The 142,143-nt window shown below is 51.4% G+C and overlaps 4 protein-coding genes across 5 annotated transcripts; 2 read left to right on the forward strand and 2 right to left on the reverse strand.

Moving 5' to 3' along the window:
• Positions 1–22,833: 22,833 nt before the first annotated feature.
• On the forward strand, positions 22,834–27,626 carry PNMA8C (PNMA family member 8C). Its single transcript, XM_080645340.1, has one exon. It carries the CDS (start codon positions 23,953–23,955, stop codon positions 24,562–24,564), a length of 612 nt encoding a protein of 203 aa, XP_080501466.1. The 5' UTR covers positions 22,834–23,952; the 3' UTR covers positions 24,565–27,626.
• Positions 27,627–34,493: 6,867 nt separating this feature from the next.
• On the forward strand, positions 34,494–37,012 carry CCDC8 (coiled-coil domain containing 8). The gene is made up of 2 exons (XM_080643997.1): positions 34,494–35,733; positions 36,166–37,012. Exons 1-2 carry the CDS (start codon positions 34,572–34,574, stop codon positions 36,591–36,593), a joined length of 1,590 nt encoding a protein of 529 aa, XP_080500123.1. The 5' UTR covers positions 34,494–34,571; the 3' UTR covers positions 36,594–37,012.
• Positions 37,013–56,846: 19,834 nt separating this feature from the next.
• Positions 56,847–79,492, reverse strand: PPP5C (protein phosphatase 5 catalytic subunit). The gene is made up of 13 exons (XM_080644449.1): positions 79,285–79,492; positions 72,259–72,500; positions 64,595–64,742; positions 63,786–63,907; positions 61,757–61,822; positions 61,341–61,439; positions 60,298–60,403; positions 59,491–59,633; positions 59,246–59,333; positions 58,752–58,792; positions 58,488–58,666; positions 57,491–57,572; positions 56,847–57,317 (listed from the first exon to the last, which is right to left on the reverse strand). The coding sequence occupies exons 1-13, from the start codon at positions 79,403–79,405 to the stop codon at positions 57,255–57,257; spliced, it is 1,500 nt and encodes a 499-aa protein (XP_080500575.1). The 5' UTR covers positions 79,406–79,492; the 3' UTR covers positions 56,847–57,254.
• Positions 79,493–85,548: 6,056 nt separating this feature from the next.
• HIF3A (hypoxia inducible factor 3 subunit alpha) lies at positions 85,549–119,303 on the reverse strand (the record flags this gene model as incomplete). 2 transcript variants are annotated; one of them, XM_080645645.1, is made up of 15 exons in its annotated part: positions 85,549–86,017; positions 90,380–90,458; positions 92,394–92,511; positions 94,393–94,661; positions 98,567–98,671; positions 99,812–100,002; positions 100,960–101,078; positions 106,644–106,791; positions 106,980–107,086; positions 108,435–108,643; positions 109,623–109,735; positions 110,016–110,100; positions 112,540–112,685; positions 113,684–113,874; positions 119,238–119,303. In XM_080645645.1, 15 exons carry the CDS (start codon positions 119,261–119,263, stop codon positions 85,920–85,922), a joined length of 2,004 nt encoding a protein of 667 aa, XP_080501771.1. In that variant the 3' UTR covers positions 85,549–85,919. The 2 variants fall into 2 exon arrangements, with proteins under 2 accessions (XP_080501771.1, XP_080501770.1); XM_080645644.1 differs by lacking the exon at positions 119,238–119,303 and having other exon boundaries at positions 113,684–113,957.
• Between the last annotated feature and the right edge of the window lie 22,840 nt (positions 119,304–142,143).

Genomic DNA, 142,143 nt, shown 5'->3' on the forward strand with positions numbered 1-142,143 from the left:
TTACAGGTCCAGAAAAATTCAGAGTGGGGCAGTGGGGATGTTAAAAAATATCTGCATGGAAATGTGATGCTCTTGTCATGTCTCACCACAAGGGAAATACCCAGAATTGGCTAGCATGGAACCATCTAGAATAGCAAGCCCTGGTGCTCAAACCTGTTACACAACCGTTGGTTGTTATAAAGCTGCGTGTCACCAAGGCCGAGTTAAGCCTTGACAGATGCGCTGTCATTTCTTGGAGCCCCAAGAATGTGAGCAGTGGCAGCTGCCGGGTTGGCCAATCTCACATGCAAGGATGCGCCTGGGCCGGCTATTCAGATGGGCTGCAAGTTGTCACACGCCTTAGGCAGTGGCAGATGGACAAGAGCAATCAGACCTGCAGGACAAGGGGAGAGGAAAGAGGGATCATTGTGGCTGCAGCCAGCGCTGTGGTCTTGGCTTCTAACGCGTTTTATTTTTAGGTTGTGGTGGTTGGTTTTATTTAATAAGGCTCCGTATAAAGAAGAAAACGAGCAACGACCCGTAATCCCATGGCCAAAATAGCCCCTGAGGACATTTTAAAAGAAGGTCCACACAGTGTTAGACGTTCAAACAGGGCAGAATTGAAAATAGAAAATGCCACCCCACCCCCTTCTCCTCTACCTGCCTCCACAGCCAGCGACCAGGACAGCTTCTCATTTTTGCTTCCAAAAGAGAAAAAAATGCTGCTGTATATATCAGCACATAGCTCTCTATATGTACACTAGAGGCCCGGTGCACAAAGATTCGTGCAAGAATGGGCCATCCTTCCCCTGGCTGCCGGCACCGCCCTCGCTCCGGCCGGAGCTGCCTTTCCCCCTTCCCATGCTGCCCAGAGGCCCATGGCAACAATGCAAGCGTCCTGCCCAGCCCCCTGCCGCTCAGCGCCTGCATATGCAAATTAACCCATCTTTATTGGGTTAATTTGCATAATCACTCCTGATTGGCTGGTGGGTGTTGCAAAGGTACGGTCAATTTGCATCTTACTCTTTAATTAGTGTAGATATGTGTATGTCTATGTGTGCATTTATGTGTGTGTATATATATGCATATGTGTTCATTTATGTGTATACGTGGGCAGTCATGTACACATGTATATAGATACGTGCATAAATGTACATGTATGTGTGTGTTTTGTACATGTGTGCATATGATTGTGTATATGTGTGTGTGTATGAATAGATGTGTGTGTGACAGGAGCAGAAGCAGCAGGTCCCTTAAGACCTAACCTGGGAAGCTATACCAGGGCACCGTCAGTGCCTTACAAGTTGGTAATAGATAGAGGGTTGGCTATAAATGAAACACATAGATCAAGTGCCCACATAAAACAGGAGCAAAAGGGATCAGTGATGAGACTAGGTCACCAAAGGGGGCTCATGACTGAATTCTCTTCGTTGAGGTCCAAAATTCAAAACAAAATTCTCTCTATTTCTCTTTTATTCTTCGTAATCCGGATCAAAGATGACTTATCATGGATGTTATGGTTGATCTTAGAGTATTTTCCCCAAATTTTGAAGTAGCTAACTTGACATTCTGCTTTTAATTTCTAATCATCTCCCTTCCTCCCTCCCTCCCTTCCTTTTTTGTTAATCCTCACCCTGGGTTATTTTTCCATTGAGTTTTTTAGAGAGAGTGGAAGGGAGAGAGAGACACACACAGAGAGAAACATCAATGTGAGAGAGAAACATTGATTGGTTGCCTCCCACACGTGCCACGACCCGGGCCAGGAATTGAGTCTGCAGCCGAGGTACGTGCCCTTGACCGGAATCGAACCTGAGACCCTTCAGTCCGAGGTCCAATGATCTGTCCACTGAGCCACACCAGCCAAGGCTCTAATTATTTGTCTTGAATAGCTCGTGGCTTATATGCAGTGAAATGACTAAATATTAAATACTGTTTTTTTTAATACAGTTCTTAATTGTTATTCTATGTGATCTTATAAATGTCAGCACACTCAAGTCTAAGAGATTAGAATAATAATAAATCACAATAAAATCTAATCTCTATTATTTGTTCTTTTATTAAAAATTATTAATTTCAGCTTTTTTGGGTCAAAAGTGTATAATGTCCTTCTTAATATTAATTATCTAATATTTGCATCTACATCAATCAGCCATTCTCACAATCTTTTATTATTTCAGCATTTTACTCTTGAAATATAAATTCTTCTCTATGTCAACTGGAAAACATTTCAACATATAAAGAACTAAGGAGATTTTTGCTCCTAGTTACAGCAAGAATACAATTATAAATTGGAGGTGTGTTTGGGAGATGGAAATGACCTGCCTGGTCCCCACCACTGAGGGGATTAGGCAGATGGTTACCTAGGCAACCACAGCATCTCTAACGCCACTGGTTCAGGGAGGCAGAGATGCTACCTGGCTCTCTAGTCACTGAACCCAAAAGCTGAGGCCAAACTTTCACAGAGTTCTGAAACAGACCTTGCTTTCTGCCGCAAATCTCCTTGTTTCCCACCCCTTTCCCTTGGCGTCTTGTCTCTGAGCTGTCCCTGGCGCTGTGTGGACATCTCATTTACTAATGTCCAGTTCTGGAAAGGGTTGTGAAAGGGAGGGAAGTGACGTTCTTTGTCCCTTCCTCTTTCATCATGACTGGAATTCAGAGGTGATGGCTGCAGCTCCGCCGACAGAAAGCCACAGAGCCGCAGGTTTCAGGGAGCCCGAGTCCCTCATGACTGTTACGATGGTTGACCACAAGCAGCCCTGAGCTGCTGGCCTTGAGATCTCTCTCTCTCTCTCTCTCTCTCTCTCTCTCTCTCTCTCCTATTATATATTAAGTATTCATACTTTTCACGTGAGCAGTGTACTAAATGCACTTTCTTACCATGCTCAAGGACTATTACAATTTCCAAAAGGAACGCCAAAAGGCATGATTGGGCTGTGGGAGAATTTACCAAATATTTCCCTTCTGTGTCCTTTTTTCTATATTAAACGGAAACTAGTATTTAGAAAACCTTTTGATTACTTATCTTGGAAGCCAGTTCTCCCTCAGATCAGACAAATGACATGAGACACTGAAATGAATTGAACGCCGAAGATCTCAACTGTCACCCGCACCCTGGCTTCCACCTGATACTCATCAGAACCCTGATGTGTCCCTCGACTGTTATGATTGTTGACTCGAAGTTGTGACTGTCTTCGGAAAACAGGACTGCGCTTCGGAAAACTGGTTGTCGGAGGCCGAGGCCGCCTGCCATCCTGGCTCGAGGCCCCCTCTTGCACCAGGCCAACCTCTGCTGCTACTGTCACATGTCCTCCCACTCGGGCCTCCTGCCTTCCTCTTTTCTTCACGAGGTTCTGGTGAGGGCATCGGGCGCACCTGGATAATCTACACTGAGTGGCCAGATTATTATGATCTCTGAATGCATAATAATCTGGCCTCTCTCTCTCTCTCTCTCTCTCTCTCTCTCTCTCTATATATATATATATATATATATATATATATATATTTATATTAGAACCCGGTGCATGAATTCGTGCATGGGTGGGGTCCTGCCAGCCTGACCAGGGGAAGGGGACATGGGCGGTTGGCCGGCCTGCCTGCTGGTCAAACTCCTGGTTGAGGGGACAATTTGCATATTAGCCTTTTATTATATAGGATATACACTGAGTGGCCAGATTATTATGCGTTCAGAGATCATAATAATCTGACCACTCAGTGTATTCTCGGCCAGACTCCCCCCAGCGCAGGGCCCTGAACTTGAGCACATCTTTGAAGGCCCCTTCGCCACGTGAGGCCAGATCACAGGGATCACAGGTTCGGAGGATTAGTACCTGGTGGTCGTCCGGGTCGGGTCGTTACTGAGCCTTTCACCCTTGCTAAGGTCACATCCCGCAGATGAGCCGCAGCGCTGAGACTCAAACTCAGCCCGGCTGCCTCAGGAGCCTGCAGCCCATCCTGACCTCCCCGGACGGGGGAGGGGCCGCCACGGCCTTGCTTTCTGTGTTGTTCACAGGAATTTCCTGCGCTGCCTCCGAGGCCATCCAGGTCCTGGCGCTGCTTCCCTCCAGCCCCAGGGCGCACACACGGTCCCCTCCCCGCACCCTCCCCCAACCCCCGCCCCCCACCCCTGGGCTCCCGTTCCTGGGATGGAACTCTGTCCTTCGGACCTGGGCCAGTGAACACCCCTCCTTTCAGGCCCTCCCCTCCCCCTCGGCCTGGGACCGGCTGGGTTCCCAGAGCTTGGCCCCCAGGGCTCCAGGTCGGGTGGGAGGCCAGCCCGCGCCAGATGCGCCAGATGCGGCTCGGAGCGCGCAGGATTGCAGATGCGCTGAGGTCTCCCTCCTCCTCCTGAAAACGCCATTCCCGCCGCAATGCAGGGCCCAGCTCAGCCTCCTGGAGTTCACAGAAACCCAGCACCGTGAGCCGCAGGTGCACGACCCTCCTGTTTTCTAGTAAGTTCTCCTCTCCCGAGGCGGCTCCTGATGGCTCTCCTCAATCCGCTAGCGCCCGCACCCAGCTGAGCTGGATGGAGTCCTCTCCCCTTATCAGGAATAGAGGACGCTGAGCACAGGGAGTCCTGAGGGGAGAGTTCAGAGTGTGGGTTCTGCAGCCACTGCCGAGCTAAGAGGCCTTGCTCTTTTTTAAAGATTTAAAATTTGATTTTTAGAGAGGAAGGGAGAGGGAGAGGGAGATAGAAACATGGATGAGAGAGAAACATGCATCAGCTGCCTCTTGCATGCTCCCCACTCGGATTGAGCCAGAAACCCTGACAGGTGCCCTGACAGGTGCCCTGATGGGGAATACAAGGGCAGCCTTTGGGTGTGAGGGAGGAGGGAGGACGCTCAACCAACTGAGCCACACTGGCCAGGGCAGGAGGCCTTGCTCTTCCCAGCTGTGTGACCTGAGGAAGGTGCTTCGCTCTCTGTGCCTCCGTTTCCAAATCTGTCAGGTGGCGATGATAACAGCAATGGTGCCTGTTAGATGTGAGCAGAGCCAGGACGATGGGCCAGCCACAGAGACTCCCCAGGGCAGAAAACCCCGGTTGCCTAGCAGCGGCAAAAGTGGGTAAACAAGAATCTTGCCCCCGGGGTAACCCATCCTTCCCTAGCATATCGCTGGTCATGGGGATAGGAACCTTGACCTTTCCTCTCCTCCCTAAAGATAACATCTAGGCCTGAGCTGTATTTCAGCTCCAGGCCCAGAAAAGCAGCAAAACCAGACAAGTGACACAGGGCGGCCTCAGGACCAGCTGCATTGACCCCCTGCCCTGGCGCTGACCAATCAGCAGAGACCAGAACCTGGAAGGCGCTCCCCCTGGAAAGCGGATGAATGCTCTATTCAGATCTCCCCGAAGACCTCCCCTAAGATTTCCACCTGAAGAGAGAGAGAACTATGCTCGGGACAAAAGACCCAGGGCTCAAACTCCTGCCATTCCCCCATTGGCACCTATCCCCCTGTGGAGAGCCGCTACAGTGTTTGGACAGGTTCAAGCCTCGGACTAATGAGAGGACACGGTCCTCTCATGGCAAAGCCTCGTGCAAGTCCCAGCTTGGAGGGCAGAGGCTATGGTTGTAAGCTTGACCTTATGGTCCGAAACCTGTGGTCCCACGTGGCTGAGTGATATGGGCTGCAGGCGGTGCAGCAAGTAAACAAAGCTGGATCAGGTGCATGTAACTGAGTAGACTCGAAACCCACGAGAACGTTGTAAACATCCTGACCACGCCCTTACTTTGCCTCGTGGAATCTGGCTATAACATAAAGACTCAGCTTGCAGGCTGTGGTGCTGTCGCTCCATCATAGAGGGCAGTGTCCCACCTAGCCCCAGCTTTATTCTCTTGTCTGTCTTCTCCATCCTTCACTGCCCCCTCTCAGGTTCACCCATGGCTGTGCAGGCGCGGCACATCCCCCAACCTCTAAGGAACCCCATGAGACTTGCAACCAGGGGAGCAATGGGCAGCGGCAGCTTGTCCCAGGCTAATCCCCTGACCTGTCTCCAAGGCCCCCTTTTCTCCGAGTTCTCAGTGAGCCAGGGCACCCCTCTAGACTTTCCTGCTGCTCCTTCTATGCCCGTCCTGGTTGCACTGTCCTAAGTACATTTTTGCTGCCATCATGGACCCAATGCCCGTTGGCTCGGTGCTGTGTAGTCCTTCCCTTTGGATATCCCCATCCCCCATCCCCTTTTTCTTAAATAAATTCAATTTTTTTAAAATACAGTTTATTGGTTTTTTACAGAGAGGAAGGGAGAGAAATAGAGAGTTAGAAACATCGATGAGAGAGAAACATTGATCAGCCGCCTCCTGCACACCTCCTACTGGGGATGTGCCTGCAACCCAGGTACATGCCCTTGACCGGAATCGAACTTGGGACCTCTCAGTCCACAGGCCGATGCTCTATCCACTGAGCCAAACCAGTTAGGGCTAAATTCAATTTTTTTAAATGACTCTCTGAGATGGCTATTTGGCCTGCCCACATACCACTGACTCTAATCTTTCAGTACTGATCTCAGAGGATCGTCACACAAATAAAATGAATTATATTTGCAAAGTGCTAAGAATGGGGTCTGGCATGTAAGCATTATATATGTGGTTTTTTTTTTGTTAAATATGAAACAATAAAAACTAAGAACACCTTTGCTTATTTGGCTTCCTACCATGAAATCCCGTTTGCCAGGGTACGCCTGCCCTTACCTCTGGCCCTGGAGGAGGTGCCCAGCCTCCCACCAAACCCCAGTCCCTTCTCTGCACTGAGGTTCCAGCTTCCTCCCCGGGGTGGCTTCATCTCTCCCTGCCTGGTCTGTTTCACTGTCTCTGTGCCTCGCTTCTTGGTTTTTAGAAGCTTTCCCTGGCCCTGCCTCCAGCTCCGTCCCGCCCCACCCCCTCCTTACAGCACAACACCTTTTGAGAGCTGCCATCTTCAGGTTCCCCCCCCACTGGCCTCCCGCTCGCTCTCCTGAGCCCCTGTGGCCTGATTTCTGTCCCCACCTCTCAAACTCTCAAACGGGTGGCCCTTGTCAAGGTACCAGGGCCTCCGCCTTGTAAACCAGCAGAACAGCTGCTTCTCTGCGCTCAGCTGCCTGCTCCCTCCCCGAAACCCTCTGCTCTCTGTGCTGTTTAAGTTCTTCTTTTGAAACAATTTCAAACCTGTAGCCAAGTGGCAAGACCAAGACCAGAACTCCTAGTATATACCTGCACCCTCCTGCCACATTTATCGTTTCTTCCCCCCTCTCTGTCTCTTCCCCTCCCCCCTCCTTCCCTCCCTCTCTCCCTCCCTCCCTCCCTTCCTTCCTCTCTCCCTCCCTTCCTCTCTCCCTCCCTTCCTTCCTCTCCGTTATGGGCTGAATTATGTCCCTCCCCCTAAAAGATCTATTGCTGCCCTAGCCCCCAGGAGCTCAGCATGTGACGTTCTTTGGAAATAGGGTCAAGGCAGATGTAACCAGTTATGATGAGGCCGTACTGGAGTAGGGTGGGCCCTAGATCCGTGACTGGTGACCTTATAAGAGGACCATGTGGTGACAGAGAAGGGAAAAGCCCCGTGAAGACAGAGGCAGGCGTTGGACTTATGCGGCCACAGGCCCCGGAGCACCAGGGAAGTACCAGAAGCTGGAAGAGGCAAGGGAGGACCCCCTGCAGGTCTCCGGGGCCAATGGCCCCATTGACACTTTGACTTCAGACTTCTGGCCTCTAGATGTGTGAGAGAAGAAATGTGTGGTTTTTATAAAAAATTTTTATTTATTTATTTACTTTTAGAGAGGGAGGAAGGGAGAGAGGAAGAGAGATACATCAATCAGTTGCCTCCTAAACATGCCACAACTGTGGATCGAACCCACAACCTAGGTATGTTCCCTGACCGGGAATCGAACCTGCAACCCTCTGGTGCACCAGACGATGCTCCAACTAAGCCACCCTGTGCCGGGCATACATTTCTGTTGGTTTAAGCCACCCAGTTATGGCACTTTGATATGGGAGCCCCAGGAAACCAATACACCCTTTCCCCGTCTCCCCATCTTCTCTCTCTCTCTCTCTCTCTCTCTCTATATATATATATATATATATATATATATATATATATATATATATATATTCTTCTCTCTCTCTCTCTCTCTCTCTCTCTATATATATATATACACACACACACACACACACACACATATATATATATATTTGCCTAATATGCAAAGTGTCCCCTCAGGAGTTTGACTGATCAGGAGTTCAATCGCTTGCTATGATGTGCGCTGACCACCGGGGGATGGCGTGGAACAAAGGAAGGCCCTGGCCAGCAGCCACTAGGGACCCTACCTGTGCACAAACTTAGTGCACTGGGCCTCTAGTACAGTAGGCCCTTGGGTTATGATGGAGATCTGTTCCATGCCGTGACGTAACGTGATTTTCACCGTAAGTCGGAACCCACCTACATAAGCACCTATGTCACTCACATGGAGCACATGCACAGCAGTAATGAAGTGAAACAGTAAAAAAAAAAAAAAAAAAAATGTAAAAGAAAGATAACAATTCCTGACCTTTACTTGTGGTAAATAAATAAAAAAAAAACATAACACACATATGTACATACGTCGAAATGACGGAACTTCTTTTTTTTGTTCAAACATTTTATTTTATCTTATTGTTTGTTTAAAGTATTACATATGGTAGTACATATATCTCCTTTTTTTCCCCATTGACCTTCCCCCAGCCTCCCCTACCCCCTGTCACATGCCCTCATCCCACCCCCCCAGTGTCTTGTGTCCATTGGTTGTGCTTATATGCATGCATACAAGTCCTTCGGTTGATCTCTTTCCCCCTCGGAACTTTTTTTTTTTTTTTTTATAAATAAATGAGAGATGGCGACGTAACCACAAAACAACGTACATCAAGTCCGACGTAACCCAAGGACTGTCTGTATATATGTAAACCCTGTGGCCTGATTTCTGTCTCTGCCTCTCAAACATGTGGCCTTGTCAAGGTACCAGGGCCTCCGCCTTGTAAACCAGCAGAACAGCTGCTTCTCTGTGCTCAGCTGCCTGTTCCCTCCCCGAAATACATATATATATATATATATACACACACACACACACACACACACACACACACACACACACACACACTAGAGGCCTGGTGCATGAAATTTGTGCACTGGGGGGGAGTTGTCCCTCAGCCCAGCCTGCACCCTCTCCAATCTGAGACCCCTCCGGGGACATCCCTCTCACAGTCTGGGACTGCTGGCTCCCAACCGCTCACCTGCCTGCCTGACTGATTGCCCCTAACTGCTTCTGCCTGCCAGCCTGATCACCCCCTAACCACTCCCTTGCTGGCCTGATAGCCCCCAACTGCCCTCCCCTGACGGCTATCTTGTGGTGGCCATCTTTGACCACAAGGGGGCGGCCATCTTGTGCAAGGGCGTGAGCGTCAATTTGCATATTACCTCTTTAATATATAGGATATATATATATTTTCCCCCTGAACCATATGAGAATAAGTTGTGTACATTTTGCTCCTCGACCCATAGACATGTTGGCATTCACTTCCTAAATAGAAGAGGGGTTTCTCTCACCACACCAAGGCAGTTATGGAAATCAGGAAATCCAGCCTTAGCACCACACGGTGTCTGATCCGCAGTCCATGCTCAATATGGTCAGTCGTCCTAGTCGTGTCCTTCGGAGCTGCTGTGTTTTTCCGGGATTTAATGCAAAATCGTGAGTGTCACTCGGTCGGCACATCTTTCTCCCCTCCTTCACTCTGCAGCTCTCCCCGTCTGTCCTTGACGTTCATGACCCTGACACGGAAGCCCACAGTGTAAAAGGACCCTCAATGTGGGTTTGTCTGATGGTCCTCGAGGTTAGATTCAGGGGCTGTGCTTCGGGCAGAAATTCCCCAAAAGTGATGCTGTGTCCTCCTCGTCCTCCTCCAGCATCACAGCAGGGACCCCCCATCCCAACATGTCCCATCGCCCGGATGTTCACGCTGACCCCTTGATTAAAGTGGCTTCTGCCGGCTTCTCACGGTGACTCATCGCTTTTCCCCGTGCAACTCCTCTCTTTCCTTACTTATTTGTTTGTTTGTTTATGTTCATTCTCACCCCAGGATATTTTTCCATTGATTTTTTTAGAGAGTGGAAGGGAGAGAGGGGGAGAGAGAGAAAGGAAGGAAGGAAGGAAGGAAGGAAGGAAGGAAGGAAGGAAGGAAGGAGGAAGGAAAGAAGGAAGAAGGAAAGAAAGAAAGAAAGAAAGAAAGAAAGAAAGAATGAGGGGGTGAGAGAAACATCAATGTGATGACACATTGGGGCCAGAATCAAACCCACAACCCTTCGATGCTCAGGCCGACGCTCTAACCACTGAGCACACCAGCTAGGGCTCTCTGCTTTTTTAAAACTGATTTGAGAGAGAGAGAGAAAGGGGGGAAAGAGAGAGAGAGAGAGAGAGACATCATTTGTTGTTCCACTATGCATTCATTGGTTGATTCTTGTATGTGCCTTGACTGGAAATTGAACCCCAAACCTTGGCCTATTGGGACGATGCTCTAACCAACTGAGTACCTGGCCAGGGCTGCTTTTCGTATTTATTTATTTATTTATTTATTTAGTCTTTCTTTATTTATTTTTATTGGTTTCAGAGAGGAAGGGAAAGGGAGCGAGAGATAGAAACATCAATGATGAGAGAGAATCATTGATGGGCTGCCTCCTGCACATCCCCTACTGGGGGGTCGAGGCCGCAATCCAGGCATGTGCCCTTGACCGGAATCGAACCTGGGACCCTTCAGTCTGCAAGCCCAGGTTCTATCCACTGTGCCAAACCGGCCAGGGCTGCTTTTAGTTTTTTAATCAGTGCCACACACCTTGCTGCATCCCGTAAGCTGCATGTCTTGAGGATTTCAGTGTATATTTCATACAAAGAGAACCTTTCCACGTCGCGTAGACAGCTCCCCCCGATTTCCCTTTGCATGTGCCTGGGTGCTGTGGCCTGGATGCACCATGGTGGCAAAAGAGTCCTCTCTAGAGGGATACTTAGTCTAATTCCAGTCTTTGCTATTGCTCTCTTTGCTTTTCCAACACCTGCTCTTAGAGTTCTCCTGCCCCCCCCCACCCCTGCAATCCCTTCCCCTGAGCCCTCCCTCCTGCCTGAGGCTGACCCTCTGAGAGGCCAGGGCCTGGCCTGGGTTCAGGGCCACGCCTCTCCTCTCCGCACAACCTCTCTCTAAATGACCTCATTTCGAGCTCAGATTAAATCCCTCCGATGTGCCAGTGCCTTCTCACTTGGCATCTCCCCCATCGCCCCCTGACCGCCAGGCTCCTGTGTCTAACTCTGTTGGATGTCTGCTGGGCATACCAAACGCTAGACCTCGAAAACCAACTCCTGTTCTCCCAGCTGGTTTTCCCCTAACACTTCCCATCCTTTGAGCCCAAAATGGAGTCACTGAATTTCTGTATTGAGGTGAAATCGACGTACTATAAAACGAACCATTTCTAAGTGCACCTAGGTGAGACTTAGTCCATTTGCAATGTGTGCAATCACCACCTCTATCTGGCTGTAAGAATTTTCATCACCCCAGCAGGAAACCCTGCCCTCGCTAAGCCCCACCCCCTCTCGGTCAGGCCCTGGCAACCACTAAGCCACTTTCTGTCTCTATGGATTTACCATCTTGGACATATTACGGAATCCTATAATATGTGGCCCTTTATCACCTGGCTTCTTCCACTGAGCGCAGTGTGTTCAAGGGTTACCTTTTCAGACAGCAGCCCAGGTGAGCCACCAGGTAACTACAGAGCAGCAGGTATGACAAATGCATGGGAGACCCCGTGCAAGGATTGCCAAACCAAGCCCTTCCCGAACTCTCCACTCACAGAATCATGACCCAAGTCAAACAGCTGTTTCAGCTGCTCAGTTTTCAGGGAATTTGTCACAGAGCGAAGTCACCGGAACCGAAGTGTTATGCGGAAACGAAGCAGTTGGCCAGCAGCGGCTGTTCTTCGGGACTCCGACAGTTGGCCTCATTTTGTCTAACCGCCTGAGGGTGACCGGAGGTTTGGGGAGCACAGGAGAGAAATGCCGCCATGCCCGCGGCCTCCAGAAAGGCCCCCGTCACAGGGGGGTGGACTCCTCCCACACGGCCTGCCTGGAAGCAGATCGGGAGTGTCCAAGATGGTGTTTAAATGTTAAAAAATGACACTTTAACCAGACTGGTGTGGCTCAATGGTTGAGTGTCGACCTATGAACCAGGAGGTCATGGCTCAATTCCCGGTCAGGGCACATAACCCGGGTTGCAGGCTCAATCCCCAGTGTGTGGTGTGCAAGAGCAAGCCCATCAGTGATTCTCTCTCATCATTGTTGTTTCTATCTCTCTCTCCCTTCCTCTCTGAAATCCTAATAAAAGAGTAATATGTAAATTGACTGTCACTCCAACACACAAGATGGCCACCCCCATGTGGTCAAAGATGGCTGTCCCCATGTGGACACAAGATGGCCACCACAAGATGGCCGGCAGGGGAGGGTAGTTGTGGGCGATCAGGCCAGCAGGGGAGGGCAGTTGGGAGGGACCAGGCCTGCAAGTGAGGGCAGTTGAGGTGACCAGGCCTGCAGGGGAGGGCATTTAGGGGTGACCAGGCCTGCAGGGGAGGGAAGTTGGGGGGGGACCAGGCCAGCAGGGGAGGGCAGTTGGGGGGGACCAGGTCGGCAGGGGAGGGCAGTTAGGAGTGACAGGGCCAGCAGGGGAGGGCAGTTGGGGTGGCCAGGCTGGCAGGGGAGGGCAGTTAGGGGCAATCGGGCCAGCAGGGGAGCAGTTAGGCGTCAATCAGGCTGGTAGGGGAGAGGTTAGGGGGCGATCAGGCAGGCAGGCAGGTGAGCAGTTTGGAGCCAGTAGTCCTGGATTGTGAGAGGGATGACTGCCCATTTAGGCCCACCGGGATTGGGCCTAAATGGGCAGTCGGACATCCCTTGAGGGGTCCCAGTTTGGAGAGAGTGCAGGCTGGGCTGAGGGACACACACACACACACACCCCATGCACAAATTTCATGCACTAGGCCTCTAGTATATATATCTTATCTAATAAAAGAGAAACATGCAAATTTTTTAAAAATAAATCTTCATTGTTCATATTATTACAGGTGTTCCTCTTTTTTTCCCCCATAGCTCCCCTCCACCTGATTCCCCACCCCACCCCATGCCCTTACCCCCCATCACTGTTCTCATCCACAGGTGTAAGATTTTTGTCCAATCTCTTCCCCCACCCCTCACACGCCCTTCCCCCTGAGAATTGTCAGTCCACTCCCTTTCTATGTCCCTGATTCTATTATATTCACCAGTCCATTCTGTTCTTCAGATTTTTTATTCACTTGATTTTTAGATTCACTTGTTGGTAGGTATGTATTTGATGTCATTTTGTTGTTCATAATTTTTATCTTTACCTTTTTCTTCTTCTTCCTCTTCTTAAAGAACACCCTTCAGCATTTCATGTAATCCTGGTTTGGTGGTGATGAACTCCTTTAGCTTTTTCTTGTCTGTGAAGCTCTTTATCTGACCTTCAACTCTGAATGATAGCTTTGCTGGGTAGAGTAATCTTGGTTGTAGGTTCTTGCTGTTCATCACTTTGAATATTTCTTGTCACTCCCTTCTGGCCTGCATAGTTTCTGCCGAGAAATCAGCTGACAGTCGTATGGGTGCTCCCTTGTAGGTAACTAACTGTTTTTCTCTTGCTGCTTTCAAGATTCTCTCTTTGTCTTTTGCCCTTGGCATTTTAATTATGATGTGTCTTGGTGTGGTCCTCTTTAGATTCCTCTTGTTTGGGGTTCTCTGCACTTCCTGGACTTGTAAGTCTATTTCTTTCACCAGGTAGGGAAAGTTTTCTGTCATTATTTCTTCTAATAGGTTTTCAATATTTTGCTCTCTCTCTTCTTCTGGCACCCCAAAAATTCGGATGTTGGTATGCTTAAAGTTGTCCCAGAGGCTCCTTACACTATCTTCATATTTTTGGATTCTTTTTTCTTTTTGTTTTTCTGGTTGGGTGTTTTTTGTTTCCTCATATTTCAGATCTTTGGTTTGATTCTTGGGGTACGTTGATCTACAGTTGAGTTTCTGTATATTCTTTATTTCATACAGTGTATGCTTAATTTCTGACTGGTCCTTTTCCATTTTTTTGGCATTCTCATTAAGATCCTTAAAGGTCGCACTAAGTTCCTCAGCGGTTTTAAGAAGATTCTTGAGTAACCTTATAAATGTGGCTCTGAACTCTATGTCGTCTAGTAGTTTGCTTTCCTCAATTTCTTTCATTCGTGACATGTTTCTTTGTCTCCGCATTTTGCTGCTTCCTTATGTTGATGGAGTGGCTTTGTGTGGTAGGTGACCTATAGGGGCCAGTAGCTCAGCCTCCCCAATCACCTGAGGTGGACGCTCTTTGTACACCCCTTTGTGGGCTGAGTGCAAAGTCTTGGTGTAGTTAAGCCTTGATTGCTGTCAGTACACTGGGAGGAATTGACCTCCAGGCCAATTGGCTGTGAGGACCCGCTGTGTCTGTAATGGAAGAACTGCTGTGCTAGAGACATGCTTATGGTGCAGGACTTGTTTCAGTGGGGCTTTGGTGCTCACTGAGTCTGCCTCTTGAATGTGTCACTTATGGATGTGAGGAGTTGAAATCTGGTGTCTCACACTGACCACTAGGTACACTGGTTTCTGGATCTCCAATGGGGTGCAGGTCAGCTACTGTCTGAGGCCACCCAGCAGGAGCTACAGCGAGAACTACAGTTTTCTCCTCTTTACTTGGGGTTTTGAGGTTTTGGAGCTGTCTGACCTGGGCTGCAAGTTTGCTAGGTTAAGCTGCGATAGGGCAGGCCATTCATATGCTAAAGCCCCTGCTTGGAGCTTGGGTGGGTTTGTAGATTGTGCGGGGCGGGGTCTCAGGGAGTCACTAGGCTAGGGCATGGCAAACAGCGATGGCTGCCAGTTAGCTGGCTCTGTGTCTCCAACCACGTCCCCATGTCCCCGCATCCCGGGACCCAGCACGGTAAACAATTATTCCTGCGCTCAGCCCTGCAAGCAAGCCTCCCTCACTTTCCGACCCGATGGCAGACAGTCCAGCTTCTCCCTGTAGGAGTTTGGGTCCCCCGCGTCTCCCCAGAAACTGGAGTTCAGAGTAATCGGGAGCTTGTCTCCCTTCGGGTTGAAAAAAGCAGTGCTCCCAGTCGCCCACCGCCAGCCTCATATGCGCGCCTCTGTACCTCAGCTTTTCAGTGCTTGTGCACGTCTCAATGCTGTTTTCTCTTTCCTTCTAGTTGTAGAACTTCCACTCAGCCAGCTTTCCCGTGGTTCTGGGTGATAGACGTTTTGTCTTTTAGTTGTAGTTTTGAAATTGTTGTGCGAGGCAGCAGTTTAGGTGTTTACCTACGCCGCCATCTTGGATCCTCCTCTGAAACATGCAAATTGACCGTACCTCCGCTACACCCACAAGCCACGCCCATCAGCCAATCAGGAGTGAGCATGCAAATTAACCCAACCAAGATTGCAGTTAATTTGCATATCTAGGCGCAGAGCGAAGACTGAAGACAGCGTAGAAGGAAGCCAAGTGCTGCAGAAGGGAGTGAAGCTGCAGAGAAGCAAGCAGGGCAGCAGAGAAGGGAGGGAAGCAGGTGGGTGGCAGAGAAGGGAGGGAAGCAGGCGGGGCAGCGGAGATGGCTGCAGGAAGCCCTATTCTTGCAGGAATCTTCCTGCAACAGGCCTCTAATATATATATATATATATATATATATATATATATATATATATATACACACTTTAATAGAAGAAAAAAAAATGATAAATTTGTTTGTGTCCTTAGAGCAGCCGAAGCCTTGCTAAGCATGACACAAGTCCCAGAGGTCATGAAAGAAAAGATTGCTAAATTCGATCACATAAAGCAATTACTGCATTGTGTAAAGCCTCCTAAACAAAGCCCAAGACAAACAACAGACTTGGAAAAATACTCAGGCGAGAGGTACAGATGGCATGTTAATTTCCTTTATTTGTAAAAAGCTCTCTTACTCCTCCTCTAGAAAAATAAAACCCTAATTTTATTTTTTTAAATATATTTTATTGATTTTAGAGAGGAAGGGAGAGAGAGAGAAAGATAGAAACATCAATGATGAGAGAGAATCATTGCTCAGCTGCCTCCTGCATGCTCCCTAATGGGGATCGAGCCCACAACCCAGGCATATGCCCTTGGCCGGAATCGAACCTGGGACCCTTCAGTCCGCAGGCCGACGCTCTACCCACTGAGCCAAACCGGCTAGGGCTAAACCCCTAGTTTAAAAAAAAAAACATGGGTAAAATATACAAATAGGAAATTCACCCCCCCAAAACACACACACACACACACACCAAAATGTTTATAAACATTGGAAGTGTGCTTCTTCTTGTGCTTAAAAAAATGCAAATTCCAAGACACAATTTTAGCCTGAAGGATTGCAGAGAGCAGAACAATTAAGATTGCCGTGCTGTTGAGTGGGGGGAGCGGGGGACAGCAAAGGTATATATGATACAATCTTTCAGGAGGACCATTAGCCAGAGCAGCTCTGTGTGGAGGCTCTGGATCTGGCTGCCTGGGCTTGAGTTTTGGGTTGGCTCTTATTAGCTACTAGAGGCCCAGTGCACGAAATTTGTGCACAGGGGGTGTGTGTCCCTCAGCGCAGCCTGCACCCTCTCCAATCTGGGACCCCTCAAGGGATGTCTGACTGCCCGTTTAGGCCCGATCCTACTGGGATCGGGCCTAAACGGGCAGTCGGACACCCCTCTCACAATCCAGGACTGCTGGCTCCCAACTGCTGGCCTGCCTGCCTTCCTGATTGCCCCTAACCACTTCTGCCTGCCAGCCTGATCACCCCCTAACCACTCCCCTGCCAGCCTGATTGGTGCCTAACTGCTCCCCTGCCAGCCTGATTGCCCCTAACTGCCCTCCCCTGCAGGCCTGATTCCCCCCAACTGCCCTCCCCTGCAGGCCTGGTCCCCCCTAACTGCTCTCCCCTGCAGGCCTGGGTCCCCCTCAACTGCCCTTCCCTGCAGGCTCTGTTGCCCCAACTTCCCTTCTCTGCCAGCCTGGTCAGCCCTAACTGCCCTCCCCTGCAGGCTTGATTGCCCCCAACTGCCCTCCCTTGCAGGCCTGGTCCCTCCCAACTGCCCTCCCCTGCTGGCCTGATTGCCCACAACTGCCCTCCCTTGCAGGCCATCTTATGGTGGCCATCTTGTGTCCACATGAGGGCAGCCATCTTGTATGTGGGAGTGATGGTCAATTTGCATATTACTCTTTTATTAGATAGGATGGGCCTTGAGTAAGTTAATTGTTCCTGTGTACCTCAGTTTCCTCATCTGCAAAATGGGGATAATACTAGAACCTTCCTGAAGGCTTGTTGTGAGGATTAAATGAGATAGTAGTTAAAGAGCCTGGGACCCTGAATGAAGTAGGGGCTATGAAAATGGGGAGGGAGTGAATTCAGTTGCCTATCCAGCCAAATGGTGTTTCTGGGCATGCGCTATAAGCAGGATCTTGTTCTAGATCCCCGAGACGCAGGCTCCAACAGGACAGACTGCCCAGCGTGGTGTAGGCCCCCTATCCGCTCTCAGAGCCCCTGGCACTGCTTTTATCTGTATTGCTGTCTGCTTGACTCTTGGATGTGCTCCCAGTGTTAGCGTAGGACTTGGGGCGGAGCTTGGAACATAAATATAAACATATACTAAGACAGGGTTGGTGGCTCAGGGTCCACAAATATATATACTCAGAAATCCGTGTTCTCCATCTCCAGCACTGCTATCTGACAGGCAAATTCCTATAAAGGCTGGCCTTCAGGTACCTCATTAAACCTCCCCCCTTGCGGTCCCGGCTCACCCAAAGAAGTCCCCCGTCCCCGCCAGGGGCTACAAGGTGCTTCAAGACCTGGCCGTAACCTCCCCTGTCCTACCGGCTCTTTCTCCATCTTCCTTCCTTACCCTCCCGTGTCCCCTCTGCCCAGTCACACTAGCGCCTTTGCTGTTCCTCAAACACACCAGGCGGGCTGCAGCCTCAGGGCCTTTGCACTGGCTGTTCTTTCTTCTTGGGAAGCTGTTCTGAATATTCCCGTGGTCACTCCCTCCTCTCCTTCAAGTCTTCACTCACATGTCACCTACACAGAGTTCTCTCTCGGCATCAACATGGATGCCTGCCTCCTGCACACCCCCTGCTGAGGATCGAGCCTGAAACCCAGGCTCCAAAAAAATTACAACACCTCTGCCCCCAGGCACACTTTTTCTCTTTATCTTCCTTTCCTGCTTTATTATCCCTATAACCACTTAATATCGCCATGTAATAATATATATCTTTCTTTTTTAAAAAATATTTTTTTATTGATTTCAGAGAGGAAGGGAGAGGGAGAGAGAGAGAAACATCAATGATGAGTGAGAATCATCGATTGGCTGCCTCCTGCATGCCCCCCACTGGGGATCCAGCCCACAACCTAGGCATGCTCCCTGACTGGGCATCAAACCCTGACCTCCTGGTTCATAGGTCAGTGTTCAACCACTGAGCGACCTCGGACGGGCTATATATCTTTCTTATTCGTTTGTATCTTCTCAGTCTGCCCAATAGTGTCAGCTCCCAGAGGGGCGGCACGTTCTGTCTGTCATGTTCATTATGCAGCGCCCGTATCTACAATCCAACTAACAAGTGATGTATTCATGGCACGTGATGCAGGTACAACTGATTTCTTTTAGTTGTAAAGCTTTCCTACTTCTCGGCAAAAAACAAACAATACCCCACATTTTTAAAAATCCTCACTCGAGGATATGTTTTTATTTTATTATTATTATTTAAATCTATTTTTATTGGTTTCAGAGAGGAAGGGAGAGGGAGAGAGAGATAGAAACATCAATGATGAGAGAGAATCATTGATTGGCCGCCTCCTGCACACTCCCTACTGGGGATCAAGCTCACAACCTGGGCATGTGCCCTTGACCAGAATCGAATCCGGGACCCTTCAGTCCTCAGGCTGACGCTCTATCCACTGAGCCAGACCCACCAGGGCTTATTATTTTTTTTTAATATTTTTAATTGATTTTTAGAGAGAGAGGAAGGAAGAAAGAGAAAGAGATAGAAACATTAATGAGAGACAAGCATCAACATGGATGCCCTGCCTCCTGCACACCCCCTACTGAGGATCGAGCCTGAAACTCAGGCCTGTGCCTCGATCTGGGATCAAACCTGAGACCTTTCAGGGTACGGGACGGACGCTGCTCCAACCAACCGAGCCAGACTGGCCAGGGCCAATACTCCCAATTAAAAAAAAAAAAAGATATGAACAGAAAATCACAGAAAAATGAAATAAAAAATTAAAAAACTCACTGGCTGTGTGGCCCTAGGTAAGTGATTTAACCTCTCTGGTCCTCAGTTTTCCTGACTGTAAAACCCAAGAGATGCTCAATAAATGTTTGTTGAATGAAGGAGCAACTGAATCAATAAAATGATATCTAACGCCTGGACTGTGAATAAGAATTCAATGACAGTGCAGAGATAGGGCTTCAAATATTGTCTGGCATATAGCATGTCCTATGTGAGTGATAGCAATGCCTGCTTTAAAAAAGAATACTGCTGCCCTAACCAGTTTGGCTCAGTGGATAGAGCGTCGGCCTGCGGACCGAAAGGTCCCCGGTTCGATTCTGGTCAAGGGCATGTACCTTGGTTGCGGGCACATCCCCAGTAGGAGGTGTGCAGGAGGCAGCTGATCGATGTTTCTAACTCTCTATCCTTCTCCCTACCTCTCTGTAAAAAATCAATAAAATATATTAAAAAAAAAAAAAAAGAATACTGCCCTGGCTGGTGTGCCCAGTAGTCATAGAGTCAGCCTGCTCATGGAAAGGCTTCCGGTCCGATTCCCTGTAAAGGGAATGTACCTGGGTTGCAGTTCGCTCCCCGCCCCCAGTCAGGCCACATGCCGGAGGCCACCAGTTCATTTGTCTCTCACATCACTGTTTCTCTCTCTCTCCCCGCTCCCTCCCTTCCACTCTCTCTGAAAAGCAATGGAAAACACATCCTTAGGTGAGGATTAACAACAACAAATGTTACTACGGTTCTTATTGTAGGCAGCCTTCAAGATCCCTCCCAGTGACGCCTCCTGCAGAAAGCCCTCCCGGGCGAGGCCAGGTGGGATGAGTGGCTCAGGGCCCCCAAAGCACCTTTTGCAGTTCCTCTTTAAACGTTAGCAAAACATGTCCCAGTTCGCATATTCTGCAGTCCGCACCCCATACCAAGGATCAGAACACATCTTCGAGATAATTACGGGGCTTCTCTCCCTGACTGTAAACGGGACCGAGCTCCTAAAAGCAGAGCCTGTTTCACTCACTCAGGTATGCCCAGCACGTCCCGGGGCCTGGGACAAGGAACGTCTCAGCCCATCTTGGTGGGTCACATAAATGAGCCCTTCTGTCCTCTGCTTCTCCGTTTGGAATGCGCACAAGCCCAGGGATGTGCAATGGAGCCCCAGGGATGCATAAACCATTTTTAAAACATTCATCACCACACTGCGCTACGGAATGTTGTCCTTGTGATGAAAACTTTTTGAGATTTACTCTCTTAGCAGCCTTCGAATACGCAGTGCGGCAGTGTTAACTGCAGTCACTGTGCTGTGCATCCCCAGGACTTATTCACCGTGTACCTGCGAGTTTGTGCCTTTAACCACTTTCCCCCATTTGCCCACCCCCACCCCTGCCCCTGGCAACCACCACTCTGTCCTCTGTATCTATGAGTTTTTTGTTATTGTTGTTGTTTTTTTAAGATTACAAATACAAGTGAGATCATTTGGTATTGCCTTCCTCTATCTGTCTTATTTCACTTAGTATAATACCCTCAATATCCATTCATGCTGTTTCAAATGTCTCCTTTTTTATGGCTGAATAATATTCCATTGTATAGACACACCACATCTTCTTTATCATTCATCCATGTCTTGGCTGTTGTAAATAATGCTGCAATGAACATTGGGGTACATATATCTTTTCGAATTAAGTGTTTTATTTCCTTCAGAGAAATACCCCAAAGTGGAATTGTTGGATCATATGGGAGTTCTATTTTTAATTTTCTGAGCAACATCCATACAGCTTTCCACAGTGGCTGCACCCGTCTGCATTCCCGCCAACAGTGCACGAGGGTTCCCTTTTCTCCATATTCTCACCAGCACTTGTTTGTTGATTTATTGATGGTAGTCATTCTGACACCTGTGATGTGGTTTTAATTTGCATCTCATTGTGGTTTGAATTTGCATTTCTCTGATGATTAGTAACATGGAGTATCTTTTCATAGGTCTATTGGCCATCTATATGTCCTCTGTGGAGAAGTCTCTATTCAGGTCCTCTGCCCATTTTTTTTAATTGGATTGTTTGTTTGTTTGGGTGTTGTTTTGTAAGTTCTTTATAAACGTTGGATATCCAGCCCTTATCAGATGTATCATTGGCGAATATGTTCTTCCATTCAGTGGGTTGTCTTTTCATTTTGTGGATGGTTTCCTTTGTTGTGCAAAAACTTTTTAGTTTGATATAGTCACATTTGTTTATTTTTTTTGTTTCCCTTGCCCGAGGCGATATATATAAAAAAAAATTGCTGCTAGAAATGTCCAAGATTTTACTGCCTATGTTTTTTTTTCTAGGATTTTTATGTTAACCACCTTCTTTTTTTTTTTTAATATATTTTATTGATTTTTTACAGAGCGGAAGGGAGAGGGATAGAGAGCTAGAAACATTGATGAGAGAGAAACATCGATCAGCTGCCTCCTGCACAGCCCCTACTAGGGATGTGCCCGCAACCAAGGTACATGCCCTTGACCAGAATCGAACCTGGGACCCTTGAGTCCGAAAGCCGACGCTCTATCCACTGAGCCAAACCGGTCAGGGCTTAACCACCTTCTTGACTAGGGAGATAGAAGGCACTGATTGGCTTAGGCCTGTGGTCGGCAAACTGCGGCTCTCGAGCCACATTCGGCTCTTTGGCCCCTTGAGTGTGGCTCTTCCACAAAATACCACGGCCTGGGCGAGTCTATTTTGAAGAAGTGGTGTTAGAAGAAGTTAACGTTTAAAAAATTTGGCTCTCCAAAGAAATTTCAATCGTTGTACTGTTGATATTTGGCTCTGTTGATTAATGAGTTTGTCGACCACTGGCTTAGGCCCCGGTTACCTGGGTGACTATTCTGAGCCAATCACTGTGGCAAAGGGGTGGGTTAATTACTTTAAACCATTCACCACTCGAGCTAGGAGTTTGGAATCTGTCAATCCAATCCCAAAGTGTATGGCTGTGCTTACTGGCTTACTGGCGTAGAGAGCGGAGGAATGGACGCTGTGAAGGTGATCACATATGCAGGACGTTTCTTGTTTATTTAAATTTTTTTGAAACAAGAAAGTTGCAAGTACGGTGCCAAGAACCTTTCCTCTGAATCCATTTTGAGAGTAAATTGCCAACCTGGGGCATCCTTCGGAATACTGCCCCTGCGTGTTATTGTAGTGGGCGTGCCCTACAAAAAAGGACGTTCCAAGGGAAAGATCCTTTTTGTTCCTTTGGAGTCATAAATTTTATTTTATTTTTTTTTTAAATATATATTTTATTGATATTTTACAGAGAGGAAGGGAGAGGGATAGAGAGTTAGAAACATCGATGAGAAAGAAACATCGATCAGCTGCCTCCTGCACACCTCCTACTGGGGATGTGCCCACAACCAAGGTACGTGCCCTTGACCGGAATCGAACCTGGAACCCTTCAGTCTGCAGGCTGACGCTCTATCCACTGAGCCAAACCGGTTTCGGCTGGAGTCATAAATTTTACGACAACGTAAAAACCCACATTCCTCCACCAGACTTTCCACTGGTCCACTTGCTTATATCTACATGGACACATGGATGCTTGTTTCATTGAAAGCGGTACGATCTGTTACCCCCAATGAAAAAAAATAGTTTATTGATTTTTAGGGAGAAAGGAAGGGAGAGAAACATTCGCATGAGAGTGAAACATCCATCAGTTGCCTCCTGCAGGACCCCAGGCTCACAATCCAGGCATGTGCCCTGACTGGGATCAAGCAGGCAACCCTTTGGTACAAGGAAAGATGCCCAACCAACTGAGCCACACCGGCCAGGGCTGTTACCCCCGGTTTTAACGTTGATGCCCCGAGTGTCCCAGATTTGTTCAGCAGGAGCCCTTCAAGCCAACCCTGTGTTTTTCCGTTTGTTCTCATCATTCTTTGAGCATTTCCTTACTTTCTGACCCAAGAAGATGTTCCAGGGTTATTTGTATCTTCCCTGTCCCCCTCCCCCGGAATCAGCCATTTCCCCAAAGGGTAAAGGGGGAGGGTACTTCTGAAAGCTGGTGGCTGACCCCTCACCTCTGAATGACCCCCTCAGACTCTGATTTCAATGCGGCTGGGCCTGGCCAATGGCAGAGGCGATGCTCTAGTGGTTGCCATGGAAATTCAGCCTGGGCCGCTGAGAGGAAGGAGGCGGTGACGTCATTGCAGGAGCAGGTGCAGTGGCCACAGCCTCATCTTAGCCTGGTCACGGGACACCAAAAGCAGCCTCTGGGCCCGCGGCACGGAACCGGAACCGGTCGCTCTGCCTGCCAGGCCTCCACCCCCAGCACCCCGGTGGCAGCAGCCCCAGCGAGATCCGCAGCCCCAAGTCTGCTGAGACCTTTGGAGGCACCGCCAAGCAAGGGGAAGCAGCTCCTTCAGACCCTCCCAGGTGCGGCCTCGCCCAGGAGCCACGAGCCAGCTGGCAGGCACCCTCCCGGGCTTCACTCCGCGCGAGTCCCTGGGATTCCCAAGGGCTGGACGCTGCAGCCCTGCGGGCAGGACGCTGCAGCCCTGCGGGCAGGACCAGGGGCATCCTTGGCAGATCAGGCCGTGCGCCTCTCTCGCGCGTAGCCTCCGGGAAGGGACTGTGGCATCCTGGATACCTCCTCGGAGTCCCGAGGCAGCACGGGGGCGCGCCAGCGGGCTTACTGCTGCCTCCGAGAGCTGGGCAAGATGCTGTTCGGAGTGAAGGACATCGCGCTGCTGGAGCATGGCTGCCAGGCGCTGGAGGTGGACAGCTCCCGGTCCCTGATGATCCTGGGCATCCCCGAGGACTGCGGCCACGAGGAATTCGAAGAGATCATCCGGGCTCCCTTGAAACCGCTGGGCAAGTTCGAGGTGGCCGGGAAGGCCTTTCTGGAAGAGGAGCGATCCAAGGCGGCCATCATCAGGCTGATGGGCGACATCAACCACGCCGCGATCCCCAGGGAGATCAAGGGCAAGGGCGGCGCCTGGCGGGTGGTCTACATGCCCCGCAAGCAGGACATCGAGTTCCTGACCAAGCTGAACCTCTTCCTGCAGAGCGAGGGCCGGACGGTGGAGGATGTGGCCCGGGTCCTGAGGCAGGAGCTGTGCCCGACGCTGACGCGCCCCGCAGAGCCGCCGGCCAGGAAGCACTGCGCGCCCGGGCCCGCGGAGAAGCCGGGGGCGGGGGCCTCCGCGGGGCTGGCCCGGGCGCCGCCTCTGGACTCGGCGGAGGACAGCAAGGCCGGAGAAGGCAAGAGGGGCAAGCGGAAGCCAAAGAAAACCCGCCGACGGCACCATGCATCGGACAAGAAGCTGTGAGGTGATGGGGTGGGGGGGGGGCGAGGGGCCGTGAGGGAGTGTGGGTGTCAGCTGAGAGGGTGTGGGTGGCGACTGTGGGAAGGCGGGCACCACCTGAGTACGTTGGGGGTGCGAGTGAGTGTGGATCATGTGGGCGAGGGGTTCACTGATAAGAATGATATCATCCGAGTGGGCCTGGTGACATCTGCCTGTGTGAGTGAGGGCGGGCGCGTGCCTCTGAGTTAACTTGTGGGTTACATCTGAGTGGGTGTGGCTAACACCTGGGGGAGTGGGTGTGGCTAACACCTGGGGGAGTGGGTGTGGCTAACACCTGGGGGAGTGGGTGTGGCTAACACCTGGGGGAGTGTGGGACGTGCAGACATTTGCTATGCCCCAGGCACTGTCCTAGGAGCTGGGGATCCGGAAGGAACCAACCCTGCCTTCCCTGGGCAGTCATAGTAAGTGGGTAACATTTGCGTTCCTTGGATGCATCTGAACGGGCGTGGGCACCATGTGGGCACCATCTGAGAGTAGATTCGGGCAATATCAGGTTGCACGTGGCTCATTCATTCAGCCAATACTTCCCGAGCATCCGTGGTGCACCAGGCACTGTGCCAGGCACCGGGGATACATCAGGGAACAAACAGACCCCCACCTTGCCCCACGGCACTCGTGCTGAGTGGGTGTGAGTAGCATCTAAATTACTTGACCACATGAGTGAGCGTGGGTACCATGTGAGTGTGTGGGCCGCATCCGAGCACGCGTGGTATGTGAGTCCGAGTGGGTAATATGTGAGTGGTTGGGGAGTAACACCTGATTATGTAGGGGGTGTTATCTGAGTGGGTGAGGTAACTTCTGAGTGAGGAAGCGTCTCAAAATCCTGCACACATGTCTAACCACCGGGAGACTCCGCGGGACCAGCTGCGCAGTCGCAGTCGCAGTCGCAGTCGGAGCTGAGCAGCGCGTCGGACCGTTGCCACGGAGACCGCGTGCCCTCCCCCACCCACCCCGCGCCTGCAGGTGTTTGCAGGGAAACGCAAGGAGAGAAACCCGGTGCGGACTCCAAGGTTTTACAGAAGGTCTTTCAATGGAGTTGAGGAAAAGCCCAGCGGGAGGAACATGGCAGGGTGATGGGGACGCGGGCTGGGGAGGAAGGCCGCTGCTGTCCCCTCGCCACCCCGCGGCCGGCCGGCCGGCTGCTGTGAGCACCGCCCCTCTTGCTGGGTGTGTGTTGCGGGAAGGAAGCACGGACCCCTCCATCTCCGGGCCGGCTGGAAATCCTGCCACCGCAAAGTCTAGAGTCGTTTTTTGTCTTTTAGAAGGATGGACTTGGGATGGACCTCTGGCACAGACTGTCCGGAGTGGGCGCCCTGTTTGCACACGACAAGCAGGGACCGAGCCTGACGAAGTGAGCTGCCTGCTCGCCAGGTCTGAGGAACTCACTGCTCTGAAAAGCGTTCGCTGATCTCTACACGCTGCGTGTCCCTGGCCGGGATGGTCAGCCAGGGGCCCTTCTGCTCTGATTGGCGCCGGAGGTCAGGGTAGGGGTCTCCCCAAATTAAATCCTAGAAGCTCTGACCTGGGGGGAGGGGCACGCTCCACTCTCTAAAGAACAAAGGGCAAGGCTTGCAGGGAATGGTCCAAAAGGCGGTAAATAATTAAGAGGTCACCTTCGAGAGTTATCCATTAACTACAGTAAGGTTGAGTTGCCAAGTCTCCTGTGATGAGGAAGGAAGGAAGGAAGGAAGGAAGGAAGGAAGGAAGGAAGGAAGGAAGGAAGGAAGGAAGGAAGGAAAGAAGAAAGGAAGGGAAAGAAAAGAAAGAAAGCCCATCAGGTTAAATCTAAATGTCTGGGGGTAGACAGAACTCTTGTTCAGGGGCGTCTGACCTGTGACTTTGCAAACTTTCATTAGTTCAGGGATCAGCAAAAGTCTGAATCGATTCTCTTGCCAAAAATGTAATTTCTGTGCGCATGCTCAGATTCTTACCTATGAAATTGTTCAACAATAAGGATTTTTAAAAATAAGTAAAATTGAAGACACATTGCAACACTGGAGACCCCAGTGTATCCCTGCGATGGGCAATCATGCCTGTGGGTTCCAGCGTCCAACCCCTTTCTTATTTCTGAGGCCACCCCACTCTGCCCCCCTAGCAGAGCCAATAGGTGGAGGTCTCATTCTCCACCCCCACCTTGGCAGCCGGGGTGTAGGTCAGGGACCCACCTTCAGACAGTTAGAAACTCCTGTTAGGTCCTTGCGTTCCCCGCAGGTGTCAAGACACAGAAGGAATTTTTAGGGTTCACTTGCGTTGACATAACCTAAAACCCAGAAGGCTGATTCCTGTCCATTCCCCAAACCGACTCTCTACGGAAAGCCTCAGTATCTTTTTCTTTAGTGCAATGGTTGGGATAGAGCTTTCTCGGCCATCCCCTTACCTGTATTTGAACTTCTCCAGAGTGCATCCCTGGTGTAGAAGACCGTAGCTCTCCGTGGGTCCTGTTATTCTTTGTAAATTTCCAGCCCGGTCACACCCACTCAGAATATTGTATTCATTGTCTCCTCAGAATCTGAGCTTGAATAACATCCACACAAACCTCAGGCATATTTGTTCATTGCATGCTGTTCTGCCATCAAAGCACAATTGTTGCACAGCAGCAAGGGACAGTGTGACATTTCTTAGCATCGTATTGTAGTACGAAGACTGTCTTTGTGCTTATCATGGGTCCCATGCACTTCCCGTACACAAAGTGAATGCGTTTCATGTTGCCTGCAACACCCAAGTCTCCGGCCGCTTCTCTCTGGAGTTTTTCTGGACTAGCTGAAGCGTTCCCTGAGGTTGCCATGCAAGCTGTTGTGCAAAACGGGTGTGGATAGTTTGCATCCTGCTGAGCTGTGTGAATCGAGACACCACTGGCATAGCGGATCCAAAACAAAAATCCCCAGGCTGGCCGGCGGAGGGAGGCTGCAGCTGGCCTTTGTAAGCCCCGGATTTCAAGAGTGGGTTCGGTTAAAACTTTTTATTGTTCCTTGTGGTTGATGCTGTGTTGTACAAACATCAAATAAATATAAAATCAATGTGTGCTAAAGCAATTAGTCTGCTCTTTGATATTAGATTTTTAAAAAATATATATTTTATTGATTTTTTACAGAGAGGAAGGGAGAGGGAGAGAGAGTTAGAAACATCGATGAGAGAGAAACATCGATCAGCTGCCTCCTGCACACCCCCTACTGGGGATGTGCCCGCAACCAAGGTACATGCCCTTGACCGGAATCGAACCTGAGACCTTTCAGTCCGCAGGCCGACGCTCTATCCACTGAGCCAAACCGGTTAGGGCTGATATTAGATTTAATTTGGAAAAACAACCTGGCTGCTAAGAAGCATCCTGAAAACCATGGTGGCATTATTTGGAAAAGGGGTGTGATCAGATCTTCTGGCCCAGAGAACACAGAACACCATGCCCGGCGTCCAGCAGCAGCTAGGAAAGGTGAAACATTTTATCTGAAATAAAAACAGGAGCAGCTGCCCTGTGCCCCAGACATGGAGGAGCCAAGTCCTCCACACTCATTCATGCATTACATCTCCCCACCCGCCAGGAATGGCACTGTAGGCCCACAGCTCCTTATCCCAAACCCGGGGGCCAGACGTGGTTCAGAATTCTGGATTTCAGCAAAATGATACAGTGACTGTATCTCATACTGTGTGATTCACTCCCCAGGGAGGTTTGGGCAGCTCCCACAGTCCATGAGTATTCTGAGGGAAATGTAGGATACTGACCTTGAGTGAAATAAATGAAGACTATACACAGCTTCACATCAGTCTACAGCTTGCCTCCAATTGTTTGTCTGTTTATTTTGTTTTGGGGGTTTTGATGCAAAGCTTTCAGCTTCTGGGGCTTCAGAAGAGGAGGTAAGTGATGATGAGCCTGTTCTATGATCATGATCCTCATTCTATGGATGAGGAAAGCGACACTCAGAGAGGTTAAGTGACTTGCCTAAGGCCGCACAGGAAAGCTCAGGAGGGATTGAAACCCGGGTCTTTCTTTTTTTTTTTTTTTTTCCTTTTATTTATTTATTTATTTGTTTATTTATTTATTTATTTTATTAAGGTATTATATGTGTACATATCTTACCATTGCCCCCCCAACTCCCATACATGCCCTCACCCCCCCAATGTCCTGCATCCATTGGTTATTCTTATATGCATGCCTGCAAGTCCTTCGGTTGATCTCTTATTTCCCCCACCTCTCCCTAACCTTCCCGCTGTAATTTGACAGTCTGTTTGATGCTTTACTGCCTCTGTATCTATCTTTTTGTTCACCAGTTTATAATGTTTTTTATTATCCACAAATGAGTGAGGTCATGTGGTATTTTTCTTTCATTGACTGGCTTATTTCACTCAGCATAATGTTCTCTAATTCCATCCAGGTGCCTACAAATGGTAATAATTCATTCTTTTTTATGGCAGCGTAGTATTCCATTGTGTAGATGTACCATAGTTTTCTGATCCAGTCATCTGCTGACGGGCACCTAGGCTGTTTCCAAATCTTAGCTATTGCAAATTGTGCTGCTATGAACATAGGGGTGCATATATCCTTTCTGATTGGTGTTTCTAGTTTCTTAGGATATATTCCTAGGAGTGTGAAACCCGGGTCTTTCTGATCACAGTCTGTGCTCCTGAAACAGGGCTGGGTCTCTCCAGGGCTGGGGAGGAGTCACAGCGTGGTTGTCTGGGAAGTGGCTGGGAAGAAATTCTTCAGGGTTCCCTGAGAAGCGAACAAGAGGCAGGCAGCATGCACACAGAGGTCTGCTCAAAACCTAAATGCAGGCGCTGGCTCTCACGGAGACTTAGAGCAGAAGATGGGAAGTGATACGAATGCTTATTGAGTATTTAATATGTGCCAGGCACTCTTCTAAGCATTTCCCATAAAATTAACTTAATCCTCACAGCACCACTCAACACTACCAGGCAGATACAACCTAATCCTGGTCTTGCCCTGGCGAGCGTGGCTCAGTTGGTTCGTTGTCGTCCAGGCACTGAAAGGTCGCCGGTTCGATTCCCCGTCAGGGCACATGCCCGGTTGCAGGCTGGATCCCTGGTAGGGGGTATGCAGAAGGCAGCTGATTGCTTTTTCTCTCTCACATCCATGTTTCTCTCTCTCTCTCAAATAAATAAAAACATATCTTTAAAAAATAATACCAGTTTCCAGATTTGGAGGCTGAGACAGAGTCACACAATGTGCAAACAGAGCCAGGATTTGAACCTGACTCAAGTCTGCATGCATAACCATTGGGAAACACTGCCCTTCTAACAACCATGGCTTGCATTAATTAATTTAATTTATTGGGGTGACATTGGTTAATAAGATCATATAGGTTTCAAGTGTATGTTTCGAAAGAGGAAGAGAAAGAGAGAGAAAGAAACATCGATTGGTTGCCTTCCCTACATGCCCTGACTGGGGATCAAACCCACAACCTAGGTATTGAACACGAAAACTTTGGTGTACACGACAACGCTCCAACCGACTGAGCCACCCAGCCAGGGCCAGGCTTACATTTTTTGAGCGTTTACCTTTCCAGGTGCTGTGTCAACACTTCAGTTGGGAGTTCTCATTGGCTGCTAAGTGTGGGATGCTGGGCCTCGTGACAGCTGGGTTTGGCATTGACAAAGAACACCTCAGCCTGCTTTTATGGCTCGGATTCCTGAACTTGGTGAACGTGCGCCCAGCTCCCTCAGGAGACAACGTGTTCTCCGTGTGCCGACTAAAGGCTGTTTCAGAACCTGGGGTGCCAGGGAGACAGTGCCCATCCTGAGCCCTGGCATCAACAGGGTGGAGGCTGTGGGTAATCAGAGAGTGGAGGCTGCAGCTGATCAGGGGGCAGAGGAGGGAGAGAGGAGGGGCAAGGGGAGAGGGAGGGGGAGGATAAAATCCAGGGAAGCTTAACCACCGGGCTGTGCAATATGAAAAACAATCAGAATGAGCCAACAACTGTGCTGTGGCCTCGTGGAGACTCTAACCTCCCCCAACCTCCAAGCATCTTTCTGCCTTCTTCCCCTCTCTCCCTTCCCTTCCTTTAATCTCTCCCTTTCATCTTTCTCTAAACATCTGCCTGGTTCCTTCAGGAGTTAAATAAAATCGCACGTCGTCAGTTAAATACAATTACACGTGTTCATTTTTATATTGTGTATAAAAGTTTTATTTTTAACATGTTTTTATTGATTTTAGAGAGAGAGGAAGGGAGGGAGGAGAGAGGGAAACATCAGTGTGAGAGAGTAACATTGTCTCTCATATGCACCCTGATCAGAGATCGAACCACAACCTGGACATGTGCCCTGACCAGCCGATGTTCAACCAAGTGAGCCACACCGGCCAGGGCTAAAGTAATTATTTTATGGGGTTGTGTTTTTTTTTTTTCTGTTGTTGGAATTTCATTATCATTGGTTTCTAGCCATTGAAACACTTTATCCAGAAAAGGGTTCATGGCCTGGAAAGGGGTTAAGGATTCCTGGGCTACAGGGCTCTGGAGAGGGCTGGGGACGGTGGTGGGGGGGCGGCGGGGGTGTGTTGCAGAGGAGATTGCCAAAGAAGGTGGAGGAGAGCATTCTGGGTGGAGGCAACAGCAAGTGCAAAGGCCCTGGGGTTGGGGGGGAGAACAGTGTGTTGGAGGAACAGTAAAGAAGAGGCAGGGGTGACTGGAGTGAAGAGAGGGACGTGGGGGGGCGATGGTGAGGAGTTTGATTTTACTCCGTCTGAGATGAAGACTTTGGAAAGAGTAGAGACATCTGACAAGTTTTTAAAAGACCCCTCCAGCTGCTGGGTCAGGGATGGACTGCAGGCAGCGAAGGTGCAAGAGGCATTTTCTTGGATCCAGGCAACCGATCCAGATCAGCCATGCTTGTGAGCCTGCCTGGATGGTGACGGCAGTGCCTACGTTCACTTAGAGCTGCGAGACTTCAGACCAGCCTCCGTGTCCCCATTTGTAAGAAGATGAGAGCTCTGACGAAACCGGTTTGGCTCAGTGGATAGAGCGTCGGCCTGCAGACTGAAGGGTCCCGGGTTTGATTCCGGTCATGGGCATGTACCTTGGTTGTGGGCACATCCACAGTGGGAGGTGTGCAGGAGGCAGCTGATCGATGTTTCTCTCTCATTGATGTTTCTAGCTCTCTATCCCTCTCCCTTCCTCTCTGTAAAATATCAATAAAATATATTTTTTTTTAAAAAAGAAGATGATAGCTCTGAGGATTCCTAACAATAGGCCTATTCAGCACATCGCAGGGTGGCTGGTTTTAAGGAAACCCTCCGTGCAAGTTAACTATTATTATTACTAATGCCGTTGCTACAGTGCATACCACTGCGGAGCTGGCTGCCTCAGGGTTACCTGGGAAACTGAAAATCCTACCCCACGGCCCAGCTGTCCTAACCCACTATGTCTATGGCCGAATATGAGGACCTTTGGTTTAATTTTTTTTAAATCCTCACCGGAGGATTTAAAAAATTAATTCCATTAATTTTTAGAGAGAGGGAAAGACAGAGACAAACACCGATGTGAGAGAAACACATCGATTGGTTGCCTCCTGCACGAGCCCTAACCAGGGCCCCAGGCCAGGGAGGAGTCTGCAACCAAGGTACATTTTCTTGACCTGAATCGAACCTGGGGACCCTGCAGTCTGCAGGCTGATTTTCTATCCACTGAGCCAAACCAGTGAGGGCTAATTTAATTTTTTCATTAACATTTTTGATCGCTAAAAATCCAAGCAATCCGCCCTAGCTGGTTTGACTCAGTGGATAGAGCATCGGCCTATGGCCTGAAGGGTCCGGGTTCAATTCCAGTCAAGGGCACCTGCCTGGGTTGTGGGCTCGATCCCCAGTAGGGGGTGTGCAGAAGGCAGCCAATCAATGATTCTCTCTCATCATTGATGTGTCTATCTCTCTCTCCATCGCCCTTCCTCTCTGAAATCAATAAAAATATATTTTAAAAAATCCAAGCCAAAACCGGTTTGGCTCAGTGGATAGAGCGTAGGCCTGCGGACTGAAAGGTCCCAGGTTCGATTCTGGTCAAGGGCATGTAACTTGGTTGCGGGCACATCCCCAGTAGGAGGTGTGCAGGAGGCAGCTGATCAATGTTTCTGACTATCTATCCCTCTTCCTTCCTCTCTGTAAAAAAATCAATAAAATATGTTTTTTAAAAAAATCTTAATATTTAAAAAAAAAAAAATCCAAGCAATCCAAAAGGATATAGAAAAGTGCACGTCCCCAGGCCCCTTCCCCAGAAACAGCCATTGCCGGCCATGCCTGTCTGTGTGCAGAATGTGTGTATAGACCTTGGCCCTTACACACACACACACACACCAGACTATTTCAGATTCAAACCCACGTTCTATCACTTTCTGATCTTGAGCACGTGATTTTATTTATTTATTTTTATTGATTTCAGAGAGGAAGGGAAAGAGAGAAACATCAATGATGAGAATCATTGATCGGCTGCCTCCTGTATGCCCCCTACTGGGGATCGAGCCCGCAACTTGGGCATGTGCCCTGACCAGGAATCGAACCCGGGACCCTTCAGTCCACAGGCCGATGTTCTATCCACTGAGCCAAACCGGCTGGGGCCGTGATTTTATTTCTTTGGCTATAAAGTGGGACTCATCATCACATTCTCTGTCTCATCAAGTTCTGGTGAGGATTTCATGAGCTGGTTTCATAGAAAGCGCCTACAGTGGCGCCTCCTATTCAGGAAGTGCTGCATAAAACGTGACTATCCTTTTTCCTAGCTGCTCAGCATTTTACTGTAGGACTAGATCATGCAATTGAGTCAGTCCCTACTGATGAACAATTGGGTTCATTCATTCATTTCGCTCAAAAATATTTATTGAGCACCTACTGTGCGCCAAGCCCGCGCTAGGAGCTGGTGCAATAAAACCCTGGTACCACTTTCTCCACCCCCATGGCTGGGTAGGTCGGAGGGAATTGCTGGTCCCAGAAGGCCTGTCCATTTAAAATGGAGCTCCCGCCTCCCGCTCGGCTGGAACCGCACGTGCAGGACGGCTGGCTTGGAAACTGCTGCCTTTCCCCGGGAAGGTGCTGACGTGGGCCTCCGCGCGCTCCGCTTGGAAGCGGTGCCCCAGCGAGGCCCGGGGCGCGGCCACACCCCCAGGCGGGAGGGGAGTGAGGGCGCCCCGAAGAGAGTGGACAGCCCCCCTGTCAGTCTTCCCCAGTCAGGGAGTGTAAGATGAGAAGGGGGAAGGTGGGCCTCACCCTGGGGAGGGCGAGGAGGAACTTCCTGCCCCCGTGCTCCCAGGCACAGCGCGCGCCCACCCGGAGGCGGGAGGCGAGTCAAGGTCAGCCCGGACCAGGTGGCAGCCTGCCGAGGGGCGGGAGACCCTCCCGGGGGGCTGGGCTGCCTCCTCCGAGCGCTCGGCCATATTGAATAGCCGCGGCAGAGCCGTCTTTGTCTGCGAAGTCCTCTCCCAAGTTCCAGGCGCGTCCCCGGGCCCGGGCCAGGAGGAGCCACGGCAGCCCGCGCGCTCCAACTTGCAGCCGGGACACCACGTTTTCCGCTCGCAGTGGGCCGTGGGTCTCAGGACCGGCCTCAACCCGGCTCACGTGCGCGCCCTGAAAACTGATTCCCGCCGCTGGTTGCGGGGAGCCGGCCTGGGTCCAGCAGGACTTGTTGCAGGCGGAGAAATTGGGAGGCGCCGGCTCATCCCCCTTGGAGAGGGGAGACTCTCCGGGCAGCATTGCCGGGACCCCATCCCCGCTCCCACCCCAAGTCTAAGGGCTCCTTGCAGGGTAGGCTCGTTGCCCCTCACCGGATTTCACGCTGGAGATCCTCAAGACCCTCGAGAAGAGCCACGTGGGGGGCTGGTTCCCCTGGGGCTTCCTCCCGTCCCCCGACGGCCTGATCCTCTGGAGCGTGCCCGACGTCTGCAAAGATGTGGACTTGGACGTCCTGGTGGACGCCCTGAAGCCCGTGGGGACCTTTAAGAAGATCGGCAAGGTGTTCCGCAGGGAGGAGGACTCCACGGTGGGGATGCTGCAGATCGGGGAGGACGTGGACTACCTGCTCATCCCGCGCGAGGTGCGGCTGGCGGGGGGCGTCTGGAGGGTCATCTCCAAGCCCGCCACCAAGGAAGCGGAATTCCGGGAGCGGCTGGCCCAGTTTCTGGAGGAAGAAGGCCGCACCCTGGAGGACGTGGCCCGCGTCATTGAGAAGAGCACCCCGCACCCGCCCCAGCCCCCCCAAAAGCCCAAGGAGCCCCGAGCGAGGAGGAGAGTCCCGCAGATGGTGACGCCTCCTCCCCGGCTGGTCGTGGGCACCTATGACAGCAGCAACGCCAGCGACAGCGAGTTCAGCGACTTCGAGGCCTCGCGAAAGCAGGGCGACAAGGGCCGCAGAGGCCCCGCGCGCGGCAGGAAGGTGCGCAAGATGCCGGTCAGTTACCTGGGCAGCAAGTTCCTGGGGAGCGACCTGGAGAGCGAGGATGACGAGGAGCTGGTGGAGGCCTTCCTCCGGCGCGGGGAGAAGCAGCCGGGCGCCCCCGCCCGCCGCCGCGTCAACCTGCCGGTGCCCTTGTTTGAGGACAGCCCGGGGCTGCGGCCGTCCAAAGGGGACAGGTGGCGGGAGTGCGTCAGCCAGGTGTCCTGGGGGAAGCTGAAGCGCAGGGTGAAGGGCTGGGCGCCGAGGTCCGGCCCCGGAGCCGGTGAGGCCCAGCAGGCCTCTGTCAGGGTAGAGAGGGATGAGGCGCCCTGCAGCGCCAGTCAGGGGGATCACGTGGGGAGCGCAGGAGGTGGGCTGGTGCCTGAGGCCCCCCCACGGCGATGGAGGCCCAAGATTAAGTGGGCCTCCTTTAGGCTGCTCAGGAGGGAGGAAGCAGCATCCACGGCTCAGGGGGCGGAGGCTGCAGCTGATCAGGGGGCGGAGGCTGTGGGTGATCAGAGGGCGGAGGCTGTGGGTGATCAGAGAGTGGAGGCTGTGGGTGATCAGAGAGTGGAGGCTGTGGGTGATCAGAGAGTGGAGGCTGTGGGTGATCAGAGGGCGGAGGCTGTGGGTGATCAGAGAGCGGAGGCTGTGGGTGATCAGAGAGCGGAGGCTGTGGGTGATCAGAGAGCGGAGGCTGTGGGTGATCAGAGAGTGGAGGCTGTGGGTGATCAGAGAGTGGAGGCTGTGGGTAATCAGAGAGTGGAGGCTGTGGGTGATCAGAGAGTGGAGGCTGTGGGTGATCAGAGAGTGGAGGCTGTGGGTAATCAGAGAGTGGAGGCTGTGGGTGATCAGAGAGTGGAGGCTGCGGGTGATCAGAGAGTGGAGGCTGCGGCTGATCAGAGGGCGGAGGCTGCGGGTGATCAGAGGGCAGAGGCTGTGGGTGATCAGAGAGTGGAGGCTGCGGCTGATCAGGGGGCGGAGGCTGTGGGTGATCAGAGGGCGGAGGCTGTGGGTGATCAGAGAGTGGAGGCTGTGGGTGATCAGAGAGTGGAGGCTGCAGCTGATCAGGGGGCAGAGGCTGTGGGTGATCAGAGGGTGGAGGCTGTGGGTGATCAGAGAGTGGAGGCTGTGGGTGATCAGAGAGTGGAGGCTGTGGGTGATCAGAGAGTGGAGGCTGTGGGTGATCAGAGAGTGGAGGCTGCAGCTGATCAGAGGGCGGAGGCTGTGGGTGATCAGAGAGTGGAGGCTGCAGCTGATCAGAGGGCGGAGGCTGTGGGTGATCAGGGGGCAGAGGCCCCAGCTGTCCAGGGAGCAGAGGCCGCATCTGATGGGGCCGAGGCCAGAGCTGGCCAGAGGGCAGAGGCTTCTGCTGAAGCTGCCGCCTTAGCTGCCCCGGGAGCCTCTGGAGCGACCCCAGGAGCTCAGGCCCGGAAACAGGTCAAGACAGTGAGGTTCCAGACGCCTGGGCGCTTTTCGTGGTTTCGCAAGCGCCGGAGAGCCTTCTGGCACACTCCCCGGTTGCCAACCCTGCCCAAGAGCGTCCCCAGAGCAGGCGAGGCCAGGGGCCTCAGGGTGCTGAGGGCCGAGGCCAGAGCAGAAGCGGAGCAGGAAGAGCAAGAGGACCTGCTGTGAGGTGGGCGGAAGCCAGAGAGCCCCTGCCACCTGCCACCTGCCACCTGCCACCTCATCGGCCACTCAGGGCGCCCCCCTCCCCCACCCTTGGACAGAGATGCTGTTTCTGCCTCCCACTCGTGAAAATGGAGGTGGAGTGAGGGCCAGCAGCACCCCTCACATCTCCACCTAACACCTCTTTTCTTGTTAAAATTTTATCTTTCATGCATTGATTTTTTTTTTTTTTTAAATACAGACTCTATAGTAACCCAAGGAATGTAAAGAAAGAAACCGGTAACTTCCTCAAATGCAACCCTGGGTGCTCAGCTTGAAGCGGGGAGCGGGGAGCGAGGCCGGAGAACAATCCCTTCCTCTCCCCCTTGGTGTGCTCCCTCCCCCTGCACCAGCACCTCACGCTGCCGGCCTCCTGGGACCTACAACATGGAAATAAAAATGTTTACAAACTGTTGCTTGGCTTTGGACTTGGCCGCTGAAGACTGCCCCAGGGTGATTTAGTCACGCCCTTGTCCGCCCTCCGGGATGGCGCCCTGCGTTTCTGTCCCGTTGCTTGCCATCCCCGCACTCCTGGGTTCTGCCGGCTCCAAGGGTCCAGGGCCTGCAGTGTATACGCTTCATGCACGTTACAAGGGACAGAACACTCCCTGGGAGATGTGTCCAAATGCTGTGTTTGCTAGGGCTGGCTATGAGGCCAAGGAATCTGTATGTGTGTTTTTTCTTTTTTTTAATATATTTTATTGATTTTTTTACAGAGAGGACAGGAGAGGGATAGAGAGTTAGAAACATCGATGAGAGAGAAACATCCATCAGCTGCCTCCTGCACACCCCCGACTGGGGATGTGCCCACAACCAAGGTACATGTCCTTGACCGGAATCGAACTGGGACCCTTCAGTCCGCAGGCGCAGACCAACGCTCTATCCACTGAGCCAAACCGGTTAGGGCTGTATGTGTTTTTTTAAATCCTCACCCTAGGATGTGTTTTTATAGATTTTAGAGAGAGAGGAAATGGGGGGGAGAGAGAGACGTTGATGTGAGAGAGAAACGTCAATCAGTTGCTCCTGTATGTACCCCAACCAGGGATTGAACATGTAACCTTTTGTTTCATGGGGCGACACGCCAACCAGCTGAGCCACCGGGCCAGGGCCCAGGAATCTGCTTGTTGTTAACCCTCAGATGAGGGTATTTTTCCCATTGCTTTTTTTTTTTTACAGAGAGGAAGGGAGAAGGATAGAGGATTAGGAACATAGATGAGAGAGAAACATCGATCAGCTGCTGCCTGCACACGTGCCACAGGGGATATGCCTACAACCAAGGTACATGCCCTTGACCGGAATCGAACCTGGAACCCTTTAGTCTGCAGGCCAATGCTCTATCCACGGAGCCAAACCGGTTAGGGCCCCATTGCTTTTCAAAGGGAGTGGAAGGGAGGGTCAGAGTGAGAGAGAGAAACATCGATGTGAGAGACATACATTGACTGGTTGCCTCCTGTGCATGCCCCAACCAGGGGTGGGGGTCGAACCCACAACCTGTTGGGAGCGAACACTAGTGAACGACCACTGGAGTCCAGACCAAATTAAAATTTAGGGACCCTTTAATAGCCGGCCGGCGACTGCTCTCTCTCCACGCAGGGAGTCCAGAGAGCAGCCCCGACCCTTTGTGCTGGACCACTTTTAAGCACATTAACCACATCCTGTTTTTGCTGAACAAGTAACCCAAGACAAAACAGTTTTTCCTAAGCAACGTCAGGATCATGCCATTGACGACCATGTTATTCACAGGGTCATCCTGTTCTTCAGAAAGCTGACAGTGTTCTATGAAAGAAGGCCTACGTGCTGGGAAGGGGCCATGAGACCGTATCTCAAGGCCTGGCCTGGTGTCAGCACTGACAACTATCTGGGGCATAGTCCACGGTCTCTCTGGAATGGGCAAAAATTCCCACTCTCCAACAAACCAGGTACATGCCTTTGACCAAGAATCGAACCCATGACCTTTTGGTGTGCGGGCCAGGGCTCTAACCACTGAGGGCCCCAGCCAGGGCACAGGGATCTGTTTTGATCAAGCCCCGCGAACACCTGGGAAGCTTGCAATGGGAACAGGCCAATGCAAAGCGGGTGTATGGCGGTGTGGGGTGCCCCGTAGTTACAGTTGGGAGAGATGGGGTTGCTAAGGTCCGTGGGAACTGGGGGCCTCTCTCTGTGTTGTGTCCTCCCACCCTGACCCCCACCAGTGAGAACAAGACAGCAACACCCCCACTCCCCCACTTCACTGAAGCAGGAGAAGGGAAATCACGGAGGAGGGGATCTGAAAGGCAGCTCCCGCCTCCTGCCTGTGGCTGCAGCCTGGCCTGAGCGGCTCAGCTTTCCCCCTGGGAAATGAAGAACGAAGTGGCCTCTCCCAGCCGCCCCAGAGGTGGTCATGTGGGTGCCGCTGGCTGCGAAGCTAAGAGCCCCTTTGCCCTGCTGTGGTTCAAGAAGGAGCCCCCCTCCCCCCACCCACTGGGCTTTGAACACCACTTGGAGGGCTGGGCTTTGCAGGCGGCAGGGGGATAGCTGGGTGAGCTCTGGGTGCCAGGTTGGTGGTGGCAATGGGGCTGTCTGTCCGTGGCTACCGCCCATCTCGGGGAATGTGGGCCTCCTTACGACGGGCCCTGGGCTGTTTGGGATGCTGGAAGGTGAACGGAGCAGAGATGGGGAGACTCAGGCTGTAGGCAAACCTACCCGTCCCCTCTCCACCTGCTAATTCTGTTTGTCCCTCCAGTCCCCGGGGTCGCCAGCATGAGCTTCTAGCGAGGCCGCAGAGGTGGGAGGACCCTTGAGCAACCTGAGATGGTACCAAGGCTTTCGATATTATTTTCAAGCCAAGGGGGTTTCTGGGGGGAAGTCCTTCAGCGGCCCCGGAGCGCCCTCTGGTGGGCACCTGGGGAGCGCGGCTGGTGCGGGCTATCTGCCCACTTCCTCCGCGGCGGGGAGTGGGGCTTGAGCTCCCTTCCTCCGCCTCTCTGAGCCTCAGTTTCCTCATCTGGGAAATGGGGATAAAACCTATTTCCCCAAAACTATTCCAACCACAGAATCCATTGAAGACTCCTCCCCCCCAGTCTACTCACTCCAAAGACTCGACAGAGACACAAACCCAGCCCCGACCCTGGCCCTGCGGGGTCAGTGACTACTAGCGAACACCCCCCAGCACCACAGCCCTGGCTGGGCTTTTGCACCGGCTGCTCCTGCCCCTGCGTGCGCTGCCCTCGGGTATCCGCTGCCTCACCGCTCCCTCCTCCGGGGTTTTGCTCACACGTCACCGTCACCTCCTCAGCGAGGCTTCCCCGCAGCCTTCAACAGGTGCGGACTGCAGACCCTCCTGCCCGCCTCCTCGGCCCCGCCCGCCGGATTTTCCCCGCATCCACCACGTCTACTGCAGGCCCTGCTTCTCTGGGACAATTAGCCCCTGCCGCCACCCCACCCGCCACCCCACCCCCGCGTCTGCATTTGTGCGGCTTCCCGCAGCCCCAGCGCCGGGGCTGGACCCACGTCCTTTCAGCCTCGCAGGCCCCTCGGCCTCCTCCCGGGACGCCGACTTCTTCTCCCACCAGAGGCGCCCGCGCCCCACTCCGTCCACCTCCGGGGCCTCGGCACCTCCGGGCTCCCCGCGGGGACAAACCCGCTGCGAAGGGGCCTTGGCGGGCTCCTCGCGCCGCCTTCCCGGCGGGATCTCAGGGCCTCGGCGCGGCTGCTCCCTGGACCTGAGACGCGGCTCCGCGCCCCGGGGCCCCTCCCGCCGGCGGAGCGTCCCAGCATCGTCCTCGCCCGCGCAGCCGGGTCGCGTTCGCCAAGCCCGCGCGGTTCCTTCGGTCCATTAGTCACTCGACAACTGGAACAGCAGCCGCCGTGTGTGGGCACCGGGCTGGCGCTGGGGTCGCGGCGGGGACCGGACGGACCACACTCACGGCGCGACTCTGCTGCCTTAGATCCGTCCCCCGAGCCCCCGCCCCCGTCCCCACTCACCCACCCCCACCCCCCACCACCGGGTGGACCCTCCGCCTCAGCCGCGTCCTGCTCCTCTGCCAGCTGCGCGGCGGGCCCACGGGCACAGGTGGCAGTTGGAGGCGGGAGGGGGCGCTGTCTGGAGGCTGCTGGGCTGCGGTGGCAGCAGCAGCGACGTGAGCCAGGGGCCCCTGGGTCCCTCCTCGGGCCAATGGGCTCTGCTCTTGAACCTCCGCGCCCAGTGACCCAGCGGCCTGGGCTCCCGACAGCAGCATCCCCTGGGCCCGGCGCCGCTCGCTGCGTTTCTAATCTTTGGGGAACCCGACCTCCCCCTTTCTGCACTTTGCCTGCAAAACTCCCGTCAATTCCCTCTCCTGACAAACACACTCAGTGGCTCTTTAGAAAGAAACAAGTGCACCAGGTGGCAGTCAGAGCTCTGACAAACAAGGTGGGGATGGCGGGGAGGTGACCTTTTTAACAGGGTGGTCGGGGAGCCCCCCCCCCCACCCACAATGTGACACTGAAGAAAGACCGGCATGAAGTGAAGGACAGACCCAGGTAAATATCAGGGAAGGGCACTCCCGGCAGCGGGAACAGCCAGTGCAAAGGCCCTGAGGCAGGAATACACCTCCGTGTTTCCTCACCTGCAAGGAGGCTGGAGGCAGGTGAGCGTGGGGGGCCATGAGCAGCGCTAAGAGGGAGACCGAATGGGCAGAGCAGCGCTGCCCAAGGGGACCTGCCGGGAGGATGAGTGTCCTACACTCGCCCTGGCCACACGGGGCTCTTAAGTACTAGTAAGGTGGCTGGTGCGACTGAGGGGAAAAAAAGGATGTTTGATTTTATTTAAATTTAAATTTAAAAATTGTCCCAATTGGCCAGTGGTACTGCACCCAGAAGATCTAGCCAATTACAAGGCGTTGGGGGGTTTGGGGAAGGGAGTGATTGGCTGGGACTTGACTTCCCGGTCAAACCAAGTCAAACAAGTCACAAGCCCAGCCCAGGCTCGAGCGGAGGGAACCGGCTCCACCTCTGGACCCGAGATGTCCAGGCGCCCACAGGGAGCGGAAGGACCAAACGCGGACACTTTGGAGACAGTTCCCCGGGGGCGCCCTCTGCCGGCGGCGGCCAGCCGAGCACACGGGCGTCTGTTTGTCCGGCTCCACAGAGGACACGCTCTTCTCCGCCCTCCCCCGCCACCCCCCAGTGTGAGTACCCGGTGTCCATCCACTGATGAATGAATAAGCAACATGTGGACTATACATACAGTGGGATATTAGCCTTAGAGAGGAAGTTAATTTTACAATATGTTATGAACCTTGAGGATGTTATGCTAAGTGAAATACACCCGTCACAAAGACAAATACTGTATGATCCACTTATATGAGGAACTTAGTCAAAATCATAAAGACAGAAAGTGTAATGGTGGTTGCCAGGGGCTGGGGAGAGGGGGTGCATGGGAGTTATTGTTTAACTAGAGGCCAGGTGCACAAATTCGTGCCCTTGGCCCGGCCTGCAATGGGGGGGTGGGGGGCTGGCCTGGGAAGGGACCTTGGGAGGCTGGCTGTGGGAGCGCACTGACCACCAGGGGGCAGCTCCTGTGTTGAACGTCTGCCCTCTGGTGGTCAGTGCGTGTCATAGCAACTGGTAGACCAGTTGTTGGTCGTTGGGTTGCTTCAGCTTTTATATATATATATATATAGGTATAGAGTTTCAGATTAACAGGTGATAAAAGTTATGGGGGTGATAGTGGTGATGGCTGCATGAAAACGTGAAGGTATTTAATACCACTGAACTATACACTTAAAAATGGCTGAGATGGGCCCTGGCCCTGATCAGGGCACATACAAAAAACAACCAATGAATGCATAAATAAGTGAAACAACAAACATTCTCCCTCTCTAAAAAACAATTTAAAAAATTTAAATGGCTAGGATGGTTAATTTTGTTATGTGTATTTTAATTAAAAATAAAAATTAAGTTAAAAAACAACCTGAGCCCAGCCCGCATGGCTTAGTGGTTGAGTGTCTACCTATAACCAGGAAGTCACAGTTTGATTCCAGTCAGGGCACATGCCCGGGGTTGTGGCCTTGATCCCCAGTATGGGGGGGGGGGTGCAGGAGGCACCGATCAATGATTCTCTTTCATCATTGATGTTTCTCTCTCTCTCTCTCCCACTCCCTTCCTCTCTGAAATCAATAAAAATATTAAAAACAAAAACAACCAGCCTGCTCTCTTCAGGCAGTTCTTACCAGAGTGTGGAAAGAACTGTAGAAAAATGTTACTGTTATTTTTGGAATTAGTGTTGAATCCCAGCTCCCCACTTCAGAGCTGAATCTGGGCAGGTTATTTAGACCCAGCGCCTGCCTCTGCGGCGGCGCCTTCCACCACGTGGTCCTGCAGCGCCCCCTGGTGGGGACCTCGGGCGCTGCGACTTGCGTAGGCAGGTGCCACTACCATGATCTTGCTTTCTGGGGATGACAGGGAGGAGGTCGCTTTCTGTTCTGGGAACCCTCATTCCTCTCTCCGACTGTTGTAAGACCTGGTCACACACGAGAGAGTCTGGGGGCACCCCTCTCCATGCCTGAGTGGGCCAAGAGGCCGGGACAGGGTCAGCCTCAGGGGGTGGTTTGGTAGTTTGACAGTGTGGAGTGGGCTCACGTCAGCCTGTGTCACAGTCACATGAATGCACACTAACTCACTGACACCCGGACACACCACACAATCACACACCCACCCACCCAGGTACACGCAGAGACTCAGACACACACACACCACAACTGCTGAAACCCTCTCACAATTCACACGCCCCATCACCCACTCACACACACATTCCCAGCTTCCTCCCCACTCATCTTTGTCACTCACGTGCCCACTCTCCCTTTCCAGGTTGGTGCCATATATTTTTTCTTGTCCTTCTTGGCAGATCTGGGCCTGTTCCAAGGGCCGGGACTTGAAGGCATTGGGGGACCTGGACCCTCTGGATTGAGGGGGTACAGAAGGGAACTCCAGGTGGGAATGTGCAGCTGGAGGCCTGGGCCCAGCTCTGGGCAGAAGTGGGGTGTGGCATCAGGCTGGAGACGATCCCATCCTCCCTTAGACTGGGAGTGGGCTGGAGAGCCCTCTCTGGGAAGCCGTGGGCTTCACCCTGATACCTCCCCCATCTCCAGGTCCCACCCCTGTCCAGGTGTCTCCTTACTCAGCCCCAGGCTCCTTCCTGGCCTCTCTTCCCAGTCCCACCAATTCCCATCAAACTTCAAATCTGACATTGCCCCTGCCCCGCTCAGGACTTCATGCTCCCCAGTGACCTCAAGACAAAGCCCAGTGTCTCCCAGGGCCCAGGCGGTGGGAAAGGTCTGGCCTGTCCTCTGCGTCTCATTCCTGCCCCAAGTGCCTGGACTGGGTCAGGTGCCTCCTCTGGGCTGTCTCTCTGTGTCCCCCACTGAACTGTGAGCCTGGGGTCGCAGGTACAGAACTGTCATCAGTGGATCCCCAACACCACCCCGCACTAAGGCGCTCAAGGAAGTTTGTTGAACAAAGGAATTAAATAATTGTCGATTTAAACTTTGGGTCCTTCTTTCTTTTGCCCGAGCTATGGCTTCTTGTGACCACCAGAGGGCGCTCTGACCCAACACATATTTAATTCAAGGCATACGCCATCTCCGGGCATTGAGAAAGGAATATCAACAACTGCCAATTCAGCCCTACTGCGTGTCAGATACATGGCATTTCTAAGTGCTCCATACACCCCATTTCTACATCAGCAGCTAGACGAGACCTAACCAAGATGGATGAGGGAAGGAAGGCTCAGAGAGGTTGCTTAATTTTCCCAAGTCACACGTCTAAGCTGCAGATAAGCTTCCAGTCCCAGCCTCTGTGCCTTCACAGCTCTTTTCTCTATTCTTTGCCAAGGTCCCCAAAAGAGATGGTGGTGTCCAGTGCTGGCCTGCTTGGTGAGGATGGGGAGTGCTTGGAAAGGGGGCCTCCAGCCAGGCACCAACCCCATGACCTGTGTGCTATAGGGCAGATTCTTCTAAGTCTTAGATGCTGACCTGTTCTTCTCTCAGCAGCCAGATGCTGTGGTTTCTGTTGTTATTCCCAATATACAGATGAGGAAACTGAGGCTCAGGGAAGTTGAGAGACCTGTCCAGGGTCCCAGGCATAGAGGTAGCAGAGATGTGATGAATCCTGCAGGAGGCCACAGCCAGGGCTGGGATGCCAGGATCAGATGAAACTCCTTTCTGGACCTGGCCTGTTTGGCTTAGTGGATGGAGCGTCGGTCTGAGGACTGAGGGGTCCTGGGTTCGATTCGGGTCAGGGGCACCTGCTTAGGTTGCGGGCTCGGTCCCCAGTGGGGGGCGTGCAGGAGGCAGCCAATCAGTGATTCTCTCTCATCGTTGATGTTTCTGCCCCTCTCTCCCTCTCCCTTCCTCTCTGAAATCAATTAGAAACAGAAGAAGAAGAAGTTGCATGAAGCCCAAGAGTGACAAACAAGGTTACAAACTCAGGTCTTCTGACCCCAGAGCTCTCAAGCCCTTATGCCCACAGCTCCCAGGTGGCTCTGTGCCCGGATCTTGATGTTTCAGTCATGTTTTATGACGTCCCAAGGAAATACCCAACAGTTTCATTTACTGTCTAGTTAGGTCCAAACAACCCGATAAGTATTTATGTCCGAAGAACTTAGTAGGTATTTGGGGGAAATATATACATATTTAATAATATATAAAAATTATACAGGAAAATATGTAGATTTCATTCTGAAATAAGCATATTTATTTACTAGTGGGCTGTGTGTACCTGATGCTGCACTTCTCAAACCTCGCGATCAGATTGAACACCGCACCCTCACTTCCTGTCCCTCACTGATGCTGGTGGGGGGTTTGCTTTTTATCCCTGCAACCAACGAAAACGCAGCTTCGCCAGGATACATTCGCTGGCTAAGGTGGAAGCTGCCAACTACCTGGGCTGGTAGTTCCTGCGATATCGGACAGGTGTCGCTGTGTTTCCCTCATAAAATGCCTCAGTTTGAGAACCAGCGTGCTGGTGCTTTTCAACACACTAACAGGTAAGGGTGAGAAGAGCAGTGCGTTTGAAAAGCGCAGGCGGTTCTCGGAAAAGGAATCCCTAATTCACAGTGCACACACAGGCGAGCTCCAGAAGGCCGTTATGCAAAAGAAAACCACAAAGTTCACCAAACTAGGATGCAGGGAACTATCTTTTTTTTTTTTTTTTTAATTTTGTACAGAGAGGGAGAGAGATAGTTAGAAACATCAATGAGAAAGAAACATCAATCAGCTGCCTTCTGCACACCCCCCACTGGGGATGTGCCTGCAACCAAGGTACATGCCCTTGACCGGAATCGAACCCGGGACCCTTCAGTCCGCAGGCCAATGCTCTATTCATGAGCCAAACTGGTCAGGTCAGGGGAACTATCTTGATGGCCTGGGGATGCCAGTGAGGAAGAGGAAGAAATATATATCTATATATATCTATATCTATCTATCTATATCTATCTATCTATCTATCTATCTATATAGATATAGATATAGATAGATAGATAAAGATATAGATATATATACTAGAGGCCTGGTGAATGAAATTCGTGCACCGAGGTGGGGGTGCATCCCTCAGCCCAGCCTGCACCCTCTCCAATCTGGGACCCCTCGAGGGATGTCCGACTGCCCGTTTAGGCCCGATCCCAGTAGGATCTGACCTAAACGGGCAGTCGGACATCCCTCTCACAATCCAGGACTGCTGGCTCCCAACTGCTCGCCTGCCTGCCTTCCTGATTGCCCCTAACCGCTTTTGCCTGCCAGCCTGATCACCCCCTAACCACTCCCCTGCCAGCCTGATTGATGCCTAACTGCTCCCCTGCCAGCCTGTTTGCCCCTAACTGCCCTCCCCTGCAGGCCTGGGTCACCCCTAACTGCCCTCCCCTGCAGGCTTGATCTCCCCCAACTGCCCTCCCTTGCAGGCCTGATCCCTCCCAACTGTCCTCCCCTGCTGGCCTGACTGCCCACAACTGCCCTCTCTTGCAGGCTTGGTCCCTCCCAACTACCCTTCCCTGTTGGCCATCTTGTGGTGGCCATCTTGTGTCCACATGGGGGCAGCCACCTTGTGTGTTGGAGTGATGGTCAATTTGCATATTACTCTTTCATTAGCTAGGATAGAGGCCTGGTGCATGGGTGGGGGCCAGCTGGTTTGCCCTGAAGGGTGTCCCGGATCAGGGTGGGGGTTCCCTTGGGGCATGGGGTGGCCTGGACGAGGGGCCTGTGGTGGTTTGCAGGCCAGCTACGCCTCCAGGCGACCCAAGTGGAGGCCCTGGTATCTGGGATTTATTTATCTTCTATAATTGAAACTTTGTAGCCTTGAGTGGAGGCCTGGGCCTGCCAGGGTGTGCGGAAAGCTTGGCTTCCTCCATCGCCGGGGGCAACTCAAGCCTCCTGCTCTCTCCAGCTCCATGGCTGCTGCCATTTTTGTTGGGATTTATTTATCTTCTATAATTGAAACTTTGTATCCTTGAGTGGAGGCCTGAGCCGGCCAGGGTGTGTGGAAAGTTTGGCTTCCTCCATTGCCCGGGAAACCCAAGCCTCCTGCTCACTCAGTGGCCACAGCCATCTTGGTTGGGTTAATTTGCATACTCGCTCTTGATTGGCTGGTGGGTGTGGCTGGTGGGTGTAGTGGAGTGATGGTTAATTTGCATATTGCTCTTTTAGCAGGGGTCCTCAAACTACAGCCCGCGGGCCACATGCGGCCTGCCGAGGACATTTATCCGGCCTGCCGGGTGCCACTGCCTGTCCTGCTTAGCAGCCAACTCGTCCCAGGCCCGCAGTGCGCATAGGAATTTGTTCATAGTGGTTTTTTTTAAACTATAGTCCGGCCCTCCAACAGTCTGAGGGACAGTGAACTGGCCTCCTGTTTAAAAGTTTGAGGACCCCTGTTATATAGGATATATATATGTGTGTGTGTATATATATATATATATATATATATATATATATATAATAGATTTCAGAGAGGAAGGGAGAGGGAGAGCTAGAAACATCAATGATGAGAGAGAATCATTGATCAGCTGCCTGCTGCACGTCCCACACTGAGCCTGCAACCCGGACATATGCCCTGACCGGGAATCGAACCGCGAACCTCCTGGTTCATAGGTCAACGCTCAACCACTGAGCCACACCGGCTGGGCAAGAAGTATATCTTGAACAAAACTCCAAAAATACAAACCATTAGGTAAAACATGGGAGAAATTGATATCAAAATTAAGAGTTTCCATTAACACATCACCACAGACGAAGACACAGAGAATGGAAGAAGGTCGCTGAACATTTCTAAATGCTGGGAATAGATGATGAGAAATGTACAATGGTACTCACGCAACTCGAGAAGGAAAAGAAGGCGAACACAATAGAAAAACAGACAAAAACACCCACAGGCAACTTCGAAGAGGGAATGCATCAAAGGTTCATCTGCAATGATTAGGTGCTCAGAATCATTAAAATAAGAAATATGCAAAACAAAGGAATGAGTAATGGCTTTATACCTGTGAGGAGAAATGGGAAGGCTGGACAATGCTATTAACATGCCCATTTTCCAGATGAGAAGCCTGAGGCTTGGTGGGGAGAAGTGCAGGGGGGTCTTGCCCAGCTCACATAACTGGAAAGTGGCAGGACAGGAAGTGAACACAGGTTTCCTCAGACCTCAAACCCCAGACTCTACAGCTACATCAGGCAGCCTTTGACAGAGCCATCCCTGCCATTCATTCACACATTCATTCATTCATTCATTCTTCCATCAGTCCATCCATCCATCCATCCATCAGAGCACCCATCCTCAATGGATACAGCTGGGATCAATCGGTTCGGTTTGGTTCCCTCTGACAATGTTGATCACACAAACAGCTGTTTAAGGATAGTTGTTTACTACCTGTCAACTCTATGGACTGCTGGGTCCCAAAGCACTGACCTGGGAAAAAACAAGTTATGGGGAAAATGTGTCTAGTGTGGTCATTCAACTAGTCAACCATCTGTCAATTAATTGTCAAGTATTTTAGAAAATGTATCTATTTTCTATTTTTAAAATATTTTCTCAATCTATACTAATAAAAGGGTAATATGCTAATTAGACCAGGAGACTTTCTGGATGTCCTTCTGGACAAAGCTATGGTGGCAGGGCTGAGGCAGAGGTGGTTAGGGGCAATCAGGCCAGGAGGGGAGGGAAGTTGGGGGCAATCAGGCTGGCAGGGGAAGCAGTTGGGGGTGAGCAGGCCAGTAGGAGGGGGCAGTTGGGGTGAGCAGGCCAATAGTGGGGCAGTTGGGGGCGAACAGGCTGGTGGGGGGGGAGTTGGGGGCGAGCAGGCTGGCAGGCAGAGTGGTTAGGAGCGAGCAGGCAGGCAGGCAGGTGAGCAGTTAGGAACCAGCGGTCCCGGATTGCGAGAGGGATGTCCCAGATTAAAGAGGGTGCAGGCCGGGCTGAGGGACACCCCCCCTCCCCCCGTGCATGCATGAAATTCATGCACCGGGCCACTAGTTTATGTAATAAAAATGTTTGGCTATGGTGGGGAAGATAGTTTTTTTAAAAACACTCTTTTAGGGGCATGAAAACAAAATAAAGTTTGAAGTCTACCCTCTTAGGGGACTTGCATTTTCTACAAATATTGTTATTAAAAAGTGGGAGAGAAGTGCAGGACACGGCCTTGAAAAGAAAGGCAGTCACGCCTGGCTGGGTGGCTCAGCTGGTTGGAGCGTCGTCCGTGCACAAAAAGGTTGCAGATTTGATTCCCTATTAGGACACATAGTGCAGGTTTGACCCCCAGTTGGGGAGCATAGGAGAGGCAACCGATCGATGTTTCTCTCTGTCCCTTCCTCCCTCTAAAAATCAATAAAAACGGATCCTTGGATGAGGATTTAAAAAAGGAAGTCTCAGGTGGGCCCAGCAGAGAAGCTTGTTCTGAGGAAAGACCTGTACTGACTAAGCCAAGGTCAAGGGAAGGGGATGGGGCTAGTCTACACTTTCTGAGCAAGAAACACGCCCTGTCTCTTGCTGTGTGTCCTTCCGTGTACACATGTACAATGAGCTACATTCTTTCTACCATAAAGTGGCATCACATTCTACATACCTTTCTGCTCCTCAAATTCTTCCCATGACAGCATCTTGGAGTTGATTTCTTATCAAGAATTTAGAGTTGTGTCTTGACCACAAGTAACTTTTATAAAATTTACCCCTTCCCTTCCTTTCTTCCTTCTTTCTTTCTCCTTTTTTGGGGTGGGTGAGTAACAGCTTTACTGATATATAATTCACATACAATTCACCCATGTAAAGCATACATCTTAGTGGCGTTGAGATGTCCACAGACTTGTACATTATCACAATCAAATTTTTAATGTTTTCATGACCCCCAAAAGAAACCCTATACCCCTTAGTGATCAGTCCACACCTTCCCTCCTCCAAGCCTCTGGCAATCATCAATCTACTTTCTGTCTCTGGATTTGTCTATTCAGGACATTTCATAGAGATAGAATCATACACTATATGGCTATTTGTGTCTGGCTTCTTTCATTTAACATGATGGCTTTCTTTATTGCTTTTTAAAATATATATATTTATTTATTTATTTCAGAGAGGAATGGAAATCTAAACATCAATGATGAGCCCAGCCAGTGTGGCTCAGTGGTTGAGCGTCGACCTATGAAGCAGGAGGTCATGGTTCGATTCCCGGTCAGGGCACGTGCCTGGGTTGTGGGCTCAATCCCCAGTGGGGGACGTACAGGAGGCAGCCAATCGATGGTTTTCTATCATTAGTGATGTTTCTATCTCTCCCTCCCTCTCTGAAATCAATAAAAATATATTTAAAAAATAAAGAAACATCAATGACGCGAGTCATCAATCAGCTGCCTCCTGCACACCCGACTCTGGGGACCCAGCCCGCAACCCGGGCATGTGCCCTGACCGGAAATCAAACTGTGACCTGACTCATAAGTTGACGCTCAACCGCTGAGCCACGCCAGCTGGGCTTAACATGATGTTTTAAGGTTCATCCACATTGTAGCATGTGCGAGACCTTCTTTTCTTTCCATGGCCAAATTATATTCCATTGTTTGAATAGACCACATTTTGTCTACCCATTCACCAGTTGATGGATATTTGAGTTGTTTCTGCTTTTTTACTATTATGAACAATGTTAAGTGTATTTGTGTACTAGTTTTTGTGTAGACAGCGTTTTTCATTTCTCTTGGGTAGATACCTAGGAGCAGAATTGCTGTGTCATATGATGTATTAGTCAGCTAGGGCTGCCACAACAAATACCATAGACTGGGTGGCTTAAACAATCGAAATTAATTTGCCCACAATTCTGGAGGCTGGAAGTCCAAGAGCAAGGGATGGGCTTCAAACAGCAATGATTACCGCACCGTGGGGTCACTGAGTGGCTCTTCTGGTGGTGAGCGGGGGCTGTGGCCAGGACACCTGGGGTGGTTTTCCATGTGGTCCCTCCACCTCTCTCCAAGTGATCTTTCACTATTAGGTAGTGAATCTTGAGCTTCCTTGCAAAATGGCAGCTGGTTTCCAGGAGAGCAAAAATGGGAGCTGCCAGGTCCAGTAAGGCTTAGGCCCAGAATTGACAACAGTATCACTCCCACTGCATTCTATTGGTCAAAACAAGTCACAAGCTGGCAGGTATGGCTCAGTGGTTGAGTGTCAACCTATGAATGAGTAGATCATGGTTCGATTCCCAGTCAGGGCACATACCCGGGTTGCGGGCTCAATCCCCAGTGTGGGGTGTTCAGGAGGCAGCCAATCAGATTCTCTCTCATCACTGATGTTTCTTTCTCTCTTTCTCTTCCTTCCTCTCTGAAATCAATAAAAATATTAAACAAATAAGTCACACGGTCTGCCTAGAACCATGAGGGTGGGGAAGCAGACTGCCGCTTGTGGTGGGAGGAGTCACAGCATGTACAGGCATGGGAGGCAGTCTGAGCAGTGTCTTTCTGTTCTCCAGGCACTGGTGGTCCGTGAGATCTGAAAGGTTGGTGACCACTGGTTTAAGGAAACCTTTGGAGCAGCCGTCACCAACAGGTGGTCTGTGAGGTCCAAAAGGTTGGTGACTGCTGTTCTAGGGCATCTGCACTGGTCAAGTATATTTTATAATGGGAATGGTATTTTTAAAATAGTATAATAAGTGGCAAGATGTTGACTTGAATAAGAACCTATATAATAAAAGCCTAAGTGACCTTTATGGCAGAACGACCAGAACAACCAGTTGCTATGATGTGTACTGACCACCAGGGGGCAAACGCTCAATGCAGGAGCTGCCCCCTGGTGGTCAGTGCGCTCAGCCAGAAGCCGGACTTATGGCTGGTGAGCTCAGTGGCAGTGGCACTGCAGGAGCCTCTCCCGCCTCCGCAGCAGCGCTAAGGAGCAACAAACCAAGTGGTAAGGAGCAGTGAGCAGGCAGGCGGTAGGAGCGAGGGGTCCCGGACTGTGAGCAGAAAGAAAATTAATACCTGGGTGCATTAGAGGGAAACTACAAAAAGAAAAAAACAAAGGCAGAGGACATCTTAAAAGTAGTCAGAAGAAAACTGCAGGCGGACATCCCCTGATGGGTCCCAGACTGTAAGAGGGTACAGGCCGGGCTGAGGGGACCCCCCCGCCCAGTGCAAGAATTTTGTGCACTGGGCCTCTAGTTCTATATAATAAAAGCCCAATATGTTAAGTGTCCAACCGTTCAGTCAACTAATCGACCAGTAGCTATGACGTGCACTGACCACCTGGGGGCAGATGCTCTGACTGGTAGGTTAGCTTGCTGCTGGGGTCCAGCCAATCCGGACTGGGCAAGACGGGCCAGACATGCCCTGGAGCCCTCCTGTGGGCCCTCCCTGGCCAACCGGCCCCCATCGGGACTGAGTGAGATGGCCCCAATTGCCGGCCAGGCCGAGGGACCCCCACTGGTACACGAATTCGTGCACCGGGCCTCTAGTCTATAGATAAATAAGAGTTCTGTCCTGCCTGTGTGGTTCAGTGGTTGAGCATCGACCTATGAACCAGGAGGTCATGGTTTCATTCCCGGTCAGGGCCCATGCCCGGGTTCCCAGCTTGGTCCCCAGTAGGGGGTGTGCAGGACACAGCCAATTTATGATTCTCTCTCATCATTGATGTTTCTCTCTTCCTCTCTAAATAAATAAATAAATAAATAAATAAATAAATAAATAAATAAATAAATAAATAAATACTGGAGGCCCAGTGCATGAAATTCGTGCATGAGAGGGGGGTCCCTCAGCCCGGCCTGCACCCTCGGGGCATGTCCGACTGCCAGTTTAGGACCAAACTCTGGGGATGGGGCCTAAACCAGCAGTCGGACATCCCTCTCGCAATCCAGGACACTGCATGCACCAGTGACCATACTTTTCATACAGGTGAAAGGCATCTTGCTGTTGTATGGGCAGCTACATTTTTTTGCCCTGATTATAAAAAGTAGTACATAACATGATCCTTCCGAGGCAGTAGTACCATTTTCCCCATCTTATGGGTGGAAAAATTGAAACAGAGAGAAGTTAACTGGCTCTGTCACACAGTTATAAGTGTCAGAATCAGGGCTGACCACAAAATGTGCAAGCCAGAGTCCATGCATGTCATCGCTGCATCATCCTGTTTTTTCAGTGTTAGAGCAGCCTTGCCAGGTTTTCATTCTTAAATCTGAGACTGTTCCCAATATATAGGGTAGGGTCCCTAGGCCTGGCCGGCAATCAGGCCAATCTGTGGGACGACCAGTGGGTAGGGCGATGGGGTGGGGGGGAGGCGCTGATACCCGCCTTGGCTGGTGGCTGGTGCCTAGCTGGCCCCGCCTGCCACTGCTAGTCGCTCTCAGTGGGGGTGAGGGGGGGCGGGCAGTCACTCAAAGTGCATCATAGCGACTGGTCATTCTGCTGTTCAGTCGATTTGCATATTAGGGTTTTATTATATAGGATACACACACAGACACACATATATTTTAAGAGTTCTGACTAGAGGCCACAGGTGTAAGGTAGTTCTAAGGAAAATCTTCAAATCTTCTATGCACCATGTTCACTTCTTCAGCATCTTTTTTCCATAGACAGCTGGTAACCAACACATACAATGGAATAAGGGTGGATTTGTTTAAAAACAGTCCTCTGTGGATTCCATTCACCCAGATATCCAGTCTCTCATTACTGCGACACTTCTAACAGAATGATTTCATTTTACGATTCCCAAGCCATTTATCTTAAGTTTCATATAGAGAACATAATAAAGTATTTGCTGACTGAAGCCAGAGGAAAACACAGGCCTGAAATCTCTTCAGGCTGACCAGTGCTGTTGCGGAGTGTATGCCTCAACGGAAGTGCCAGTGACTGGAGCCTGCGCTGCAGGAGCGTAGTGCCTGCCAGGGCCTTCCAGGGCTCACCGGGGCCTTCCAGGGCTCACCGGGGCGTGGCCGGGCGAGGGAGAGCACTCACCAGAGCTGGGCGAGTGCTGGCTCCTGGCGGGAAGTGTGACCAAGTCGGAGAAGATGGTTTTTTACTTGAATCTCCAAATACTCATTTGACTGTTTACACGTACTTCAGATCAGTGGTGTTGGCCACTATTGTTACCTCTGCCCTCACTCATTCTCCAGCTACCACATGCTACTTATTTACTTAACTTGTTATCCTTACCCAAGGAGTGAGACATTTTTTCCAGTGATTCTTCAGAGAGAACTATTGATCTGAGAGAGACACGTAGATTGGTTGCCTCCTGAATGTGCCCCAACAGGGGTGCTGGGATGAACCTACAACCCAAGTACCTGCCCTTGACCAGGAATCGAACCTGTGACCCTCCAGTGTGCAGGCCAGCGCTCTAACCATTGAGCACACTGGCCAAGGCTAAAGTACTATTTTTAATGTTCAGTTTGGTTGCATTTTTAATTTTAGGGATTCCACATATTCCCCTCCCCCATATTCAATATTTATACCCAAATGCGTACTTACACACACACAGAGCAGTTTTCTGAAGCCTAAAAATAACCTATAGTATATAAGACCCCAATTCTTGAATTCAGCTTTAATTGGGGTGAAGGGTTCATGGCAAGGTAAGGCCAGACTCTGCCAGTGGGCTCTGCTAGGGATTTATCCTGAGGACACCGAGGGATGGATTTGCCTAAACAGGGAAAGAGCACCATCAACCCTCAATCTGGAAAAGAACCCTTGGCCAGGGTGACAGAAGCTGACCCCACGGGGGCAAACAAGGGGAAGATGGGAGGGCAGCTGCCTAGAGAGCCATAGGGGAGGGGAAGGGGGCAGGACAAGGGGAAGATGGGAGGGCAGCTGCCTAGAGAGCCATAGGGGAGGGGAAGGGGAAGGGGGCTGGGACCACACTCTGGGTGACAGAGAGGATGGGGCAGCCCCCCTGAAACGGGCAGGAGAGGAGGACAATTAAGATTTTCCTATATTCCTCAATATAGCTATAGATTTCTATTTTTTTTGTTATAAGAGTAATACATATTCATTGAACTTGGATAAATATAAAATCATAAAACATTAAAATCAGCAAGGATTCTTTGATCAGAAAGATGACTCCCAATGCTATCTGGTTGTATACTTATAACCTAGTCCCTAGATAGAGATAACAATATTTGTAGATGATAGATACGTATATCTAGATAGGGATATAGATAAGGAGACAGATGTGGACAGATTTACATATTACAGTGGGTTGAATGGTGACCCCCACCAGCCCCCAAATACATCCATGTTCTAACCTGGAACCTTCAATTGTGACCTCACTTGGAAAAAAGATCTTTGAAATATCATTAAGGATCTCAAGTGAGGTCACCCTGGAGATTCAATTGGGCTCTAAATCCAATGACAAGTGTCATTACGAGACAGAAGAGAGGACAGAGACAAGGAGGCCATGGAAAGCTGAAGGGAGCGTCTGGAGCCAAGAGCCCCGAGAAACTGGGAGCAGCAGGCCAATTCTCCCCTCGGGCCCTTGGGGGAGACTCCAGGCCCCAGGATTAGGCCAGAATACATTTCTGTGGTTTTAGGCATCCGGTTTGTGGGGATTTGTTCCAGCAAGGCCCAGAGACCAACACAAACGTGGGCACAGATCTGAATCTAGATTCTGACGTGGCTACACTGCACATAGACAAGGACACAGCTGTACACGTGGCTGCAGCCGCAGGCAGGCTGTAGCGGTCTGTGTAGATGTGGTAGAGGTACAGACACAGTATCGCTGTGGCTGGTGACACAGAGCGCAGATCTCGAGGAAACCCTGAGGGGGAATGGAGCCGACCCGGACACCACTGCAGGAGACTGAGCGCGAGGCAGCCTGGGGGCTCCTGCGGTGCTGCAGCGGGGACACCCCAGCACCTGGTGCCTGGGAGCCTGGCGGCCGCACAGCTGAACGCCCTCCGCGGGCCGGAAGGACTCACAGCACTCCTCTCATGGGAAACGAACGCGATTGGCCAACTGGGACTCACGCCTCTCTCCTTCAGGACACTCAAACCCGCGTCCACATTCCCAAAATGCCGACTTGTTTTACCGAGGGGAGCCTGCCCGCAGAGCCGCCCGAAACGCCAACCGAGGATTAGGATGTGATCCCCTCATTTCTGCCCCTGGGGAGGCAACCAAGGAGGACAAAGTACTCGGCAGATTCCAACCTCCATCCGGTGTCAGTGCCCGGAGACAATCCTCAGGGCTACGTCTCCCAGGGAAAGGGTGGGTCCTGGAGAGCTCAGACTAGAAACCAGGAGTTTCTCCAAAGGGCCCAGGCCAGGCAGGGCAGCCTGCATGGGACTGAGCATTAACCTCCGATGGAGGAGAGGGAGGGAGTGGTGGGAAACCTTCTGATCTTCCTTGGTGGTGGGTGTCTGCCTCGTTGTGTGCTGTCAGAACCAAAGTTGGGCCCGCTGTGAAAGGGGTCTGCCCTGGACTGCGAGAGGGCGGGGGCGGGGCTGCAAGAGGCCGGGGCAGGGAGCATCCAGCAGCCTCAGTAAGCAGTTGCTGGCGTCCGCAGAGAGCAAGTTTCCTCCAGCTTCCGCTGACCCAGCCTTGCTGGCACACCCTTCACTTCGTCTCCTTGTGTGTATAATGTTTCTGGCAGGGGTTCTCCATCCCAGGCAGCGCAACTCTCCCTCAAGACAGGTGGACAGAAGGGCTGGTCAGCTCCGAGCCCCGCTGGGCAGCTCCAGGGAAATGGGCTAGGAGGGGCCGCCCCCCCGTATTTCCTATGAGGTAGGTGGTCACCCTAATTTTAGCAGCTCTGGTGGCTCTACCATCCGAGACAAGCTGACTTACAATAATGACTTTATTTTAACATATTTAATTACAGACATAAAATAGCTGGGGAAGGGGGTGAGCCCCAGCCTAGCTAGCCCCTCCCTGGGGCTGCCAGGAGTGGGTGCAGGCGAGGCCTCCCTGATGACCCTCCTACAAGGGTCTTCCTATGGCGGGGCCCTATTGCTTTAGCAGGGGAGGGGCCATGCAAACGAGGGGGGCGGGGAAGCCTCTGGGCCCCGCCCCTCACCACAGCTGGCCTCCCTCCCAAATGCCCGGGACAGCACCCCAACCCAGCCTCTCTCCACCTCCTCCTTCTGTGTCCAGGGAGCAGACTCTCTGGCAGGCCCCCCACCCCCTCTGCAAACCTAAAGGGGAATAAATACAAACTTTACAAAGTAAAAGGGGGTCCAATGTGGCCTCACATCATCCCCAGCTGCAGCAGTGTGCTGGCATAGGCCATGGGCTTGACGTCAGGATGAGGCTGTGAACCAGACACAGGGGGACAGACAGAGACAGAGACAGGCAGCATTAGGGCTGTCTCTGAGCACCAGATGCAGGCACCAACCTGTCCCCCCAGTTGTTATGCAGTCTCCCCATTCCCCAGCCTCTCAGCCACTTCTTGCCCAGGCAGAGCGGGGGCCAGGGGTGACTCACCACTGCTGTGAACTGGTGGAACTGGGGCCGCAGGTCGGAGCCCCGGAGGTGGATGTAGGAGGCTTTGTTCCCCATCTGGTCACTGTGGGGACAGGGGCAGAGCGGCCAGTTGGGCGGGGCGGGGCTGAGGGATAGAAAAGGGCTGGGCAGCAAGGAAAGAGAGGGAGCGAGAGGCGGGGGGACAGAGAGAAAACCTGGGTGGCTGAATGGCAGAAAGGCTGAGAGAAAAACGGGAGATGGAAGGACAGTCATGGCAGACACTGAGACAAATGTTGAGTCAAGGTCACAGAGGACAGGTGTGGGAAAGAGAGGAATCCTGATGGAAGAGGGGGCTCAAGCGAGGAGGGGGAAGGGGGGAGGAGGGTGAGACATGAGGGGCGGGGGAGCAGGGAGACAGGATGGGGGGTGGGGGCGGAAGCAGGACTCCTGCCAAGTCCTAGGTTCTAACCGGACCAGGCCTGGCTCAGCCCCAGCAGACACAGGGGACAGAGGCACATGGTGGCCGGCCCCCGAGACTGGAATTGGCCTGGTCCTGAACACAGGCAGGGGGCCTGGTTTTCACCAAAAAATGGCAAGGGACAGGGAATGCAAAGATTAGGAGACGGGAAAGGTGGCCCTCGTTTGGGTCCTGCTTGGGAGAAATCACCCGGAGAGACATGTATGAGGCGGGGGAATGGACTCCGGCTGGGGTCGGTGACCTTCGGTCAAGGCCTGACAGTGGTACGTAGGTGATGCATAGAAAAGCGCTCTCAGAAACACTGGGGTATCAATGGGTGGAAGAGATGCCTGGGGTTTGCTTTAAAACCACCCGCGGTGGGGCGGTGAGCACTGGAGAGGGACCGGAGCTGGTTCTGTTGAACCTGGGTGATGGGTATGTGGGTGTTCATTATACTATTTTATCTACTCCTATATATCTTTAGAATCTTCTATCATAAAAAGTAAAAGCCAGGGGGGCTGGGGAGAGAGGCCCGGATGTGTGGGGGTGATGAGGACGCACCAGTAGTTGGGGGCAGAGAACACGGTGACGCAGCGGCCACCGTGCGCCACCTCGTAGCCCTCGGCCTTGACCTCGTGGCTGCGGATGATGTAGTCCAGGTGGTTCTCCTCCAGGAAGGCCTTGGTGACATCGGGCCCAAACTGGCAGCTCACGCCCCGCTTACTGACCGAGCGCCCGTTCTGGGGATACAGGGAGCTTAGCGTGCCGGCCCACCTGTCATGCCCCTGCCCACACCCACCGTCCATGGCCCCTGGGCAAACTGACCTGTGGCTGGGGGTCTGACCAGAGCAGGTCGCACATGGGACCTGGAGGGGAGGCAGAGGGGAACGTCAGGGACTGGCCTGCCTGCCTGGGGTGGGTGCTCACAGACCACCTTCCAGCCCACCCCACAGCACAGCCCATGCCCTCCGTGACACTTCCCGTGTGTGTGCGCGCGCGCGCGCGCGTGCTTGCTCGCATGTGAATCCTCAGCTGTCTGTCCCAGTCACTTGAACAGAAGCCCCTACACCACTCGAGGCCGGGAGCTGACTCATAAATAAATCAGTGACTGAAGTGTGCCCCGGGCCCAGGACACGAATGCTCCCTCGCCAGCAGGGGAGGGGGGTGCACTGACCCAGGCGGCGGTTAAGGAAGCTGAGGCTCAGTCTTGCTGTCCTCCCAAGGGCAGGGCCCTGGTCGCAGCAGCTCCCATCTGAGCCCAGGCCTGACACCCCGAGGCCCCGGGAGGGAAGGGGCTGTCACGCGGCCCGCCCAGTCACCTGAATCTGGGGGCTGCCGATTCCGTTCGATCTTCCTGATATCGTCCAGGGTGACGCCGTCCTCACTGAACAAGCCCCCGTGCATGATCTAGGGTTTAGGGTGGGGACAGCTGTGTGAGGGGGAGGCGCCGGACGTTTCCCAACCCCCCATCCCTTCGACTTCTTCGGCAGCACATCTGCCCACGCGTGGCCCTATGGGAGGCGGGTAGGGAAGAGGGCCCGTGGGTCCCGGCTGCCATTCTCACCAGCACTTTGCCGTTGATGCACTGGGCCAGGGGGAGCCACTCAAACACCTCACTGAAGAGCTCGTACATCTGCGCTGTGTACTTGGCCTTCACCTCGCCCTCGAAGCCATAGATCTGGTTCATGTTGTCCGTTTCGTGGTTGCCTGACCAACAGCAGGACGGAGAGAAACCTCAGCCTCTGCCGCCCACCCAGGAGCCCTGACTCAACCAAGGGGGCCCAGGGAGGCTTGTGTGGCGGCTCCACGCCAATGAGGTTCATGCCTCAGCTCCCTGGCCCCCCAAAGACACTGATGAGGTGTGGACACTGCTCTCAGCCTCTTTTCTGGAGGGGCACCCGGGCTGTAGGAACTGCCATGGGAGTGGCTGGTGTCTTTCCAGTCTCATACCCTGCTCTTCCTGTTGGTCTTCCCTGTCTGTCAGTGGCAGCCACAGGCCTCCAGGCGCTCCAGCCAAAACCACTGCTCCCAACCCCTGGGGCCAATGCCACATTTTGCTCCCGCCCTTGGTCTGTTCACCACACAGAGGCCCAAGGGACCCTGTTAACACCCAAGTCAGCCCCTTACCCTCCTCTGCTCCAAGCCCTCCCGTGACCCAACTCCTCAAGGCCCACAGAGCTCCATGTGTGTAAGGCCATGTGCAGTGCACACCTGCCCGACCCGACAGGGCAGCCCTCCATGAACACACAACACACACTCAGCTGCAACTGGTCTCCCTGCTTCACGGTGCGACAATGGAGGTTCACAGAGGAGAAAGCCAGGGCCCGCCAGCACCCCACACTGATCCCAGCTCCTGCTGCCTCCGGCTCACCTCGAAGCAGGTGGAAGTGATCTGGGTACAGGAGCTTAAAGCCAAAAAGGGTGAGGATCACTTCTACGGAGAAAGAGCCTCGGTCCACAAAGTCGCCATTAAATATCTGCCCTGCTAAGGAAAACAAGGCGGCGGGGGGGGGGGGGGGGGGCTCCTTCCCTAGTCTCTCCACACCCACGGCTCCTGTCAGCACCTCCCTAGGAACAAGGATGTTAGCAGGGCCTGGGGGATCTGGCTTTTGTCTCTCCTCACTGTGTGGCTCTGGCGCAGCAGTTTGGCCTCTCTGAGCCTTAGTAGGATGTACTGAGGTCCCCAACCTCACCTGTTTCTCAGGGAAACTCATGGTGGAGGGGCAGACACTAGGTGTTCAGCCTGCTTCAGCTCTCCCCCAAATATAGCCCCAAGCCCCAGGGGAAATGGGACGCGGACCCTCCCACCCAACACTGCTCAGGCCTGCTGGACCTAACAGTGGCCATTTATCAGGCAATTAGCACAAATGACACGTAAATACTTATAGAGCACTGACTGTGGGCCCCTTAGCACTTCACATACATTAACTCCTCGACTCCTCTCAGTAACCCATGAGGCAGGCCCTATGATCATCCCCATTTTGCAATGAAGAAGCTGAGGCACCCACAGGTGAAGTTAACTGCTATGGTCCCACAGCTGAAAGTAGCAAAGCCAAGGGCACCCAGTGTGGGCAGTGCCGGATGCTGTAGATGATCTTGTAGCAGCCCTATCTATAATCTATAATAATAGAAGTGTAATAAGCTAATTAGACCGGACAGCCGGACGAAGCCGGGACTGCGAGGGCCGAGCCCCTTGCATGAATTTCGTGCATCGGGCCTCTAGTTTCAAGATAAAGAGAAGCTGGGGCCCAGAGAGACTGCGCCGCCTGCTCTGGTCACACAGCACATGGGACTGGCCTGGCTGTGTCCACCCACATCCCGGTGCCGAGTAAGTGCTCAGGCTTCTTCTCTGCTGGGGGCTCCTCTCCCAAATCCAGGCTGGGGGAGAGGGGTTTGCTCTTCTGAGAAGGATACATAGGGGTTGGTGTCTGAGGGTAAACCGTTGAGTTCAAATATGTTGAGGAGGTCATAGAACTGGCCATGGGTGTCCCCGCACACTGTAATCTTCTCTGTCTGGAAGAAAAGAGGCCACCGGAGAGGGAGGGGCCCAGAGAGAGATGTGGGGAGGGGGCAGAAGGGAGGGGAGAGGCAAGAGGTCATGGCAGACCGAGAAGAACCATGCAAAGACACAGGCAGAGGACACAGACATGAAGAGGGTGGGACAGAGACCAGGAGGCCAGGAGAAGAAGAACATCCAGGGAGACAGACACGGGGTGGAAGGAGAGGGAAGGCAGACCAAGCCAGGTGGGCCTGTGAGTTTCTGAGCTCCGTGGCCCCTCCCCAGCCAGGGAGCCCCACCTGGCCCACCCACACCGCCCCACAGCGCGCACCTCTTTAAGCGTGGTCTCCACGAGCGTGCTCAGCTTGGAAAGGACCTCTTTGACCTGTACCAGGATCTGGAAGGCAGGGCAGGCTGTGAGTGGGACTGGCGGAGGGCCTGCCTGCCCCCCAGCCCCCAGAGGGCCTGGACTCATTAGATTCAACCTGCTGGGCTGAGGGGGAGGGAGAGGAATGGGCAGGGGGAGGCCCAGACAAATGGGTGCTTGCTGGGGCCAGAAGTATCCCCCAAACTGTGACCCAAGTGACCTCTACGGCATTTCAACATCGAAGTTATTTCACATGAAAACTGACAGTCTTGGTTTCTCTTAAAATAATCAGCATCATGAAACACATGGATGAGCCCTAGCCCGTTTGTTCATTCTCTCTCATCATTGATGTTTCTCTCTCCCTCTCCCTTCCTTTCTGAAATCAATAAAAATATATTAAAAAGAAAAAGTACATGTCCACTCTGCTCAGAACATATCCTATAAAATAAATCCCAGCGACCGAATGGTGGAACGACCAGAAGGACCAGTCACTGTGCTGTGCACTGACCACCAGGGGGCAGACACTCAACACAGGAGCTGCCCCTTAGTGGGAGCGCCCACCGGGATGAGCAGCTGCTCCCGCTGCAAAGCTCTGGCCAATGAGCAGAAACCCGGGCTGCGATCGTTGCCTCCTCGCTCCAGCCTCCTCCAGATGCCTGCAGGCCACGCAACACCACCGCCAGGCTTACAGAGCTGACCCTGGAGGCTGGGAGGCGGGTTCGTGGCCTCCGCCTCTCAGTGCTATTGTCCCTGGGCCCAGCCCCAACGGAGTCCCCTGGAGAGGTGAGTGCTCAGAACAGCTGCTCAGAGGGCGGGTCCACAGCTGCTCCGCTGACCTGACCGAGATGAGCAGCGCTCCCACAGTGGGCTGATCCCCGCAGGCCACGCCCCCCACCAGTGCACAAATCCCGTGCACCGGGCCTCTAATAAAACTATAAAAGACTGTCACTCTTGTCCTAATGATGAAAACAAGCCAAAATCCCAAGAAAATTAAAAAACAAAAAACAAAACACACACACACAAAAAAACATCCAAGAGCTGAGGATGCAAAGAAACTTAAATCAATCCTTCCTTGGGAGAGAAGACATGGCCGCTTTCATCCTGGTCTCCTCCAGGAGGGCAAGTCCGCCATGGCTGGGGGAGGGAGCAGAAGTCCATGTCCTGCGTGGGCTGTCCTGTGACAGCTGAGAGCCCCAGCTCCACAACACCTCTGCCCTCACCCACCAACTCCCTTACTGGCTGTCAAAGGAGGCGAGGCGCAGGGCAGCATGGGGGGTGGGGGGTGGGGTAGACTTCCGGAGGCACAAAAGTGGGGGGCGAGACTGGAAACAGAGAACTCCCCAGCAACCCAAATCTCTGGCAGTGCGCCTGGAAATCAGCGCTCTCATAGTTCCAAAGCTGGAGACTTCACAACATGACTACATCGCTTGCTGGCATCCCAAGCCCTGCTGAAGGGAGACTCTGAAACATTTAAAGCCAGCGGTGAACTCAGTCCAACCACAGCCGCCCGACCGCAGGTGAGACTGACAGCCCTCACACTAGCTGCCTGGCAGAAGGAAGTCCTGCCGTTTTCTGCTGAGAAGTTTGATCTCAGTCTCTTCTACACAGAATGTCTGGCACACAATAAAAAGCTGGCATGTGAAGAACAGACAGCAGAAGCAGACCCAGAGATGACCCAGATGGTGGAATTACCAGATAGAGACTTTAAAATAACTCTGATAAATGTGTTAAAGGGTCTAGTGGAAAAGGGAGACAACATGCATGAACATATGGGGCCGAGATAAGGAAACTATTTAAAAGAACTGAATGGAAATGCTGAAAATAAAAAACATAACAATATCAGAAACAGAGAATTCGCGATGCCCAGCATACCCCTAGCTCAGCAAGTGTTAAGCTACTGTTGCCACCCTTCTCTTTGTGGCTGTTTCAGCAGCCAGCACTGTGATGCCACCCGGGGGTCACAGCCTTGCACCGCGCCTAACAGATGCGTTACCTGGTAGGCGCATTTCCGGTGCAATTTCTTCTGGTCCTTGTACCATTGCATGAGCTCCTTCATGAAGGTGATTGTCACCTTGCCGTCCTCGAGCTTGGGCCCGCTGTACTCATCCTCGATAGCTAATGTGTGAATGAAGGAACGGGTCAGTGGCCACAGTCACTGTGAGGGTGGAAGGGGGGCCTGGCTCCCAGGCATGGGGCAGACACAGCTCTGGACGCTCAGGTGAAGATGTGAAGGAATGAGAGAGGATTCCACTCCCTAGCAGGTCCCCTCACGGCCTGCTCCTCCCATTTGGGTCAGCTCAGAGGCCCTCTCCCTGACCTCCCTGCCTGTTGTGCCTCTCTCTCTCCTCTGCCTATTTGATTTTTTAGCACTTAACACTATTAGTTCATTTGTTGACTAATCATCTCTCTCCCCACTAGAACACCAGCTCCATGAGGGCAGTGTCTAGAACAGCGTCTGGCACATAGTCGGTGCTCAGCAATTAGCTGTGGCATGAATGAGTGAATCATCTGAGTGCCTAGAAGACCTAGAGACAAATCAGACACAGGAGGCCCGTGAGGGGTGGGCAGGAGGAGGAGGTGCTCATCCACATCTCCCAAACTGGGGAACTCAAATCCCAAATCTGGACTCTGGATTCCCTAGGAAGGCAGGGAGGGAAGCAACAGACAGCAGCCTGGGGACAGGGACCAGAGGCCACCCGAGCCCCAGCTCCCCACCCCACAGTGTGCACAGGGAATGGCGAGGCCACGCATGTTTGTGGAATGCTCTGGACTGGGTGTGGCTGAATCCTGGGCCCGACTCACTCATGCTCTCGATGTCCAGCGAGTCCACAACGGAGCGCTTGTGCTCGTCGCCCGCGATGGCCCGCTCAAAGGCCTTCTGCTTCACGATCTTGTTGCACTCCTGGTATTTCATTTTGGCGTCTTTGTCGTGGGGCTTCACCTTTACCACCTGGGCAGGCAGGGGTAGAGGAGGGAAATAAGGGAGAGGGAGGGAGGGAGGGATGGAGGGAAGAAGGATGGGGAAGGATGGGAGAGGAAGGGCGGGAGGAAGGGAGGAGGCATCAAGGCTCAGGCCGAGGAGGGGGCAGACAGCAGTCAGGAGGTGGGGATGCCACAGCTGCCCCTGGTCTGCCCGGACTTGGGCTCCGTGAAGGATGAAGCCAGACCACCCAGGCCGTCATGCGCTAGTGGGGCAACCCTGGACACCTCTCACCCCAGGCCTAGGTTCCTGCATCCCCAAACTGGACCACACAGGGCTGCTGTGAGGGGTAAGCACAGTAACCCACACCAAGATCTTAATAAACCTTAGCTCTATGATTAAAATAAAACTGCCCCATCCGAGGAGCACGTGTTCAGCTTCTGGTTCCTCCTCAGAACCAGAGCGCTGAGGCACACTCTACTGCTATTATTACCGTCAACATCCAAGTGGGTGGGATTGAGAGGAAAGGATGTGCGGGGTCTAAAGTCATGATTAATGGCCCAGACTCATCCGAAGGGCCAATGACCACTGGGTGACCCCGGTTCCTTGAACTTCAGTTTCTTCATCTACAGAACGAAGGCGATAACAGGCTCCACCGGCCAAGACTCCTGGGCATGAGGAAGGGTACATGCACAGCCAGCACTGAGTGGCACCCGTTCCTGGCTGGACCTTGGGCTGCTGGGAGATGCAGGACAAATGAGTTCCCTCCGTTTCCTCTTCTGAAGGGAAGTGGGCCCCAGACCCAGGTTACCTGGGTTCAAATCCCAGCTCCACCAATCATCAGTGGAGCAATCTTGGACAAGTGAGTGTGCCTCTGTGGCTCAGTTTCCTCTCTAAGATGGAGTGGTAGGAGTACCTGCCTCCGAAGCCAGCTGTGAAGACTAAATGAATGAACACTGTGCAGTGTGTGCAGCTGCGCCAGGCCAGAGTCAACCCTGCGTAAACGTCGACGGCTCCTTATGGCCCCTTGCCCAGGCTGCTGTGCTGGTTAAACCAGCTCATATGTAAAAAGAGCTTGGGAACGCATAAGTTCTCAGTACAGAGCCCGTCCCCTCCGTTCCCTCTACCGGCTTCCTCCAATCTTGCATCCTCCAAACTCAGAAGCACAGAGGGCTGGATTCTGATCCCTGTACTGCCACTTGCTTGCTGTGTGACCTTGGGCAAGTGACTCCCCCTCTCTGAGCCTCAGATAGTTATGTGCTACTGTCATTGTTATTAGCGGCCCCACAACTCCTGTGCGGGGTGAGGAGGGGCAGAGAGGGGTGGTGATGCCCCCTAGAAGGCCTGGCAGAGTGAGTCAGACGCCTGTGCAGAGGCTCACTCACTAACCCGAGGGTCAGTGCGGCTCATCTACGCTGGGAATGACTGTGCAGACCAGGCGTATGGTAGAAAGCTGGCTGTGGCTGGCGATGGCTTCCTCCCTGTCTGGACAGGCTCAGGCTAGGGCACCCTGCCAGGCAGCTCCACCTGGGGTATGGGTGCGGTGCGAGGCTTGGGAGGGAGGCAGAACCAGCCATCCCCTGGAGTCCTTCCCGGCAGGGAGACGTTAAGAGTCCACACCCCGGGATAAAGTCCAAACCACCACCTGGCCTGGCTCATGAGAACCGCTTTGTTTGCCCAGCACTGCCCAGCCAGGCCGACCTCCAATCCCACAGGCACCATCTCCTCTCACCCCAGGTCCTGTACGGGCTGCCCTGGCCCAGAACACCTCACTCCCTCCCACCTCCAAGTCCTTTCCAGCTCCTCCTCCTCCAGGTCTCCCCTTCCCGTCACTCAGGCTGGGTCAGGCACCCCTCGGGGCTCCCACAAGCCCCTGGACGGTGGCCCAGTCTGGGGTGGAGGATGGGGACAAACCCTGACAATGGAAGAGGCGCAGGAGCAGTAACAGAAGCAGAAAGCAAAAACACGGCTAATTTTCTGACACTTTTTATGTGCCTGACGCTGTTGTAAGCAATTAACTTGCTCATTTTATCCTCAAGTAGCTCTATGTGGTGTTCTCACAATCCCATTTGATGGATGAGGAAACTGAGGCCCAGAGAGGTGTCACCGGCCCCAGAAGCCAGGATTCTGTTCCCTTCCGTGTAGGCTCCTGACTTCTACCACACACGCTGAGACATGTTCCCTCCCTGACCAATGCCACCCGTCCCCACAGCGCCCTGTACGCCCTCCACGGCGGCAGTGTGGGGAAGTGGCCATGAGCGCCCTCTCTGGGGTCAGGCCTTCCTGGGCAAGCAGCCCCACCTCAGGCCTCCTCAGCTTCTAGAAAGTGGGGAGGGTGCTAGCAGCCCTGTGGAGGGTGGTGTGAGAATTTAACATCAGGCCATCACAGGGCCTAGCAGTGAGCCAGGGCTCGTGCCCGGGACTGCGGCTGCTGCTGTTACTCGCTACCTGGGGGGAAGGGGAGCCCCTGTCAGGCATCTGGGGAAGGCGGCCAGTGATTCAGACCCGAGGGATGGGGCGGGCTCTTCAGGAGTGGAGGCCGGGTAGGTCAGAACTTAAGGCTGCATTTTTCTTTAAAAAGTGGTACCTGGATCGTATCAACGCCAGCCTCCTGGCTGTGATGTTTATGTAGTTATGTCACTGGGGAACCTGGGAGAAGGGGATCTCTCTATTACTTCCTGTAACACTCTCAAAATAAAACGATGTTTTCAGAAAGTGGTACTGCAGCTGGGACTGCTCACAGGCAATTATGCTGGAATCGCTGACATGACAGCACAGCTTGGCAACCCCTAGAAGCCAGGGGGCTGCATGTGTCTGGGAACTGGGAAGTCTCTGGGTTTCATCAAGGTGACACAGTGCTCGCGCTGTTATCTGACACCCCAGCAGGTCTGAGTGGCACCTGCTCATCACACACTCCCAAACCTCTAGTCACATCACGTGGGAGCAATCAAGACCATGAACAGCCTCTCATTAGTTCAGGTCAGATTTTGCCACCAAATGAGTTGCCCAAATCTACTGGAAAAACTGGTTTTCAGAATGGCTTGGGTTTGGAACTGAGGGTGAGAGACTATAGACCAGCAGCAGGAGCCAGGCCCCAAGGCAAGTGCTCCTGACCTCAGGGGACCTACATGACAACACGTGATGGACATTAAGATTATCTATAATGACACGATAATGGACAGCCAGAGAGGTACCGCGTCCGCCCAAGCTGGAGGGAAGCCAGGTTTCTTGGGCAGGCACTGCACTGCAACAGTCTTAAGTATGACACTTGGGTTTTCAGCCCACAGGTGGAGACCCTCTAGTGAATTAATTCAGCCAACACTCCTCTGGGGAGGGGAAGGGAGGGAAGGGAAGGGGAAGGGAGGGGAGGGGAGGGGAAGGGAGGGGAGGCGAGGGGAGGAGAGGAAGGCCATCGAGTACACGGCCTGAGCTGAGGGCAAGCACTGCGCCAGGGAACTGGTGCCCACGGTGAACACCCAGTGGTCAGGAGCCTGACTCTGGTAGCAGACTATCAGCTCCTGGCTGGGGGGCCTCGGGGGAGTGACCTCTCTCGGGCCTCAGCTTCCTCGCCTGTAAGTCAGGACAACAGGCCCCAATGCACAGGGTTGCTAAGAAGATCACGAGTTATTAGGGCATTAAGGTCCCAACTGTGTTGAGCACTGTACTGGGTTTTAGCTCTGACTAGCCTGCGACTATCACATGTCCATACCTTAGGTACAGGCCTGCGTGGGCTTGCAAGGCAGACACACGTTTACCTGACTGCGTAGACTCTGCCGTAAGAACCCAAATGCAAAGCATATTACAAACCCAACCCAACAAATCCCAGGAAGGGGCGAGGAGGGAGTGCAGAGGAGACCCCAGATCCAGCCTGGGCCCACGTGACCACCCGAGCTCCACCGCAGCTAGGAAAGAACCCAGGAAGAGGACCCAATGAAGGGGCAGGGAATCCTGGGGCAAGGGTCCCTGTGGAAGGATTAACTTGGAGATGAGGGAGGCTGGGTTGGAGGGTTCATCATGGACCCATGGAGAGGGGAGCTGAGTATCCGAGGCTTGGCCTCAGAATGGAGACTACGCCAGCTCCCAGGCCCCTAACACAGTGCTTCCCATGGGCCTCAGGTGTCCCCCCAAAACCCCCAGGAGAAAACGCACCGAGTGCTAAGTGGGGGCAGGTCCTACCCTAATGTACCGATCTCCTTTAATCCTCATGAGGTCACTGAGGCAGCCCCTACTCTCCTCCCCCTTTCACAGACGAGGACACTGATGCTGGAGACGAGCCCTCAGAGCTGCGCAGCTGAGCTGGGCATCCTGGTCAGGGGGCCGGTGCCTCCGGCTGCACCAGTGGCCTGCAGACTGACTCACGTAAGAAATACATATTTTATGTCACACCTAACACACATCTAAATTCACACAAATGAACATTTTTTTCACAGAACCATATATACACAACGTTCTCCAAATATTGACCTTTTTTCTTCTTCATTGTATTTGATGAAAGTGGTCTCAAACCATTACACTGACTTCACAGGCTCTAATAGTTACAAGCACAGACTCTGGGTTCAAGTCCCAGCTCTGCCACTTCTCTGCTGGGTGACCTTGGAGGAGGGGCTCCCCTCTCTAGACCCGTTTCCTTCCTGTAAAATAAACTGAACTCATTCATGCAAAGAGCTCACAACAGAGCCAGGCCCACAGTGAGCACACAGACAAGAAACAGGTTGCGAAAGGAAAGGCCCTCCAGCAGAGGGCCCAGGCTGCTGAGGCAGAACCTTGGGCTTGTTTGTGCAACCAAGGTCACATCTTGGCTCCACCTCCAAGGATGCCCAGATCTGAGCGGGGGCCTGGGCACACCCTCCATGAGAGTCACATGTCATAAGACAGCTCGGAGGGTAGGAGGTAGAGACTGGAGGGGGAGCAGCCCCAGGGCCTGGCCCCTCTGCCTGCACCCAGAGGCTGATGAAACATGTCAGAATGCAGAATGGAGAAGGGTGACCAGCCTGCAGGCATGAGGGTGGTTGGCCAAGGGTGGGCCAGACCCAGGCCCAGGCCTGCAAGGATCTCAGGCTCACAATGGGGACTCTCCAATGCTGCAGGCAGAGCCCCCACAATAAAGGCTGGGTGTGACCCCACCTCAAGTTGATTTGAAAAAGACTGTGAAACCGCCCCCCGCCCCACGACGACATCTACAAGGCCGGGGATCAAGTTCAGACGTGGTACACACAGGATGGCTGGCCCGAACCATCTCGGTCTCACCGAGAATGCGAGGCTAGGGCCCAGTCCGGGCCAGAGCCGCAGGAAGAACCCCTGCTCCTCATCCCAGGAAAAGCCTTTCTTTCCTGCAGCCCTGGGAGTGGGGAAGACCTGTGGTCAGATCTCACTTTCAAACGCCCCCTCCAGGCCCAGCTCCCACTCTAGGACCCCCCACCCTGACCCGGAGCCCTCGCAAAGCCCTGCTCCCATCCAACCCCCACTGTCCTTCTGGGTTATTCATTACTGAGCCCTCCAGCCCCAATGACCTTTACTCACACCACTTCACCGAGCCCCACAGCCACTCTCTTGTCACCATTCCCGATGAGGGAGGACACCAGGGAGGGACAGGGGAGAGGGTTCACTGAGGAATGGCTTGGGAGCCCAAGCTAACAAGGACTCTGTTCTGCTGTTCCTTTCCTCATCCTCCAGGGTGTCACCCAGCATCCTCCTTCATTTTGTCCCTCAGTTTCTAAATTACCTGCTCCCTGCACACCTCTGCCCCCACCCTGACACAGGTGTCCTCTGGCCCGAGGCTTGGTTCAGCTTTCACTAGGCCTGAAATCCACCCTTCACCGAGGCCAGCGGCCAGCAGCCAGGCCGGGCAGTCCAACCAGGATCCCTCCCACTGCAGCCTGTGCCTCCTAGCCCCCCTGGCCGCCCTCCCTACACAGCAGAAGCTGCTCAATGTGTGCAGGAGTGAAATGAGAGGAGGGTGTGTGTGTATTGAGGGCAGAATAAGAATTCGCTCCACAAATGCTGACTGAGCCACTGCAGGGTGCACCATCCCAATGAACAGAACAAATGAACCCCGACTCTCAGGAAGCTAACTCTCTGAGGCAGGGGAGACGGGCTGGCAGGCCGGGCTGCCTGCGTTCAAATCCAAGCTCTGCGATCCTTCCACCAGCTTCATGTTGGGGGGCAGGTGCCTTACCCCCCTGGGCCTCATCTGTACAATGGGGTAACCACAGTCCCCACCTCACAGAGCCACAATTCATTCAGCCAGCTGATGTGAAAGCTGCAGAAGGTGCCTGGCATGAAGGCATGTACTCTGTGGGTCCTTCCAACTATCATTATTACTATTATCAGAGCAGAGCAATTACAGCGGGAACGGCAGGTGACTGAGGGGGTCCCATCCCTCATCACAACACATCCCACCCCTGCTCTTCCTCTAGAGCAGTGGTCGGCAAACTCATTAGTCAACAGAGCCAAATACCAACAGTACAACGATTAAAATTTCTTTTGAGAGCCAAATTTTTTAAACTTAAACTTCTTCTAATGCCACTTCTTCAAAATAGACTTGCCCAGGCCATGGTATTTTGTGGAAGAGCCACACTCAAGGGGCCAAAGAGCCGCATGTGGCTCGCGAGCCGCGGTTTGCCGACCACGGCGCTAGAGCACATCACCCCACTCTAGTTCCTCCCAGCACGTGTCCTCAGCTGCATGGATTCTGTTTACATGCTCGCCTCTGAACCATCAGCTCCACTGAAGAAAGGCTGTGGCTCTCATTCAACAGAGAGAACAATAATGATGACAGCACACTGTCACAGAACACTGACCGTGTGCAAAACACTCGAAAAGCAGAAACTCACTTACTCTTCATGGCAACCCATAGAGCAGTGGTTCTCAACCTTCCTAATGCCGCGACCCTTTAATACAGTTCCTCGTGTTGTGGTGACCCCCAATCATAAAATCATTTTCGTTGCTGCTTCATAACTGTAATTTTGCTACTGTTAGGAATTGTAATGTAAATACGTGTTTTCCGATGCTCGTAGGCGACCCTGCTAGCGGTTCTCAGCCTGTGGGTCGCGACCCACAGGTTGAGAACCACTGCTGTAGAGCCTAAGACCATCGGAAAACACATATTTACATTACAATTCCTAACAGTAGCAAAATTACAGTTATGAAGCAGTAACGAAAATAATTTTATGGTTGGGGGTCACCACAACATGAGGAACTGTATTAAAGGGTCGCGGCATTAGGAAGGTTGAGAACCACTGCCATAGAGGTAGGCCCCACTGCTCTCCCATTTCACAGATGTGGAAAAGAAGGCACAGGGGGCCAGGTAACTTGCCCAAGTAACCCAGAGAGTAACGGCAGAGCCAGGATATGAACCCAGGCAGTTGCTCCGGGACAAAGGGCCTCATGCATTTGCTGGATGAGTAGATGCTGAGTAACTCGTGAATGGCATTCTCCCACCTCCCCCTCCAGGCATGCACATCGCACACCTTCCCCTGCCCGCCCCATCGGCCCTCAGCATCCACCTGGCTCAGGGAGCTGGCCTACTCCCAGAGGCCTGGCTCACCGTCTCGTAGTCGCGCAGGGCGGCTCGGAACTTGCCCAGTGCCATGTTGCTGGCAGCCCGGCGGTAGTAGCCCTTAATGTACTTCTTGTCCATCTCGATGGCCCGTGTGGCATCAGCCAGTGCGTAGCCATAGCACTCAGTGCGCAGGTAGGCCAGGCTGCGGTTGCCATAGTAGATGGCATTGCTGGGGTTCAGCTCGATGGCCTGGCTGTAGAACTTGATTGCGTTCTCGTAGTCCTTGGCTGTGGAGACAGAGGAGGAGGAGGCATGAAGCAGGGCCGCTGCCCACCAGCAAGAACAGGTCCTAGGTTGGGTATTGGCCGTCTCCCCATTTACAGCTGGGGAAGCTGAGGTCCAGAGCTGAGCTCAGCAATGTCTCTTTGGCCGGCCCCCCTTTCCTGTCCCAACTGTCCCACACTAACATAGGCCTCATCTCCTCATGACCAAATCTCCAGGACCCAAGGTCATTTCCACACACTCGCCCACCCACCCATGAGTCCTCCAGGCCCCAGGCCAGGTGGCCCTCCTTTCAGGACCTCAGGCGGGTCTCCCTGAATCCTCCCCATGGCCCAGAGCGGACATGCTCCTGAGATATAAACCAGCAAACGTGAACATGCCCTGAGCCCCTCGACTGCCCAGCCCCTCAGAGCAAGGACACAAGCCCAAAGAGGGGGCCTAGAACATGAAGTGGGGAAGGAGAAGGAAGCTACTTGGTCCTCAATAAGAAGGGGACATATCAGCCAAAACCGGTTTGGCTCAGTGGATAGAGCGTCGGCCTGCGGACTGAAAGGTCCCAGGTTCGATTCCGGTCAAGGGCATGTACCTTGGTTGCGGGCACATCCTCAGTGGGAGGTGTGCAGGAGGCAGCTGATCGATGTTACTCTCTCATCGATGTTTCTAGCTCTCTATCCCTCTCCCTTCCTCTCTGTGAAATATCAATAAAATATATTTAAAAAAAAAAAAAAAAAAGAAAAAAAAGAAGGGGACATATCAGCCAAGACCCAAGGAAGGGACAAACCAGACTGAAGAAGAGCATTCCTGACAAAAGGAACAGCGGGGACAAAGGCCCTGGAGGGTGGGGTGGGGGGAGTGAGAGGCTGGTGTGGCTGGGACAGGGTGAGCTGGGGTAGGGTGCCGATGAGGGCATGGAGGCTGGCAGGACAGATCCTGAAGGCCACGGCCACAGTGAGATCTGGACATTGATGTTCCAGGTATGGACCAAGAGGATGTGACCTGGCCAAGGGTAAAAGATCAATTTTATTTAAAATGAGCTATCATTGCCCTAACTGGTTTGGCTCAGTGGATAGAGTGTCGGCCTGTGGACTGAAAGGTCCCAGGTTCGATTCCGGTCAAGGGCATGTACCTTGGTTGCGGCCCATCCCCAGTGGGAGGTGTGCAGGAGGCAGCTGATCGATGTTTCTCTCTCATCGATGTTTCTAGCTCTCTATCCCTCTCCCTTCCTCTCTGTAAAGTATCAATAAAATATATTTAAAAAAAAAAAATGAAAGGTCCCAGGTTCGATTCCAGTCAAGGGCATGTACCTTGATTGCAGGCACATCCCCAGTAGGAGGTGTGCAGGAGGCAGCTGATTGATGTTTCTCTCTCATCGATGTTTCTAACTCTCTCTCCCTCTCCCTTCCTCTCTGTAAAAAATCAATAAAATATATTTTAAAAATAAATAAAATAAAATGAGCTATGGTTGTGCCCTGCACTCTACATCTCAACCCGTGGAATCCTCACATCTCCATGGCATAAGCACCATCTGCTGCTCACTTTACAGATGAGTCATTAGGTCTTTCTCAAGGTCAAACAGCCAGTCTATATTAGCAAAGCCAGGCTCAAACCCCTCCCAGGAGGCCATTCGACAGGCAGAAGACCAAGGCTTGTCAGAACTGGAGAACCATGATGTACTATGGGCCACACAGGGCTCTTGGTACATGAGTCCCTTCACTGAACCCTCATAACAACCCTGAGGACAACTACATTAGCTCCATTTTCCAGATGAGGAGACTGAGGCTCATTGAGGCAAAGCCCATAATTGAGGTCACACCACAAGTGGCAGGCGGGGATTCTGAGCCAGGCCAAGGCCCAAATGCCCCCCTCTCACCCTCCACACCTGGAAGCCTCTGGGGGAGCCTGGCACAGGGGCAGGAACAGATACAGGGGCAGGTGGCCTAGGCCCCATCCCTGGCTCTGACTCTTCTTCGCTGGGTATCCTTGGACACCTTGAGAGAGCCCTCTTAATACCTGGCTTAAAATGGAAATTCCTGCCCTAACTCCCACTTTACTTTTCTCCCGAGTCATCTGATAAACCATTAGATTTTTGTTTGTTTGCTTATAATCCACCTCCCCAATTTCAAGTTAAGCCCCATGAGGGCAAGGGCCTTGTCTGTCTTACTTCTTTTTGAGTGCTTGCCCTGTCTAAGGGTACAGCACCCCTCAGTCCTGCCCTTCCTGGGCTCATAGTCCAGTGGGGACTGGGGTGGGGACAATACACAGATCTATCCCCATAATGTGATCATCGAGAGTGCTGAGGGCTGGGAAGCCAGGGGGGATATCGAGCTGAGACCCGTAGGGTGAGTAGGGTGAGAAGGAGTGAGCCGGGTAAAGAAAGAGAATGGAATAGGGTTCCAAACTCCATTGATTGTTCTGGAAGGGAGGGAGGGAGGGAAACTAACCCAATAACCAACACTAGAGAAAGAAACCAGGTCCTAGGGAGATGGCCAGGAACAATATAACGATTCCTTTTGCAGGCTAACATCTGGCAATCTTAACGCTTGATGTCCCTTCCTTCAGGAAGCCCGCCTTGACCCCCAGGCTGGGTCAGGTACCCCTCCAGGCTTACCTATCTCAGCCCTGCACATTCCACTCTGGATTGTCATTGTTAAGTGATGAATATGTCCCCCCAGGACTGTGAGCCCTGGTGGGCAGGCCCAGGACTTCCCAGAAACAAGCAAGGGCAGAACCGACCCTCCCTGGAATGCCAGTGCCTTCGAAGACTCCTTCCGGCTCCCTGGCAGGGTTCCAGAGGCTGACTGGCCAGCTCTCTTGTTGGGCGAGGTGTTACTTGAATGGCCGTCTGGCATGGGACAGAAAGCCTGGTGTCTGAGAATCTGGCATCCAGCTCTGCAGATCCCAACCATGAGACCTCGGGCAAAGAGCCTCTCCTCTCTGAGCCTCAGTTTGATGATCTGAAATGTGGAGTCACAAACAACCCTGCTCATGGGGTGGTTGGCTAAATGAACTCATGTGTGAGATGTGGCTACAGCAGATACTTGAAAAAGAAGCAAATGAATGACTAAGCGAAGGGAAGGAGAATGGAGCAGAGGAAATGGGAGGGTCCGCTACTGCACACAGCTGCCCAAAGACCCCACCATATCCTGGGCCTGTTCTATGTGTTTAATCTGAGTGCATTTAATCATCAAGACAGTCCCCAGTGTAGAGATGAGGAGGGGCACAGAGAGGCTGTCTTCTGTCACACAGCAGGGAAGAGGAAGAAATAAGGTTTGGGGGCTGACAGGCCCAGGGAGAAGGGAAGGGAGCTGAACGACATCAGGGACAGGGCTCTGCCAGGGCCTCTGGAATGGGCCTGAGCTCACAGAGGGGCCAGCCTTGCTGGGGGAAAGGTGGGTGTGGGCGGGAATCTTCTGAATGCCTGGTACCCTCTTCACCCTGCAGGGGCCAGGGCGGTCAGGGTAAAGCCAGTGGGAGCCCAGCATGTGGTGAGGAAGGAGGATATCCGGGTTCTGCTGCTCACACACTCAGACCTTGGCACGTGGTTTCACTTCTGAGCCTCAGCTTCCTCTATAAAACAGGCAGGGCTGCCCCTACCTGCCGCCCAGGGCTCCAGGGAGGATTAAACAAAGCGGTACCTGGCCACCACAGGGGCTCAATTAGGGGAGCTGCAATTATTCTTTTTATTGTCATTCCAGAGGCTAGGGCTGTGTGCCTGCTGCTGCCTGCCATACAGAGAAGGGCCCGACCCAGGAGGGGCGTTCTCCATGCCAGCTCACCGCCAGGACCTCTGACTGCCCGCCCAGCCCGGGGCTCCTGACAACTCAGATCCCAGGTCCTGAGGGGCAAGGAGCACCTCCCCATTGTTTACTATTTCCCAGAATTCTTACTTCGCCTTAGCATCAACCCCCACACATGCTGCTCCTCCCAAGCCCCATGTCAGGGATAACACCACCTTCCATGCCATCCCCCAGCTGCAGACGGGCTTTATCCTGGACACCTCCTGATCCCTCAGCCCCACAGCCAGGCAGTCACCATGTTCCGTCACATCCGCCTCCTGAACATCTCTCTAACCTACTCATTTCCATCCCTTTGGACCCATCCACCCTGGCCTGGCCTTCATCCTCTCCGGCCCAGGGTCCCGCCCCAGCAGTCCTGCCCCTCCAGAGGGGATTTTTAAAGCACAAACCTGACCGTGTCCCTTCCCTGCTCAGAACAGGCCATAGCTCCCCAGAGTCCTGGGCGGAAAGAAAGCGCAGGTTCCTCCCTGCAGACTCACCAAAACTGACTCCTCCTGCCTCTCACACTCCGGCCCCACATCCTATCTCAGTGCCAGGCCTTTGCCATCTGTTCTCTGCCCGGAGTTCCCTCTTCCCTCTCTCCAGGCAGCCACTCTGAAACATTTCTTGAGTTAGTTCCCGTCTCTCCAGCCTGGTCAGCAGCTCTACCACCTTTCACCTGTCCATGATTCCAGTCTCCTTTCTGGTCTCCAGACTAACCCTTGTGTCCAAGCTTCACAAGGCAGGGGGGGGGGGGGGGGGGGGGTTCTTTTTCAAATACAAATCAGACCATGCTGCTCCTCTCTTAAAACCTTTCATGGCTCCCTACCCCTCCAGGGTGCCATCCTTCTCCCTGACCTGGACTTCAGGGCTCCCCCTCCCCATCTCTCACCAGTCCCACCTCCTCCCTCAGCCCATCACACTTTCCCACTCTGAATCTGTCTGTGCTCCCACTGAGGGCCAATTCTCCCCGAGGCCTCTAATTCATTCCACTCCCCACCCCCTTCCCCAGGGCTTTGTTGCTGCAATTCTCCCCTCTCTCCTATAGGATCAATTCTCCCCCCTCTCCTATAAGATCAATTCTCCCCCCTCTCCTATAGGATCAATTCTCCCCTCTCTCCTATAGGATCAATTCTCTCTCACATGCACCAGACCCCACTCTCTTCCATCCTTCAAAAAAGCAGCTCCCTCCCCCACTTCTCCACTCCCCTTCAGAACCAAAATACTCAAACACCGTCAACATTTGCTATCTCCACTTCCACACCTCCCATTCCATCTTCAGTGTCCTCCTAGTTGGCCACCACCCCCATCATTCCCCAGAGCCTGCTCTGGTCAAGACTACCATCAACACTCATGGAGCCAAATCCAATGGTCGATGCTCTGTGCTCACCTGGGCCGCATCTGACCCAGGGCCCAGCCCCCTCCTTCTAGAAGCACTCTCTTCTCTCATCTTTCCTGACACTTTCCCCGATTTTCTTTCTACTCCACTGACCACCCCTCCTCGGCCTCTTCCTCTTCTGTTCTAAACATGAGAATTCCTCAAGGTTCCGTCTTTGGCCCCTTCTCTTCCGGGCTAACCTCATCCATTCCCAGCGTGTTCTATTCCATCCATAGGCGGATGCTCTCCTCAGAACTCCACGCTGGCCTATCCATCGACTCAAAGTCTCCTCTTGGATGGCTGAGCAAAATCCAAACCAGTCCTTGGAATGACTTATGAAACCCTACATGACCTGGCCCCTGTCCTAACCTCATTTGTATCCATCTCCCCACTAACGTGCTCAAGTTCCAGGTCCACGAGCGTCCTCTCATTTCCTACCTCAGGTCTTTGCACACGAGGCTCCGCCCACCAGGAGCACTCCTCCCCAATTCCGCTCAACTTCAATGCCTTCTCAGTGAGGCCTTCCCGGACCACCTTTTTTTTTATATATATATTTTATTGATTTTTTACAGAGAGGAAGGGAGAGGGAGAGAGAGTTAGAAACATCGATGAGAGAGAAATATCGGATCAGCCGCCTCCTGCACGCCCCCCACTGGGAATGTGCCCGCAACCAAGGTACATGTCCTTGACCAGAATCGAACCCGGGACCCTTCAGTCCGCAGGCCGACGCTCTATCCACCAAGCCAAACTGGTTAGGGCCCGGACCACCTCCTTAATGCAGACTCCAACTCAACCCTCATCATCTTCTTCACACTGGTTCTCCCCCCGCCCCCCCCCCCCCCGCAAAGCACTCATCACAATTTCTAAGTATTTTATTAATTTGTGCAGTAACTCATTGTTTGACCCTCCTGCTAAATTACAAGCTGTATAGGGGCAGGGCTGCATCTATCTCATTGGTTGCTACCTCCCCAGAATCTAGCACAGTCCTTAGCACATAGCAGATGTTCAACTAACATGTTGAATGAATGAATGAGTGCGCCCATATCTTTCTCTTTCTCAAGATCCTGTCATACATACTATTCTTGGGATTCTCCCACCTCTACTCCCAGGGCCTCCCCACATCTCCTACTTCCTTGCCCTCCATTCTCATGATCTATTCCTCACTCTCACGATTCTCTACTGAGACTGTCCCCCTCAACCCCCACTTGGCGCCACCCACCCCAGGTCTCCCCACTGGGTAGCGCCATCACTACCCCGCCCCATGTCAAAACTTGATAGCGTCCTCTTCAGGTGTCACCACAAACTAGCAGCTCTCGGGGTCTCACATTTGGTGGAACCCTCATTCCCTTCCCACCTCCCGCCCCACACTTGGTAGCACCCTCCTCAGTCTCCATAGTTAGCAGCATCCGCTCCGTCCGCCACTTTTAGGTATCACCTTTTCCCTCAGAAGCCCCCTCTGTCGCCCCTGGGTAGCGCCATCCTGGGCCTCCACGGGCCTCCCCACGCCCGGTCACTTGGTAGTGCAGGGCTCGGGCGCAGGCTGCCGCTCCGCGTTGCCATGGTTCCGCGCGGGCCCGGCGCCCCTCGACCTGGGCAGCTCTCCACCCCCCTTCGCCACCTCCAGAGCGGGCGCACCTTTGAAGTAGTCGTTGGCCTGCGTCTTGAGCTCCTCTGCCCGCTTCAGTGCGCCATCAGCCGGGGGTTCGTCTTGGGGGGGCTCAGGACACTCAGCCCGCTCGCCCTCCGCCATCGCCATGCCGCAAAGCGACCCCCACCCTGGCAACAGCCACCAGCGGCACCCGGCCTAATCGTCGCGAAGGAGTGCCGAATTACAGCTGCCGCTGCTGCACAAGTGTCGTAAAGCGCGGGCCCTGAAGGCTCCCTTCACGCGCCTGCGCAGGTCTCTTTCGCCGTGGAGCGCGCGGAGGACAAGGTGACCACAGGGTCCTCAGACATCGCCCTTCCTAGAATAAGCCAATGGGGGAGGTGAAAAGGGGTGCGCGGGGGCGAAAAGGCCCGGCATGGCCCCTGCTCCCCGAAGTGGCCACGTTCCGAGACCGAAGATTCTGGGGGCGGGAAGTGGATTTATCCGCTGTCTCCCGGGGTTGGAGGGTCATGCCGCTGGTGCGTGCGGCTCAGGCAAGGCTGCGCCAAGCCCAACGCGGAACCGGGGCCGGGAGTCTAGCCCTACTGTCAATTGCCTCTGTGACCTTGAACACCTATTCCTCTCCTCTCTGGGGCTTGTTACCCATCTCTGAAAAATGGGTGGTTTCTCAGACTAGAATAAAGTTACAACCTTGAGGGTCAGTGTTTCTAAGCTATTAACCGAAGGCCCCCTGGATCCCCTAATCCTGAGCAAGGCCCTGTCTCCGTTCTTTCTCTCCCCGCCACCCCCCCCCCCCCCAACTCCTTTCCATAGCTCCTTCTGCCTTTAGGAGGAAATTTAAGGACTTTCTGATGGCCTAAGAGACCTTGTATAGTCTCGCTTCATGCAACATGTCCAGACGCCATCCTCACACGGTACACACTTTCAGACCATCCTTTCTGTCCTCAGCCACTACTGGTGCGGAACTGTAGCGTTAAATCCTGTAAGGCGCTGCCCTAGCTCCCTCCCAGAAGCGCAAGTTATCCCACCCTCAAATCTAATTGTGGCTGACTGACTCCCCACCCCTAATCAGCTAAAGATCACCCCAGAAGATACTAGTATCCTCTCCATTTTACAAATGAGGACACAGATTTGCAGAGGTCAATGCACTTACCCAGATCATACAACAAAAAAAGTGGCAGAGCCAGGTCTTGAACCTGTCCCACCTGATTCCTGGGCTCTGAATTCCTACTCTGCTGCTGCAGAGCCCACCTTGTGGGGTAGATTTTGTTGTGTTTTATTAATCTTCACAGGAGGATATTTTTTCCATTGCTTTTCAGAGCAAGTGGAAGGAAGGTAGAGAGGGAGAGAGAAACATCAATGTGAGACACATCGACTGGCTGCCTTCTGCATGCACCCTGACCCGGGGTGGGGAGCAAACCAGAAACCCAGGTACCTACACTTGACAGGGAATCGAACCCACAACCCTTTGGTGTGTAGACCGATGCTCTAATCCAGTGGTTCTCAACCTTTCTAATGCCATGACCCTTTAATACAGTTCCTCATGTTGTGGTGACCCCCAACCATAAAATTATTTTCATTGCTGCTTCATAACTAATTTTGCTACTGTTAATGAATCGTAATGTTAATATCTGTGTTTTCCGATGGTCTTAGGCTCAACCCACAGGTTGAGAACCGCTAGCATGGTCGTCTAAGAGCATCGGAAAACACATATTTACATTACGATTCATAACTAGCAAAATTACAGTTATGAAGCAGCAACGAAAATAATTTTATGGTTGGGGTCACCACAACATGAGGAACTGTATTAAAGGGTCGCGGCATTAGAAAGGTTGCGAACCACTGCGTAATCACTTACAACAACAGCCAGAGCAATTTTTGAGAATCTTTTGGTGTCTGTGTGGGTAGGCTGCCATGATGGATATAAATTCTGGATTCAAGTCCAGCTCAGCCCTTCCCAGCTTTGTGACCTTGGGCAAATGATCACCCTCTCTAAACCTCAGTCTTATCCTCTGTAAAATGGAGATAATAATCATGCCTGTTGTATAGGTTTAGAGGAGAGTCTGATAAGATCCCATGAGTCATGTTTGGCAGAGGGCCTGACACAGAGTCAGTGCTTTTTACATTCACTCCATTGTAAATATTCAGAGTGGGACAGAGTACTTAGATCTGTGATGGGGACTGGGGCACTGTCAGGAGGCTGTGGCGGGATCTCACCCAGCTGGGACAAGCAGGGAAGACTCTGCAGGAGGGGATGTCTGAGCCTGCATCTAAAGTATGAGGAGATAAACAAGGGGAGAGAGGGGTAGGGTGAAAGCTATTTAAGGCAGAGGGAGCAGCAAATGCCAAGTCTTGAACGTGGGTTTTATCCCTTTAAACTATTCCTATGTGGAACTCCGGAGAGGGGTTATGAGGGGTGATACACAGAGATATGACAGAAGAGGCACAGCCGTCTGCACATGAATCTATAGACATGCAATCACACACACACACACACACAGAAGTACAGAAAATCATGTCAGACAGACATCAGTACATAGAATTGTAGTGTCAAACAGTTCTATGCATGTACACAGAATCTTACCACACACACACAAACCAAAAAATAAACAAAAACCAAACAAATCACAAGACACACTTAGGAACACAGAAACCCGAAGTAACTAGAAACACAGGCAGAAGTATTTCGCTCATACTAATACATACATGTAGAAGGAGTTACAATGCCCTCCTCACACAGGTTCATAGAATTATGTCACAAAGACATATATACGGTATGACAACATCACCAGACACGTTACATAGACCCACATAGGAACAGTCACATACGTGTATACAAAATCAAAGTGACGTGGACACCTGTCACCCAGGGCAACCACACCCCCTAAAGTAAACGCCACAGATGAGTCCACACACAGAGTTAAGGTGCCTACCAAGGCGAGGTCTTTATGGCGGTACAGAGATTAGTGGGTTTCAGAGCCAGTGTGGCTGGCCCAGTCCCTTCCCGTCCCCCAGCCTAGCACAGCTTTATTTATTGAGGGCCCTGTGGGAGGGAGGGGTGAGTGAGACCCTTCTCCCCCTATAGCACCAATCTGGACAGGCAATTCCCTGAAAAACAACAACAACCGTGAAAAGTGCCCTTCAGAAAGGGGGTGACTTGGGCTGAGAGAGGAAGGCCTTTTCCTGTGGAAGACCAGGAGTAGCACCATCGTAGAAAGGGGTCTAGGGACACACGAGTGGTGGCAGAGAACTGAGGAGTCTTAGCCTCTCTCCCCACCTCGAGATACATGGATAGGGCTGTGCGTGTGCCTGTGCGGCTGGGGGAGTCTCCTGGGTTGTGAACCCCCCAAAGAGGGTGAGGAAGCCCTAGGTTCCCCACATACCTGGGGTAAAATAAAAGTAAATGCATATCTGGAGGGCTGCGGTGGGGAGTTGAGAAAATTTAAGGATATGAGATTGAGAATGGAAAGGTTTGAGCATGAAGTCCACAAGAAGAGAAACCTGGAGGATAGGGATCTTGAGTGGGAAGACTTAAGAGAGTAGGGTCCTGACTGGTGGCTCGGTGGTAAGGGCATCAGCCAGGCATCTAAGGGGTTCTGTTGTGTGTGTGTGTTTTTTTTAATTATATATATACTAGAGGCTCGGTGCATGAAATTTGTGAAAGAGTAGGTCTCCCCCAGGCTGCTGGCACTGGCTTCCCTCTGGCACCGGGATCTGGGTTTCCCTGGCAACCCTGGCCTCGTTGGGAAGGACCTCTGGTGTAATTAGGATAGTATGCTTTTATTATTATAATTGATTTCAGAGAGGAAGGGAGAGGGAGAAAGAGAGAGAGAAACATCAATGATGAGAGAGAATCGTTGATTGGAGGCCTCCTGTACACCCCACACTGGGGATTGAGCCCGCAACCCGGGCATGTGCCCTGATCGGGAATCGAACTGTGACCTGGTTTATAGATTGACGCTCAACCAGTGAGCCACACCAGCCAGACTGAGGTTCAGTTTGATTCCTGGTCAAGGGCAAGTTACCTGGGTTGCAGGTTTGCTCCCTGCCCCTGGTCAGGGGATGTGCAGAAGGCAACCAGTCAATGTGTTCCTCTCACATTGATTCTCTCTCCCTTTCTCTCCCCTCTCCTCCCACCCTTCTACTCTCTCTGAAAAGCCATGGAAAAAAATATCCTCAGATGAGGATTAAAAACAAGAAAGAGAGTAGGAATTGGGGCAAGTTGAATGGAGTGAGAAGACCAAAATAAAGTTAGGTGGTTGGAGTCTGGAATCAGGAACTCAGGAGTTGTAAGATTCAGAACTAGAGGAATCTATAGGGTGAGGTTCAGATTCTAGAATCAGAAGCATTTGGAGGCTGAGTTCTAGAACCAGAATTTGGATCTGAAATCAGAGGCAGTTGGCAGCTGTGAGACCTAGAACCAGAAGAATTTATACTAGTAGAGTAAGGACTAGAATTAGAAAGAGCCTGAAGACCAAGTTCTAGAGGGGTTTTGGAGTCATACAATCTAGAATCAAGAGTTGGGAGTTGTAAGGTCTAGAACAGGGGTGGGCAAACTTTTTGACTCGAGGGCCACAATGGGTTCTTAAACTGGACCGGAGGGCCGGAACAAAAGCATGGATGGAGTGTTTGTGTGAACTAATATAAATTCAAAGTAAAGGAGCGGAGGGGAGAGCAAGAGAACCGGATAGAACAGCCGGATCCGGCCCGCGGGCCGTTGTTTGCCCACGGCTGGTCTAGAACCAGAGAAATTTATAAGGCAAGTTCTATAATCAGAAGATGTTTGAAGTCTGGGTTCTAAACTCAGGGTAATTTGGAATACTAAGATCTGGAGTGAGAGGAAATTAGAGACTGTCTAGGACCAAGGGACTTTATAGTATGATGTCTGGAATCAGACACATTTGAGGCCAAGTTCTAGAACCAGAGAAAAGGGAGATAATCAGATCTAGAATCAGAGGGCCCTGGAAAATGCAAGTTCTAGAGATTGTGTGGTTTAGAACCAGTGAATGATAGAGGTCATAAGATCTAGAATAAAAAAGAACTAGAGCATGGTGTCCAGTTTTGGAGGTATTGGTTATAAGATCAAGACATAGAGCCCAGCCGGCATGGCTCAGTGGTTGAATATCCACCTATGAACCAGGAGGTCACGGTTCGATTCCCAATCAAGGCATATGCCCAGGTTGTGGGCTTGATTCCCAGTGTGGGGCATGCAGGAGGCAGCCAACCAATGACTTATCTCTCATCATTGATGTTTCTCTCTCTCCCTCTCCCTTCCTCTCTGAAATCAATAAAAATATATATTTTTAAAAAAGATATACAACTCAATTAAAAAATATATTTTTTGAAAAAGATATACAACTCTTCTTTTTGGTGAGAAAAGCAAATCTTGAGTGTAGAAAATTTAAAGGAATGAGCTGGGAATCATGGGATTTAGAAATTGGAAAGTCTGGATTTGGAACCAAATGTGTTACAGATTAGGAAGAGTAGAGCCAATAGGAAGCATGGGGTTGTGAGTCCAGAATCAGAGAAAACACAGTTGTAAGATCTGGAACCAGCAGGAATTGGAGAGTGTGACATCTAGAACAAAGGAGTTTATAGGGAGAGGTCTAGAACCAGAGAAAGAAATTGAGTTCTAGAACTAGAGGATTCTAATGGTCGGAGGCTCTAGAGCCAGAGGGAGTTAGAGGTTGTGAGGTCTAGAATCAGACAACTTTGGAGACCAGGGGGTATGAAAATAGAGTTGGAGGTAATGAAGGCCAGAATGAGAAAAAGCAGAAGATTGTGAGATCTAGAATCAGAGGGGTTTGGAGGGTGCTAGGCCTACATCAGACCATGTTGGAGGTTGTGCAGTCTAGAAAGAGAAGGTAGGGAGTTGTGCATTCCAGAACCAGGAAGGTCTGAGGTTGTGCAGTCTGGAACCAAAGACAGTCTGAAGTTGTGAGGTCTAGAACTGGAAAAGGCTGGAGGTTGTATTGTCTGGAAGCAGAGGAAGTTGGAGGCTATACCTGGAATAGGAGATTCAAGAATAAAGTCAGTGTCCAGGTAAGGCTGGGGGCAACAGAAGTCCAGAGTGGAGGAGGTAGCCACGTAGGCAGAGCTGGGTGGCTGCTTGGGAGGCCAAGGGCTCAGTGAGAAGTCACTGGGTAGCGGGGAGGTCTGGCCCAGAGGCTCCCCTCCCCGTTGACCCCTGAGTGGGGGTGTGAAGATTAGAGTCCCACATTCTTATGGACTCCAGGCGATTCATAGCAATTAAAAACATAGCATGAAAAACAAAAATAAGAACAATAATATCAGATAGATGGGAAGAAATGTGATTGATTATGGTTATCAATACACCCCAGGGCCTAGAAACACAGATCCCACCCCCAGCCTCCCACCCCTGATTACCCAAAAGGAAGCCAAGAGAGTTGGAGAAAGAAATGAGGTAACCAGTATTAAGAACCCCAAGGGAAGTCCTGAGAGACAGAGGAGGAAGGGGCCAGAGACCCCCTCCCAGAGGTCACTGAGCTGAGACCACCCCAAAGAGCCCCTGGCTGGGGGAGGGGGACAGGGGTGACGACTGAGGTAGGCCCGAGGTGGGCAGGGGCCACTGTTCATTGGCTGCCAGCTTGGAGTGTGGTTGAGGTCCTTTCTGGGAAGAAGAGAGGTGGGAAGAGGAGCTGGCTCAGTGGGCCTGGGTCAAGCTTGTCATTGGCGGGAAGTGGCTTTTGGGTTGGGTGGTGTCCTCATCCGAGTAGAGACAGAGCAGTGAAGGGCCCAGGCCTGTGGGGGAAGACAGAAGGTAAACCAGTGGGGAATTATCACCCCCGCCCGTCAGCCCTTCTTGACAGCTACAAGTGGGTGGGGAGGCAGGCACTCCTGGATTCAAATGGCAGTGGATGGAGTCTTGGACAAGTTCTGCTGCTCAGGTGTCCAGGACACTTAGGACAGTAGGTAAGGAGCCAGACTCTACCTGAGTTTGAATCCAGGCTCTGCTATTTACTTGCTGTGTGACCTGGGGCAAGTGACTTGACCTCTCGGTGTCTCAGTTACCTCATCTATAAAATGGGCTAATAGCAGTGCCTCTCTCCCAAGACTGTTGTGAGGAGTGAATGAGTGAATCCAGGGGAAGTGCTCTGAACAATAACTCGTGCTGTTGCTACCTGGAAAACCGAGACACTTCTATCTGCCTCATTCATTGAACACTAGAAGACATGCCTCTGTGCTTCATCTTCATAGAAAAGAAACAGCATGTGGCCAGTCGGTTACTGAATTTCCCCAGAACAAACAGGATGTGGGGGGTGGGGAGAGGGTATGAGAGCTGTGCACGTGGCTGGTAGCACGTGTTCCAGGAAGATTCCCCTAGGCAGGGGTCCTCAAACTTTTTAAACAGGGGGCCAGTTCACTGTCCCTCAGACCGTTGGAGGGCCGGACAATAGTTTTTAAAAAAAACTATGAACAAATTCCTATGCGCACTGCGGGCCCGGGACGAGTCGGCTGCTAAGCAGGACAGGCAGCGGCACCCGGCGGGCCGGATAAATGTCCTCGGCGGGCCGCCTGTGGCCCGCGGGCCGTAGTTTGAGGACCCCTGCGCCTAGCCTTAACGAAGGGAGGTGGAGACAGCTAGAAACGGCCTCCGCCATTTTTTTTTTAACCCAATAGGAGACCATAAGACCTAGGCCACATTCGGAATAGGTTGTAAACTCCACAGCACTCAGCCAATGAGGAACTGGAAGAGGGACTTGCACAACAGGATAAATATTGCCTGTGCTAGCAAATTCCAGTGTGCCTGCCACAACGGACAGCTCTCGAGAGGGGACACCCACGCTCGAGTGTGTCGTCTGAATTCGGACAGATGAGCATTTTCTCGCAACACCTGTGTGCCAGGCTCTGGGGACACAGCAGCGAACAGGATGGATGAAACTCCATAACCTTGTGGGGCTGGCATTCCAGTTAGGGGAGTCGATTAGGTCATGTATGTAAATTTAGCACCAATCTTGGCAGAGTGAGTATTAGATAAATGTTAGCTCTTCCTTTACAAATATATACTGAAGCCGAAACCGGTTTGGCTCAGTGGATAGAGCGTCAGCCTGCGGACTGAAGGGTCCTGGGTTCGATTCCGGTCAAGGGCATGTACCTTGGTTGCGGGCACATCCCCAGTAGGGGGTGTGCAGGAGGCAGCTGATCGATGTTTCTCTCTCATCGATGTTTCTAACTCTCTGTCCCTCTCCCTTCCTCTCTGTAAAAAATCAATAAAAATATATTTAAAAAACAAAACAAATATATACTGAAGATCTGCTCTGTGCCCAGCCACTGGCCAGCCTGCCCACACAGCAGTGACCAAGACAGGCCTGGCCCTGGCCTTCACAGGGCTCACACCCACAGGGAGAAGGCAGCCGATTACCAAAGAGCTACACAAACACCTGTGTCAATATGGTCTGTCATGAGTGCTATGAGCCCTGAGCTTAGGAAGTTGGGGTGGGGGGAGCTTCATGGAAGGAGTAATATTTGATTAGAGATCTAAAGGATGCAGTCAGTCCTAGCCTGTTTGGCTCAGTGGATAGAGGGTTGGCCTTCAGACCTCAGGGTCCCAGGTTCAATTCCGGTCAAGGGCATGTACCTCAGTTGCCGGCTCCTTCCTGGTTGGTGTGCGTGCAGGAGGCAACCAATCGATGTGTTTCTCTCACATTGATATTTCTCTCTGTCTTTCCCTCTCTCTCTCCCACTCTCTCTAAAAGTCAATGGAAAAAAAGAAAGAAAAATATCCTTAAGTGAGGTTTAAAAAAAATAATAATTTAAAAAAAACTTAAAAATAAAGGATGCAGCCATTAGGCAAAGAATACATGGAAAAGTATTTCAGGTATCGAGATCAGCACATGCAAAGGCCCTGAGGCAGCCTCCACAAACATGATTTAAAGCTCATTGCAATGCCCTACAGAGGCCCTGTATAATCTGCCTTACACCTCTCTCCCCTCCTCTCTCTGCTCCCGCACACTGGTCTTATTTCCCCCAAATAAGACAGATACACCCCCACCCCAGACCTTTGTATTCACTGTTCCCTCCATCTGGAATGCTCTACCCCCAGAAACTGTCACGGCTCCCTCCCTCACCTCCGTCAGGTTTTTGTTCAAACGTCACCTTCTCAAGGAGACCATGCCTAATCATAAAATTGAGACCGCCCCCCCCCCCCCCCGCCACCCCGGACTCCCTTTCCCTTTCTATGCATTGTTTTCTCCAGTAGCGCTTCTTGTCTCCTGCACGCTTTACTGTATTTGTTTCTTCATTCTGTGGACGAAAAAAAGGCCACATGCTAACCTGACTCGCTAAGGGGAGGCCTGCATGGCGGTCTTGCAAACTTAGAGACCTAAAGTCACCACAAAGGATGGTCTGAAATGAAAACTAACTAAAAGCAGTGATGGTGGCTAGTCATGTCCTAGGCCTGTATCTTCCTTGACAAGGTCAACCTTTACCTTAAGGGAGCCTATGTCTTGTTGCATCTAGGATAACATATAAAGAAATGTCAGGGGCCCTGACTGGTTTGGCTCAGTGGATAGAGCGTCGGCCTGCGGACTGAAGGGTCCCAGGTTCGATTCCGGTCAAGGGCATGTACCTTGGTTGCAGGCACATCCCCAGTAGGGGGTGTGCAGGAGGCAGCTGATTGATGTTTCTCTCATCGATGTTTCTAACTCTCTATCCCTTTCCCTTCCTCTCTGTAAAAATCAATAAAAATATATTTTAAAAAAAAAAATGAAATGTCAGGGTAACTTGTAACTGCCCTTTTTTCCAGACTCCTCAGGGCACAACCAAATGCCCTGGGTGCCAGAACAGATACCACAAATTCCTTCCTTGTTATTGTTATCATGTTAATTATTGCCGGTTAACTATCCTGCACCCACCTAAGTAAAAGAAGTATGCCTATCATTTTACTTTTTATCCAATCCCAGAGGTGTCCCCCCACCCCTATGCTTTTTCCTGCCTCTAATCTATCACCAATGGATTTCATGTAACCCACTTACACGCTTCCTTTGAATGTAATGTATAAAACAAGGTGGAAAACCACCATTCTCCAGAGCGTTATCCCAATACCTTAAGATTTTGCTTCCTGGCAGTTGTCATGAGTTTGGCTCAAACTCACAAAAAATTCTTGACAGGTTTGCTCTAGCCAGTTTGGCTCAGTGGATAGAGCGCCAGCCTGTGGACTGAAGGGTCCCAGGTTCGATTCCGGTCAAGGGCACATGCCCTGGGTTGTGGGCTTGATCCCTGGTGGGGGACTTGCAGGAGGCAGCTGATCAATGACTCTCTCTCATCATTGGTGTTTCTCTCTCTCTCTCCCTCTCCCTTCCTCTCTGAAATCAATAAAAATATTTTTTAAAAATATTCTGGACAGGTTTGAATGACTCAAAAGACAGTAACTGTGGCCAAAACAGAGGGTGTGAAGCAGAGTGTGGTCTGAGATGAGGCAGCAGTCAGACTTGAGTCTCTCTGAAGGGCACTTGGGGGCCACGGAAGGATTTTGAGCAGAGGCAGGCCAGGGTCAGATGGGTGCTTTGAAAAGGCCTCTCTGGCTGATGCCTGGAGGTTTCAGGCGGAGCTCCGGCTACTGGCAGCTGTGCGGGGAGATGGTGTAATGGTATCACAGACCAGAGCGCAGTTTGTCTCGCACTCTGCGCTCTGCGGAGGTGCCGTGGAAGCAGCCTGGTTAAGTGTTTACTCTAAAACAGGTCTCGTGCTAAGCCTGTCCTGTGTCACGGGTCCTCAAGCATCTCCCTGAGGTAAATTGCTGGGGTGGGGGTGGAACAGAGACTCCAGAAGTAAAAATTATTTCCCCTAACCACACAGCCGGTAATGACTGAGGTGTGACTCAGCCCCACAGCGTCATCAGACACAGGCCTCAGGAGGTCTAGGCGTGGGGCTGGGCCCAGATTCCATGCCTCCCTCAGGTCCCTCCCTCCTGTCCCCCCCGCCCCCGCCGGCCCCCCCAGAGCCCCTGAGAGGAGGGAGGGGCTGCATATTTCCAGCAAGGTCACCTCCAGGCACTGACAGCTGCCCACCACTTTCAGGCTTGCCTCACCCCTTTCTCAGCCCCCAGGCACCTCCCCTCCCAGAGGGGACCCAGGGCGCTTGCATAGCTAGGCTGCTACTCACCCAGGGGCTCATTCAGTTCCAGGAGGTGGGTGCTGGGATCCTGCTGCCTCCCTGGGGCCGGTCCTGTCAGGAGGAAATTCTGCAGGGCAGAGACAAAACCAGCATCATCATATTAATTTCCAAGGAGGCAGGATGGTGCAGTGGTTAAGGGCACTGTGGGGTTCAGTGGCTGCTCATCAGCTGTGTGACTTTGGGAAGTCACCGTCCCAGACACCCTCCGCATGTCCCTCCAGCCTCATGCCCCCCTCTGTGCCCAGAGGGCTGTGTGTGTGGACTCCATCAATGCGCAACAGTGCTCTGAGTGTTCCTATTGGATTCATGCAATGGGAGATGCCAGCAGGTGGGAGGAGGGAGAGGAGGGTGTTCGATGTTCTAGCTGCTGGGTCACTGTGGGTTGGCTGTGTCCCTCCACAGAAGGTTTCCGCTCTTATGAGGCAGAGCCCCCCTTCTCTAAGATCCAGTTGTTAGTGCAAGAATAGAATATTGGGGACTAGCCATGGCTATTAATCATGCTCTGTTAACCATGATTGCCTTGTGTTGGTTAAAGAAAGGGCATTCTGACCTGGTTGGGAGTTGTGCGCCCCCGGGACCTGGGAGTCAACCTTGGAATGCGGTCCATTCTCATGGAAAGATTAACACCTTTGTTGCCCAAACAGTGGAGTCCCACCCCAGCCTGCATAGCCTACTTCCCTGTGCCTGCAATCCCTGTCCTGCCCTATATAAGCAGCTGGCTTGTGGGGGGCTGCGGAGCAGATTTTTGTGGATGACCTGCTGCTCTCCTATGCTGCCGGCAGGATTGGAATAAACGCTCATATATGTTCAACCCTGTCTCTGCTTAATTGGCTCAAGCAGTGACAGGCAGCACAGACCCATTGATTGTCCCGTTACACAGAGACCATCCCTCGCTCTGTGCCTTCAGGCTACGGGTGGTGCCAGCTCCCTACACTGCGGGCCCCGGGGCGCTGCACCAGCCCTTATTGCCCACACCATTGCCAACAGTCCTGTTAGATTCTCCTCACACCCCCTGTGAGCGCGCTGGTTCTTGCCCAGCCGGTAATGGATGCAGTTACCTAAACTCTCCATTGTAAGTGTGGCTGACGATGGTGATATTTCAAGAATGGTCATGGGGATTGAATAATTTAGTCATGCAAGGAGTTAGTGCAGTCCGTGTCTGGCCTGTGGTAGGCACTCATAAATATAAGCTATTGATATTACTCATCACACCCCTCATGTTCAAACAGCCCTGTTGGGTGAGGAGCCAGAGAGCTAGGCACTCATAAATATAAGCTATTGATATTACCCATCACACCCCGCATGTTCAAACAGCCCTGTTGGGTGAGGAGCCAGAGAGCTCTTCTGTGGGCAGTAGGGAGCCATGGACGGTCCTGGGGGGAGGCCTTGTGGAAGTCACACAGCCTAGGCTGGTTCATAGAAAGGGTTGCTAGTGTGCAGAATTAACCAGGGCAAGACGAGGCAGGGAGAATGCAGGGGAAGGGATGCTGTTCTCATTTGCTTTGCTTTTATGTCCCATTTATCTATTGCCCGCTGAGGATCAGTGAAGGGCCTGGTTTCGTTTGCTTCTCATGGCAGTCCTGAGATGTAACTCTCCCACTTTCCAGGTGAGGAAACTGAGGTTCAGATTGGGGACATCACCTGCCCAAGGTCTCAGTCACTAGGTGGCTGACCGGAACCCAAGTCAGTCAGACTCTAGTGTCTGTACTCTTAACACTACACGAATCATCCAAGGCCAAAACCTGTTCTAGGTTTGAAAGGGGGCCCACAGGAGCAGATACTAACCCTTGTCATTTCCCCCTTCCTACCAACTTACATAAATTTCCAAAGCCCTTTCATACCCCTTACCTGAGCTAAAATATCAAGGTCCTAGCTCCGGCTGGGTACCGACCTTGGATCTGACTATCAGCCCTGTCCCCTCTGGTTCTCCCATCCATAGAAGAGCAAGCTTAAGCCTGCTGGGTTCTGAGGGCCAGAGAACCCCACAAATCCCCACACATACCAGGCTGAGAGGAGGCAGTAGGAAGTTTTCGGGTCTTAGATTAGGGGACCGTTTAGGGGGTCGCACCCCCAGCAGCTCTGCCCCCTCGGCCTCATCCTCCGAGCTCTGGGCCAGGGTCCTGGAGGAAAACAGGCAAGAATCTCAGAACACAGCAAACATGGGCAGGTGTGGGCACTGGTGTGAGTAGATGATGAGTATTCATTCACTCCCCCAAGCACCTATTTATCTACTTATCCATCTACCTGTCCATTCATCCATCCATTGATTCATCCATCCATCCACCAATCTATCTTCCCATTCATCTAGCCCAGTGGTCGGCAAACTCACTAGTCAACAGAGCCAAATATCAACAGTACAACGATTTCTTTTGAGAGCCAAATTTTTTAAACTTAAACTTCTTCTAACGCCACTTCTTCAAAATAGACTCGCCCAGGCCGTGGTATTTTGTGGAAGAGCCACACTCAAGGGGCCAAAGAGCCGCATGTGGCTCTCGAGCCGAGGTTTGCCGACCACTGATCTAGCCAATGATCCATCACCCACCCATAGAACCTCCATCTATCTATCCTTTCATTCATTCACATATCTATCCATCCACTCACTCACCCACTTACCATCCATCCATCATCTGTCTATCCCTCCACCTACTATATTCATTAATTTCCTCCCTCCCTCATTTTAACAAGTTTTTTTTAAAAAATATATATTTTCATTGATTTCAGAGAGGAAGGGAGAGGGAGAGAGAGAGAAACATCAATGATGAGAGAGAATCATTGATCAGCTGCCCCCCTGCATGCCCCACACCGAGGACCGAGCCCACAACCTGGGCATATGTCCCAACTGGGAATCGAACCGTGACCCCCTGGTTCACAGGTTGACGCTGAGCCACGGCAGCTGGGCTTAACAAGTTTTTATTAGGCACCCACTGTATACCCAGTGTCAAGCTGGGAGCCTTGGGGAATACTGAGATGTATGCATAAAAGCCTCACATGGACAGTAGAGGCCACTTTGGAGACTAAATGGGCATGTGCCACAACTTGGAGAGCCAGAGCTTAAGTATCAGGAATCTAACATCTTTGGGAGAGGGACATGGGCCCTCTGACATTATATGCAAAGTGTGTGTCGCGATGTGTATGTCCATTTTCTTGGGAACGAGTCCGTAGTTTTCAATAGATTCTCAAAGGTATTAGAAACTTAGTTCTGGCCGAAACCGGTTTGGCTCAGTGGATAGAGGGTCAGCCTGCGGACTGAAGTGTCCCAGGTTCGATTCCGGTCAAGGGCATGTACCTTGGTTGCAGGCACGCCCCCAGTGGGGGGTGTGCAGGAGGCAGCTGATCGATGTTTCTCTCTCATCGATGTTTCTAACTCTCTATCCCTCCCCTTACTCTCTGTAAAAAATCAATAAAATATATTAAAAAAAAAGAAAGAAAGAAACTTAGTTCTAGACAGTGTCTCTGACATTGTGGCAAGTCCTCTTAACTATGACAAAAACCATCAGTAGGCCAGACACAAATATGTCCCAAAGGAGGGGGCCTGGTTGACTGGTGGGCCAGCCGTGGGCAAACTACGGCCCGCAGGCCAGATCCGGCCCGTTCGGCTGTTCTATCTGGCCCGCGGAGCCAAAGGAGCGGAGGGTTCTCTTGCTCTCCCCTCCGCTCCTCTACTTTGAATTTATATTAGTTCACACAAACACTCCATCCATGCTTTTGTTCCGGCCCTCCGGTCCAGTTTAAGAACCCATTGTGGCCCTCGAGTCAAAAAGTTTGCCCACCCCTGGATTAGATGGTGAGCACAGTGAAGTGCACTCCCGGAGGAGGGCCTGGCCTAGGCAAAGACATAGAGGTCGGGACAAGCATGCCACACGGGGCTCACAGTGGGTACAGCCTGGGCAGGCCAGTGTAGGAGAGCTGCTGCGAATGAGGCTGGAGTAGGAGGCAGGAGCAAGACGGGGGGTCAGGGACCCTCCACACTCCCTTGGTATCCTTCCTCTACTGTGGCTCACCTCTTCCGAGCCCCAGCCATGGAGGGGGCGGAGGTGTTCCTTCTGGAAGGGCTGGAGCAGCTCAGCCGGGGGTCACTCCCCCAGCGGGGCAGCAGGGAGGGCTCAGGAGTTGGGGGAGACAGGCCGTGGAAGCTCCGAGCTCGAGGCCTGGGGGCAACCCCCAGAGGTCTGTGGTAAAGCCTGGGCAGGTGCTCACTGGAGCTGAGCTGAAAGTCATCGTCCATGGAGATGTAGGGGGCCAGCATCTCCAAATCCAGGGCATCGACGTCCTGCGGAGGGCAGGAGGGAGTTAGAGCATGAGCCTTGGCCTGGGATGGGCCTGGGCTAGTGTCCCAGCTCCACCACTTCCGAGCTGTGTGCCTGCGTTCTGAGCTTCAGGTGTCTCGTCTGTAAAATGGGTATAAGGACTCTGTGGTAACCAGTCGCCAACATGGCCCCCGAGGAACCTCTCGTCTTGGTGCTCACACCCTAGTGGAGTCCCCAGCACAGTGACTGGGGTTGCCCCAGGAACAATAGGTTATTGACGAGATGATGGTGTGTGACTTCCAACATTAGTTATAAAGACACCATGGCTTTTGTTGAACTCTCTTTCTCGGATCACTTGCTCTGGGGAAAGCCATGTCGTGAGCAACCCTATGGAGAGGCCCACATGGCAAAAAAACAGATCCCTTGCCAACAGCCAGCGAGTGACCTTGGAAATGAATCGTCTAGTCTAGTCAAGCCTTCAAATGACTGCAACCCCGGATGACCTCTTGACTGCAATCTCGTGAGAGACCCTGAGCCAAAGCAACCCAGCTAAGTGGCTTCCAGACTCCTGACCCTCAGAAATTATGTGAGGTAATGCATGATTGCTGGGTTTTTTAAAGTATATTTTTATTGGTTTCAGAGAGGGATGGAGAGGGAGAGAGAGAGAGAAACATGAATGAGGAGAGAGAATCATCAGTCAGCTGCCTCCTGCACGCCCCCCACTGGCGATCGAGCCCACAACCCGGAATTGAACCAGGAATTGAACCGTGACCTCCTGGTTCATAGGCCGACGTTCAATCCCTGAGCCACAATGGCCAGGCACATAATTGCTTTTTAAAATTTCTAATGTATAAGGCAACTTGTGATCCAGAAGTAGATTACACGTAAGATTTTGGTACTAAGAGTGGAGTACTGCTGTAACAAAGCTCACTGCCCCGAAGAGCCCGGTAGAGAAGACCTAGGTCACCTTAAAAAAATGTTAGTAAAAAGCTAAGCCAGGAGGAGCGTGAGGGAGGGCTTCAAGGGAAGTGAGGGACATGTTCTTTGAAAACGGAGGAGAGGGGATTTTTGATGTGTAGTAGCTGAAAGTTTAGCAATACTGCCACCTGCAGTTGTGTGGAAAGCCAAAAAAAAAAAAAAAAAAGTAGCTAGTGACCTGGGTGATCTAGCTAAGATTTCTAGCCAGACTGTAGAAGGAGCTGCCCGATTTCTTCTTGCTACTTGGAGTAGAAGGCAAGAGGAGAGAGAAGTTAAAGAAAGAAATGTTGCCTTAGCCAGTTTGGCTCAGTGGATAGAGTGTCGACCTTCAGACTGAAGGGACCAAGGTTTGATTCCGGTCAAGGGCACATGCCGGGGTTGCAGGCTCGATCCCCAGTGGGGGGCATGCAGGAGGCAGCCGATCAATGATTCTCTCTCATCATTGATGTTTCTATCTTTCTCCCCGTCTCCCTTCCGCTCTGAAATCAATAAAAACAGATTTAAAAAAAGGAAGAAATGAGAATTCTCAATCTCTCTGCATACTGAAGAATTAACTTTACCCCCAAAGAGGTTTGGCCTTTGACCTGGCTCCTGCGAGGTAACATGGAAACCAGTGGAATTTCCTGAGTGATAGGTGTGTCTTTGCTGTTCATGGTGGGCCCTTTGAACCATGCCTGATAGTTTACGCTAACAAGATGACTCAGAGTGGGGGCTGGCTATGCCAGGAAGGTCAACCATGTGAGTAGAGGGTTGGGGTTTGGGCCATGCGAAATCAGCCTGGCCTCCAAGGAAAGTGTGTGTCTTGGGGGCGGGAGAGATGGTGATCAAGTTCAACTACATGGGCAATAACTCAACCAGTCATGCCTGCAAAACCTTAATGAAAGCTTTGGAATACCAAAGCTTGAGTGAGCTTCCTTGAGTGTCAATACTCCATGTATGAGTGTCACACTTCAATGTCAGGAGGGTAACACCTCCCTGGGACATGGAAGTTTTGCATTTGGGACACTCCCAGTCCTAGATTCCACCCTATGCATCTCATCCTTTGGTTATAATATTTTTTTTTTTTTTGCTGTAATACAACTGTAATAGTAAGTATTGCACTTTCCTAAGCTCTATGACTCGTTCTAGAAAAATATTGAACTTGAGGGAGTCTGTGGGAATCTCTGAATTTTAATCCAGATAGTGTGAAGTGAGGGTGGCCCTGAGGACCCCTGAACTTGGGCAGACTTGGAAGTCTGGAGGACTATGTCTTTCACCTTGTGTTTAGCTGACTCTGGGAAATCCCCAGATGGCAAATGATGCTAAAATTAAGAAATGGCTTCTGAGCAAAGAAGGGCACTCTCAGAAAAGCATGGTCCGAAGAGGAAGCCAGGGCATGACTATAAAATGCCTTTTAAACCCTCAGAAAGATCAAAGGGGTGCCTAGCAGTATCCTTCAGAGTCAGACAAAAGATTCTAGAGTTTAGGGATGTGCCTCACAGATTTGCCCAAACAATAGGGCTTCTATTAAGCTTCAGGGCACTGTCACTCAGCCATCTCAGCAGAAGTGCAAAGTTAACAAGGATCTATCTCAATGAAATTTGTGGGTGTGACTTTCATGGCGTGAACTCCAAAGAAATTCACATAAGACCCATGAAAAAATTTTAAGAGAATTATATGAGTAGACACATTGCCAGTTTGGACCGAAAGGGACAGAAATGAAACAAAATGAAAAGAGACCTTTGGACCACCAAAGTTCCACAAGCAAGCAGGCAGTATGAAAACCACTCAGCTGCAGCACATGTTGCATTTTATGAAAAAGGAAGGATGACGACAGTGAGGAGCCCAAAGCCCAGAGGGCCGAGCCAACAACCACGAAGAAAAACTCCTGGAAAGTAGTAGAAATGAGTTCTGATCAAGGAACTTCCGATATCTGCCTAACTGTATTTCAAAACTGCTGTGGACCAGTGGCGCCTGTGTGTTCTCCTTTGACCCTTTTTGAATGGGAGTGCATATAGCAGTTATTCTATGCCTCTCCCACAGCTGTATGTTGGGTATGTGGGTGGCAGATAACGTGTCTCTTCAGATCACAGGCCAGCAGATTGAGACAGGAGCTTCACTGCACCCAGACCTGATTTAAGCGAGGAAATTCTGGAATCGAAGCTGATGCTGTAATGGGAAGTGACTTTGTGGTGGAGCCCCCATGATCCCTGTATTTTGGTAGTCACACTTGAATGTGGTTGCCTTTCACATTGTACTAGGGTTGGTCTACATGACAAATACATGACAGCAAAAATGTTTTGTCGCTTCTAAGATTAGGTTATAAAAGACAGCATCTTCTGTCTTGGGCTCACTCTGTCTTGGATTATTTGCCGTGGGGAAATCCAGCTGCCGTGGTGTGAGGTCACAAAGGCAGCTTATGTAGAGGCCTGCAAGTGAGGAATGAGGCCTCCAGCCAGAGCCAGTGAGGGACTGAGTCCTGCCAACAAGCATTTGGAAGTGGATCCTCTATAGCCCCAGGTGACTGCAGCCTTGACTGAGAGCTTGACTTCAGCCTCATAAGACACCCTGAGCAAAAACCACCCATCTAAGCAGCTCCCAGATTCCTGATTCTCAGAAACTGTGTGACATAATAAATGTGAGCTGTTTTAAGGTGCTGAGTTTTGGGGTAATTTGTTATACCGAAATACATAATTAATACATCATGCCACTATCATTTATCTATCCACTCAATAATTCAAACATTATCCACCCATCATCCATCCAATGAACCAAAGGTCTTTCTATCCAACTACCCATCCAAACATTCCATCCATCCAAATATCTGTCTAAACATCACCCATCCATCTATCCACCACCACCCACCTAATGAATACAATGGTCTGTCCATCTCTCCACCCACTCATCCCTTCCACCATCCCACTACCTTTCTTTAAAGCCCAGATATGTCAGCCCCCATGTCTGCCCATACCTGAGCTATAGCTAGATCTGTCTCCACTGCCTCAAGGTCTTTCCCAGAGGCCAACACTTTGTGTGCATTCTCCATGTCCACAAGTGGCTCATCCGGGAGATCGGCCTGTGAGGGGACAGAGTAGAGACAGTTCTTGAGCCTGGGAGATGTTAATGGTAAGACAGTCTAGACCAGGGGTGGGCAAACTTTTTGATTCGAGGGCCACAATGGGTTCTTAAACTGGACCGGAGGGCCGGAACAAAAGCATGGATGGAGTGTTTGTGTGAACTAATATAAATTCAAAGTAAAGGAGCGGAGGGGAGAGCAAGAGAACCGGATAGAACAGCCGGATCCAGCCCGCGGGCCGTAGTTTGCCCAAGGCTGGTCTAGACATTTGAGCTCAGGAGTAGAAGTGAGGGTCAAATCTCAAAGCGCTGGACACCAAGAGGGTCAAATAGCAAATGCAAATGAGGTCTGAACCTGGGTATTCAAAGAGTGTTGGGAATAGGTCAACAGGAAAAACATCAAAGGTTTGAAAGACCAGAGCCCGAGGCCAAGACAGGCAGGCCCTCTGGGGTTAAAGGTCTTGGAGTGGGGGGGGGGGGGGGAGAACCATGCAGAGTACTGCTATCCCAAGAGCGAAGAGGCAAGTCCAAGGTCACAACCTAGTTTTGTGGTGGAGAGAAGATATTTGAGGGAATAAGGTCAGGATGAGGAAAGTCAATATGGACCTCTGAGTCAAAGGTCAGACTATCTGGACTCTTATGTAAAAACAGTAACCGCTGTGGTCTATTGAGCACCTACTAGGTGTCAGGTTCCCACTAAGGTCTTCCCATGAATCCTCACAATAACCAATGAGGTGGCTATTTGCCGTTATCCAAACTTTACAGGTGAAGAAACTGAAACCCACTTGTCCGGGGTAACACAACTGGTAAGTGGCAGACTCAGGGTTTGAATGCAGAGTTGTGTAATTTAAGACATTAGATGTTCTTGCGTCTTTGAAGTCCAAGTTCAGAGAGCCTGGTGCTTTGTCACAAGCCAGGAGGGGTCACCCACGCCAATCCAAGCACATCCCAGGTTTTGGTCCAGATGAATAGTCACAGTTGAATAATCTGGAATCTAGGTCTTAAGGAAACCCCAGGACCCATATCATCCCAACCTTCTCACTACAGAGATGGAGAAACTGAGGCCCAGAGAACAGCAAGGTTCAAGTCAAAGAACAAAGCAGCCTGGATCCTAAGGGCTCCAGTGTGAGGGACTGCTTACCGGAAGGGGACTCGGGGGGCGCCGTGTGGATGGGGGTGCGCTGGGCGTGGCAGCTACCGAAGTCCCATCTAGGATAGGTGCCAGGAGGCGACGGAGATCAGGGCTACAGAAGCGGCGGGGGTCAGCGGCCAGGGTGGCCTCGCTCAGGGCAGGGGGGTGTAGGAAGGCCAGGATCCGGCGACCAGAGACGTCTGCAGGGTATATGGAGATGGGGAGGACACAGGATGGTACCCAGGGCTGAGGGGCAGAGTCCTTCACGCCAACCCCATGGAGCATAGTTGACATCTTCAACAACCAGTCAGGGTGGACACCATTCCCACAGCGCTGGGGAGCTGGGTCCTGGGGAACCCTTGCTGGGCCAGGTGCCTTCCCTTTGGCTGTCAGGGGGCAAGGTGGGGTGGGGAGGGCACACAGCAGGCCTGACAGAGTAGCAGTTGCCCAGTGGTGGGGAAATACTCGACTATTTAACATCGACATGGCTGGACCCAATTCTCCAGCGGCACAGAACAGCATTCGGCCACTTGGCTCTGGAGGGAAAAGACCGGCCCAAGGCCCTCAAAGAGGTTCTAATGTCCCTGCGGGCCAAGACATCGCCCGAGCCAGTTCTGAGCCAGAAAAGGAAAGGATACTGTCGACCCCACACCACACCCAGGAGCATGGTCCGCCAGCAACAGCTTGGAGCAGGTGAGGCCTTGAAGAATAAGCAGAGAGGGAAGCTCACCCCGGGCTGGGGGGCATGGGCCGGGAGAAGGAAGAGGTAGAAAGGAACCAGATCAGGGAGGGTCAAGATGACTGGAAGCCAAAGAGCAGTGAAGCGGGAGGCGGGAAGTGAAGGGTGGACGCCGTGGGGAGCCACTGCAGGTTTCAGAGCAGCACAAGACTGAAGCAATCACCCCAGGGTCACAGGAGAGGAGGGAGGACAGGAGAGAGGAGAGCTTTCTGGGCAGAGGAAACAGCATGTGCAAAGGCCCTGAGGCATGAAAGGGGCTGGCCCGGCCCAAGAGCACCATGGGAGCTGGTGGGGTCTTAAGGTAAGAAAGGAGGCAGGAGGCAGGCCACACGGGGTGAACCATGTTAAGGCACCTGGGCTTTCTCCTAAGCATCCTGGGGACACAACCCCCCCCCCCAGCCCCAGCCCTGCCCCATACCAAGGCTGCGCCGAGGATTGGGGGTGTCCTTCTGAGAGGGGGTGGCCCGCTGCATGGGTCTGCGAGAACGTCGCTCTGTTTGCTCCAGGGACAGCACCACTCCGGTCTCTTCCACCCGGCTGGGTACAGGGCAGAAAGGGGAGTGGGAGTCAGCGGGGGTCCTTGGTCCGGCCCAGGCAGCCCCCTCGATGATGTCCTGTCTTAGGAGGCAAGCCCATCGGGGGCAGGAGGGCATTGTGCAGAAAATAATTTGCCACATTTACTTGTTTTGAATAAAAGGATTTGATTTGTCTCAAATGCTTTGTTGTTTTTTTGGTTTTTTTTAATATATTTTATTGATTTTCTTACAGAGAGGAAGGAAGAGGGATAGAGTTCGAAACATCGATGAGAGAGAAACATCGATCAGCTGCCTCCTGCACATCCCCTCCTGAGGATGTGCTCGCAACCAAGGTACATGCTCCCGCCCAGAATCGAACCTGGGACCCTTGAGTCCGCAGGCCGACGCTCTATCCACTGAGCCAAACCAGTTAGGGCTCGAATGCTTTTTATTATAATAGCATTTAAAAGAAAGTTAAGTGTGTCTTCCCAAGCTCCCTCTGTGGAAGGAAAGATAGAAAAAAGAGTTGGCACTTAGTACAGCTTGGGTAGAGAGAGGAACCGAGGGGGGGTGGGAAACTGAGGGGCAGAGATGGGGAAAGTAAGAAGGTATAAAAATGAAATATCCTCTTTATAGATATTTATTCATAAACATTCATTTAAATGTATTCACGAAGAATATATATTTAACATCCCTATGTTACCAAATATGAAGACTAGATAGGGATATATTTTAATGAATAAGATTTTATTTTTGAAGATTCTATTTATAGACATTCAAGGGAATGGCCTTATAAATACATCCTTCCTACGGCCCCCGCGCCTCCCCTCCCCGCGTCTCCAAATGTTCCTGAGCAAACTGGCTTCTGGAGAATTGGTCTGTGGTCTGGTTGAGGACCAGGCCCTTATTTGCATCTCATTTGCATGACGCTCTCTCCAGGGCAGAATGTGGGTGGTCCTCCTGCCAGCTTTTAGAGCAACTATGATCCTTTCCCACACTTATACCAAACCCCTTCTGGGCTGGAAACATCCCCATTTAGGCTGCACCAAAGCCACCCATCCCCTTTGAAAAGCACAGGCATACACAGCACACAAGCTCGGTACACACAGGCACAAACAACAACACTCATGTATGCCCACGGTGTACAAGGACAGATAAGTGCACATGTCCCATACACTCAGGCTGACACGTGGAGTCCACTCGTTCACTCTTTCCACAAACATTTCCTAGACAATCAGTACCGCTTAGTACAGCCGTGGGCAAACTACAGCCCGTGGGCCGGATCCGGCCTGTTCGGCTGTTCTATCCGGCCCGCGGAGCCGAAAGAGCGGAGGGTTCTCTTGCTCTCCCCTCCGCTCCTTCACCAGCAGCAGTGTTAACATGGCAACGTGGGGAACCCGGCCGCAGCTCCTTCTTCTGAGTGGGCGGATTTATATCCCCCATTCAGTAGAAGGAACAACCTGTCAATCTTCCAGAGGCTCCTTGTAATGCCCGCGGACTCGTCCCCCCGACATCACCCTGGGAATGCGTAGACACGTTATCGTGGTGATGTAGGGAGACACGCCCCTGGAGAGCACAGTATCAGAGCATTAGCTAAAAAGGAGACCAACAACACTGTTCCCACTGAAGTTGATGTTTTAAAGACCAAAAACCTTTCAACCCAGTCTACATTGCCATCTACATCTACGTCCCGGGCATAATTTGGAAGTTGCACTAAAGAAAATGTTTAATTTACTGTTTACACATTTTGTTCTTTTCTATTTGTTTTAGTTTTAAATTATTTTATTATATTTAAGTTTAATTTGAAAGGCTTTTGTACCTTTCCTTTGTTAGGCAATTTTATTTTGCCTTTGCCATCTTCAATATAAGGTATGTTATTGTGCTATGATTCCTCCATTTTTTGAAGTTTCAAATTATAATAATTAGTGTTTATATACTTCTTGTTAAAATGTTTGAAATGAATAAAACTATTGAAATAAATAAAAAAAAAGACTGTACCCTTTTATGTAATGATGTTTACTTTCAATTTATATAAGTTCACACAAACACTCCATCCATGCTTTTGTTCCGGCCCTCTGGTCTAGTTTAAGAACCCATTGTGGCCCTCGAGTCAAAAAGTTTGCCCACCCCTGGCTTAGTAGTTAAGAGCAAAGGCTCTGCAGCCAGTATGGCCTGGGTTCAAATCCCAGCGCTGCCGCTTAGGAGCTGTGTGACCTTGAGCATGTGGCTGAACCTCTCTGGGCCTCTGTTTCCTCCTCGATAAAGACGGAATAATAACAGTACCTTCTCCCCAGGTTGCTATGAGGCTTAAATGGGTTAATATATGTACAAGGGGAGGGGAGTGGACTTTATAAAGTATAAGCGACAATAACCACACAGTCACACGCTATACAACATGTATGCAGCGCTAAGGATGATGAACACCACAGGCTCCTCAATTCACGGTTACTACGTAAACGCCTATCATCCCAATTCACGGTTACTACGTAAACGCCTGTCATTCCTCACCCATTTTCTGCCAGTAAAACCGAAATCTCCAGGCCTGCTCTTTGCTTAGAGTGCGAAACTATGAAAGCCCAGGGCCCAGCCCTAAGAAGGCGAATCTTCATAAAGAATAAAAGGAGTTTCCGGAAGGGATGGAGGCAGGTCTCTTCTCTTTCATTGTCTGTAAGTTATTCAAAGATTCTGCTTTGAAAAGGTGTTGAAGTGAGAACATTTGAAAGATGATCAATTTGTTTTCGTGTGCAATATAAAGTCATACGAATACTCCTGTTACCAACTTCTATTTTCTAATAGAATCTCTCCTTGATCAAAAAGACCTGGGAGCCGAAACCGGTTTGGCTCAGTGGTAGAGCGTCGGCCTGCGGACTGAAAGGTCCCGGGTTCGATTCCGGTCAGGGGCATGTACCTTGGCTGCGGGCACATCCCCAGTGGGAGGTGTGCAGGAGGCAGCTGATCGATGTTTCTCTCTCATTGATGTTTCTAGCTCTCTATCCCTATCCCTTCCTCTCTGTGAAATATCAATAAAATAAAAAAATAAAAAAGCAGCTGTGCTTTCTCAATATGTATTAAAAAAAAAAAAAGACCTGGGAAAGCTGGTTTGGCTCAGTGGATAGAGCATCAGCCTATGGACTGAAGGGTCCCAGGTTCGATTCCAGTCAAGGGCACATGCCCCAGTTGCAGGCTCGATCCCCAGTAGGGGACATGTAGGAGGCAGCCGATCAATGATTCGCTGTCATCACTGATGTTTCTATCTCTCTCTCCCTTTCCCTTCCTCTCTGAAATAAATAAAAATACATATTATAAAAAAAAAAAACACCTGGGAAAATTCCTTAGACTTCAGAAATTGGTGCCATGTCCCAGAAGGTTATCATCAAAGAAAAACTGTCATTCTCGCCTGGCTGGAGTGGCTCAATGACTGAGCATTGACCTATGAACCAGGGAGGTCACAGTTCAATTCCTGGTCAGGGCACATGCCTCAGGGTTGCAGGCTCAATCCCCAGTGGGGGGCATGCAGGAGGCAGCTGATCAATGATTCTCTCTCATCATTGATGTTTCTCTCTCCCTCTCCCTCTCCCTTCCTCTCTGAAATCAATAACATATATTTAAAAATGAAAAGGAAAGCTGTCATTCTGTCTTATGTGATTAACTAGAGGCCCAGTGCACAAAATTCATGCACAGGTAGGGTCTGTAGAGGCTGCCAGCTGCTGGCCAGGGCCTCCCTTCCCCCAGCTACCTGCTGCCTCCGGCCAGGGTGGGGCTGGCTGGGGGGAGGGGCCATGGGCAGTTGGCTGGCTGGCCCCACCCCCTGGTCAAACTCCTGGTCAAACTCCCAGTCAAGGGGACAATTTGCATTTTAGGCTTTTATTATATAGCATGTGCTGTCTTCGTTACCATGTTGTTATGGTCGAAAACTTCTAAGATCCACGGTGGGGGAGGGGTATGGGTTACTATGACACTTCCGTTAGAACGGCTAAAATGAAAACCAAGCAAGCTCTGACCAGAGTGGGTCAGATGGTTGAGCACTGTCCTGTGCACTGAAAGTTTGCCAGTTCGACCCCCAGTCAGGGCATATGCTCAGGTTTCAGGTTAGGTCCCTGGTTGGGGTGTGTAGGGGAGGCAACCAATCGATGTTTCCCTCTCCCTCCTCCTTCCTCTTTCTCTCAAATCAATAAAAACATATTTTCATATTTTAAAAGAAAATTGATCCAACCAAACAAGACAAAAAGAGCCAATACAAAATGCTGTGCAGCTGTCAAGGATACAACTGGAAGCCTCCTACACTGCTGACGGGATGCAAACTGGTGAGCCACTCTGGAAAAACAGGTGGGCAGTTTCTTACAAAGTTAAATATACACTGACCACATGACCCATTCCCTCCACTCCTAGGGGTTTGCCGAAGAGAACTGAGAACATATGGTTTCACCAAGTCTTGTGTGAGAATGTTTACAGTAGCTTTTCTCATAATCACCCAAAATAGGAAACAGCCCTAATATCCTCCTATTGGTGAACGGATAAACAGACTGGGGTTCATTCAGACTCAAACCACAGACGACTCCTCGGCATTAAAAAGGAACTAGTCATATACACCACAACATAAATTTTAAATGCATTATGCTGCCTGGCTGGTGTGGCTCAGTGGTTGAGCATCGACCTAGGAATCAGGAGGTCACAGTTTGATTCACAGTTCTGGTCAGGGCACATGCCCAGGTTTCAGGCTCGATCCCCATCAGGGGCCTGCAGGAGGCAGCCGATGGATGATGTTTCTCTCTCGTTCTCCCTCTCTGAAATCAATAAAAATATATTTAAAAAATACATTATGCTAAGTTAAAGATGTTTTGCTCTCATCAATGATTAGACTCAAAAGGCTACATATCGTACAATTCCGTGTACATGACATTCTGAAAAAGGCAAAATTCTAGGGTCAGAGAACAGATCAGTGGTTGCCAGGGATTAGGGGTGGGGTGGGGTGGGGTTCACTATCAGAGAATTTTTGGGGGGCGATGATTGTGGTAATGGTTATACAATTCCATGCATTTGTCAAAACTCATAGAACCATATACCCCAAAGAATGAGTGTTCTAAATGTAAACGACACCTCAATTTTTAAAAATATATTTTATTGATTTTTTTACAGAGAGGAAGGGAGAAGGATAGAGAGTTAGAAACATTGATGAGAGAGAAACATCGATCAGCTGCCTCCTGCACCGCCCCCCCAACCCCAACTGGGAATAGGCCTGCAACCAAGGTACATGCCCTTGACCGGAATCGAACCCAGGACTCCACTGAGCCAAACCAGCTAGGGCGACACTTCAATTTAAAAAAAAAGCAAAACAAGTCCCCATGAATCTACTAGATTTCTTATTTTAACTTGAATATAGTCCTTTTAATTTAAAAGAATGGCATATGTACTTATGACATTCATATGCACACACAGACCCCTGTGTGTGTTGTCACACATGTTCCATATATATGTATGTGTGTACACTCTCACACATGTGTGCACAATATACAGCCACACTTGTACACACACACATATACACAAATACACCTGTTCACACACACAGACCAGACCCAGGTGCACTTACCTGATCAGGAAGTGGACGCAGACGATACTCTCAGACTGGGGGCCCCGGCCCCCTGACACCACTGTGGCCTGGGTCTGGGTCCACAGGTAGCCACCACTCCGTGCCAGGAAGCGATACCGCCCGGTTACTGCCTGTCCCTTGATCAGCACTGGGGAGGGGGATGGGGAGGACTCAGGGCCACCGAAGGGGCAACCGGGGAGAGAAGGCTCTGCGGGGAGGGTGTTCGGTATGAGGAGCCAGGGAGGACCGGGTTCCTTGGGGATCGGGGAGCAGGGAGCGGGGAGCTAGCTGGTATTGGCAGGCTCAGGCCCAGGGAAACAGAACCCGAACACATACAGGTGTGGATGCTCTGGCCGACGGCATCAGAGTCCAGCGCGTGGATGTACTCATAAGCAGAACAGCCAATCAGATCATCGGGGCTGTAGCCAGCAACTTCAGCAATCCTGGGGTGGGTACAGTGGAGCCTGGTCAGTTCACCTCGCTGAGGGAAGGGGCAGGGGACCCAGGGACCAAGCCAGCAAGACAGACAGAGTCAGGCTTGTCATGTGGAGAAAGGGAGAGAGTAAGGAATAGAAAAAGAGGAGTGTGGCAGGCTGCCCATCCTCACTCCTGAACCTGGGAATATGTGAGCTCACATGGCAAAAGGGACTTGGCAGGTGCGATGAAGTTCAGGGTCTTGGGATGCAGAGGTTGCCAGGGATTATCTGGGTGGACCCGATGTGGTCACAGGGGCTCCTATAAGAGGGATGCAGGAGACCAGAGTGAGCACGGACGTGATGGGGGAGGAGGAGGTTGGAGTGATGTGCTTTGAGGATGGAGAAAGGGGCCACGAGCCAAGGAATGCAGGGCCTCCTCAGAAGGTGGAAACGGCCAGGAGGCGGGTTCCTCCCTGGAGCTCCAGTAGGAACACAGCCCTGGATTTTAGCCCCAAGAGACTCATTTGAGACTTCTCGCCTCCAGAACTTGAGATAAGCCATTTGTGTTGTTTGGAGACACTGCGTTTGTGGTACTGTTACAGCAGCCACAGGAAACTAGTACGGGGGGCGGGCGGAGGGGGGAGAAACAGTGTGGAAATGGGACAAGCAGAGCAAAGAAAAGGAAAAAAAAAAAGAATGTGAAAGAAATAGGAGAGGGGACGAGAAAGGAGGGAAGAAAGTCACAAAAAGAAAGATCAGAAAGAATGAATAGAAATAGAAAGTAATAATGATGTTCATGACTTAAAAAAAATAGACACTTCTGTACTGCTCTGTACCAGGCAACTCACTGAGTGCTCAGAACAGCTGCGCACAGTAGGTGCTGTTAGCAATCCGTAGGGCAGGTGACACAAGTGTGGCACAGAGAGGTGAAACCATTTGGCCAGGGACACACAGCCCGGGTTTAAACCCAAGCAGCGTGAACGCCGAGTCACCATTCCTGAGTATAACGCCAGGGTGAGGAAAAGAGGGAAGATGCAGAAAAACGAAGGGAGGAAGGAAGGAAATGAAGAGCAGAAGGAAGAGAGGAAAAGAGAGAAAGAGAAAGATAGAGAATGAATAACGACAGTTTGTTGAGTGCTTACTGCCTGTTGGGCACAGTCCTAACCTTTTCACATGAATTGACCCGTTTTAGGAGAGCAACAGACAGACAGGGAGAAACCAAGAGGGAGAGGCAGAGAGAGAATCAAAGACAAAAAGACCCTCAGAAAACTCTTGGCAGAAAGAGTTTTCTGTGACTTGGGCAGAAAGGGAGAGGAGGAGCTGGGCGGCGGGGGGGGGGGGGGGGGGGGGGGGGGCGCGGCGGGCTCCTGCCCACCTCTCGTCGCAGTAGGTGAACTTCATGTCCAGGCTGTGGCGGCTGAGGAAGGCCCCCCGGCCCAGCGGGGGCTCCAGGCTGTCCGGGTGGGGGATGGCTTCACAGATGAGCACCAGGCATTGCAGGGGGGGCTCTAGGTTGGGGCTCCCGGCTGAGGAAGTCTGCGCAGGGGGCTTGTAGACCCTCAGGTGTCCAGAGCAGTGTAGCACCTGGAGGCGGAGGGGCGAGGCGTGATGCGCAGGGGCCTGGGAAGCCAGGGGGGCTGGGAGGCATGCCTCTGTGGGCCCCACGGGGAGCAGAGAAGAAATCCCTGAGGACTGCGGAGTCCCAGCCCAGAGAGTTCTGGGGACCCCATCCCCAACCCCTCAGGGACCCATCCTCTGGGGGTTCTGAAGAGCTCCAGATTTTAAGACGCAGGGAGGTCTGAGGGCCCAGATACCAACCCCAGGGAGGCTCTAGGCCAGTGGTTCCCAACGTGGGGCACAAGCCCCACAGGGGGGCAATTTGATTTTAAAGGGAAGCAATCTGAGAATGAGTTATCATCAGTGAATTTTTTGCATGTCATATGGTTCGAGGGGCCTCATATACAGTATATAAATATGTATTATGACATATTTATGCATTTTGGTTCTCTATTATATGTTTTGAAACTTTATTTGCTATTTTTTCATATCACTTCATATTATTATTTTTTTTAAAACAATTTCTTCGTGATTTCTTCCTCAGTCCTTCAACTGTCTTTTCGTTCTTTTATTTTTCTCTTTCATGGACGCCACGTTCTTTGGAAGCTTGTTTAGACCAAGTTAATGGCCTCTTAGGCTTCCTCCACGTGAATAGGAGCTCACTTTTTGAACAGTAAGAATTATATGTCACGGGGGAGGGGGGGGCATCAGGATTTTAGAGATGCTTAGGTGGGGCATGGCCAAAAAAAGGTTGGGAACCACTGCTCTAGGCCCATCCGTCTGGGACACCCCAGGCCCACAGAGATTTGGGCTAAGAAGGGATACAGGGACCCCCAGCACCCCAACTCCACAGACACCCAACCTCCTAGATACCCAAGAGACCCACCAGCCCCACTCTGAGAGAGCCCACAGCATCCTCGGCCTAGTCCCCTGGACTCCAACCCCCGGCAAGACTTTGGGGTCAGCCTAGCCCCAGCAGGCCCTCCTCCAGCCAGGCCCTGCCCACCTTCCAGGTGGCCGCCTTGAGGTTGAGGGTGCGCCCGCGGCTGGTGAGGGTGCTCTTCATGCGCAAGGAGAAGCACCGCTCCGTGGGGGCCTCCGGCTTCCTTTTGGACAGGCCTGGGGCGGGCCGTGGGGGGCGGGGAGAAGCAGGTCACCGGGCAGCTCTGGACAGGGCCCAGCTCCCTCCAGCGTCCTGGGCGCTAAAGCCTCCCAGCCTCATCCCCACACTCAGACCTGGACCCGGGAGGTGGGGTCTGCTCCTGCAGAAGCCCAGGGCAGGGCCACAGCCGCTTCCCATTTTTTTCAATCAATATCCCAGAGGAAGAGGGGCCATGCTGAGGGCGGGGCAAAGCCTCAGTTCCTGGAATCTGGGGACAGAGGCCTCCAGGGAACTCACTGAGCCGGGGCGTCAGGGCATCCTGGAGCTCCTCTTGGTCGCAGGGATGGATGAAGTCAAAGATACTGTGTCCAATGAGCTCAAGCTGAGGGCGGGAAGCAGGGCGTCATGGGGAAAACATTTCACCAAGGCCTCTGGCCCATCTCCGCCTTCCCAGCTCATCACCCAGCCTAAATCAGGAGCCTGGGCTATGTCAGCAGTCTCCCTACTCCTTCCATCCTTTCTCCCTCCCTCCCTTCCTTCCTTCCCTCCCTCCCTCCCTTCCTCCCTTCTTTCATCCCTCCCTCCCTCTCTCCCTCCCTCCCTTTCTTCCTCCCTCCCTCCCTCTCCAGCATATTGCTTCCCAGGCCCTCGTCTAGATGTGGCCTCATCACAGTGACCACAAAGACAAAGTCCCTGCCTCTCAGAGCTTGCTGGCTAGTGAGGGAAGATGGCCCAGTAGACAAACCAAAACACATATTTACAAAATAATATAATAAGAAACATGAAGAAAAATAAAGCAGGGTAAGGTGATGAAATGAAGGGATGCTATTTTATTTATTTATTTTTGGGGGATGCTATCTTAGAGACAGTAAGTCAGGGACAGTTTCTTTGAGGAGGTAATATGGCTGAACAAAGCCAGCGAGGTGGTCTTGCGGCTCCCGGGAGCAGAGTGTTCTGGGAAGCAGAACAGCAAGTGCAAAGGCCCTGAGGTGAGACCCCATTCAAATCCCACCTGTTTGGCAAGCCAAAGACCCAACTCCTTTTTGCAGTTCAGGCAATGAGCCTGGTGCTGGGGGTGGGAGTGGGGGTGGGGGGTGGGCACAGATGAAAAGGGAACCACATCCCAGCGGCGATGGTGAACAGGGGTGGGTGAGACCTCCCTCCTCTGACAGCACCTCTTTTTTAAAAAATCACTTACTTTTATTTATTGATTTAATATATTTTATTGATTTTACAGAGAAGGAGAGGGATAGTTAGAAATATGGATCAGCTGCCTTGCACGCCCCCTGCTGGGGATGAGACTGCAGCCAAGGTACATGCCCTTGATCAGAATTGAACCAGGGACCCTTCAGTCCACAGGCTGATGCTCTACCCACTGAGCCAAACCGGCTAGGGCTGACAGCACCTCTTGTTGCTGGATTTGAATCCTGACTCTGCCACTTTCTAGCTTTGGGACCTTGGGACTTTCATCTCTCTGAGCCCAAGAGGTCAGGCTGAAGGACAAACTGGTACGCAGAGTGGGGGAATAGGCAGGGAAAAGGAGCAGATGCCAGCTTGGAGCCCTTTCCTGTGACCTAGGAGAAATAACGGTAGCTCTCTCATGCGGCCGGCTCCAGGGCTTCGCTGAAATTCCTTCTACTCCCTAAGTGTCTCTTGTCTGTCTTCCCATCCTCGGGCCCCTACTCCTACTCCTCTTCTCCCACCCGAGGCCCTCCACCCACCTCCTTGAGGCTCTCCCAGCCTCTAGTTCCTTTTGCTCCAATTCTATCTCTGTGCAGCACTTAGAGGGATCGTTCTAAAATAGAAATCTGGCCCTAGCCGGTTTGGCTCAGTGGATAGAGCATCAGCCTGCGGACTGAAGGGTCCCAGGTTCAGTTCCAATTAAGGGCACATGCCTGGTTTGCGGGCTCGATCCCCAGTAGGGGGTGTGCAGGAGGCAGCCAATCAATGATTCCCTCTCATTATTGGTGTTTCTATCTCTCTCTCCCTCTCCCTTCTGCTCTGAAATCAATAAAGATATATTTTTTAAAATAAAATAGAAATCTGATTCTCCCTCTCTAACACAACCTCTCTTTTGCTTAAAATCCTCCCATGGCTCAGCAGTGGCCTGAAACTAAACCTCACTTGACCCTAATTCTCTGCCCCTGCTGGCCCCTCTAGCCTATTTTCTCTCATCTTCTCCCATGGTACTCTGCACCTAACCAGGATAAATGTCTTTATTTCCCAAAATGCTGTTTTTTAAAATATATATTTTTATTGATTTCAGAGAGGAAGGAAGAGGGAGAGAGAGATTGAAGCATCAATGATGAGAGAGGATCATGGATCAGCTGCCTCCTGCACGCCCCCCACTGGGGATCGAGCCCACAACCTGGGCATGTGCCCTGACTGGAATCGAACCCGGGACCCTTCAGTCCACAGGCTGACACTCTACCCACTGAGCAACACCGGCCAGGGCCAAAATGCTCTGTTTTACCTCACCTCTAAGTCATTGGATATTCTATTCTCTCAGTTATCTGTATTTCTAGTCTTTGCTGGCCCCATCCATTCTCCAGACGTTTTGACTGGCTTAAGTTCTTCAGGTTTCAGCTCAGATGTTTTCTCCTGGAAACCTTAGCGCTCTTCCCCCCTCCGCCCCCCGCCGCCCCCCCGCACCAGGTTGGGTCAGGTACACACCCTCCCCTGCCCCATCCCAGCCCTGGAGCATTCTGAGTCTCCTTCTGTACTGTGAACCCCACAAAGGCAGGGCTAAGGCAGTCCTGGTCACCTCTGTATCCCAGCATCACCTGCACGGAGCAGGCACAAAGCAGGCAGCGCTTCTCACCTGACTGAGGCCCAGGTGTTTGCTGACATTCTCCGACAGGTAAGCCATGTCTCCCTCGGCGGTGAGCACCATGACGAAACCCTCCAGGGCCTTCAGGTAGCAGGCATCCAGCGACTCCAACCCTGTTCTCACCTGGTTCCACTCCCCTGGCGTCCAGGCCAGCATGGGAGGGGCATCTCCCGTCAGCCATGGGCCCCACTGGCCAGCTCCCTTCTGCCTTCCCTCACTCAGAGGACATTATAGGTACCCCCAGGTGAGGGGGACACACCCCAGCGGCTTGGAATCCCAAGGAAGAGGGCAGGGCCACCAAAGATTGGAATTCTCAGGGAGCAGGGCCTCTCAGGGGGACAGATTCTAAGGCGGTGGGGTTTCCCAAGGGACTGGAACTCTTAGGGGGACAGAATTCTAAGGGGATGATATTCCAAGTGGTCAAAATGCTAAGGAGCCAGGGCTTAGGGGGAGTCAGAATTTTAAGGGGGCCCAAATTCTTGGGGCAAGGCCTTCCCGGTGGGCAGAATTCTAAAGGAGGAGAGAGGCCCAGGTGACAGCATTCTAAGGGGGCAGAGCCTCGCAGAGACTTAAAGCTCGGGCGGAGCCTGAGAGGATGACTCCACTTTCCCCATAATGCAATCTTCTCAAGGGCCCTGGGGTTCCCAGGTGTGTGTGTGTGTGTGTGTGTGTGTGTGTGTGTGTGTGTGTGTGTGAGCCCCCTGCAGAGTGGAATTCTAATGGGACAAGAAATAGAACTAGGGAGCTGGGAGGGGGAGGGGGACTTTCTCAAGTAATTAAAAACTGGGCAGAGAAGCTCCCAGGGATATTTAGTATAAGGGGCCGAGGCCTAGCGGAGAAGGTGACCAAATCCTAAGGGCTGAGGACCTTTGGGGAATTAGCCCGCCTCCTATTCCGCAGATTTCTAAGGAGGCAAAGCTTCCCAAGGGTGCATTCCAAGGGGCGGGGCCTCACTAGTAATAGACGTCTAAGGGAGTGAGCGCCGACGGCCCGCCCGCGGGGCCTCATCAGGGAAGTGAATTCCAGGCGGGCTGGGGATCCGCAGGGAAGATGTCAGGGGGCGGGGCCTTGTCGGGACCTGGCTTCCCGGGGGCGGGGCCTCCCTGAGGTGGGAATTCCCAGGGGCGGGGCTCACCTGCGGCGCAGAGGCGGTGCATACGCAGGTAGCTGATGGTGAGGCGCATGATGGAGGCCTTGTCCAGGTGCGCGCTGACCCCGCGCGCGAAGGGCAGCGTGTGCGCCAGCTGGTACAGCACCTCGGTCTCCTGGCTGCGCCGGCTGCGAGCCGCATCCCGCGACTTCTCCTTGCGCAGCTCCGTGCTCGACCTGCGGGCATGGGCAGTGTTCACGGGCGGCCCCTCGGGAAAGGAAAGAGGTGGACGGGACAAGCACGTGGGGCGCTGCCACATGGGGCGCGGGCTCGCTGAACGGCCGGGGCCCGTTCCGAAGCACTCTGGGCCTGGAAGGGGTATGCTGAGGGGCCGCTTCTAGCGTCGGGTTTTATCTGCCCTCCAGTGCCCCACAGGCCCGTTTGGTCCCCTCCCAGACTTATCTGCTGTTTATTCCCCGGCTTGGGACGCCTGCGGGACACGGAGGCCTCCTGCGGGGAGGGGACTGGCGGAGCTGGCCCGGAGCCAGGGAAGGGAAGGAGCGTGAGGAAGCTGCCTGCAGCTAGCCAGACCCCCTGCCCTCCAGCCTCCCAGAATCAACTCTCCTGACCTTCCCCTCCTCAGCTGAGCTGAGTCCTCAGAATCTTGGAGAACAGATCTCAAAGTCCAGGGACCCACCAGCAGGGGCCCCTCAGAGAGGGCGGGCGACGCGACGCAGCAAACCAACCTCCGTGCAGCCGACAGCTAACCGCTCACCCCTGCCTTTGCATCCGCTTCTAATGCCTGAATTCTGCGAGTCCAGTGGAAGGAGGGGGGTAGAAGGATGAGTATGTTTCTGTCAGAAATATGTGTCACTTATTCCGCTTCTGCTATTATGTCAGTCCACATGCCACGTGTGTTACTTATATTAACCCATCTAGAGCTCAGACAACCCTAGAAGGAAAGTCACATCCCCATCAAACAGATGAGGAAACCGAGGGACAGAGCAGGGCCGCGTTTGCCGGTAAGGAGTGAAGCCAGGGTATTAACACTTCTATTTTCTCTGTCTCTCTGGCTCTGGGGTTATCTCCAGGTTTTAGTGCTTCTCTCTGTTTCTACCGCTGTCTCAAACTCCAGGACCATCTGAATCTAAACTCTATAGTTTAAAAAATATATATTTTTCTTGATTTCAGAGAGGAAGGAAGCGGAAGAGAGGTAGAAACATCAATGATGAGAGATAAGCATTGATCAGCGGCCTCCTGCACGCCTCCTACTGGGGATCGAACCTGCAACCTGGGCATGTGCCTCAGGAATCGAACCGTGACCTTCTGGTTCATAGGTCGATGCTCAACCACTGAGCCACACCGGCCAGGCCAGACTCTATAGTTGTTATTTTTTTAAGTTGTAGAGTACATTACACATAGCATCTATAATTGTATCTATATTTATAATAGCGATAAGACCATTAATAATAAGCAGCTATGATTTGCTAAGCGTTTCTGTGTCTGTCACTGTACTAAGTACTTTGCCTGTCTGTACATATTCAACCCTAGGAGAGCTCTAGGCAGGAGGCAGCTTAAGCCTCCGCTTCACAATGGGGAAACTGAGGCTCTGAAAGGTGAACTCCTTTGCTCAAGAAATCACAAAGCCAGAAACTGGCAGAGCTGGGATTCGAACTCAGGCAGGGAGGTTCCAAAGCCTTCTTGCTTCTACCAGTAATTCCTGTCGTGTGACCCACCCCAGGGAAGCAGGCCTTTAAGAGGAGAGGCTGACCCTTTCTAGAAACCAGAGGCCACTTCTGGGGGTGGCAGCAACCTCACTCCCCAGCAGGAGACCTGCAGCCCCACCCACAGACACCCAGCGAGCGGGGAGTGGGACTGCAGAGGGCAAAGACTTCTCTGGCCGGGAGGGGGTGGAGGGAGCCAGCGATCGCCCCCATCCCTTCCCTCCTAGCTGGTGGGGGGGGCAGGGGCCTCCAGTCCTGCTCTGCCCGGAGGACATTCCGTCCTGTTCCGTGCTGGTTCCGTTCCAGCCCTGTTTGTCATCCTGCCCTGGGGGTAGGGGTGGGCGGGCCTCATGGAGCTGGAGGCCTGGGCGGAGGGAACAGGGAGTGGGAATGGGGGTGAGGCTGGCCCCCACCGCCCAGGCAGCTGGGCTCTGTAATCTTCTCTACGGCCGACTTCTCCCTCCACAGAAGGAACCAGCTGGTGCTGCCGCAGACCCTCCTTCCAGCTCCCAACTGGTTCTCTGACAGGAAGTGTGGGCCTCTCGGGGCGGGTGGCTTCACAAATGCCTGGGTCCCCGGCCTTTCCCACTGCACAGAGTCTGGGCTAGTTCCTCTGGCTCAGGGTTCCAGCCTTGACAACATTACTAATGAGCTGTGTGGCTCTGGATAAATTGCACAGCCTCCCCGAGCATAATAACAACACCTACCTCACAGGGTTCTTGTATTTATTTATTTTTAAAAGTTTTTATTGATTTAAGAGAGAGAGGAAGGGAGGGAGGAAGAGAGAGAGAGAGAGAGAGAGAGAGGACATGGATGCTGCCTCCTGCCTGCCCCCGACTGGGGATCAACCCAGGCATGTGCCCTGACTGGGAATCAAACCAGCAACCTTTTGGTGCATGGGATGGATGATGCTCAACCAACTGAGCCACATTGGCCAGGGCCTCACACGGTTCTTTTAAACATGGAATGAGTTAAATCTATATAAAGGGCTTAAAAGAGGACCTGGCAACTGGTGAGTGCTCTAGAAAGGTTATATATATATATATATATATATATATATATATATATATATATATTCTTTTTATTACCCCCCTCCCCTTTGTCCACATCAGAGATGGAAGGCTTAGGAGCCTCTAGGGCACCGGAGGAATTGGGAGCGTTGATGCTCATTCCGAGGCGAGGTGTATGCAGTCACCTACAGGACTTTCACACAAGCACTTTTGGAAAAGACTAAATAATAGCGATAGTAATACACTTGACAGTGTCGGTGTATTGAACACTCATGGAGCTAGTAAGACCTCAGTAAGTCTTTTCAACAGGCGGGGTGACCTCCCTGTCGCGGGGGAGACCCAGCTGCCAATCCCAGATCCTCCACCAAAGGCCAGCCACGCTCCAGGTGGCTCAGTTAGTCTGACCCTGAAGCTACTAGTATTTTCCCTGAAAAGAAAGCAGGGAGGTGATGGAACTCGCCTGAGGCCACACAGCGTTTAGCACCAGCGCCGCCTTAAAAACCAGGGCTGTCTGTCTGAGTTGAACGCGGTTTATTGCATACCAACGGGGTGTCCTGGTCCCAGGGTCTGTTCCCTCACTGCTCTTCAACTTGATGTGGGGTGGGGGAGGGGAGGCATGGCTGATATTTTTCCAGGATACGAAACTGAGACTCAGAGAGACAGTCGCTGGCACGAGGCCACACAGCCAGGAAGCGGGGGAACTGGGATTTGAACCCTGCCTTTAGGGGCCTGTGCTCTTAAATGCCTTGGTAGTGTGCCCACCCAAGGGATCCCTGCTCTGCCCCTCCTCTGCCCAGTGGCCTCAGTCCCTTCCCCCTGTCCCATCCCCGCTGCCTCTGGATTTCCCCAGCTGGACAGTCTCCCCAGCTGGCCCGGTGCCCGGCCCTGCTCCAACCCCCTGGCACCCTGCCCAGCTTGGGACGTGCAGCTGGAACCCTGCCACCCTTCCTCTGTTCCAGCAGAGAACAGGGGGCGGGGCCAGGGCCTGGAGGCCCCAGGGTGAGGCCCGAAAACAGGGACTGAAGCCCAGTACTCCGCCCCTCCTCCCCCAACTGGGAGAGGGAGAAGTGGATTTCTTCCCTGTCCTGGAGAGTTGGCCACCTGTGAGCGAAGGCCCGGAGAAAGTGGGGAGACCCTGCCCATATTCAGGGCTGCTCCTGGGCCCCTCCTCTGACACCAAGCTGGGTATTGGGGGGGTCTTGCAAAAAAGTGTAGAGGATCTGGGAGGTTTAGGCTGTATGTGGGCAAGAGCCCTCTTGGCACTGCCCGGAGGGGGCCTGAGAGGCCAGCGTCAGGGGATGGATTTGAGAAGGGATTTGGGGTGTGGGCCAAGAGGAGTCTCCCGGCTCCCCAACTTGCTCATTCCCGGGGACACGGTAATCCAGTGGGGTGCCCATATCTTCTGGATAGGCCAGTGAGCCCATCAGGAACTTCCCAAGAACATCCCTGATCAAGGTGGGATAGCATAAGCCCAAGCTGGAAGAAGGGAAGGGGGTGAGCAGCTATGGGGGGGCCCACTCACCACCACCCAGGCCCCCTTTGGCCCAAGAGCCATCCTAGGGGTGCGGAGGGGACGGAGTGTGGCTGGGACCCGGGTGCGAATTATGAGTGGGGTGTGTGTGGCGATGGGATGACACCACGGGAGAGAACTGGCCTTCAGTGGGAAGGGGAGAACACTCCTGCTCAGCCAGGGGGGGCCCCACCCAGCCAGGAGGGGGCGCTGGGAGGGGGAGGGCCAGGCTGGCTCATTAGGGATGGGATGGAGTTCCCTAATGGGCCCAAAGCCAGAGACAGGAATGGATTTGGGGGGAGGGCGGGGGGGAGGGAGATTGCTTAAGCGGGAGGGTGAAAAACATGGGGGTGTGGACGGATCCAATCAGACCTGGGAATCCAGGGAGGAGGGAAGCGGTGAGGCTTCCCGGATGCCTCAGATTGGACAGGGGAAACCAAGGGCCTGGGGCACTTTCTGGGGTCCCCATGCAAACATAGCCAGGTCGGCCCCTTGGCAGAGGACCCAGAGCACAGGTCCCCCCGCCCTGTCCTGGCATAGCTGCACCTGCTGGGAGCTGAACACAGGATGAGCCGCTCCTGAACCAGGCACAGCGCTCTCCTTTGGGTCTCCCCCACAAAAAGCGCGATGCGCCCCTTCCCATGGTCAGGGAACTGGTGGGGTGGAGGAGGGACATAAAGGTCTTTGGCAAGTGGGTCAGGCTGTTCCTCTGTTATCAAAGGGGGTGACCCCACCTTTCAAAAGGCTACAGAAAGGGGTCCCAGGTAGCTTTTGAAAGGTGACCTCTTCTGAGTATTTCTAGGGAGCTCACGTTTGGGAGACTGTGCCAGGAAGGGTCCAATTAAAGGGGATCGCTCTTCTCTTGAACTCAGGAGCTGAGTCCCCATTCCAACGGATTCCCTATGTCTGGGAAGGCTCAAGTTGTGTGTACCCTATACCCCTTAGGATTTCAAGGGTCTGGTGGCAAAGGACAACCTCAATGTTGGGGGTTCAGAGGCCAGAAGGGTCAATATGTGGAGCGAGAATGCCTTCCGGAGAAGCCCAGGAACCGCTCAAACAAAACACCCCCCTTTCCATGGGGACCCCAAGTTTCATCCCCAACCAGGAGGGGTAACGAATCCGCAAGAAGTCACGACTCTGAAGTCGCTCTTGGCAAGAGAGGCGGGGCAGCCAGGGTCTTGGGGAAACCCCCGCAGCCCTGCAACCCCCTAGGGTGGAGGGTGCGGCAGAGACGTGCCTCCCACCGCTCTTTCCGGGGCGTCCTTGACTTGCACCCAAGCATCCCCCACCCGGGTCAGGGGTCCCTAAAAGGAGAGCCCCCAATTTTCATCATTCCGGCCCCTGAATCCCAGTACCTTGCGCGCTGCAGCCCCAGCGCCATGGCTCGCGCGTCGCAGCTCGGGCGCCCTCGGAGGCCCCTAGCCCCCTCCCCTGCCCGGCGAGCCCCCTCCCCAGCTCCTCCCCCGTCGCGGTATTGGCTGCTCTGCGCCCGGCCCGCGGTTCTGATTGGTCGAACAGTCTGTCACTTCCGAGAAAGAGGCGGGACCAGAGACGAAGTCTTGGAAGGCCATGGGAAGGGGGAACACACCCCCCCTCCCAACCACGCCCCTGGCCGCCGGCTTTCTCAGTGGAGTAGCCAGCCTGGTCACGGCCGCGCCCCCTGGCCCAGCCTCTGTCGCGACGTTCCGACACCAATACTCTTCGGATGCACCCAGTTAATTCTGTTCCTTACACCCGAGTCCCCACCTTCTAACCCCACCCCCGCTCACCCCTCCATTTCCTCCTCCCTCCCCCCGTTGGGTCCCTTCGACCTCCAGTCCCACCCACTCCAGTCGCCCCGCTCTGCCTCCTCTCGCCTCTTCCTTGTCCACTGAGTCCCCACTTCTCCCCGCCACCTCCCACCCCACCCCCTCCCCCGTCCCAGTTCTACAAACTCTCTCTGTACCTCACCATCGCCTCTTAGTCCCCAGGAGCTGCCCTCACCCCTGCATTCCGCCCCCACTCCTCCCCTTTGGCATACCCCGTGGCCCCAGCCCTACCTGCGTGCCTCTCTCACCCCCTTTGCAGGTTCCCACTGCTGAATGTGTAAAATTCAATCACTGTCACTTTTTTTAAAAGCAGAGAAATGGTCATTTCTGCCAGTGAATTAAAGAGGGAGAAGTACAAGGTCACCAAGGAGTGGGGAACGCGATACAGTTGGATAGGAACAGGGGAGGTGAGGGGGTGGGGTGGGGTGGGTGCGAGGGGGTACTCTGCAGCTGACCAATACTCTGGGTGCAGATTGGGGCCGGGAAAGGGACACTAGCAGAAGCCTGTGGGTTTTGTCCACCCAGCATCCCACTCATTTTCTTCTGGGGAATCACCTCTCCCCTCTCAGTCTAATTCATTTGAACAGGGCTGGCCATAACCCCACCAACTCCAGGAACACAGGACCCAGACCCAGCCAATCAGTTTATTCTGTTTCCCTGGGTACAGTGACCGGTTCGGGGAAGGCACGAGTCCTAACCTAGCTCAGGCAGAACCAACATGGAGACATTTGATGCAAAGATCAAGAAGGAGGTTTTCTATTTCTGCGGGAGTTGCCAAGCGGCGGGAAGTGAGCCAGAGCTGATGGGCTCAGCCTGCCACCAAGAAAGGAGAGGATTTATGAGATGAAAGTCAATACAGAGGAGAGCAGAAATGAAAGTGTGTGAAGGACATTCTTGACACCAGCACATGGGTGTCTGGGTTTATCCATACCTGGACTCCAAATGAATTCTTAGAACATTTATGTGGTTTTTTTCCATTGATTTCAGAAAGGAAGGGAGAGGGAGAGAGAGTTAGAAGCATCAATAATGGAGAGAATCATTGATCGGCTGCCTCCTGCACGCCCCCTACTGGGGCTTGAGCCTGCAACCCAGGCATTGCCCTTGGCCAGAATCGAACCCGGGACCCTTCAGTCTGCAGGCCAACACTCTATCCACTGAGCCATCCCAGCTACGGCTGAACCTTTATGGTTTTTGTTTGTTTGTTGCTGTTGTTATAAGCATTGCTTTATTTATTGACTGTGTGCTTAGGTTAGTTTGAGTTGATTTCATCTGCTTGCACCCAAAAGAACCAAGAGATAATCAGAGAAAATATCTCCCAAGCCTCAGTGTGGAGGCATGCGGAGTGTGAGAAAACGAGAGGCCCAAATTAGAAAGGGCTGCAGGGGAAGCGAGTGCTATTCCGGGAAGCAGGGGCTATCCAGTCATGGCAGGTAGCCAACCCGAGGGATTTACAGTGCCCAAGGAAAACTGGCACTTGCTCCACAAACATTAAAGCCGAAGTAAAACATATATACTAGTATACTAGAGGCCCGGTGCACGACCATCGTGCACTGGGGGGTGGGGGTCCCTCAGCCCGGCCTGTGCCCATTCGCAGTCTCGGAGCCCTCGGGGGATGTTCGACTGAGGGCTTAGGCCCGCTCCCCTGGGGAGTGTGGAGGCAGGCCACTGTGCTTGCTAGCCGTCAGCCCAGCTTGTGGCTGAGCCGCACTCCCCCTGTGGGAGCACACTGACCACCAGGGGGCAGCTCCTGTGTTGAGTGTCTGCCCCCTGGTGGTCAGTGCACATCATAGCGCCCGGTCATTCCGCCGTTTGGTCGGATTTGCATATTACCCTTGTATGGATGCACCAGACATCTATGACCTGGGTTAGCATTAAACTTCCCCCTGAGGGAGATGGGGGCATGGGAGGCTTTAGCGGGAAAGTGACATCTGAGTTTGGTTTGTGTGAACTCCTCTGCCCCCTCAGGTGGGAAAGAACAGGAAGCTCTCAGTTTACACAACCAGCCAGCCCAATGAGAAGCTTTATCTTGCTCATGACCCTGCAACCCGGGCAGGGCTCAGGGGTGAGCGCTCATCTCTGCTCTGCTTGGCATCATCTGGAGCCGCTTAAAGACTGTGAGCTTCCTCACTCCCCTGCCTGGCGGTTGATGCTGCCTGTCAGCTGGGACCTCACCTGGAGGCTGTGGCTGGAACATCTGCATGTGACCTTTCTATGTGGCTGCTTGGGCTTCCTCACATCATGGTGTCTGGGTCCCAAGGAGCGAGGAACGGGAGCAGGGGACAGGCAGAAGCCATGTCTCCTTTGTGACCTCGCCTTGGAGATCACGCAGTGTCACTTTCATTCTTTCATACAGATCATTGATTTCAGAGAGGAAGGGCGCCGGAGACATAGGAACATCAATGATGAGAGAGAATCATTGATCGGCTGCCTCCTGCATGCCCCCCTACCGGGGATTGAGCCCACAACTGGGCATGTGCCCTGACCGGGAATGGAACGGTGACCTCCTGGTTCAAAGGTCAACGCTCAACCTCTGAGCCACACCAGCCAGACTCATTCTTTTTTTTTTTTCTTTTCTGTTTTTAGTTGTTGTTGTTAATCCTCTCCTGAGGATATTTTTTCCATTGCTTTTTCAGAGAGAGTGGAGGGGAGGGAGGGAGGGGGGAGAGAGAGAGAGAGAGAGAAAGACATGTGAGAGACACATCAACTGGTTGCCTCCCACAAGCGGCCCACCAGGGGCAGGGAGCAAACCCACAACCCAGGTACATGCTCCTGACCCTTGGTGTGCAGGCCTATGCTCTAACCACTGAGCAACCCTGGCCAGGGCTCACTTTATTCTTGTCCTTAAAGGCAATCATGATGTTCTGCCCAGCTACTAGGGGGAGAAAAATAGTCTCAACTTCTTGATCGGGAGAGGCAAGATTCCACAGGAAGAATAGGTGAGACCAGGTATATTAATGTGGCCATTTTGGATAAATAATCTGCCACATGCTTTTCAAAAAAAATGATTTTAGAGAGAGAGGAAGGGAGAGGGAGAGAGAGAGAGAGAAACATCTATGAGAGAGAACCATCAATGGGCTGCCCCCCTACCCCTCCCACTGGGGATCGAGGCTGAAACCCAGGCATGTGACCTGATGGGGAATCCTACGAGCGATCTCTCACTGCCTGGGGTGATGTTCAGCCAATTGAGCCACACCAGCCAGGGCTCTGCCACACTCGTAATAGGAGTATCTTGGAGCGCTGCCTACGAGCAGCACCGTGGAGGTGGATCTTTGGCCTCGGGATACTGGAGAAGAAACAGTTGTCTTATCAACAGGGAAGGAGAGTTCAGCAACGGAAACCCATTCCCGCACACACACACACACACACACACACACACACACACACACACACACTAGTTCTGGTAGGTCAATGTCTCTGGTTACTGACCCCTAGGCCTCTGCTCAACGTGTTCACCTCTGTATGACTCACCTGCCCTCCTGTCCAAGGCTGGGGGGAATTGCTCCAAACCTCTCTACAACTACCTTTTTAAAAAAAAAAAAAATTTTTATTGATTTCGGAGAGGAAGGGAGAGGGAGAGAGACAGAACATTCATGATGAGAGAGAATCATTGATCGACTGACTGCCTCCTGCACACCCCACACTGAAGATTAAACCTGCAACCCGGGCATGTGACTGGGAAATGAACCATGACCTCCTGGTTCATAGGTTGACGCTCAACCACTGAGCCACGATGGCCAGGTTACAACCTACCTTTTCTGATCTAATTTTATCTCTACTCTCCCTTCCCCTGACTCTGACTGCTCATAATATGGGGTTATAATGGCCAGCTGGTGTTCCTGGAACACAGCCAGGGGCAGAAAATCCCTCCAAGCTCAAGCCAAGGCCAACCTGGAATTAGGTGATGGAAATAAACAGCTCGAGTCCTGAACAGCACGCATGGGTCCTGTGCCAAGCGCCTAAGCCCTTTGCGTTCCCGATCTTACTGGGACAGCAGGACAGCCCCGTTGGGTGAGCTCCATTATCTCCCTGGAGGGGAGCAGTTTCCATCCAGGGCTCTGCAGGCAGCCTGCCGGGGCTCAAATCATGGCTCCATCCCTTGTCAGTGGTGTGACTTTGGGCAAGTTACTTACCTTCCCTGTGACTCAGAGAGTCACTCCTGGAAAATGCATTTGATAAAAGATACTGCTCTCTGTAGTATGTTGAATTATTGTTTCCAAATCTCCACCCCCTCCATGTTAGAGAACTATACATCCATGACTTTATCACCTGACTTTAGAGGCCCTCTGAGCCAAACACATTCTCTGGCCTAGGGGTCCTCAAACTTTTTAAACAGGGGGCCAGTTCACTGTCCCTCAGACCGTTGGAGGGCCGGACTATAGTTTTAAAAAAAAACTATGAACAAATTCCTATGCGCACTGCGGGCCCGGGACGAGTCAGCTGCTAAGCAGGACAGGCAGCGGCACCCGGCGGGCCGGATAAATGTCCTTGGCGGGCCGCATGTGGCCCGCGGGGCCGTAGTTTGAGGACGCCTGGGGCCTATTGATGTTGGGCCTGGCCATGTGACTTCCTTTGACCAATGAGATGGGAAAGGTGCTGTTGGCATCTCTCACACACACAAAAAGACACAACCAAGCTGGATGTGCCCCCTGGGAGAAGGACACAACGTCTATGAAATACTTTTACCAAAATAATTGCACCTGAATCTGATTAAGCTTCCAGATGTAACTACTAGTTTACACAAAAGACTATGAACACAGGAACAGGTTAAACAACACCGTGAAAAAACCATCAGCCAGATGTAGACTGTAGGGAAGGCTAACCAGTGCCATCCAATAGAGCGTTCTATGGTGATTAAAATGCGCTCTATCTGTTCTGTCCAATGTAGTAGCCTCTGGCCAGGTGCGGCTACTGAACACTTGACATGTGCTGCGTGTGACTGAGGAACTGAATTTTGGGCATAGCTCACTATTTTTCTTTTTTATGGAGGTGAAATTCATAACCTAAAATTAGCCTTTTAAAATGTATAATTCCGTGACATTTAGTGCATTCATGATGGTGGGCACCCACCACCTGTATTTAGTTCCAAAACATTTTCATCATCCCAAAGGAAAACCCCAGTCACTCCCCATCCCCGATGTCTCCAGCCTCTGGCAACCACCAACCTACTTTTTGAACTTACCCATTTTGGATATCCTATATAATAAAGAGCTAATATGCAAATGGTCGTCACACCATCACACCGGGGCAGGGGACCTGAGGCTGCTCCCCCCACCTGGCGCTGGGTGGGGGACCTGAGGCTGTGCCCCCTGCCCTGCGGAGCTTGATGAGGATGGGGCTGGCTGGGGCTGGGTCTCACGCGATTTTGAGGTGCGCAGGGACTTGACACTGGGTCCCGCAGCATGCCCCAGACTCTAACAGGAGAGAGATTTTCATATACATTTTACTAATTTTCTTTCATCTCTGACACTTCTATTAGAGAGAAAGGGCAAATAGCAATATTAAATATTTCCTTTAATTAATTCCCTTTTAATGTGCATGATTTTCATGCACTGGGCCACTAGTTTTATATAAATGAGATCATGCAATGTGTGGCCTTTCGTGCTTGTCTTCTTACACTCAGCATCATGCTTGCAAGGTTCATGCAATAGCCCACCTTGTAGCAGTGACCAGTACTGCATTTTTTTCTATGGCTGAACATTTTTCCATTGGATATTACACTACATTTTGTTATCATTCATCAGTTGTTAGATATTTGGGTTGTGTCCATCTTTGGGTTATTGTGAACGGCAGTGCTATGAACATTTGTGGAAAAGTACTTATTGCAACACTTGTTTTCAGTTCTTTTGGGTAGATGCCTAGGAGTGGGATTGTTAGATTGTTTTGGTGATTATTAGCTTTCTGAGGAAATGCTAAAGTATTTTTACAGCAGCTGCAACGGCTGTGAATGAGGATTCACTATCTCTGCATCCTCACTAATATGAGGGCTGTGGATCCATGATGATGGAGAGGGAAAAGGACCCCTTACTCCTCTTCCCTAGAGGTGTGTCCTCATGGAACCTCCCAAGGGCTCAGGGGCAGGATTTGCCACGTTGCACAGAACTCCTCCGCCTCGTAGGGACCATCTCTACCTCTTCCCTCTTCTTTGAATTGATGATAAAAGGCTGCCTTCTGCTCTTCTAACTTGCTGAGTGCCTGCCCTGGACGGATGGCATGTGTCCCAGGAATGGGGGGAGGGCATTGTCCCTTCACAATCAGGACTTAGGGCAGCCAGAGGTTAAGAGGTTAAAAATGCTCATTTTGGCCCCGGCTGGTGTGGCTCAGTTGGTTGGATTATCCTCCTGTGTACCGAAAGGTCAGGGGTTGGATTCCTGGTCAGGGCTCATAGCCAGGTTTCAGGTTCGATCCCTGGTTGCATACAAGAAGCAACCCATCGATGTTTCTCTCACACATCAATGTTTCTCTCTCTCTCTTTCTCTCTCTCTTTCTCTCTCTCTTTCTCTCTCTCTCTCTCTCTCTCTCTCTCTCTCTCTCTCTCTCTCTCTCTCTCTCTCTCTCTCTTCAATAAGAACATATCCTGGATGAGGATTGAAAAAAAAGAGAGAGAGAGAATGCTCATTTTGAAGTATGAGAGACCTGGCTCAAATCAAGGCTTTGACATTTACATGTTGAATGGCTATGGGAAAGTTACCTAGTGTCTCAATGACTCATTTTCCTCATCTGTACAGCGGGTGTCATGATGGGCCCTATGTCATAGAGACTGAAGTATGGATTTAATTAGATCGGGCATGTGCGTGCTTAGCATAGCACCTGGCACCTGGTGAGTTTGAAATACTGATTGCCATTCACTCATTCATTTACTTGCTCATTTATTCATTTTTTAAAAAACTCTTTAATGTTGAAAGCATTATCATTTTCTTCCCCACTGACTCCTCCATTTTTAATTTTTAAATTTGAAAAAGATTACAGTCGACATTCACTATTATATTTGTTTCAGGTGTTCAGTGTTTAGAAGTTTATGTACCTTACAAAGTGATCCCCCTGGTAAGTCTATTATCCACCAGGCACCACACATATTTATTACAACATTATTGACTACATCCCCTGTGCTGTACCGTACATCCCCATGACTATTTTGTAACTGCCAGTGTGTACTTTTTTAAAAAAAATATATTTTATTGATATTTTACAGAGAGGAAGGGAGAGGGATAGAGAGCTAGAAACATTGATGAGAGAGAAACATCGACCAGCTGCCTCCTGCACACCCCCTACTGGGGATGTGCCCGCAACCAAGGTACATGCCCTTGACCGGAATCGAACCCGGGACCCTTCAGTCCGCAGGCCGATGCTCTATCCACTGAGCCAAACCGGTTTCAGCCAGTGTGTACTTCTTTATCCTTTCACCTTTTTACCATCCTCCCTACCCCCCTCCCATCTGGCAACCACCAGTTTGTTCTCATATCGAAGAGTTTGTTTCTGTTTTGACTGTTTGTTTTTTTTTTAGATTCCATATATAAGTGAAATCATACGGTATTTGTATTTTCCGTCTGTCTTGTTTTACTTAGCAAAATACCCTCTAGGTCCATCCATGCTGTTGCAAATGGTAAGATTCCATTCTTTTTATGGTTGTGTAATATTCCATTGTATGTATGTACCACATCTTTTTTATCCAATTGTCTATCAATGGACACTTAATTGCTTCTGTATCTTGGCTATTGTATGTAAAATATCCTCCTTTGCCTCTTGTTACAGTCTTTGTCATTCATTCACTCATTCATTCATTCATTCATTCATCTATTCACTTGCTCATTCATTCAAGCATTTATGATGCTTCTCTTCTCTTCCCAATGGAGGGGAAATAGAACTTCATCAGAACTGTTCCTGCTGGTCAAGGGGCTCCAGCCTTGAGGGTGGACAGACAAGGCTCAGACAGGCACTTTGACTACACACATGTCCACATGCATACAAGGCCATGTGTATGTCACTGTCACACACATAGGTGTCAGACAACAGGCTGCCATTAACACACAAGTCAGTATCAACCCATGTGGATTCTGACAATACACATAGTGTCAAGATGTATGTCTTAGTCTTAGGCACGCCGTGTTGATATTAGCATGCTGTTGATGTTGCATGTTGGAGCACGCACTGAGAGTAGTGACACTGGTGCATATCTGGGTTCTGTAAATAAGGGCACCTGTCATCAATAAAACATGCGAATGTCTGTGGTCACACACATACAATATTCTCATGCGTGTCATGGTCACCTGTGCAGTTGCTGAGGTATGTGTTGGTGTTGGTGCAGATAACTGCCCTGGACAGCGGTTTGATGGGTACTGATGGGTACTGTGGCCCAAGTCCCCTGCTCAGGCCCTCAGCGCTCTGGCGCCCCCTACAGGAGAATCTCTCACTCACAGCAGGGCGGCCATGGGTCCTTCCCAGAGCCTGAACCCCAACTCTCCCGCACACACCTCTCTCCGAGCTCAGTGAGAGAGTATCAGCGGCCACGGCAGGTCTTGGAGGTGTGTGCACAGCCCTCACTGTCTAGCTGGTCCCTCTGCTTTTGCTTCTCTCATAATCTACACAGTCACATGAATACTCTCATTTATACCAGCCCTTCCTTCAAAATGTCAGCTATAAAGAAAAACGGGCATTTGACTGAATATTGTCTTGTTCATCTTTTTTATCTTTTAAATATTTTTTTATTGATTTCACAGAGGAAGGGAGAGAGAGATTGAAACATCAATGATGAAAGAGAGTTATTGATCGACTGCCTCCTGCACGCCCCCCACTGGGGATCAAGCCCACAAACCTGGGCATGTGCCCTTGACCAGAATCGAACCCAGGACCCCTCAGTCCGCAGGCCGACACTCTATCCACTGAGCCAAACCAGCCAGGGCTTGTCTTGTTCATCTTAAACCTAAACTTATCATTCATCGGAAGCAGGAACACCTGGCTCTGTTGTGTCCGTGAGCATCGACCTAAGGGAGCACCTCTCGTGTCTTATAAACTGCAGGCTCACCGTCCACAATACCACAACCCAAGGTCCAAGCAGCTGCAAAGGAGAGACCTTCGTCTAACGTGCTTGATGGCCAAGCCTGGCCTGACACAGGCTCGTGTGGTGTCTGCATGCATCCCGCTTTGGTGTGAAGGGCTCATGTTTCACTGCAGAAACATGAATGTGCTTGATTCCAGGAGCCGCCTGAGCCCAGCTGGGCCTGATATCATCTGTGCCACCCATGGGTCACCTTCCCAAAGTCCCACTCCTCCCCGGTGCGCACACACTCATATCTTGTCAAGGGCTGTAGGCCGTATTTTTCTCTTGCAATGACTTTGAGATTAGAGATTATATACCAGGATGGGTAAGTTATGCTGTGTATGAATCTCATTTCATAATAATAAAGGAAATACTGTAAAACATTAATTTTTTTAAAGGAGGATAATGGATTGAAGAGACTTCAGAACAGAAAGTCTAAGCCAGTGGGTCTCAAAGCATGGTCCCCAACCCTTGGGGGCCACTGACGTCCTTTCATGAGGTCCACAAGGTCAAAACTAGTCTCAAGATAATAGTGAGAGGCTCTGCTCCTCACTCTTCCCCGCAGTGTGAGGTGAAGGGTTCCGGAGGCCACGTGACATGTGATGAAGTCATTGCTCTGATATTAACATGGAATGGATTTATTGCTATTTTTAAACAAATACATAAATCTCTAAAAAATGTCTCGGTTTGAATTTGTTTAAGGTAAAGATGAATAGCTATCCCATGGTGCACCGGTGCCAGCCCCTACTGGGCACAGAGAGCCAAATGTTCAATTCTTAGGCATGTGAGCCAGTTAAATCTTTGGTAGCTTGAGATGGGCCATGGTGGGAGTATTGACCGCACGGAAATACGATAGCATGGGGTTACTTTCCCCTCAGAGAGCTGGTTTACCAGGACGCCTTACTGTAAATCACACACATAACCCCAAACACGTTGGGGGTCCTCAATAATTTTTAAGAGCATAAGGAGTTTGATACTAAAACATTTGAGAACCACTGGTCTATTTAAATTACAACCAGTCAAGCCCTTAATATAGGCTGATGCGCCCTCTGCTGGTGCAAATTAGAATGGATGCGATGTTACACACACAGACTTTCACAACTAAAAATGTGTGTTTCTTGTGAAGAAACAGCGACATACAAAGGTCACATTGGTCACATGTTTTTAGTGTCTTGATATTATATCAAAACATCTTCAGTTTATTGAAAGATTATGTACCAAGAACTGTTATAAGATTTCACATCCTATAATTTAATCCTCACACCTATCCTTTGAGATGAATATTATCACCTCACTTGTTTCCTAAACCATTTGAAAGTAAGTGGCCAACAGAATGCCTCATCACCTCACCTTTGCATATGTTGGTTGGCGCAAGCAAGGGCACCTCCCTACACAACCAGATCCAAGATCGGGAAGTTAACGTAACACGTCACTACCATCTCATCCTCACAGCTCACCCAGCTTTCACCAAATGCTCCCAAAGCTGCCTTTAGAACGGAAGTGCCACATTCAGAAGCACACGTTGCATTTCATTGTCATGTCTAACTTTCACTTGCATGGTCTTCACACTTTTGGAGATTATAGGCCAATTATTTCTAGGACATCCCTCAGTTTAGGTTTGTCTGATGTCTTCTCAATGAGCTTCGCGAGGTTTGCATCCCTTGTAGGAAAAGCAGAGAAGTGACTCAGTGTTCTCCTCGCTGCATCCTCCCGAGTGATACGGGATTATGGTTTGTCCCATTAACCATGAATTCACGTAGACCACTTGGTTAAGGTGGTGCCTGCCTGGTTTCTCCTCCGTAAAGTGGCTCTTTCCCTCTTTGCAAATAATAAATATTTGGTGGACAGAAAATTTGACAGTATGCAAATATCTCTTCCTCATCAAACTTTCACCCCTATATATAGTTTCCATTGATGTTACTTGGCTGAATTAATTAATAGTATGAAACTCGTCCCATGATAATTCTCTAATTCTGTCTTTCTGTTGTTGTTAATCCTCTCCAGAGGATTTTTTTTCATTGATTTTCAGAGAGAGTGGAAGGGAGAGAGGTAGGGAAAGGGAAAAAGAGAGAGAGAAAGAGAACAAAAGAGAGAGGAAGAGTTGTGATCAGTCGCCTGGACCAGGGATTGAACCTGCAACCCTGGTACCTGTCCTTGACTGGGAATCGAACTCTGCACCCTTTGGTGAGAGGGCCGATGCTCTAACCACTTAGTTACACCGGCCAGTGTTCTAGTCCTTTCTTTCTTCTACATTTGTTAGTTGCCATTTCACTGTATTCTTATAATACTGGTATTCATCTTCTCATTTGTCTTAATTCATTATTTATGTCATTATGAACTTCTAGAATTCTCTTTTATTCATTAGGTTATAATTAATATCATTATTTTGATTCTCTAATTGTCCAACATTTGGTGAGTGGGAGCCCCCACTAGCTGGCTCCTGTGTTGTTTTTAAAAAATAGACTTTAGCCCTAACCAGTTTGGCTCAGTGGATAAATATTTGCACATCCTACCGGGGCAGCTGATCCATGTTTCTCTCTCATCAGTGTTTCTAACTCTCTATCCCTCTCCCTTCCTCTCTGTAAAAAATCAATAAAATATATATTTTAAAAAATAGACTTTAGTTTGTAGAGCAGTTTTATGTTCACAGAAGAACTGAGCAGAAAGTGCAGAGTTCATATGTGTCTCTTGCCCCCACACTTGTACAACCTCCCCCACTATCAACCCCAGCTTGTTTGTTTCCTAATTGTTCCAAAACCAAAGGGTCTACTCCGTGCACTGCAACGAAACCAAACACTGAGCACCAAGTTTTCTTTTAAATATATATATTTTTTATTGATTTCAGAGAGGAAGATAGAAACATCAATGATGAGAAAGAATCAACTGGCCGCCCCCTGCACGCCCCCAACTGAGAACCGAGCCCGAAACCCGGGCATGTGCCCTTGACTGGAATTGAACCCGGGACCCCTCGGTCCACAGGCCTGACATTGTGGGGCTGAACACCAAGTTTTGCGGGGGAGAATGAAAGCCATTTATTGGCAGAGTGCCAGGCCAAGAGATCTGGGAGCTCAAAATCCCAACTCCCAGATGGTTTTTCTTTATATCTATACTTTAAAAATTGATTTTTAGAGAAAGAATGGAAAGGAGAGAGAGAGAGAGAGAGAGAGAGAGAGAGAGAAACACATTCATTGGTTGATTCTTGCATGTGCTGTGACCCGAGATAAAGGCTACCTTGGATTATTCGGACGATGCTCTAAGCAACTGAGCTACCCACCCAGGCCTCCTGATGGTTTTTCACCAAGGGCTTTGAAAGGCAGCGATTACATTCTAGGGGTTGGGGGTCACGAGGGAAGCTGATGGGTTAGTTCTGTGCCAGCTTCAGTGGTTTTTCTTAGTCTGATTAATTCAGTTCCTGATGTTGTCTGGTCTGGTATCTTTGTCACTATGGTCAGATGGTCAGGTGATCTAACCGGGTTGAAGAACCAAGATTTTCCAGGATAGCTCAGGGTTGTGCAGCAGTGATGTTATCTTTAAAAAAAAAAGAGAGAGAGACACAACTATTACCTTATCTTTCTTGTAAACACATAATACTCCCCTGAGGAATGTCATCCTCCCAGATGGGGAGAACTTTTTTTTCAAAACACTGCGATATATAAAAATATATATACTGTCATTTCAATCAGTTGTTCATACAATTTGAAAATCAGAATGTGAATTTTCTGGAAAAAATTATTTCCAAAGACAGATAGAAAAGGTAGGGTTGGGAAAATAGTCAAGAATTACTTGTGATGCTAATAATATTAAATCACAGCACTGTGTACATCTATGTTCATGAAAAGCAGTGTGGACAAAAGGGGGGACTTCTGTAATAATCTCAACAAAAAAGGTTTAAAAATTAAAATAAAAGCAGTGTGGTCATGTGACAGATGCATGGATGCAAATCAGGTGAGCTGAAGCAAAATAAAAAGCTGGTCCATTGATATCTTTGCATTTATTGTGTGGTGAAGATACAATTTCAAATGAGAATAAATGGAATAATTTCAAAAATTTTAGTTATTAATTTTAGAGAGAGAAGAAGGAAGACGAGAAAGAGAGAGATAGAGAAATATCGATTTGCTGCTCCATTCATTCATACATTCATTGGTTGCTTCTTGTATGTGCCCTGACCGGACATCAAACCCACAACCTTGGCATATTGGGACGATGCTCTAACCAGTGGTCAGCAAACTCATTAGTCAACAGAGTCAAATATCAACAGTACAACGATTGAAATTTCTTTTGAGAGCCAAATTTTTTAAACTTAAACTTCTTCTAACGCCACTTCTTCAAAATAGACTCGCCCAGGCCGTGGTATTTTGTGGAAGAGCCACACTCAAGGGGCCAAAGAGCCGCATGTGGCTCGCGAGCAGCAGTTTGCCAACCACTGCTCTAACCAACTTAGCTCCCAGGCCAGAGCTCAATGGAATATTTTAAAATAGTATCAGACTCCTGGTCATCAACTTGAAGAAAAATAGTTAGATGCCAACTTCACAGCATTCATAAAACCATAACGTGATCTGGGATAGAAGGGTAAATATAAAAAAGCAACAAAATTATTAGAAGAAAATATAGGGAATGAATTTAAGCAGGTTGGTAAAAATGCCTTATAAAGGCCTATGTGAAAAACGTTTATGAATCAGATTCTATTGAGACTAAAATCTTAATATTTCATGTGTAGGACTGAACAAACGATACTGTATATTCACGAGTTGCAAAGCGCTGTGGTTTCCTCTGTGGGAGAATGAAGTCAGAAATGCGGGTGGGGAGAAACCACGATGGCGGCATAAGGTATACACCTGTACGTGCTGCCTCTCACAACCACACCAAAACTACAACTAAAAGACAAAACGTCTATCACCCAGAACCACAGGAAAGCTGGCGGAGTGGAGGTTCTACAACTAGGAGGAAAGAGAAAACAGCATTGAGACTGTGTAGGAGGTGCAGAGCCGCGGAAAAGCAGAGGTACAGAGGTGCGCACGGAGAGAGCTGGCAACTGAGGACACGGTTGTCTTTTTCAAGCGAGAGGGAGACACAAGCTCCCAACTGCTCTGAACTCCAGTTTCCGGCGAGACTCTGGGGACCCAGACTCCTACAGGGAGAAACTGGACTGTCTGGCATCGGGTCGGAAAGTGAGGGTGGCTTTCTCGCAGAGGTGCGCAGGAATCATTGTTTACTGTGCTGGGGCCTGGGACTGGGGACGTGGAAACGCGGAGACACAGAGACGGCTGACTGGTAGCCATCGCTGTTTGCTACGCCCTAGCCTAGTGATTCCCTGAGACCCCACCCCACACAATTTACAAACCCACCCAGACTGTGCGCACGGCTTTTGCATATGAATGGCCTGCCCTATCACAGCTTAACCTAACAAACTGCAGCTGGGTCAGCTCCAAAACTTCCAAACCCCAAGCAAAGAGGAGAAATCTGCAGATCTTTTTTTTTTTTTTAAATATATTTTATTGATTTTTTTACAGAAAGGAAGGGAGAAGGATAGAGAGTCAGAAGCATCAATGAGAGAGAGACATCAATCAGCTGCCTCCTGCGCACCCCCTACTGGAGATGTGCCCACAACCAAGGTACATGCCCTTGACTGGAATCGAACCTGGGACCCTTCAGTCCGCAGGCCACTGCTCTATCCACTGAGCTAAACTGGTCAGGGCTAAATATGCAGATCTTGCTGTAGCTCCTGCTGGGTGGCCTCAGACAGTAGCTGACTTGCACCTCCTTGGAGATCCAGGAGCCAGTGTACCTAGTGGTCAGTGTGAGATGACACCAGATTTCAATTCTTCACATTCATAAGTGACACATTCAAGAGGCAGACTCAGTGAGCACCAAAGCCCCACTGAAGCAAGTCCTGCCCCATAAGGGTGTCTCCAGCACAGCAGTTTTTCCATTATAGACACAGCGGTTCCTCATAGCCAACTGGCCTGAAGGTCAATTCCTCCCAGTGATACCAGTAGCAATCAAGGCTTAACTACAACAAGACTGTGCACCCAGCCCCCAAAGAGGTGCACCAAGAGTGTCCACCTCAGGTGACTGGGGAGGCTGAGCCACTGGGCCCTATAGGACACCTAGCACACAAAGCCACTCTATCAACTCAGGGAAGCAGCCAAAATGCGAGACAAAGAAACATGTCACGAATGAAAGAAATGGAGGAAAGCAAACTACTGGATATAGAGTTCAAAACCAGTTATAAGGTTACTCAGGAATCTTCTAGAAACCGCCAAGAAACTTAGTGAGACCTCCAAGGAACTTAGTGAGACCTTCAAGGATCTTAATGAGAATGCCAAAAAAAAAAAAAAAAAAAAAAAAAAGGAAAAGGATCAGTCAGAAATTAAGCATACACTGTCTGAAATAAAGAATAATATACAGAAATCCAACAGTAGACTAGAGGACCCCAAGAATCAAACCAAAGATTTGAAATATGAGGAAGCAAAAAACACCCAACCAGAAAAACAAAACGAAAAAAGAATAAAAAAAATATGAAGATAGTGTAAGGAGCCTCTGGGACAACTTCAAGCGTACCAACATCCGAATTTTTGGGGTGCCAGAAGAAGAGAGACAGCAAGATATTGAAAACCTATTTGAAGAAAAAATGACAGAAAACTTTCCCTACCTGGTGAAAGAAATAGACTTACAAGTCCAGGAAGTGCAGAGAACCCCAAACAAAAGGAATCTGAAGAGGACCACACCAAGACACATCATAATTAAAATGCCAAGGGCAAAAGACAAAGAGAGAATCTTGAAAACAGCAAAAGAAAAACAGTTAGTTACCTACAAGGGAGCACCCATACGACTGTCAGCTGACTTCTCAACAGAAACTATGCAGGCCAGACGGGAGTGGCAAGAAATATTCAAAGTGATGAACAGCAAGAACCTACAACCAAGATTACTCTACCCAGCAAAGCTATCATTCAGAATTGAAGGTCAGATAAAGAGCTTCACAGACAAGAAAAAGCTAAAAGAGTTCATCACCACCAAACTAACATTATATGAAATGCTGAAGGGTATTCTTTAAGAAGAGGAAGAAGAAGAAAAAGGTAAAGATAAAAATTATGAACAACAAAATGACATCAAATACATATCTATCAACAAGTGAATCTAAAAATCAAGTCAATAAAAAATCTGATGAACAGAATAAACTGGTGACTATAATAGAATCAGGGGCATAGAAAGGGAGTGGACTGACAATTCTCAGGGGGAAGGAGGTCTGAGGGGTGCAGGAAGAGATTGGGCAAAAATCTTACACCTATGGATGAGGACAGTGGCGGGGGGTAAGGGCATGGGGGCGGGGAATCAGGTGGAGGGGAGCTATGGGGGGGAAAGAGAGGAACATCTGTAATAATCTGAACAATAAAGATTTATTAAAAAAAAAAAAGAAATGCAGGTGGGTGAGGGAGGATCTCGGGGGCAGTGGACGGGCACTGGGAGCCCTTCTGTCTCTAAAGCCCCCCGACCCACCTGAAGGACCCGGCTTCTTGGGGAAGTGGCTGATTCCAGGTCTGGGTAAGCAAAAGGACCAGCGGAGTCTGGCATATGCTGTTGATACAAAGAATGAAGACGTTCCGGACAAAAACTGGGACATTTTGAGAAGAGAATAAAGCCAGCACGAAAAGAATCTTTGTATCAGCTTGGGGGTACCGGAGCAACCCCCCAAATGCACAGGCGGCATTGTCAATTTTGATAATGAAAAGGGAGTGGGGGAAGGAATATTGTGGCTATGGAGCAGAACGTCAACTCTACAAATACAAAGTATAAAAGAAATTATAGTTATGTAATGTGATAAATATCGCTACAACAGCAATCATATTACAACATACAAAAGTATCAAAGTAACAGGTCTACACTTTATATTTACACAGTGTTATATGTCAAATATACTCAATTAAAATAAAACAAATTATCTTTGGCAACCGTTATGAAAGATTGATTCCAAAAAAAAGATTGACTCAATAATTCCATTATAGCTTTGGAACTAGATAATGAATCACTGTTTGTAATGTTAATATCTTGTGCTTTCTTCCCTTTAATCCTCACCAGAGGATATTTGTTCTATTGATCTTTCTAGAGATCGTGGAAGGGCGCGGGAGAGAGGAAAGAGAAACATCCACTGGTTGCCTCCACAGGCCCCCTCCTGGGCCTGGCAATGGAGCCTGCCAGGGAGTCCCAGGTGCCCTTGACCAAGAATCCAACCTGCGATCCTTCAGTCCCAGGGCCGAAGCTCTAACCACTGAGACAAACCGGCCAGGGCCTCTGCAAATTTCTAAAACCAACTATCTACGTTCTCGCCTCACAGTGATTGACATTTTAAAATAGACTGTCAAGCCAGGAGAGCAAGTTTCTATTGGGCGGAGTCAGCCTGATAAAGTGGGAGTAACCTGGGGGTAGGGAGGTGTGAAGCCCCGCCCCTCCTCTCCCATGATCCTCCGGGCTATTCTTTGGCTCCTCCTCCTTGTTCAGGTTGCATCACTCCACTTTCCCAGTTCATCTAGCAGGGGTCCTCAAACTTTTTAAACAGGGGCCAGTTCACTGTCCCTCAGACCGCCGGAGGGCCAGACTATAGTTTAAAGAAAAAACTATGAACAAATTCCTATGCGCACTGCGGGCCCGGGACGAGTCGGCTGCTAAGCAGGACAGGCAGCGGCACCGGCGGGCCGGCTCAATGTTCTCGGTGGGCCGCAGTTTGAGGATGCCTGAAAGGCATCGTCCACCTGTGTTCTTGTGTATCACTGTCACATCCCAGCTGTATTTCCCCAGGTCCCTCTAGGAGGAGGGAGTGGGTCTCTCTTTAAACAGACCTGGGGCTGAGTTCAGGTTATGCTGAGAGTGGGCATCAATCAGCTGAACCTATGCATAATGTGGCCACTGCCAAGACACTTGCCCAAGGTGGGGACACCCATTCACCCCAGTGCCCCCACCTGGGGCATCCCCCACCTCACCTGGTAGGTAATTGTGGCAGGTGAATCAGAGAAGGAAACTCGGGGTTTCCACCTGTCACAGGCTCCCCCACCCTGCATACCTGACGTGCTTGGAGCAGAGATGAAATTCCTCACATTCTTGTCTGCCCCCAGGGAGGGGCTCCCTGAAGCCAGGTGGAAAGAACACCCCAATGCTGCCAAAAGGGAGGCTCAGCCTGTTTAGCTGCTGGGCCCCACGTGGCAGGTGGAATGACTCATTTCCTTCTGTGCTTCTCTATGGTTTTGCTGGATATGGTCCAGTTTTTTTTAAAATATATATATTTTTTTCTTGATTTCAAAGAGGAAGGGAGAGGGAGAGAGAGATAGAAATATCAATGATGACAGAGAATCCTTGATTGGCTGCCCCTGCATGCTGGATGGAGCCCGAAACCGGTGATGTATCCTGACCAGGAATCACACCATGACCTCCAGCTTCAGAGGTGGACACTCAACCACTGAGGCACACCGGCCGGGCCAGTCCAAATTCTTTAAAAAATATATATATATATATATCAATCTTTTCCGTTTGACAGTGTTGTTCTCGGGCATATCTGGAGTCTCAGCGCGGAGCATGTTCCTCCTGCCAGAGAACTGATCAGCCGCCACCCCCTGTCCTAAAGCCCCGTGTGCACACATTGGGTGAGTGGTTTCTGTTTGCTGGCAGGAGCCCTTTAAGCAGGAAAGGGTGTGGGAGCCCCTCCAGGCGGTGATCACGGAAGCCCTGCTGCAGGCACTGCAGGCAGCCTGAAGCCTGAGGAGTGCAGGTGGGCGGGGCCCGGGGCACCTCCCTGCAGCCAGCAGCACAGGGCAGGCCCCGCCCTGGGAGCCCCCTGCATGCCTGACCTGCTTGGAGCAGAGATGGAATTCCTCACATTCTGGCCTGTCCCCAGGGAGGGGCCCCCTGCAGCCAGGTGGAAAGAACACCCCAATGCTGCCAGGAGGAGGTTCAGCTTGCTTAGCTGCTGGGCCCCAGGGAAGCCAGCGGGGAAGCCTGTGACAGCTGGAAACCCCTGTTTCCTTCTCTGACTCACCTTCCGGAAGCACAGGCCTGCCAGCAGCACCTGGGAGCTGGGGGACCGTCTCCCCTGGGGTGTGTCCAGCAGAGCCTCACAGTGGGGGGCTCCCCTTTCCGGAGGGGCGGGGCCTGGGACTGAGGGAGACCCCTGGCTGGTGCGGGGTGTGTGGGTCCAGCCCAGACCGTGCCTGTAACTGCACAGGGGCCTCGCGCCAGGGTCTTCCTTCCATAGAGGGAGCTGGGCAGAGGGAATAAAACCAAAGGGGTTTCAGTATCTCTTATTTCCCACGGGACCCCGAGTGTCCTCTGGTCTTTGGAAGATACAGTGTCCCCAACAGCTGGGCCCTTGGCTGTGGCCAAGGCAGTGCTGGTCCCTGACATCGGAGAGCTTTAAATCCAATAGAGATAGCGGACTGGCCCCAGACAGGGACCACTGAGACTGGGCAGTGGGGAGGAAGCTGCTATAGCACTTTGGTTGGTGGTGGTGGTGGATTTGGGTGCCTAGTGACCCTGGCTGGATGCAGGACAACCCCTCAGGCAGGAATTTATATGAATATCAGGAGGAATGACACAGCACTAGTTTATTCACAATGAGGTTTATTATCTCATAGGACTCCCCAGGAGAAGGGCTCAGGATTCCTCTGGAGTGAAGCAGGGGGAAGCAGGTGGTTAACCAGGGCTTCTATTTTGGCTGGGAGTTGGGCAGGTCTTGCTTTTTATGGTTTGAACTTCCCTTGGGGTGAGGGGACGCAGCCCAGAGGACTTCCTAAGGGCTGACCCAGATGTGGGGCTGAAGGAGGGGGCATGGCCCCTGAAAGCTGTCAATCAAACATCCAACAGGGAGTCTTCCTCTTGATTCCAGGGAGCGGAAGGGGCTCTGTAAGGGGTGTTTGTTTCCTTGGTTTCATGTCTCCATTGATGAAGTTCCTGCTGTTACTCCCGTGTTTACATCCCTGTATAAATCTGAGCTCACCCTCATAATGGTCTATAGTGACGAGCAGGCCTGGGGGTGGTGGTGTTAGATGGTCGGTATTTCTTCCAGGTGCTACTGATTTGTCTCCCATGAGTTGATTTCTTCTTCCTCTTTCTAAAATCCTCAGCTGAGAATATTTTTCCCGGATTTTTTTAGACAGTGGAGAGGCGGAGATGGTGGTGTGTGTGTGTGTGTGTGTGTGTGTGTGTGAGGAGAGAAAGATAATAATGGATGTGAGAGAGGACACATGGATTGGTTGCCTCCCGCATGCGCCCTGACCAGACTGTGTATCAAGCCTGCAACCGAGATAGGTGCCTGGACCTGGAATGGAACCCCGGACCCTTCCTCTGGGGGCCGACTCTATAACCACTGACAGAAACGAGTCAAGGCTGTTTCTTGCTTTTTATAAGATTTTATTTGGCCCTGGCTGGTGTGGCTCAGTGGATAGAGTGTCAGCCTGTGGACTACAGGGTCCCGGGTTTGATTCCGGCCAAGGGCACATGCCCAGGTGGCGGGCTCAATTTCCCGTGCAGGAGGCAGTCAATTCATGATTCTCTCTCATCATTGATGTTTCTATCTCTCTCCCTTCCTCTCTGAAACCAATAAAAAATATATATATATTTTTAAAATATATTTTATTGATTTTTTACAGAGAGGAAGGGAGAGGGATAGAGAGTTAGAAACATCGATGAGAGAGAAACATCGATCAGCTGCCTCTTTCACACTCCCTACTGGGGATGTGTCCGCAACCAAGGTACATGCCCTTGACCAGAATTGAACCCGGGACCCTTCAGTCCGCAGGCTGACGCTCTATCCACTGAGCCAAACCTGTTAGGGCCCAATAAAAAAAAAAAAAAATATTTTATTTGAGACAAACTGACAACATATGCCAGGGAACAAAAATCTCAAATGTTCCCGCATTTCTTATTTTGAAACACACAACACTGGGAGGAGAAATAGAAGCCCATGTCTTCTTTTCACTGTTGTTTTTGTTAATTCTCACCTGATATTTTCCCATTGATTTTTAGAGAGAGTGGAAGGGAGGGGAAGAGAAGAGAGGGAAACATCAGTGTGAGAGACCCATCGATTGGTTGCCTCCCGAACACGGGATCAAGCCTGCAACCATGGTGCATGCCCTTTACTGGAAGCAAACCGAGGCTCTATCCACTGAGTCAGACCAGCTAGGGCCCACATCCTCTTCGATGGTGCCAAGTTGTTCCAAGACCACTGCTTAGGTACAATCCACAAAATAAAATCAGTTATCTGAACAGTGTTGATGGGAATCTACGCTCATTTTAAGTGAATTCTAACACTTTTTTTTTTTTTTAAATACTCACTCGAGGATATTTTTCCATTGATTTTTAGAGAGAGTGGAAGGGAGAGGGAAAGACAGAGAGAAACATCAATGTGAGATAAACATATCAATAGGTTGCCTCCTGCATGTGCGCTGACCAGGGCCCTGCCCAGAGAGGATTCTGTAACTGAAGTACGTGCTCTTGACCACAATCGAACCTGGGACCTTTCAGTCCTCAGGCCGACGCTCTATCCATTGAACCAAACAGGCCAGGGCCCAAATACTTTTTATTTCCTAATAGTCTTTTAAATTTATGCCCTTTTTAATGTCCCTCTTTTTTGTGTGTGATTTTTTACAACAAAATTGCCTCAAGGCCAATTAGTTATGGGGCAAAAATATTGGCAGCAAAAATGCTTGCAGCCAGATGTCTATGCAAAAATACCAGGCACGTTATTTCTTGACACCTTGGGAAGAGACAGAGGTAGGGTTCAAACCTGGGCCGTCTGACCCCAAAGCCTCAGGCTGTTGAGTTAGAGGCTCTCAGTGTCCACACCTCTCAGGACCAGCCACTGCCCTCCAACCATCAGCGCTCCCCTGACCTCCTGCCCTGGCCCCGAGTCTGACTCAGCTGCTCTGGGAGACCAGGCTCCATGCTCAGCAACTCCAGCTCCAATCTTGCCCCAAGGAATAGGCTGCTCTCTCACCCTGGCTCCCTGCTCCACCTCGCCCTCTTCCTGGCACACACCCAGGCTGGGTGCCAAGCCTGCTTCCAGCCTCCCCAGAGGAGCTGGCTTGCGTTTTGAAAGCCCAAGGTTCCCAGCATCCTCATTCACTTAGGATTCTGAAAAAATTGTCAGCTAACATGGTGGCCACGGTGGGGGGCTGGAGAGTGTATGGGGTCCCATTAAAGAGGCGGTGTCTCAGGAAAGAGAGACCCTTGGGGAAGCAGGACATGGGAGCCATGGAGGGTGATGGTGAGTATCTGTGGGCCCACAGATGGAAGTGGGTGTCTGAGGAGCTGCCAGATGGGGGTGAGGATGTGGGGGTTGGGGGGGTGTTGGGACATCAGGTTTATGCTGGCCTTAGGAAACATGTTCCATGTTCTGCTACAGTTTGTATAAGATTGCCGTTTGGTTATGGGTGC

Source organism: Plecotus auritus (assembly GCF_963455305.1).
Source record: "Plecotus auritus genome assembly, chromosome: 10".
NCBI classification, from domain to species: domain Eukaryota; kingdom Metazoa; phylum Chordata; class Mammalia; order Chiroptera; family Vespertilionidae; genus Plecotus; species Plecotus auritus.

Excerpts from the sequence above, each read along its gene's own strand:
- CCDC8 (XM_080643997.1), top strand. The coding sequence starts at position 34,572 with ATGCTGCAGATCGGGGAGGACGTGGACTACCTGCTCATCCCGCGCGAG. Across the intron at positions 35,734-36,165 it reads TCAGAGAGTGGAGGCTGTGG|CTGATCAGAGGGCGGAGGCT; the intron begins GTGATCAGAGAG and ends TGGAGGCTGCAG.
- PNMA8C (XM_080645340.1), top strand. The coding sequence starts at position 23,953 with ATGCTGTTCGGAGTGAAGGACATCGCGCTGCTGGAGCATGGCTGCCAG.
- PPP5C (XM_080644449.1), bottom strand. The coding sequence starts at position 79,405 with ATGGCGATGGCGGAGGGCGAGCGGGCTGAGTGTCCTGAGCCCCCCCAA. Across the intron at positions 57,573-58,487 it reads TTCTCTGCCCCCAACTACTG|TGACCAGATGGGGAACAAAG; the intron begins GTGCGTCCTCAT and ends CTGTCCCCACAG. Across the intron at positions 57,318-57,490 it reads TCCACCAGTTCACAGCAGTG|CCTCATCCTGACGTCAAGCC; the intron begins GTGAGTCACCCC and ends TCTGGTTCACAG.